This window comes from Mustelus asterias, chromosome 21, assembly GCF_964213995.1.
Source record: "Mustelus asterias chromosome 21, sMusAst1.hap1.1, whole genome shotgun sequence".
Taxonomy (NCBI): domain Eukaryota; kingdom Metazoa; phylum Chordata; class Chondrichthyes; order Carcharhiniformes; family Triakidae; genus Mustelus; species Mustelus asterias.
This window is the reverse complement of record NC_135821.1, coordinates 3,861,477-4,005,655: the sequence shown is the minus strand read 5'-3', so window position 1 is coordinate 4,005,655 and position 144,179 is coordinate 3,861,477. Positions and strand designations below refer to the sequence as shown.

The window sequence follows — 144,179 nt, the reverse complement described above, 5'->3', positions numbered from 1 at the left end:
CTCCGGTTTCCTCCCACAGTCCGAAAGATGTGCAAGTTAGGTGGATTGGCCGTGCTAAATTGACCCTAATATGAGGGGATTAGCTCGGGTAAATGAGGGTTATGGGAATAGGACCTGAGTGGTATTTTTGGTCAGTACAGACTTGATGGGCCAAATGGCCTCCTTCTGTACTGTAGAGATTCTATGATTCCATGATGACCCCAGTTTGCCCTTTAAACCTGCTCGCTCACTGAGGTCTGGGAGGCAGCAAGGCTGCTGCCCTTATTGGTGTGACCTAAGGGTGACCACAATTCTACACAAATATGGTTGACTTTTAAGCATCGTCAGATGCCGAAGGGGGCAGTCAGTCTTCTAAAAGGGGTAACTATAGAAACAGGCAATAAAAGACCAGCCTTGCCAATGACTCCCAAATCCAGAGAGTAGACAAAACAAGAATAATTTCTACTGGCCAACTTCAAATCTCCGTGGAATTTCCTGCGGGAATATGCCACACTGTAAAGGGGCAGGGAATTTGGAGTCAACACTTTCCAACCACGTGAAGCACTCATTGTGAATGTCAGGCAAATCAACATGGGTGGCATGGTGGCACAGTGGTTAGCACTGCTGCCTCACAGCGCCAGGGACCTGGGTTCGATTCCCGGCCTCGGGTCACTCTCTGTGTGGAGTCTGCACATTCTCCCCGTGTCTGCATGGGTTTCCTTCAGGTGCTCCGGTTTCCTCCCACACTCCAAAGATGTGCGGGTTAGGTTGATTGGCCATGCTAAATTGCCCCATAGTGTCAGAGGGATTAGGATGGTAAGGGGATAAGGGCTAGGTGGGATTGTGATCAGTGCAGACTCGATGGGCTGAATGGCCTCCTTCAGCACTGTAGGGATTCTATGATTCTTATAGAATTTACTGGTGACTTCAAGGTCTCCATTAATTAAGAAAAGCAGGAGGGCGCCCCCTGATATGGATTTAATCCTTCCAGCAATTGGTTGAGTCCACAATTATACGAAGGATCACCTGTAACCGCCCCCCCCCCCCCCCCCCCCCCCCGACCGATCTGCCTCCTCTTGACATTTTAGCTGCATCATCCCTTCTCTGCACCGTTCCAGTTTCACAAAAGGCTGCCCTACATGGAGATATCATTCACTCGGAAGCAGAGGCCTAGCAGCCCTGGGGCCTCGGACTTTCCGCAAGCATTCGGTATACACACAGGAAGTGGGGGGTGGGGGGGGGTGGCGAAGGGGAAATAGAGTGCTTACCAACAGCCTTGCTCCTTGAGAGCTGCTCTCCCCCCCCCCAACGAACAGTCCTCTTCTTTCTTGAACTGTGCCAATTAAACTTCACCCGATTGTAAAGCCATTACTGCCAGATGGAGCGTGGCTCCCATCATCCTTCGGCTGACAAGGAGGTGCCCAAAGGCTGCTGGACCCTGAAGCCGCAGATCGATACTCCAGTTATAATCAGGCCTGTCACAACAGCTTACTGTCAGACCAGGGTGTCTCAAATAATCCAATTATTGCAATTTGATCAATACACAAAAGCTTGTTTGCGCACATATTATCACAGATTCGTTCAGGTCCCGACACAACACATTCATCCAGATCATCCCATAAATATCTCAAAAACACAGAAGAATTCACAAGTAAGAATTCCTCCTTGAAGTTTATTTATTAGTATCACAAGTCGGCTTACATTAACACTGCAATGAAGTTACAAATGAAGATTTGATTTGATTTGATTTATTATTGTCACATGTATTAACATACAGTGAAAAGTATTGTTTCTTGCGTGCTATACAGACAAAATATACCGTTCATAGAGAAGGAAACAAGAATGTAGTGTTACAGTCATAGCTGGAGCGTAGAGAAAGATCAACTTAATGCAAGATAAGTCCATTCAAAAGTCTGACAGCAGCAGCAGGAAAGAAGCTGTTCTTGAATCGGTTGGTACGTGACCTCAGACTTTTGTATCTTTTTCCCAAAGGAAGAAGGTGGAAGAGAGAACATCTGGGGTGCGTAATTATACTGACTGCTTTGCCGAGGCAGCAGGAAGTGTAGACTGAGTCAATGGATGGGAGGCTGGTTTGCGTGATGGATTGGGCTACATTCACAACCTTTTGTAGTTCCTTGCGGTCTTGGGCAGAGCAGGAGCCATACCAAGCCGTGATACAACCAGAGAGAATGCTTTCTATGGTGCGTCTGTAAAGGTTGGTGAGAGTCGTAGCTGACATGACAAATTTCCTTAGTCTTCTGAGAAAGTAGAGGCGTTGGTGGGCTTTCTTAACTACAGTGTCCCTAAATCCCCTAGACGCCACACTCCGGCGCCTGTTCGGGTATACTGAGGGAGCATGACAATTTACCTAACCGCATAAGAGGTTATCGTGCAAGATTAAAGCGCATGGGATTGGGGGAAATGTATTACGATGAATAGAAAACTGGTTGGCAGAGAGGAAACAAAGAGTAGGAATTAATGGGCCCTTTTCAAATTGGCAGGCAGTAACTAGTGGGGTGCCACAGGGATCGGTGCTGGGACCCCAGCTATTAACAACATATATTAATGATTTGGATGAGGGAACAAAATGTAACATCTCAAAATTTGCAGATGATACCAAGTTGGGTGGGAGGGTGAACTGTGACGAGGATGCAGTGATTCTTCAGAATGATCTGGACAGGTTGGGTGAGTGGGCTAATCAATGGCAGATGCAGTATAATTTGGATAAATGTGAGGTTATTCACTTTGGAAGCAAAAACAAGAAGGCAGATTACTACCTGAATGGCTGTAAACTGGGAGAGGGGAGTGTGCAGCGGGACCTGGGTGTCCTTGTGCACCAGTCGCTGAAGGTAAGCATGCAGGTACAGCAGGCGGTAAAGAAGGCAAATGGTATGTTGGCCTTCATTGCGAGAGGTTTCGAGTACAGGAGCAGGGATGTGTTGTTGCAATTATACAGGGCCTTGGCAAGGCCACACCTAGAATATTGTGTGCAGTTCTGGCCTCCTTTTCTGAGGAAGGGTGTTCTTGCTCTCGAGGGAGTGCAGCGAAGGTTTACCAGGCTGATTCCAGGGATGGCGGAATTGATGTTTGAGGAGAGATTGACTAGGTTAGGATTGTTTTCGCTGGAATTCAGATGAAAGAGGGGGGGATCTCATAGAGACTTATAAAATTCTAACAGGTCTAGATAGGGTAGATGCAGGGAGGATTTTCCCGATGGTGGGGGAGTCCAGAACCAGAGGTCGCAGTCTGAGGATTCAGGGCCATTTAGGACGGAGATGAGGAGACATTTCTTCACCCAAAGCGTGGTGAGCCTGTGGAATTACCACAGAAAGTAGTTGATGCCAAAACATTGAATGTATTCAAGAGGCGGCTGGATATAGCACTTGGGGCAAATGGGATCAAAGGTTATGGGGAAAAAACAGGGTTAAGCTACTGAGTTGGATGATCAGCCATGATCGTAATGAATGGCGGAGCAGGCTTGAAGGGCCAAATGGCCTCCTCCTGCTCCTATCTTCTGTTTCTAACCAGCACGTCTTTTGTACTGTGGGAGTAAACTGGAGAACCCGGAGGAAACCCACGCAGACACGGGAAGAACGTGCAGACTCCACACAGACAGTCACCCAAGGCCGGAAATCGAACCTGGGTCCCTGGCGCTAACCATTGTGCCACCGTGTTGGCCCAAGGGAAGTTTAGATTTGTGCTGTGTATTGAATCCTTATGAAAAAGAGAAGGGCCTTGCTTAATGGGTTAAAACTCGTCCAAAATATCCTGTTTGGACTTTGATTAATGGTAGGATAGCTTTAAGGAGCCGAATAAGTTCCACCTCTTTTTGTGTGATGATTAATGGTCTGAATTTGAATCAAACACTCAAACATGTTGCTGAAGTGTTTGGGAATAGTCTTTTTCAGATATTTGTCTCAAGGGCAGCTTTGATGTGTTTGCTGAATGATTTGACGGGCGTACGTTTTCCAATTGCTTTCTTCAAAATGAAAGGCTCTGTAAAAGGGGTCTTACAGATGCCAAATACCTCTGGGAAGAGGAGTGAAAGAACAGACTTGCATTTTAATTGCACCTTTCATGTCCTGGGGTCATCCCAATGCACTTCACAAACCAGATGTGGAGATGCCGGTGTTGGACTGGGATGGGCACAGTAAGAAGTCTCACAACACCAGGTTAAAGTCCAACAGGTTTATTTGGTATCATGAGCTTTCGGAGCGCTGCTCCTTCCTCAGATGAGGGGAGAGTTGGGTTCACAAACACGGCATATATAGACAGAGACCCAATTGCAAGATCATGGTTGGAATGCGGGTCTTTCCAGGTAATCAAGTCTTTACAGGTACAGACAAAAGGTTTATTTTTTTATTTGTCATAAGTAAGGCTTACAGTAACACTGCAATTAAGCTACTGTGAGATTCCCCTAGTCGCCACAGACCAGTGTCTGTTCAGATCAATGCACCCTAACCAGTACATCTTTCAGAATGTGGGAGGAAACCGGAGCACCGGGAGGAAACCCACGCAGACACGGGGAGAATGTGCAAACTCCACGCAGACAGCGACCCCAAGCCAGGAGTGCGAACCCAGGTCCCTGCTGTGAGGCAACAGTGCTAACCACTGTGCCACCGTGCAAGTGGAGAGAGGGATAATCACAGGTTAAAGAGGTGTGAATTGTCTCAAGCCAGGACAGTTAACAAACTGACAAACAATAGGGCAGCACAGTGGCACAGCGGTTAGCACTGCTCTGTCTCACAGCGCCAGGGACCTGGGGTCGATTCCCGGCTTGGGTCACTGTCTGTGCAGAGTCTGCACATTCTCCCCGTGTCTGCGTGGGTTTCCTCTAGGTGCTCTGGTTTCCTCCCACAGTCCAAAAGATGTGCTGGTTAGGTGCATTGGGTTATGCTAAATTCTCCCTCAGTGTACCCGAACAGGAGTGTGGCGACTAGGAGATTTTCACAGTAACTTCATTGCAGTGTTAATGTAAGCCTACTTGTGACACTAATAAAAAACTTAAACTAAATTCTGCCTGTTCAGGTTGACATAAACACTTCCACGACACTATATGAGGAAGTGCAAGGGATTTCTCCAAGTGTTCGAGCTAATCACTGAACACTTCATTGCAGTGTTAATGTAAGCCTACTTGTGACACTAATAAAAAAAACTTTAATTGATGATTTTTAAAGTATGGTCATACAGCAAAGCAAGGCAGCCTGCGTGGCTAGGTATCAAAATTATAGCAATGTTAGGAACAGAAGGAGGCCATTCAGCCCCTTATATCTGTTCAATATCAATTTAGATCTGTGCATTAACTTCATTTTCTGATGAAATGTCATTTACCCTGAAATGTTAACTCTGTTTCTCTCTCCAAAGATGCTGCCCAGGCCTGGCGAGTTCTTTTCCTCATTCCCGATTTCCAGCATCCGCATTATTTTGCTTTTCAATTTTCCCAGCATTGCTGCAAATTCTCTCCAGTATAGATGGATTTTGGTTCATTCTTCAATGTTCAGAGTCCTTGGCATCTTTCGCCTTTTTGTGTGGGGTTGTGGGGGGTGTGTGTGTGGGGGGGGGGGGGGGGGCTGGGTGGGTGGGGAGGAATTGGGGAAGCAGGTGCGGGAAACACTAATTCCTGATTTTGTTCCCGCGTGGTCTGACTCCAAATCCAAGGTATCTTCTCTGCAGATCTGGAATTGCTACCCCACCAGTGGATACAGTTTCTCCATATCCACCCTATCTTCAGCCTCTCAACATTGTAAATATCTCGATCAGACCAAGATAAATGAGATAAACATTGGCCAGGACGGAAAACCTTCAAAATGAATGGTGGAGCAGGCCCAAAGGGCTGAATGGCCTACTCCTGCTTCTAGTTTCTACATTTCTATGAAGCCTCACTTGATGCAAATAACTTTCCCCAACTACTGCCCTCTAGACTGGATATCTGGCACTTTCTCCTGGTGTTTGGATTTGCATGCTTAGTTAATATTGTGGTCGCACAGGCTTTTCTCCGTCTGCGTAGCCTAACCTTTTCTTGCATTGGAAGTTAATTCATAGGTGGCTTGGATGCGCTTCATATATTAGGGGCGGCACGGTGGCACAGTGGTTAGCACTGCTGCCTCACAGCACCAGGGACCTGGGTTCGATTCCCGGCTTGGGTGACTATCTGTGTGGAGTTTGCACGTTCTCCCCATGTCTGCGTGGGTTTCCTCCAGTATCCTCCTACAGTCTGAAAGACGTGCTGGTTAGGGTGCATTGACCTGAACAGGTGCCGGAGTGTGGCGACTCAGGGAATATCACAGTAACTTCATTGCAGCGTTAATGTAAGCCTTACTTGTGACTAATAAATACATTTTTACTTTATTAATTTCAGTATTCGTAACTTCAGCCAGATAATGAGAATCCAGTAAAAATATTAGCCTCTTACAAACAGCATGAAGAGTTGCAGAGGTTGAAGCAGTCAATCAAAAATAAAAACACTTGGAGGGAACATAACAGTCGGCTGAAACCTAAAGTAAAGCTAAAACGATGGATGTTGATCTTAATAGAAGTAACCGCTTTATTAGCTGCTTTGGAAGCATATCCAGATGGCCCGAATGTGCGTGGCAGATTATCTCATTGCATTGTTTTATGCGGAATGTATTTCTATCGCTAAACTCCTGAAATTCAAAGGGTCTGTTAAGCCAGGTCCTCTCTTTCTTTACTGCTGAGCCCACCACAGCGCACATGGCAGGAAACTGGGGACTGCACAGGAAACCATTCCAGCCTGTGTGTGTGTGCGCGTGTGTCTGTGACGCGTGTAGCTACTGTTTTAAGCATTGCACAAAGAGAAAGGGAGAAGGAGGGAGTCAGCATGAGGGCAACTGTTGAATAGAGTCATAGAATCCCTACGGTGCAGAAGGAGGCCATTCGGCCCATCGAGTCTGCACCAACCACAATCCCACCCAGGCCCTATCCCCATAACCCCATGCATTTACCCTAGCTAGTCCCCCTGACACTAATTTAGCATGGCCAATCCACCTAATCTTTGAACTGTGGGAGGAAACTGGAGCACCCGGAGGAAACCCACACAGACACGGGGAGAACGTGCAGACTCCACACAGACAGTGATCCAAGCCAGGAATCCAACCCGGGTCCTTGGCACTGTAAGGCAGCAGTGCTCACCACTGTGCCACCAACGTAGCCACCCTGGTGCCAGGACAAAAGTTAGAAGTTAAAGTTTATTTATTAGTCACAAGTAGTCTTACATTAACACGGCAATGAAGTTACTGTGAAAATCTCCTAGTCGCCACACTCCAGCACCTGTTCAGGTACACTGAGGGCAAATTTAGCATGGCCAATCCACCTAACCGCACAACATTTGTCTGTAGCAGGAAACCGGAGCACCCGGAGGAAACCCAGGCAGACACGGGGAGATCGTGCAAACTCCACATAGACAGTGGCTCAAGCCAGGAATTGAACCCAGGTCCCTGGCGCTATGAGACAGCAGTGCTAACCACTGTGCCACCGTGCCACCCCAGTGCCAGAACAGAAAACATTTTAGATAAATATTTTAGAAAGAGATTTTTACTTATTTTTTCAGAAGATGTGGGTATTGATTGCGAGGCCAACTGCTTTTCTTTTATTCTTTGATGGGATGTGGGCATTGCGTTTCTTATCCATCCCTACTGGTCCTTGCAACTAAGTGTCTCATTCGTCCATTTCCAAGAACAGTTAAGAGTCAACCACATTGCTGTGGCTCTGGAGACACGTGGAGAACATGTCTCCGCACAGACAGTGACAGTGGTTAGCACTGCTGTCTCACAGCACCAGGGACCCGGGTTCGGTTACTGGCTTGGGTCACTGCCTGTGCAGAGTCTGCACTTTCTCCCCGTGTTTGCGTGGGTTTCCTCCGGGTGCTCCAGTTTCCTCCCACACTCCAAAGATGTGTGGGTTAGGTGGATTGGCCATGCTTAAATTGCCCCTCAATGTCAGGGGGATTAGCTAGAGTAAATGCATAGGGTTACGGGGATAGGGCATGTGTGGGACTGTGGCCGGTGCATTCTTGCTGGGCTGAATGGCCTCCCGCTGCACTGTAGGACTTCCATAATTCTAAGAATGAACAATAATTAGATCCAGACCTATTTTTAGCTGAGCTAATGAATACCATTAATTTTGTTAAAATATCTGAAGAAAGTTCAAGTACTTGCTTTTATAGCTTGCTTCAGGACTTGGAGACGTCCCAAAGTGCTTCATGGCCAAGTGTGGCACAGTTGCACAGTGATTAGCACAGCTGCCTCACAGCACCAGGGACCCAGGTTCGATTCCCGGCTTAGATCACTGTCTGTGTGGTGTCTGCATGTTCTCCCCGTGTCTGCATGGGTTTCCTCCCACAGTCCAAAAGACATGCTGTTTAGGTGCATTGGCCGTGCTAAATTCTCCCTCAGTGTACCCGAACAGGCGCCGGAGTGTGGTGACTAGGAGATTTTCACAGTAACTTCATTGCAGTGTTAATATAAACCAACTTGTGGCACTAATAAATAAACTTTAACTTAAAACTTTATTCAGCTATTGCAACAGAGTCACACATAAGGATAGCAGATTTCCTTCCCTAAAAAGTGAACAAAGTGGGTTTTGACAACAATCATCAATGGTTTCATAATCACCATTGGAGTTTCAACTCCAATCTCACCATCTGCCATGGTGGGATCCGAACTCGGGTCCCCAAAGCATTACACTGGGTCTCTGGATTACTAGACCAGCATTTATTGCGCATCCCTAATTCCCCTTTAACTGAGTGGCTCACTAGGCTATTTCAGAAGGCATTTAAGAGTCAACCACATTGCTGTGGCTCTGGAGTCACATCTAGGTCAGACCAGGTAGGGACAGCAGATTTCCTTTCCTAAAGGACATTAGTGAACTAGATGGGTTTTTAAAAGCGACAATCCAGTAGTTTCATGACCACCTTTACCAATACCAACTTTTTATTCTGGATTTATTTAGTGAACTATATTTAAAATCCCCAACTGCCACGATGGGACTTAAACTCAGTGTCAAGTTCTATTAGTCCATCATACTACCATAACTGACAACAGGCAGAAAGACAGTTGGAGGTAAGGGATTGACATTCACAGATGCATTTAGATGAATATAAATTGAAATCTAGATTATATATCTAATATACATTTATCACACACATGGGGGGGCGGGGGGTGGCGGGGGGTGGCACAGTGGTTAGCACTGCTGCTTCACAGCGCCAGGGACCCGGGTTTGATTCTCAGCTTGGGTCACTGTCTGTGTGGAGTGTGCATGTTCTCCCTGTGTCTGCGTGGGTTTCCTCCCACATTCTGAAAGCCTGTCTTGATGCTCTCTCCACTCACATTGTTTTGTTTCTTAAAGACTTGATTAGTTGTAAGTATTCGCATTCCAACCATTATTCATGTAAATTGAGTCTGTGTCTTTATATGCTCTGTTTGTGAACAGAATCCCCACTCACCTGAAGAAGGGGCTTAGAGCTCCGAAAGCTTGTGTGGCTTTTGCTACCAAATAAACCTGTTGGACTTTAACCTGGTGTTGTTAAACTTCTTACTCTGCAGTCATCAAGCCAGGCAGCAGCTTTCGCAGTGGCTAAGTGGAGCTCCCGGAGCCACCACTGGATTTCAAGAGGGGGCAGTCTACAGAGGTGTGAGTCGCTGATTAGGTGCGGGGGGGGGGGGGGGGGGGCTCCATAGTCGCAATCTAGCTTCCTGGCAAGGCCCCACTTTGTGCCGATTTGCGGTACAAAGGCTTTGGCCAGTCCGGAAACGGTTGAGGGATGCCCAGTGTTGGCACGGCAGATTGAGGCTAATCAAGTCTAATGGTGCACAGGACATTTACTTATGAGCTGAAACAGCTTCTTGCACAATATTTCAAATGACCCACTCCAGTTTTGGGCAATTGACTCAAAAAGGAACATTAACGAGTTGAGAAGTGGCTCCACAAAGAGCATTCAAAGGACAGTGTAAATACTGGCATTCTGAGAGACTGACATTCTGATATTTACATCTTAAGCCGTGTTGATGGAGTTTCCAACAGTGGACTAGATTGCTGACATTTGATCTAAGTTTCAACAAGACCGATAAAAGCGGGTAATGTGGTTAGAACATGGAACAGTACAGCATAGGAAGAGCGCCTTCGGCCCACAATGTTGTTCCGAACATGACGCCAAATTAAACTAATCCCTTCTGCCTGCCCTTGGTCCATATCCCTCTATTCCTGGCAAATTCATATGCTTGTCTAAAAGCCATTTAAACACCCCTATTATATCTACCTCCACCACCACCCCTGACAGGGCGTTCCAGACACCTCCCACTCTCAGTGTAAAAAAAACTTGCCCCTCACATCTCCTTTGAACTTTCTGTAATGATTTCAATCAGGCAATTGAGGTTGGCCTGTTTGAATATGAACTCCCTGATTAAGGGCCAAATTAATGGTTCAGTCAGAGAGCCCCATGCTCTGTACTTAAACAGGAGTGCCAGTTTCTCTGGCACTCCGGGTGGAGACTGCAGACTGAGAGCACTTTATATAGTGTTGTTGGATCTTGTAAGTAAAGGAATTTTGGTGAAGGGACTTTCGCCTCCGAGGACTTATTACACTTTCCCCTCCCACCTTAAGTGCTTGCCCCCTAGTATTAGACATTTCAACTCTGGGGAAAAGATTCTGACTGTCAACCCTATCAATGCCTCTCATAATTTTATAGACTTCTATCCAGTCTCCCCTCAGCGTCCGCTGCTCCAGAGAAAACAATCTGAGTTTGTCCAGCATCTCCTTAAAGCTCATACCCTTTGGTTACCAACAAATTGGCGGCACGGTGGCACAGTGGTTAGCACTGCCGCCTCACAGCGCCAGGGACCCGGCTTTGATTCCCGGCTTAGAAACATAGAAACATAGAAAAACTACAACACAAACAGGCCCTTTGGCCCCACAAGTTGTGCCGAACATATCCCTACCTTCTAGGCCTACCTATAACCCTCCATCCTATTAAGTCCCATGTACTCATCCAGGAGTCTCTTAAAAGTCCCTATTGAGTTTGCCTCCACCACCACTGACGGCAGCTGATTCCACTCACCCACCACCCTCTGTGTGAAAAACTTCCCCCGAACATTTCCCCTGTACCTACCCCCCAGCACCTTAAACCTGTGTCCTCTCGTAGCAGCCATTTCCACCCTGGGAAAAAGCCTCTGACAGTCCACCCGATCTATGCCTCTCAACATCTTATGTACTGATGCGCATTATCATACACGAGGCTTGATGCTCAGGAAATAAAGGCTTTTATTTGCTGTAACGAAGCAGCCAACAATTATATACACGATCCCAGACTGAGGGGTCCCAGCCAGAGCAGGGACCTTTATACCTCTCCCAGGAGGTGGAGCCCGACTGGGATGTACCACAACACTACAATACAAAGGTGTAACAACCCCACCCTAACCCCAACAGCAACAAGTAGCACAACCCATCCCTAACCCAACAGCAACATATGTACATACTTGTAGTACTGGCCAGACCCTGGCTCAGTACTATCCAGTGGGAACCAACGATGGTTCACCACATGTACCTCTATTAGGTCTCCTCTCATCCTACATCTCTCCAAGGAGAAAAGACCGAGCTCCTTCAGCCTATCCTCATAAGGCATGCCACTCAATCCAGGCAACATCCTTGTAAATCTCCTCTGCACCCTTTCAATCATTTCCACATCCTTCCTGTAATGAGGTGACCAGAACTGAGCACAGTACTCCAAGTGGGGTCTGACGAGGGTCTTATATAGCTGCATCATTGTCCCCGGACTCCTAAACTCAATCCCTCGATTGATAAAGGCCAGCACACCATACGCCTTCTTAACCACCTCCTCCACCTGCGGGGCCGATTTTAGAGTCCTATGGACCCGGACCCCAAGGTCCTTCTGATCCTCTACAGTACTAGGCGTCTTTCCCTTAATATTGTACTCCTTCATCCCATTTGACCTGCCAAAATGGACCACGACGCATTTATCTGGGTTGAAGTCCATCTGCCACTTCTCCGCCCAGTCTTGCATCCTATCTATGTCCCTCTGTAACTTCTGACATCCCTCCAGACTATCCACAACCCCACCAACCTTCGTGTCGTCGGCAAACTTACCAACACATCCCTCCGCTTCCTCTTCCAGGTCATTTATGAAAATGACAAACAGCAAGGGTCCCAGAACAGATCCCTGGGGCACACCACTGGTGACCGACCTCCATTTAGAAAAAGACGCATCTATACACACTCTCAGCCTCCTTTGGGCAAGCCAGTTCTGGATCCACAGGGCAGCAGCATCTTGGATCCCATGCCCTCTCACTTTTTCTAGAAACCTTGCATGGGGGACCTTATCGAACGCCTTGCTAAAATCCATATAAACCACATCTACCGCTTTCCCTTCGTCAATGTGTTTAGTCACATTTTCGAAGAACTCCACCAGGCTCGTAAGGCACGATCTGCCTTTGACAAAGCCGTGCTGAGTATTCTTGATCATACTAAACCTCTCTAAATGCTCATAAATCCTGTCCCTCAGGATCTTCTCCATCAGTTTACCAACCACTGAGGTTAGACTCACCGGTCGGTAATTATCTGGGCTATCCCTATTCCCCTTCTTGAAAATAGGAACCACATCCGCAATCCTCCAATCCTCCGGCACCTCTCCCGTCTCCATCGACGACGCAAAGATCATCGCCAGAGGCTCTGCAATCTCTTCCCTCGCCTCCCACAGTAACCTGGGGTACATCCCATCCGGACCCGGCGACTTATCTATCTTGATGCCATTCAAAGATTCCAGCACAACCTCTTTGTTAAAGTCCACATACTCAATCTTTTCAGTCCACCGCAAGCCCGCAGTACATCCACCCAGGTCCTTTTCCTCTGTGAAAACCGAGGCAAAATACTCATTAAGCACCTCTGCCATTTCTGCTTGGTTCACTGTCCGTGTGGAGTTTGCATGCTCTCCCCGTGTCTGCGTGGGTTTCCTCCAGGTGCTCCGGTTTCCTCCCACAGTCCAAAGATGTGTGGGTTAGGTAGATTAGTCATGGTAAATTGCCCCTTAGTGTCAGGGGGACTAGCAGGGTAAATACGTGAGGCCACGGGGACAGGGGCGGGGGGGGGGGACTGTGGTCGGTGCAGGCTCGATGGGTTGAATGACCTCCTTCTGCACTGTAGGGGTTCAATGAAATGATTCAATGACAAGACATTCAGAACTATAAACCTCAAGCAAGACTTGAGCTGAGAAGAAATTTCTCTCAATTTGCAGCCTAACGCAATTAAAGCAGTCAAAGAGGTTGGAAAGTAATTGATGTAACATTCTGTGGAGTCTGGTGCCATGTTTGTTTGCACTTTTCAACTCAAATTGGGAATTTACATTGATGTCCCAAGGCGCCCATTAATAATCACTGACTGTTCCTTCCAAACCCACCCACATTGTTGTTTGCCCACTCCAAGGGGCAAGAATGCTTCTGTGCATCAGCTGATGAAAGGCATGTTATTATGGAATGGATTGATCTTTTACCCTTCCCTGTTGATGGGATATTTAACCCTAACCATGGGGCGGCACGGTGGCACAGTGGTTAGCACTGCTGCCTCACAGCACCAAGGACTGGGGTTCGATTCCCGGCTTGGGTCACTGTCTGTTTGGACGTTCTCCCCGTGTCTGCGTGGGTTTCCTTCGGGTGCTCTGGTTTCCTCCCATAGTCTGAAAGACGTGCTGGTTAGGGTGCATTGACCCAAACAGGCACCGGTCTGTGGCGACTAGGGGAATTTTACAGTAACTTCATTGCAGTGTTAATGTAAGCCTTACTTGTGACTAATAAATAATTTTTTAAAACTTTGAACCAGCAGACTAATGCCATTGAAGAGTTAGAATCATAAAATCATACAATGCAGAATCATAGAATCCCGACAGTGCAGAAGGAGGCCATTCAGCCCATCGAGTCTGCACCGATCACAATCCCGCCCAGGTCCTATCCCCATAACCCCACATATTTACCCTGTTATTCCCCTTGACACTAAGGGTCAATTTAGCAAGGCCAATGCACCTAATCTACGCATCTTTGGAATGTGGGAGGAAACTGGAGCACCCTGAGGAAACTCACACAGACGCAGGGAGAACGTGCAAACTCCGCACAGACAGTGACCCAAGCCGAGAATTGAACCCGGGTCCCTGGCGCTGTGAGGCAGCAGTGCTAACCACTGTGCCACCATGCCACCCTTCAGCCCCACCGACATGTGTGAAACATCTGACCTCCGATCTAATCCCATTTACCAACACCTGGCCCATAGCCTTGAATGCTATAGAGTCATAGAATCATAGAGGTTTACAGTATGGAAACAGGACCTTTGGCCCAACTTGTCCATGCTGCCCCTTTTTTTTAAACCCTAAGCCAGTCCTAAGTGCCAGCGTTTGGCCCATATCCCTCTATACCCATCTTACCCTTGTAACTGTCGAAACGCTTTTTAAAAGATAAAATTGAACCCGCCTCTACTACTGCCTCTGGAGCTTGTTCCAGACACTCACCACCCTCTGTGAAAAAATTGCCCCTCTGAGCCATTTTGTATCTCTCCCCTCTCACCTTAAACCTATGCCCTCTAGTTTTAGACTCCCCTACCTTTGGGAAAAGATATTGACTACCTAGCTGATCTATGCCCCTCATTATTATATAGACCTCTATAAGATCATCGCTCAGCCTCCTACACTCCAGAGAAAAAAGTCCCAATCTATCCAGTCTCTCCTTATAGCTCAAACCATCAAGTCCCGGTAGCATCCTAGTAAATCTCTTCTGCACTCTTTCTAGTTTAATAATATCCTTTCTATAATAGGGTGACCAGAACTGTACACAGTATTCCAAGTGTGGCCTTACCAATGTCTTGTACAACTTCAACAAGACATCCCAACTTCTGACCAATGAAACCAAGCATGCTGAATGCCTTCTTTCACCACTCTGTTCACCAATGACGCCACTTTCAAGGAGCTATGAACCTGTACCCCTAGATCTTTTTGTTCTCTAACTCTCCCCAATGCCCTACCATTAACTAAGTAAGTCCTGCCCTGGTTCGATCTACAAAAGTGCATCACTTCGCATTTATTTAAATTAAACTCCATCTGCCATTCGTCAGCCCACTGGCCCAATTGATCAAGATCCCGTTGCAATCCTAGATAACATTCTTCGCTGTCCACTATGCCACCAATCTTGGTGTCATCTGCAAACTTATTAACCATGCCTCCTAAATTCTCATCCAAATCATTAAAATAAATGACAAATAACAATGGACCCAGCACCGATCCCTGAGGCACACCGCTAGTCACAGGCCTCCAGTTTGAAAAACAACCCTATACAACCATCCTCTGGCTCCTGTCATCAAGCCAATTTTGTATCCATTTAGCTACCTCACCCTGGATCCCGTGAGATTTAACCTTATGCAACAACTTACCATGTGGAAACTTGTCAAAGGCCTTGCTAAAGTCCATGTAGACAATATCAACTGCACTGCCCTCATCTACCTTCTTGGTTACCTCTTTAAAAAAAGTCAATCAAATTTGTGAGACATGATTTTCCAATCACAAAGCCATGCTGACTGTTCCTAATCAGTCCTTGTGTCTCTAAATGCCTGTAGATCCCATCTCTCAAAATACCTTCTGATAACTTACTCACGACAGATGTGAGGCTCACCGGCCTGTAGTTCCCAGGCTTTTCCCTGCAGCCCTCCTTAAACAAAGGCACAACATATGCCACGCTCCAATCTTCAGGCACCTCACCTGTGACTATCGATGGCTCAAATATCTCTGCTAGGGGACCTGCAATTTCCTCCCTAGCCTCCCACAGTGTCCTGGGATACACTTCATCAGGTCCCGGGGATTTATCTACCTTAATGCTCTTTAAGACTTCCAGCACCTCCTTCTCTGTTATAGTAAGTAGTCTCACAACACCAGGTTAAAGTCCAGCAGGTTTATTTGGTAGCACAAGCTTTCGGAGCGCTGTCCCTTCATATAACCTGGTGTTGTGAGACTACTTACTGTGCCTACCCCAGTCCAACACTGGCAACTCCACATCATGGCTTCTCTGTTATATGTACTGTCCTCAAGACATCACTATTTATTTCCCCAAGTTCCCTAACATCCATATTTTTCTCAGCCGTGAATACTGCTGGGAAATATTCATTTAGGATCCCACCCATCTCTTGTGGATCTGCATATAGATGACCTTGTCGATCCTTAAGAGGTCGTACTCTCTCCCTTGTTACTCTTTTGCCCTTTCTGTATTTGTAGAAGTTCTTTGGATTCTCCTTTGCCTTATCTGCCAAAACAATCTCGTGTCCCCTTTTTGCCCTCCTGATTTCTCTCTTAACTCTACTCCTACACCCCCTATACTCTTCAAGGGATCCCAGCTGCCTATGCATGTGACGTGTCAAGTGCCCATCCAGGTACATTTTAAAGGATGTGAGGCATCCCGCCTCCACCACCCTCCCAGGCAGCGCATTCCAGACCCTCACCACCCTCTGGGCAAAAAATCTTTTCCTCACATTCCCCCCTAAACCTCCTGCCCCCTCACCTTGAACCTATGTCCCCTCGTGACTGACCCTTCAACTAAGGGGAACAGCTTGCTCCTTATCCATTCTGTCCATGCCCCTCATAATCGTGTACACCTCGATCAGGTCGCTCCTCAGTCTTCTCTGCTCCAATGAAAGCAACCCAAGCCTATCCAACCTCTCTTCATAACTTAAATTTCCCATCCCAGGCAGCATCCTGGTGAATCTCCTCTGCACCCCCTCCAGTGCGTTCACATCCTTCCTATAATGTGGTGACCAGAACTGCACACAATACTCCGGCTGTGCCTCACCAAAGTTCTATACAACCCCAACCTGACTTCCCTGCTTTTGCAATCTATGCCCCGATTGATAAAGGCGAGTGTCCCATATGCCTTTTTCACCTCCCTACTGACATGCCCTTCCGCCTTCAGAGATCTATGGACAAACACACCAAGGTCCCTTAGTTCCACAGAACTTCCTAGTTCGTTGGTTAACATTACTGCCTCACAGCTCCAGGGTTCGATTCCCGACTTGGGTCACTGTCTGTGTGGAGTTTGCACATTCTCCCTGCATCTGCGTGGGTTTCCTCCAGGTGCTCTGGTTTCCCCCCACAGTCCAAAGATGTGCGGGTTGGGTTGATTGGATATGCAAAATTAATCCTTAGTGTCCAGGATATGATAGGTTAGAGGCATTCGCAGGGTAACTAAGCAGGGATAGAGCCTGGGTGGGATTGTTGTCGGTGCAGACTTGATGGGCCGAATGGCCTCCTTCTGCACTGTAGGGATTCCATGGTTGTGGGGTCTCTGGACTCGTAAATGATCCAAATACTGAACGGTCTGAGGTCAGGGTTGTGGTTGGAGATGTTGAACCAGAGGAACAGTAAGAAGTTTCACACCAGGTTAAAGTCCAACAGCTTTATTTGGAATCACGAGCTTTCGGAGCGCTGCTCCTTCGTTAAGGTGAGTTTTTTTTTATTCATTCGTAGGCGTCGCTGGCTGGCCAGCATTTATTGCCCATCCCTAGTTGCCCGAGGGCAGTTGAGAGTCAACCACATTGCTATGGCTCTGTAGGCCAGACTGGGTAAGGAAGGCAGATTTCCTTCCCTAAAGGAACATTAGTGAACCAGATGGGTTTTTCTAACTATCAACAATGGTCATCAGTAGATATTTAATTCCACATTTTTTTTATAGTGAATTCAAATTCCACCATCTACCATGGCGGGATTTGAACTCGGGTCCCCAGAACATTAGCTGAGGATCAATAGTCTAGCAATAATACCACTTGTCCATCGCCTCCCCAAAATAAAAATCCCCTGAGTGGAGATTTTTACTTCAATTCATAGAATCCCTACAGTGCAGAAGGAGGCCATTCGGCCCATCGAGTCAGCACCGCCCACAATCTCACTCAGGCCCTATCCCCGTAACCTCACTGCTAGTCCAACGCCGGCATCTCCACGTCATCAAACCAGAGGAAAACATCAAGAATAAAACCCAATAGAGGAGACCCTTCTGAAGCATTACCCTTTCATTCCCCTCTTGCTGCCGATTGTCCCACTGAGCAATCCAATGTACCTAACCAGCACATCTTTCCGACTGTTCCCTCTTGCTCCAATTTGGTGCCAACACACAAGGAGTTATCCAAACTGCAATAGGTGCAATGGCACAGGAATGGCTTACGAGGAATTAATGTACTTAAATGGAACAGATTCAACTTACAAGACAGGACCTGTCACACTTTCACAGTGTATGTGACGGCTTCACATCGATTGGAAAAAAATAAATAAAATTGCAGGTAAGACAATGATTAGCGATATTGATTGTTGTGTCAAATCAACACTCAATTTATTGCAGGCAAACCCTTCAGCACAGATGGTGTATTGTGAGCCTTCCGTGTATTTTAATCAATTGCGTTCATGGGCGGCACAGTGGTTAGCACTGCTGCCTCATGATGCCGGGGACCCGGGTTCGATTCCCGGCTTGGGTCACTTTCTGCACGTAGCCTGCGTGGGTTTCCTTCGGGTGCTCTAATTTCCTCCCACAGTCGGAAAGACATGCTGGTTAGGGTGCATTGGCCGTGCTAAATTCTCCCTCAGTGTACCCAAACAGGCACCAGGAGTGTGGCGACTGGGGGATTTTCACAGTAACTTCATTGCAGTGTTAATATAAGCCTACTTGTGACACTAATAAATAAACTTAAGGACGCAGTTATATTGCCACTAGAGACCAGAGTCACAATAGGTGCAATGGCACAGGAATGGCTTTGAAAAAGTTTATTCATTGGTGTCACAAGTAAGCTTACATTAACACGGCAATAAAGTTAGGGGCAGCACGGTGGCACAGCGTTTAACACTGCTGCATCACAGCACCAGGAACCTGAGTTTGATTCCCGGCTTGGGTCACTGTCTGTGTGGAGTTTGCACATTCTCCCCGTGTCTGCGTGGGTTTCCTCCGAGTGCTCCGGTTTCCTCCCACAGTCCAAAATACGTGCTGGTTAGGTGCTAAGTTCTCCCTCAGTGTACCAAACAGGCACCAGAGTGCAGCGACTAGGGGATTTTCACAGTAACTTCATTGCAGTGTTAATATAAGCCTTACTTGTGACACTATTTCAAAGGATTTTTACTCTAATCCAAAAAATCATCAAACAAGTCGAAAGTCAGGTCACAACAAGAAGACCGGAGTTCATCTAGGCTTGATGCCCAGTTTAAAAAGATGACAAGATACAGTTTGATCTCCGAATGCTGGCAATTTTAAAATAATTTAAAATGTCATTACTACATACACCACATAGAAATATACAAACTGGGGCGCGGAGCTGCCTCCAGACATCACATGAGACTGAGACATTGGGGAAATTCCACATAGAATCCCTACAGTGCAAAGGAGGCCATTCAGCCCATTGAGTCTGCACCAACCACAATCCCATCCAGGCCCTACCCCCATAACCCTAGCTAGTCTCCCTGACACAAAGGGGCAATTTAGCATGGCCAATTCACCGAACCAGCACATCTTTGGACTTTGGGAGGAAACCGGAGTACCTGGAGGAAACCCATGCAGACATGGGGAGAATGTGCTGTATTGTTCTTTGTTGTTCTGCTGAATACATGAACGTGCAAACTCCACACAAAGTAAAAAAAAAGTTCATTTATTAGTCACAAGTAAGGCTTACATTAACACTGCAATGAAGTTACTGTGAAGTTCCACTAGTCGCCGCGCTCCGGTGCCTGTTTAGGTCAATGCACCCTAACCAGCACGTCTTTCAGACTGTGGGAAGAAACTGGAGCACCCGGAGGAAACCCACGCGGACATGGGGAGAACGTGAAAACTCCACACAGACAGTGACCCAAGCCAGGAATCGAACCTGGGTCCCTGGCGCTGTGAGGCAGCAGTGCTAACCACTGTGCCACTGTGCCATCCTCCCAAGGACCCTCCCAAGCTGTTAACCTTCTCTAGCCTGCCGAGATCCCGGAGTCCTCTAAATTCCGGACTCGCCCATCTCTGATTTTGATCCACACACCATTGGTTCTCATGCCTGTAACTGCCTTGGGTGCCAGTTTTCAAATTCCCTCCCCGAGTCTTGCCAAGCGCTGTAGACAGAGAAAGAATGACCACAACAATGATTTTAACAACAATGAAAGCAGTAGTGCCTTTAGAATGGCTATTCTGACTGAGAGTGAAGCATGCTCGGATTTTTGGTCAATTTGTAATTAAAACCAGATGCAGGTCGTAAAGTTACTGTGAGTCAGGGATCTGGTCTGGGAGCTGTGACCTGAAGCTTCCTGTGTTGACCATATATGGGAAGTTGTTTACATTCCAGTAGACTTGGTGGCATTGAATTTTATTGCCTTTATGTGAGGGACATGCCACTTGAACCAAGCGTAATGGCATCGTTTACAAGTAATATCATTGGCTGTTCGAGCCGTGTGATTGGTTTCTGGTTATATAATTGGCTGGATGACAGAGAATCATCCGGAAGCAAGTGAAGGAATTTGTAGATAAAAGACATGCGCAGTCCTTTGTTTGTCAACGACAACTCTATAGAGATTAAACATTGTAAGAAGTGTGCCCCGAAGGATTCTTCAGAGAGACGATTGCAACGATAGATTCCAACTCAGAATATTTCCGGCCAGGTTTTTCCTAAAAGTATCTATTTCCAGTTAAATAGTTAAAGTTGATATTCAGTTAAGAGTCAAAGGTCAGTAAAAGGGTTAAAGAGTCCAACTGTTTAAGTTTGAGTTAAATAAAGAAAGAAATTGTTGAATGAATGAAAAGGTCGGCTTCTGTCCTTGTTTGCCTTATTGAACAGGAATGCTTGGGTTTTGATTTGATTTATTATTGTCACATGTATTGGGATACAGTGAAAAGTATTGTTTCTTGCGTGCTATACAAAGCATGCTGTTCATAGAGAAGGAAAGGAGAGAGTGCAGAATGTAGTGTTACAGTCATAGCTAGGATGTAGAGAAAGATCAATTTAATGCAAGGTAAGTCCATTCAAAAGTCTGATGGCAGCAGGGAAGAAACTGTTTTTGAGTTGGTTGGTAGGTGACTTCAGACTTTTGTATCTTTTTCCCAACAGAAGAAGGTGGAAGAGAGAATGTCCGGGGTGCGTGGGGTCCTTGAATATGCTGGCTGCTTTGCTGAGGCAGCAGGAAGTGTAGACAGAGTCAATGGATGGGAGGCTGGTTTGCGTGATGGATTGGGCTATATTCGTGACTCTTTGTAGTTTCTTGCGGTCTTGGGCAGAGCAGGAGCCATACCAAGCTGTGATACAGCCAGAAAGGATGTTTTCTATGGTGCACCTGTAAAAGGTGGTGAGAGTCGGAGCGGACCTGCCAAATTTCATCGTCTTCTGAGAAATTAGAGGCATTGGTGGGCTTTCTTGACTATAGTGTCAGTATGGGGGGACCAGGACAGGTTGTTGGTGATCTATTTAAATTAATAGCTGAGTAATACCCCTAACCCCCAAATCCCGAGGGCGTTCTTTTCTCTGACTGCTCTTCTGGTGGCCTGTACTGGTAGCCCCTCAAGCGGTTTGGTGTAAAGGTTTGTTGATAATCCATCCATGATATGCCTTGGAAACAGATTACAAACAGTCAAATAAACGTAAGATGCTCTTGAAGCCCACGGACATTAACTCTTGGACCAAAGAATAAAAGTTCTTTTACTCAACACATTATGATGACCCAGTCATTATCAATCTCAGTGAGGGAGGATATAACAGTGCAGAGGTAGATATGTTAACATTTAGTGCTACATGTGACCTTACAACCAAGATGGATCATTCCATGAGAGAGTGGAATCAGTGCCGTGGCACTCAGCTCATCAAAGCCTGTGGCTACGTAAGCGTTTGTCATCCAGCGGACACTTTTCTCAGCCGTCTGCATTACCAGACAGATATAATTTGATTTTACAAAGGAAGGAGGAGGCAGCAAAAGGTTAAACTCTGGAATCACTGTCCATAGAACAAAGCCACGGTAGATTTATCTTGCAAATACAGTTTCTGGGCTCAGTAACTTGGCCACAGAGATGGAGTGGAACACGTTGTGTTACTGAATCTACTTTACTTCTCATAGTAACGGTGGCACAGTGGTTAGCACTGCTGCCTTACAACGCCAGGGACCCGGGTTCAATTCTGGCCTTGGGTCACTGTCTGTGTGGAGTTTGTACGTTCTCCCTGTGTGGGTTTCGTCCGGGTGCTCCGGTTTCCTCCCACAGTCCAAAGATGTGCAAATTAGATGGATTGGCCATGCGAAATTGTCCCTTAATGTCCAAAGATGTACAGGGTAGATGGATTGGCCATGCTAAATCACCTGTTAATTTTTTAAAAAGTTTATTTATTAGTGTCACAAGTAGGCTTACATTAACACTGCAATAAAGTTACTGTGAAAATCCCCGAGTCGCCACACTCTGGCGTCCGTTCGGGTACACTGAGGGAGAATTTGGCATGGCCAATCCACCTAACCAGTACGTCTTTGGAGTGTGAGAAGAAACCGGAGCACCCGGAGGAAACCCACGCAGACACGGGGAGAAGGTGCAGACTCAACACAGACATTGACCTGAACAGGGAATCAAACCCAGTCCCTGGCAGTGTGAGGCAACAGTGCTAACCACTGTGCCACCGCGTTGTCCAAAGATGTGCCGGTTAGGTGGATTAGTCAGGCTAAATTGTCCCTTAGTGTCCCAAGATGTGTAGGTTAGCCATGGGAAATGTGTGGGGTTACGGGGATAGGGTGGGGGAGAGGGCCTGGGTAAGATGCTCTGTCAGAGAGTTTGTGCAGACTCGATGGGCCAAATGGCCTCTTCTGCACTGTAGGGATTCTATGAACAATATCGAACTACAGCATGGACTCAGAACTGAAGACAGCTAGTTTCACTGATCTGTTGTGGTAAAACTAAACCTGTGAAAGCCCCCAGTACTGACGACACTCATGCATGCTAATACCCGCTAAAGACATCAGTATTCAGATAGGAAGATGCTTACTATAACACACTATAATACTGGGCCACCCCATACCTGCAAGAGGAGGCCCTTCTTCCTGGATTGTCACATCTGTTTATGGTCTACACCCTCTCCAGAACCTTCGCTTCCACCATCTTGCTGCATAGGTTTCCGATCGAGAGGATTGGCTGCACCAACAGCTCATCTGAAACACTTAGACAAGAGGACTGGGAATCATTTAATTTCCCATCAGCGAATGGGACTGTTGTGGTAATCTTTCTCCTGAACCCAGTCTGGAGGCAGGCAAAGTCACGGAAACACAGTGAAGACCAACCTAACTTTCGACTGGCTGACGTATTGCTTAGATTTAGGCTCCAAAGTTTGCCACCTCCTAGCAAAATGAATGTCTTATTTTTGTTAAGAGATTGCAATCATTGCCATAGTAAGAAGTCTCAAAACACGAGGTTGAAGTCCACCAGGTTTATTTGGTATCATGAGTTTTCAGAGCGCTGCTCCTTCAGTGAGTGGAGAGTTGGGTCCACAAACACGACATATATAGACAGAGAAGCAATTGCAAGATAATGGTTGGAATGCGAGTCTTTACAGGTAATCAAGTCTTTACAGGTACAGACAGTGCAAGTGGAGAGAGGGATGATCACAGGTTAAAGAGGGGTGAATTGTCTCAAGCCAGGACAAGAACAAAGAACAAAGAACAATACAGCACAGGAACAGGCCCTTCGGCCCTCCAAGCCCGCGCCGCTCCCCGGTCCAGGATTGAATCCTGAATCCAGGATCCCCGCCCAATTTTCCAGCCTATCTACATCCTAATATCCTATCCACCGAGCTGTCCCTCACAGCTACGATGCTTTGTTCATCACAACCTATTAACTCACCCCCACCCCCCCCATTCCAGACCATGTGATCTCCAGGGAGAGGCGAAAACCCAGAGTGAAAACCCCAGGGCCAATATGGGGAAAGAAAATCTGGGAAATTCCTCTCCGACCCCCTGAGGCGATCAAAACGAGTCCAGGAGATCACACTGGCCCTGATCGGAAAATGCTTCCCAACCCTATTCATTTCCACTTCTGCTCTACGAACACCATCTGAATTCCCTGCCCCCGAGACAGGTTCCCAACTATCCGCAGTCTCGCTCTGTACTGGCACCAGCAAGATGATCATAGAATGAAGCCTTGAAACGAGAAACAAAGAACAATTAGCCCGCGCCGCTCCCTGGTCCAAACTAGACCACTCTTTTGTATCCCTCCATTCCCACTCCGTTCATATAGCTGTCTAGATAAGTCTTAAACGTTCCCAGTGTGTCCGCCTCCACCACCTTGCCCGGCAACACATTCCAGGCCCCCACGACCCTCTGTGTAAAATATGTCCTTCTGATATCTGTGTTAAACCTCCCCCCCTTCACCTTGAACCTATGACCCCTCGTGAACGTCACCACCGACCCGGGGAAAAGCTTCCCACCGTTCACCCTATCTATGCCTTTCATAATTTTATACACCTCTATTAAGTCTCCCCTCATCCTCCATCTTTCCAAGGAGAACAACCCCAGTTTCCCCAATCTCTCCTCATAACCAAGCCCCTCCATACCAGGCAACATCCTGGTAAACCTCCTCTGTACTCTCTCCAAAGCCTCCACGTCCTTCTGGTAGTGTGGCGACCAGAACTGGACGCAGTATTCCAAATGCGGCCGAACCAACGTTCTATACATCTGCAACATCAGACCCCAACTTTTATACTCTATGCCCCGTCCTATAAAGGCAAGCATGCCATATGCCTTCTTCACCACCTTCTCCACCTGTGACGTCACCTTCAAAGATCTGTGGACTTGCACACCCAGGTCCCTCTGCGTCTCTACACCCTTTATGGTTCTTCCATTTATCGTGTAGCTCCTCCCTACATTATTCCCACCAAAATGCATCACTTCGCATTTATTAGGATTGAACTCCATCTGCCATTTCCTTGCCCAAATTTCCAGCCTATCTATATCCTTCTGTAGCCTCTGACAATGTTCCTCACTATCTGCAAGTCCTGCCAGTTTTGTGTCGTCCGCAAACTTACTGATCACCCCAGTTACTCCTTCTTCCAGATCATTTATATAAATCACAAACAGCAGAGGTCCCAATACAGAGCCCTGCGGTACACCACTAGTCACAGGCCTCCAGCCGGAAAAAGACCCTTCCACTACCACCCTCTGTCTTCTATGACCAAGCCAGTTCTCCACCCATCTAGCCACCTCCCCCTTTATCCCATGAGATCTAACCTTTTTCACTAGCCTACCATGAGGGACTTTGTCAAACGCTTTACTAAAGTCCATATAGACAACATCCACGGCCCTTCCTTCGTCAACCATTTTGGTCACTTCTTCAAAAAACACCACCAGGTTAGTGAGGCATGACCTCCCTCTCACAAAACCATGCTGACTATCGTTAATGAGTTTATTCCTTTCTAAATGCGCATACATCCTATCTCTAAGAATCTTCTCCAACAACTTCCCCACCACGGACGTCAAGCTCACCGGCCTATAATTACCCGGGTTATCCTTCCTACCCTTCTTAAATAACGGGACCACATTGGCTATCCTCCAATCCTCTGGGACCTCACCTGCGTCCAGTGACGAGACAAAGATTTGCGTCAGAGGCCCAACGATTTCACCTCTCGTCTCCCTGAGCAGCCTTGGATAGATTCCATCAGGCCCTGGGGATTTGTCAGTCTTTATATTCTCTAACAAACCTAACACTTCCTCCTTTGTAATGGAGATTTTCTCCAACGGTTCAACACTCCCCTCAGAGACACTCCCAGTCAACACATCCCTCTCCTTTGTGAATACCGACGCAAAGTATTCATTTAGGATCTCCCCTACTTCTTTGGGCTCCAAGCATAAGTCCCCACTTTTGTCCCTGAGAGGTCCGATTTTTTCCCTAACAACCCTTTTGTTCCTAACGTATGAATAAAATGCCTTGGGATTCTCCTTAATCCTGTCTGCCAAGAACATTTCGTGACCCCTTTTTGCTCTTCTAATTCCCCGTTTGAGTACTTTCCTACTTTCTTTGTACTCCTCCAGAGCTCCCTCCGTTTTTAGCTGCTTGGACCTAACATACGCCTCTCTTTTCTTTTTGACCAGTCCCTCAATTTCCCTGGTTATCCACGGTTCTCTAATCCTACCCTTCCTATCCTTCTTTTTTACAGGCACATGCTTGTCCTGTAGCCCTAACAACGTTAGTTAGTGAGATTTTGCAAGCCCAAATGGTGGGGGTTACACGAAGTGTGACATGAACCCAAGATCCTGGTTGAGGCCGTCCTCATGCAGGCGGAACTTGGCTATCAGTTTCTGCTCGGCGATTCTGCGTTGTTGTGTGTCTTGAAGGGCGCCTTGGAGAACGCTTACCTGAAGATCGGAGGCTGAATGCCCTTAACTGCTAAGGTGTTCCCTGACAGGAAGGGAACACTCCTGCCTGGTGATTGTCACGCGGTGTCCATTCATCCATTGTCGTAGCGTCTGCATGGTCTCGCTGATGTACCATGCCTCGGGACATCCTTTCCTGCAGCAATCATTGCTGTGACAACTCATTAGATCCCATGTTAAAAAGGCAGAATGAAACTTGATTAAATACTGCATGTGATAACGCTCAGTCACTACGATTCAGGTGGAATTGGTGCACAAAGCCAATTAACATAGAAATGGCAGTGGCCATTAGATCCAGAAGTGGCATTCTTTAGGAACTTTTGGTTGACTGATATATCTCATAGGTTTGGTTTTATTTGATTTATTATTGTCACATGTATTGGGATGCAGTGAAAAGTATTGTTTCTTGCGTGCTATAGAGACAATAGAGTTCATAGACTGCATGGGGGAGAAGGAAAGGAGAGGGTGCAGAATATTGTGCTGCAGTTACAGGTAGGGTGAGGTGAAAGATCAGCTTAATATATGGTAGGTCCAGTCAAAATTTTTTGATTTGATTTATTGTCACATGTATTAGCATACAGTGAAAAGTATTGTTTCTTGCATGCTATACAGACAAAGCATACCATTCACAGAGAAGGAAAGGAGAGTGTGCAGAATGTAGTGTTACATTCATAGTTAGGGTGTGGATCAACTTAATATAAGGTAGGTCCATTCAAAAGTCTGATGGCAGCAGATAAGAAGCTGTTCTTGAGTTGGTTGGTACATGTTTTCAAACTCTTGTATCTTATCACGCAAACCAGCCTCCTATCCATTGACTCCATCTACACTTCCCGCTGCCTCGGCAAAGCAGCCAGCATAATTAAGGATCCCATGAACCCCGGACATTCTCTCTTCCACCTTCTTCCGTCGGGAAAAAGATACAGAAGGCTGAGGTCGCGTACCAACCGACTCAAGAACAGCTTCTTCCCTGCTGCCGTCAGACTTTTGAGTGGACCTGCCTCACACCATGTTGATCTTTCTCTACACCCTAACTATTACTGTAACACTACATTCTGCACTCTCTCCTTTCCTTCTCTATGAACGGTATGCTTTGTTTCTATAGCGCGCAAGGAACAATCATTTTTACTGTATGCTAATACATGTGACAATAATAAATCAAATCAAATCAAAAATATTCCCAACGGAAGAAGGTGGAAGAGAGAATGTCTGGGGTATGTGGGGTCCTTGATTATGCTGGCTGCTTTGTCAAGGCAGCAGGAAGTGTAGGCAGCAGGAAGCGTAGGCAGCGTCAATGGATGGGAGGTTGGTTTCTGTGATGGACTGGCACGGTAGCACAGTGGTTAGCACTGCTGCTTCACAGCTCCAGGGACCTGGGTTCGAATCCTGGCTCAGGTCGCTGTCTGTGTGGAGTTTGCACATTCTCCCCGTGTCTGTGTGGGTTTCCTCCGGGTGCTCCGGTTTCCTCCCACAGTCCAAAGATGTGCGGGCTCGGTTGATTGGCCATTCTGAACTGTCCCTTAGTGTCCCGGATGCATAGGTTAGAGGGGTTTGTGGGTAAATATGTAGGGATATGTGGATAGGGCCTGGGTGGGATTGTGGTTGGTGCAGACTCGATGGGCCGAATGGCCTCTTTCTGCACTGTAGGATTCTATGACTGGGCTACGTTCAAGGAACATTCTGAGATATTTGAAAATGTACATCTTTAAGCTGAAGATGTTGCACTCGCTCCAGTTAGAACCCTCCAAGATTTGTTTTTGAAGTGTCAGCTTTCGGAAGCAGAGTAGGATTTTTTCAGCTTTTTACGAGTTACAACTGGGCTCACGGGAGAGCTAAGTACTAGCAGGTGTGCAACTATTAAGTCTCAAGTAGCTGCGATCACAGGAAGGAATATAAAGAAAAAAATCTGGCATCCAAATGAGCCCTTATCCTGGTAGATTTTCTCTTTTGAATCTGCTACCCCAATATACCATGTTGCAGGTAAACAGCCCAATGGAAGTACGCATTTTTGGAATCTATGTCATCGAGCCAGTTAACAAAGCAAATGCTTGAATTAACATATTGTATGTCACAGCCAGGATCTGGGAAATGTCTAAGATACCAAAATAACATCCTCCTATTCCTGAGACCAGGCAAATGATTCTCCTTCCGCAGGTTGTATTTAGGCGTGAAAAGATTTCATGTATGATAACCATCCGTTGACTCTGTTTACACTTCCCGCTGCCTCGGCAAAGCAGCCAGCATAATTAAGGACCCTACGCACCCCGGACATTCACTCTTCCACCTTCTCCCGTCAGGCAGAAGATATAAAATTCTGAGGTCACGTACCAACCAACTTAAGAACAGCTTCTTCCCTGCTGCCATCGGACTTTGAATGGACCTACCTCGCATTAAGTTGATCTGTCTCTACACCCTAGCTATGACTGTAACACTACATTCTGCACTCTCTCCTTTCCTTCTCTATGAATGGTATGCTTTGTCTGTATAGCGCGCAAGAAACAATACTTTTCACTGTATGCTAATACATGTGACAATAATAAATCAAATCAAATCAAACAGAGATGTCGGACCCATCAGGAAAGACTGAACAGTCTGGGCTCTTTTCTCTAGAAAAAAAGATTGATGAGGAGAGGTGATGGCTTAGTGGTATTATTGCTAGACTATTAATCCAGAAACTCAGCTAACATTTTGGGGATCCGGGTTCGAATCCCGGCACGGCAGATGGTGAAATTTGAATTCAATAAAAAAAATCTGGAATTAAAAATCTACTGATGACAAACCATTGTCGATTGTTGGAAAAACCCATCTGGTTCACTAATGTCCTTTAGGGAAGGAAATCTGCCGTCCTTACCCGGTCTGGCCTACATGTGACTCCAGAGCCACAGCAATGTGGTTGACTCTCCATTGCCCTCTGAATAAGGGCATCTAGGGATGGACAATAAATGCTGGCCAGCCAGCGACACCCATGTCCCACAAGTGAATAAAAAAAACCTAATGGAGACCCTTAAAGTTTGATAGAGTAGGCAGAGAAGATGTTTCTACTTGTGGGGGAATCCAAAACCAGGGATCATAAATATAAATCCAGAATTCTGATGGCCAGCACAGACATGGTGGGCTGAAGGGCCTCTTTCTGCACTGTAAAACTCTGACTCTCATTCTGAAGAAGCTTCTTTACCAAGTATTTAGAGTGTGGAACTTTCTAAGGGAATAATAATAGAGAATAAGGAAATTTAATAATTACGTGAGGGAGAAATGAAGAAAACAAGCAATGCTGAAAAGGTGATGTGAAGTATGGCTAATAGAGTGGACGTGGGAAAGATGTTTCCATTAGTAGGAGAGACTGGGATCCGAGGGCACAGCCTCAGAGTAAAGGGACGACCCTTTAGAACCGAGATGAGGAGGAATTTCTGTAGCCAGAGGGTTTGAGTCTATAGAATTCATTGCCACAGAAGGCTGTGGAGGCAAGGTCATTGAGCGCATTTAAGACAGAGATAGATAGGTTCTTGATTGGTAAGGGGATCAAAGGTTACGGGGAAAAGGCAGGAGAATGGGGTTGAGAAACTTATGATGTGGAGATGCCGGCGTTGGACTGGAGTAAACACAGAGTTTTAACAACACCAGGTTAAAGTCCAACAGGTTTATTTGGTAGTAAATGGCATTTGCTACCAAATAAACCTGTTGGACTTCAACCTGGTGTTGTTAAAACTCTTGTTGAGAAACTTAGTCATGTTTGAATGGTGGAGCAGGTTGCATGAGCCAAATGACCTAATTCTGCTGCTATATCTTATGGTCTTCATTCCTGGGATGAGAGAGTTATCCTATCAAGTGAGACTAAATATTCTGGGTCTGTATTCCTTGGAGTGAGGGGTGACCTTATTCAGACATACAAGATCCTGAGAGAGCTTGACAGAGTAGATAGTGAGATGTTTTCATGAGTGGGAGAGTCTCAAACAAGGGGACACAGTTACAAGATAAAGGACCGGTCATTTAAAACTAAGGTGGGTAGAAATTTCTTCTCGCAGAGGGTGGTGAATCTCTGGAATTTTCTGCCATAAAGTTGGGAGGCGATGGCCTAGTGGTATTATCACTAGACTATTAATCCAGAAACACAGCTAATACTCTGGGGACCTGGGTTCGAATCCCGCCACCGTAGATGGTGGAATTTGAATTCAATAAAAAAAAAATCTGGGATTAAGAATCTACTGATGACCATGAAACCATTGTCGATTGTCATAAAAACCCATCTGGTTCACTAATGTCCCTTTAGTGAAGGAAATTTGTCATCCTTACCTGGTCTGGCCGACATCTGACTCCAGAACCACAGCAATGTGGCTTCCCAGTTGGACAATGGATCTGATTCATTTACCGGTGGATAACCAGGGACACAGAATTACAGAAACCCAACTGGTTTATGCTCCTGTCACACAAGAAGTAGGAGCTGGAGGAGGCCACCAGGCCCTTCCAGCCTGCCCTGCCACTCAACACAATCATGGCTGATCTATGCCGGCCTCAGCTCCTTTTCTGTACCATTTCCCCGTCGCCCTCTATTCCTTGATCTATCAAGTATTTATCCACCTCCACTTTGAATACTTCTAATGATCCAGTCTCCACCACCCTTTCTTTTTATTCATTGATGGGACACGGGCGTCACTGGCTGGGCCAGCATTTATTGCCCATTCCTAGTCGCCCAACATTCTCTCCTCCTGCTCTGTAATAAGTCCTCGGAGGCAGAAGCCCCTTCACCAAAATCCCTTCATTTACAACTGGATAAAAGCAAATTACTGCGGATGCTGGAATCTGAAACCAAAAGAGAAAATGCTGGAAAATCTCAGCAGGTCTGGGCAGCATCTGTAAGGAGAGAAAAGAGCTGACGTTTCGAGTCCAGATGATCCTTTGTCAAAGCTTTGACAAGTTTATACAGCAAGATTAGCCGGCATGTTCCCTTTTTTAAAAATCAAAATCTAAGAATTAACAGAGGTATTTAAAATGAAGAATTCTTGTGATGGAATAGATAAGGGGGCTGCTTCCACTGGGACATGGGCTGATAACCAGAGGCCTCTAATTTTGGGCAAATGAATCAGATAATAGACAGGTACTTTTTCAATGCAGTGAATTGTCCTGATCTGGAATGTGCTGCCTGAAAGAGTGGCGGACGCGGATTCAGCAACATCCAAAAAGGAATTTGATAAATACTTGGAAAAAGAGGAACTTTGCAGGGTCAAGGAGAAAGCAGCGGTGACCAATTGGATTGTTCTTTCATAGAGCCTGCCGAGGCATAATGGGCCGAATGGCCTCCTCTGCTGTTTGGTTCTATGTAGTTAGCTGCACTGTGCCACAGCATGCTAATGTATGGGTATTTTGTGTACACAGTAAGAAGTCTAACAACACCAGGTTAAAGTCCAACAGGTTTATTTGTAGCAAAAGCCACTAGCTTTTGGAACAAGCTGTTCCTTTGTCAGGTGGGTGGGAGTTCTGATCACAAACAAGGCACAAAGACACAAACTCAATAATGATTGGAATGTGAGTCTTTACAGCGAATGAAGTCTTAAAGGTGCAGACAATGTGAGTGGAGGGAGCATTAAGCACAGGTTAAAGAGATGTGTATTGTCCCCAGACAGGACAGTCAGTGAGATTTTGCACATCCAAGCAGGTTGTGGGGGGTTACAGATAGTGTGACATGAACCCAATATCCCGGTTGAGGCCGTCCTCATGTGTGCAGAACCTGGCTATCAGTCTCTGCTCAGCGACTCTGCGCTGTCGTGTGTCGTGAAGGCCACCTTGGAGAACACTTACCCGGAGATCAGAGGCTGAATGCCCATGACCGCTGAAGTGCTCTCCAACAGGAAGAGAACAGTCTTGCCTGGTGATTGTTGAGCGGTGTTCATTCATCCGTTGTTGTAGCGTCTGCATGGTTTCCCCAATATACCATGCCTCGGGACATCCTTTCCTGCAGCATAATAGGTAGACGTTGGCTGAGTTGTAAGAGTATGTACCGTGTATCTGGTGGATGGTGTTCTCGCGTGAGATGATGGCATCCATGTCAATGATCCGGCACGTCTTGCAGAGGTTGCTGTGGCAATTTTTGTGTACAAGCAGCAAGAACGGGTCTCCATTTCCTTCGCAAGCTCATAGCCATAGGGTGGCCTTATTTGGCATTTCTTTCAAATGTACAAGATAGGACAGAGAGGCATAATAACATAGAAAACAGAAGCAGGAGTAGACCATTCGGCCCTTCGAGCCTGCTCCGCCATTCATTTTGATCATGGCTGATCACCAAATTCAATTTTCTGTTCTCACCTTCACCCCCATGTCCTTTTAGCCCCAAGGGGTGATTCTGCCAGAGTAGCCCAGCGGGCCGGGAGACTGTCGTAGTGGAGGCCATTTCGCGGGCTCCCCGCTGGGCGCCCTGGCCCCCGCACGTCTCCAGTCGCTGGATTTCTGGCATTGTCAACTCTGCTGGATGGGGGAGACGGGGGGACGGGGAGGGGGTGGGGGCGGTGGTGGGGGTCGGAATTGCTGTGCTGGCCAGCGAGCGGGAGGCCGGCAGAGTGCGGGGCGACTGCACGTGTCAATCTCCGCTATGACAGATCAGCGCATGTGCAGTGACCCCGCTCAGCGCGGGAATAGGCCCCAACCACAGATTTTAATCATGATTCATGTTAGGGCACTCTGTGCATCAGAGTGCGGGAGATTCATTTTGTAAATCTCGCTAAAGAAAAAGCGGGATTTACTCCAGTTTTTACGCAGATTCGGCACTTAGAACTTCTTTGGGAGAATCCCGGCCTATATCTAATTTCTTCTTGCAGTCGCACAATGTTTTGGCCTCAACTACTTTCTGTGGGAGTGAATTCCACACATTCACCACCCTTTGGGTGAAGAAATTTCTCCTCACCTCAGTCCTAACAGATTTACCCCTTATCCTCAAACTATGACCCCTAGTTCTGGACTCCCTCACCATCGGGAACATTCTTTCTGAATCTACCCTGTCTAATTTTAAAAGTTTCTATCAGATCCCCTCTCACGCTTCTGAACTCCAATGAATATAAGCCTAACCAGCGCAAACCATATCACTACTTAATGCCTGTCAGTATTTTAAGCGTATTGCTCAGAGAAAGACTTACTTAACTGAGAATTAATGCAAGCTGCTTCACGTGAATTAGTTTCTGAAGAATGTAAAGATGGGTATGGTAACATCAAGGGGAGGTGGTGGTATAGTGATATTGTCACTCGGCTGGAATCCAGGGGACCTGGGTTCAAATCCCACCATGACAGATAGTAAAATTTGAATTCAATAAAAATCTGGAATTAAAAATCCAATGATGACCATGAAATTATTATCGATTGTCAGAAAAACCCATCTGGTTCACTAACGTCCTTTAGGGAAGGAAATCTGCCGTCCTTATCTGGTCTGGCCTACATGTGACCCCAGAGCCATAGCAACGTGGTTAACTCGCAAATGCCCTCTGAAATGGAGGGCAATAAATGCTGACCCAGCCAGTGACACCTACATCCCTTACAAATGAATTTTAAAAATTGTGGTTATTGTACTGGTGAGCAATCCAAAGGCCTTGACACACGAGTTTAAATCCTTTCATGGGGAATTTAAATACAGTGAATTAAGTTGGGGCGGCACGTTGGCACAGTGGTTAGCACTGCTGCCTCACCAGCACCAGGAACCTGGGTTCAATTCCGGCCTCGGGTCACTGTCTGTGTGGAGTTTGCACATTTGCCTCGTGTCTGCGTAGGTTTCCTCCCACAGTCCGAGAGTTGTGTGGGTTAGGTTGATTGGCCATGTTAAATTTCCCCTTAGTATCAGGGGACTAGCAGGATAAGAACATAAGAACTAGGAGCAGGAGTAGGCCATCTAGCCCCTCGAGCCTGTTCCGCCATTCAATAAGATCATGGCTGATCTTTTTGTGGACTCAGCTCCACTTACCCGCCCGCCCACCATAACCCTTAATTCCTTTACTGTTCAAAAATGTATCTAACCTTGCCTTAAAAACATTCAATGAGGTAGCCTTAACTGCTTCACTGGGCAGGGAATTCCACAGATTCACAACCCTTTGGGTGAAGAAGTTCCTCCTCAATCTGCTCCCCCTTATTTTGAGACCATGCTCCCTAGTTCTAGTTTCACCTGCCAGTGGAAACAACTTCTCTGCTTCCATCTTATCTATTCCCTTCATAATCTTAGATGTTTCTATAAGATCTCCCCTCATTCTACTGAATTCCAATGCGTATATCCCCAGTCTACTCAGTCTCTCCTCATAAGCCAATCCTCTCAACTCCAGGATCAACCTAGTGAATCTCCTCTGTACTCCCTCCATTGCCAGTCTATCCTTTCTCAAGTAAGGAGACCAAAACTGTACACAGTATAAATAAGTGGGGTTATGGGAACGGGGCCTGGGTGGGATTGTAGTTGGTGCAGTCTCGATGGGCTAAATGGCCTCCTTCTGGACTGTAGGGATTCTATGATTCGAAGTAAAAATGTCCACTCACCTGATGAAGGAACAACGCTCTGAAAACTCGTGATTCCAAATAAACCTGTTGGACTTTAACCTGGTGTTGTGAGACTTCTTACTGTGCCCACCCCAGTCCAATGCCAGCATCTCCACATCAAGTAAAAATCTGGTATCGGTCACGGTGACCATGCAATTACCAGACTGTTGCAACAAACTTGCCCAATTCACTCATGTAATTCAGAGGGAAAATAAAATCTGTTCTTACCCAGGTCTGACTTGCATGTTCCTGAAGGAGCAGCGCTCCGAAAGCTTGTGATACCAAATAAACCTGTTGGACTTTAACCTGGTGTTGTGAGACTTCTTACTGTGTTCAGAAGCAAAGAAATGGCCCAGCAAGCCACTCAGTGACCACAAGACATTCACAACTCCTCAGCTAATAAAGCAATCCGCATCTACATGCAGCCAGACCTGGGCACCATTCTGACTAGGACAAGTAATGTGCATGCCAGCAATGATCAACTCCAGTATGGGGTAGTCCAATCACCCTCCCCTTTAGACCTTCAGCGATATCACCATTATTGAATTCCTTCGCCATCAATGTCCTAAGGGTGACCAGAAATGTCACCGGACCAGTCGCATAAATACTGAAACTACACGAGCAGTTGAAAGCCTGAGTGTGCTGTGGCAAGTAACTCAACCCTTGGCTTCCCATAGCATCCAAACACAACATTCAAATCAGCCAAGAGAAACCAATTTCCCCTGTCAGCAGCACAACAGAAAACTGAGCAAGCAATTTATTCAATCACTAGGAAGTAGTCAGCTCCCCCGGGACAGAGTATTCCAAAATGCGGTCCACAAAATCATAGAAGAATCATAGAAACCCTACAGTGCAGAAGGAGGCCATTCGGCCCATCGAGTCTGCACCGACCACAATCCCACCCAGGCCCTACCCCCACATATTTTACCCGCTAATCCCTCTAACCTACACATCCCAGGACTCTAAGGGGCAATTTTTTTTTTTAACCTGGCCAATCAACCTAACCCGCACATCTTTGGACTGTGGGAGGAAACCGGAGCACCCGGAGGAAACCCACGCAGACACGAGGAGAATGTGCAAACTCCACACAGACAGTGACCCGAGCCGGGAATCGAACCCGGGACCCTGGAGCTGTGAAGCAGCAGTGCTAACCACTGTGCTACCGTGCCGCAAAAACAGCAGTCGAAAATAGTTGGTGTCAAGGCCCCCGATCTGGCTGCCAGGGTTGTAAAAGAGATGGAATTTTTTAAAAAACCTGCAGTAAACAAATATTATCATCCTTGGGCCAATGGAAATAATCATGCACACCCAATTTGTAGGTCGGGGCACTCCTTGTATCCTCGGAGGAGGTTCTGCTGTAACACAATATTTCTGATAACTCTTTTTTATATTAATTGGTTCTTTGTTTTGATTACGTTTGAAAAGTGTTTGGATGAGGTTAATTTATTAGTCACAAGTAAGGCTTACTCCAGTATGGAGTACTGCAATGAAGTTACTGTGAAATTCCCCCAGTCACCACACTCCGGCGCCCGTTTCGGGTCAACGTACCTAACCAGCACGTCTTTCGGACTGTGGGAGGAAGCCGGAGCAACCGGAGGAAACCCACGCAGACACGGGGGAGAATGTGCAAACCCCACACAGACAGTGACTCAAGCTGGGAATTGAACCCGGGTCCCTGGCGCTGTGAGACAGCAGTGCTAACCACTGTGTCGCCCCATTTGTAATAACACAATCAGTGCTGACAAAGATGTCAAGATAACAGGTTTGAAATCCCACAGAGTTCCAGGTTTAATGGGTTTTAAGTATGGTTAGCATAACACTGGTGGCAGATGTTTGCAAACAAAGAAACCTTCTTCTGCCTTTTGACTTCTTACCCATTGGTCCCAGAGGGTAGATGTGGATCATTTTATTGACTATCGCCAGACAAAGTAAGCTTCAGGAAATGGCACAGTCAGATACAGATGAATCTTGCAGAGAAAAGAATTATAAATAAAATATTAATCAAGCAATTACCAGAAATTCACCTAGCTTTAGAGAATGCATTTAGGTCATTGTAGAAGTCTCAATTATGCAATCCATTGCATTCAGTGATTCCCAAAACAAATCGGGATTAATTGATTCTGTTTCTGATGTCTCCCTTTCCCGTCCAAAGGCATTGGGCCATACTAGCAGCCGTAAATAACACAAAGCAGCCATCTAAGGAGAAAAAGGCTAAACTTAAAAAGGCGCTCAGTATTCATGGAGGACATAATCAGACTCCACTGTGATGTCGCCTCAGACAACTAAGGCAAGGGGTGCTGCTGTGGACTCCTGTATCACAGCAGGAGTCTACACTTCCACAAGAGAAAAGGTAAGATGAATAAAAAGAACTACATTTAAAAAGGTGCTACTGAGCAACTCAAAAGTGTTTTACAGCCACTGAATGTGCGACAGGGTGGCACGGTGATTAGCACTGCTGCATCACAGTGTCAAGGAGTCGGGTTCGATTCCCGGCTTGGGTCACTGCCTGTGTGGAGTCTGCACATTCTTCTCGTGTGGGTTTCCTCCGGGTGCTCCAATTTCCCCCCACTGTCTGAAAGACGTGCTGGTTATGTGCTTCGGCTATGCTAAATTCTCCCTCAGTTGTACCCAAACAGGCACCAGAGTGTGGCAACTAGGGGATTTTCACAGTAACTTCATTGCAGTGTTAATGTAAGCCTCCTTATGACACTAATAAACAAACTTTTACTTTGAAATGCTTTTTGGAGTATTATCACTGTTCAAACACAGCAACCAATTTGGACATAACAAGCTTCCACATATGAGGAGTGTTTGAGGACTCTGGGTCTGTACTCGATGGAGCTTAGAAGGATGAGGGGAGAATCTCATTGAAACTCACAAAATAATGGAAGGCCTGGATAGAGTGGAAGTGGGGAAGATATTGATCTTCTTGCATAGGAGAGACTAGAATCCGAGGGCGCAGCCTCAGAAAACCGAGATGAGGAGGAATTTCTTCTGCCAAAGAGCTGTGAATTGATGGAACTCATTGCCACAGAGGGCTGTGGAGACCAGGTCATTGAGTGTATTTAAGACAGAGATAGATAGGTTCTTGATTAGGAAGGAGATTAAAGGTTATGGGGAAAGGGCAGAAGAATGGGGTTTTTAAAGTTTATTAGTCACAAGTAGGCTTACATTGACACTGCAATGAAGTTACTGTGAAAATCCCCTAGTTGCCACACTCCGGCGCCTGTTCGGGTACACTGAGGGAGAATTTAACATGGCCAACGCACCTAACGTCTTTTGGACTGTGAGGAAACCCAGACACAGGGAGAATGTGCAAACTCCACACAGACAATGACCCAAGCCAGGAATCAAACCGGGGTCCCTGGCGTTGTGGGGCAGCAGTGCTAACCACTGCGCCACCATGCCGCCCTAAAGCAAGATTCTGCTCAGATTTGAACTCGGATCGCTGGATTCAGAGTCCAGAGTGCTCACCATCACACTACAGAACCCAGGGTTGAGATACCCACCAGCTGTGATTGAATGTTGGAGCAGACCTGATGGGCTGAATGGCCTAAATCTGCTCCTATATCTGATGGTCTTACACAAACACCAATGTCATAATGACCAGAGACTTTTGTGATAATGACCAAAGGATGAATACTGACCAGGACACCAGGAGAAATTACCCTGCACTTCTTTAAACTGGTGTCATGGAATCTTTTACATCGCCTGAGTGCAGGTATGGGGTGCATTTAACATTTCCTCCAAATGTACTCGGTAGCGGCACGGTAGCGCAGTGGGCGGCACGGTAGCGCAGTGGTTAGCACTGCTGCTTCACAGCTCCAGGGTCCCGGGTTCGATTCCCGGCTCGGGTCACTGTCTGTGTGGAGTTTGCACATTCTCCTCGTGTCTGCGTGGGTTTCCTCCGGGTGCTCCGGTTTCCTCCCACAGTCCAAAGATGTGCGGGTTAGGTTGATTGGTCAGGTTAAAAACAAATTGCCCCTTAGAATCCTAAGATGCGTAGGTTAGAGGGATTAGCGGGTAACTATGTGGGGGTAGGGCCTGGGTGGGATTGTGGTCGGTGCAGACTCGATGGGCCGAATGGCCTCCTTCTGCACTGTAGGGTTTCTATGATCTTATGATAAATGTTGGCAGCTCCTATGGTGCAGCAGTGGCAGCCTAGATTTTTTTGCTCATGTGTTGCGTTTGGTTCTTGGGTGTACCGACAACCTCCTGACTCAGAGGAAAGTGTGCTAACCACTGAGTCACTGCTGAAACCCAAAATCAAAAAAAAGTGCAACAAGTTGTAAAAGGAATTACAATGGTTATACATCTATCAGTTAAACAGTTACTTCACTCTTATCAACACTTGCCGCAGCAATACCAAACGTGGGGTGGCACGGTGGTTAGCACTGCTGCCTCACAGCGCTAGGGACCCGGGTTTGATTCCCAGCTTGGGTGACTGTGTGGAGTTTGCACGTTCTCCCCATGTCTGCATGGGTTTCCTCCGGCTGCTCCGGTATCCTCCCACAGTCCAAAGATGTGTGGGTTAGGTGTATTGGCCATGCTAAATTGCTCCTTAGTGTCAGTGGGCTAGGGTGGGATTGTGGTCGGTGCAGGCTCGATGGGCTGAATGGTCTCCTTCTGCACTGTCGGGATCCTATGAAATACCATATGAAAATCCCAGCGCCTCCACCAAGCCTTTGTCACGTTCAATTCCTGGAACATCATGAACAGACAGATCCCCACAGTCATGGAATTTTCCAGGACACAGGAGAAGCCAAGGTTAACAAAGGAAGAAATACGCTACATAAAATTACTCACCTTTTTCTTCGAGCAATCAAAACCAGCCCTGGGAATCACTTGGCCCATGTGTTATCTGTAAAGCAGATACGTTGATTTGATTTATATAGGAACATAGGAGTGGGAGTGGGTAATTCAGCCCCTCGAGCCCGCTCCGCCATTCTGTATTATCTCCACCTCATCCTAACTCCACTTCCCTGCCTTTTCCCCATAGCCCTTTATCCTGCTTTCGATCAAATATTTATCTATCTCAATACCAATACATGTGACAATTTATTGTCATGTATTGGGATACAATGAAAAGTATTGTTTCTTGTGCACTATACAAAGCATACCATTCCTAGAGTATATAGGGGATAAGGAAAGGAGGATGCAGGATATCGGGAGTCATAGTGTAGGTGTAGGGTGTAGGCGGTACAGTGGTTAGCACTGCTGCCTCACAGCACCAGAGACCCAGGTTCGATTCCCAGTTTGAGTCGCACAGAGTCTGCGCGTTCTCCCAGTGTCTGCGTGGTTTTCCTCCGGGTGCTCCGGTTACTCCCACAGTCCGAAACACGTGCTGGTTAAGTGCATTGGCTATGCTAAATTCTCCCTCAGTGTAGCCGAACAGGCACAGGTATGTAGCAACTGGGGGATTTTCACAGTAACTTCATTGCAGTGTTAATGTACGCCTCCTTGTGACACTAATAAATAAATTTAAACTTAGAAAGATTAACTTAATATACCATCCAAATGATGGGATCGCTGCTTTAGTCATGAACCAAAGTTTATTTATTAGTCACAAGTAAGGCTTACATTAACACTGCAATGAGGTTACTGTGAAATTCCCCTAGTTGCCACATTCCGGCGCCTGTTCGGGTCAATATACCTATCCAGCACGTCTTTCAGACTGTGGGAGGAAACCGGAGCACCCGGAGGAAACCCACGCAGACATGGGGGGAACGTGCAAACTTCTCACAGACAGTGACCCAAGCCGGGAGTCAAACCCGGGTCTCTGGCGCAGTGAGGCAGCGGTGCTAACCGCTGTGCCGCCCCAACAGTCCATTTCCTTCTAAATGTCTGAAAACATGATGTGGAGATGCTGGCGTTGGACTGGGGTGGGCACAGTAAGTAGTCTCGCAACACCAGGTTAAAGTCCAACAGGTTTATTTGATGAAGGGGCAGCGCTCCGAAAGCTCATGCTACCAAATAAACCCGTTGGACTTTAACCTGGTGTTGTGAGACTTCTTGCTGTGTCTGAAAATATGGGGACAGCTACAATCAATAATGTCAAGCGTTAATATTCCAGGTTTAAATTCACATTGTGAGATTTGCCAAGCTTGGCCAGGCTGCAAAACACGAGTCTTACATCAGTTGCTTGCAGCCCTACCATAGGATCTGGCTTTGCATGAGTAGTATAAGCAGTTCAATTTCAATCAACATTTCAATAAAACAGGATGCTCTATTATTCATACTTCTGCATTTAGTGGTATATAAACATACATTAGGATGAGATTTATATGCCAAATTTTACAGTAAATGTACATGACACAAAATGACTCGAGACCAAACTACCCAACATTCTAGTTAGAGAAAGAATGAGGAAATTAATAATATCCACAAAAAACCATACACAGAATAATCACTAATAATCTTTATTAAAAAATTAGACATAAAAAAATGTGACAATACAAGGGGAGCAGTCACTAAACACAACTTTGCAATGTTCAGAATTATGACTTTGTCACCAGTTTTAAACTGCTCATGCCCCACAAAGACATTACAATTTATTTAAATTGCATTCAGTTCCGAGAAATTGCAGGAGTAACACCAAATTAGTCCAATTTAATGTGAAAAAGATAATAATGGGTGCTGCGTCGGCAAAGAGCTGCAATGTGCTGCCACAACAGCACTGAAAGATGCCCAAGATCTCTGTATGATGTAGTTTTGTTTTACTAAGGTCAGTATTGTGGAATTTATTATGTCAGGTTCTGGTCTGATAAAAGAAACTACCCGGGTGCATTACTGCAGCCACGAGACAGAGTTTTCTGTTGTGTAAAATTCGCATGATTTCAGATTAGAAGCTCTGGTGCAGAACAACGAAAGGGGAGCTTACTGACAATTTTAATGTGTCTTCACGAATCACAAACACTCACTTGACAGAGTGGAAAGCTAATAAAAGTACTAGTAAATCAGCAAGAATTTGAAAAGATCCTTGAAGAAAATCTGGGAGGGCAAGCTGTTGGCAGCGAAACAACTGCCGGTTTGATCCCAGTCAAACCAATTTGTCCAGTGCATCTAAGTACACAAGTGACAAGACATAATTTGTGCTAGCCAAGTTATAATGGTAACGCATAACCTCTGGCTTCCTCTGAAACTTGAAGGACATTGTGCTTCCCCAGACTTTTTTAACTACGTGTCAGGCAGCAAGTAGGCGATGCTCAACGTTTCAGAGGAATCTGGAATGCCCCCCCATAAATGGTCAGAATGATCTCGCCTCTCAGGTTTACATCTGTTGACCAATTCTGGGCTGACACTCCGCTCAATGTGCCAACTCCTGGTGCTGCATTTGGACTGGACACCATAGTCTTGGACTGCTTCTAGTGAGGAGTGTGCAATTTGAAAAAGATTCAGACTGGATGACAGTTTATCATTTGCACATTGACATTTGCATCAGAATCTAAGGTGACTGGACGAGAATAGAGAACACAGCAGGGAGATAGATGTCGGCAGTGAAAGTAGACCAGGGTGTTGATTACTACGAGAAATATTGTTCATGCACTTTACTGCTACCTGGTGTTGACTATTCAACTGTAACAAATACTTTACATTTGCTGATTTATTGCAATAGACACTCTTCATGTTTGCATTTTATGGTTGCTCTCCAAACACTAATAAAATCAGTACTTTTATATTTCAACCACACTCGGGGGCAAAGGAAAAGATTAACACCCAATATGCACACACGCAGACTAGTTAAAAAAACATACAGCACAGAAATTAATAAAAGCTTTTAACAAAACTATATATCACTTCCTTAAAGCTATATACATATATCCAACTTTGTGAATGGCTTGTTTGCAGTAAATCTGAAAGGCCAGCCTTGACCCACACTTCCATTCAGCAATGAAACCATATTGAAATCGCTCTGTCACATCACTGTGTGATTTGTCACCTATTTACAATAAATTCTATTCATTTCGGACAGGGCTCGCTCTATGGAGTGCTGGTGGTAACTCTGCAGTCTGTGTTACTCGAGCATTTACTATCTGTAGCTGACAAAAGTCAACCCCACCACTGACAGGAGTGTGCGAGATGTCATAAGCTGGGCGATTGATTGCAAAGCGACTGAGATTCAGACATTTCCACTGATGAGGTCAAAACTTGGAGTCAGGTACAATTTTAAAAATAAATTATTTCTCCCTTTAACAGTAAATTGTGCTGAAATGTGAGTATTGTATAAAATGTTCAAACAGCAATAATCACTATCAGACACCTTTTAAAAAAATGTTAGCTACATATGATCATTTAAAAAAAAACATTTTTTCCCCCCCAGTTAAGCGTCCTTAAAAACGGGTTTACAGGAGAGAAGAAAAAAGGAGAGACGTAAGAATAAATATGCATGAAAAAGGAAACCCACATTGCTCTCATTGTTGTGCAGGTCACTTACATTGAACAACCATAATCTATTTGAATTCCTGCAATGGGGAAACCTTTATCACAAGTTACTGAAAATTGACCCGAACCTCTTCATCTTCAATGACATCATTAGGGAGGAAAGAAAGATAAAATAAATTGAAAAATATAACTTTCCCATTGGGGTCTATCAGTCAATGGTGTTCTGCAAGACAAAACTCCGGGTGAAAGCTGACACATTTAGCTTTTCATTCGGGCGTGAAACAGGCACTGCTAAGCAGCAATACAGCTTCCAAAACCCAGGGCGTTTCAACTGCGATGCCAGAAAGTCAACCACTGAGGCATGGTGGAATCAGCAGGCCAACCATTGCTGCCACCGTGACATTGCATTTTCGCAGCTCCAACTAACAAAGAGGCAGCAATGCTTTAGGAATTGCATCAAGGATTGCCTTTCGAGGCCACCGATGAGACATGACTCAGTTCAGGGTGACCACTACCACACCACCATTCTGCTACTTCCTGCCCCAAGCTCATCCTGATTTTACTGAGAATTTTAAAAATTTCAAGCAACTGCCTTGAAAGACTCTGGTTACTTATAGGGATACATAAAGGCAGATTAAAATAGTAAGTAGTCTCACAGCACCAGGTTAAAGTCCAACAGGTTTATTTGGTAGCACGAGCTTTCGGAGTGCCGCTCCTTCATCAGGTGAGTGCAGGATTTGGTGAAACCTGATGAAGGAGCAGCACTCCAAAAGCTCGTGCTAGCAAATAAACCTGCTGGACTTTAACCTGGTGTTGTGAAACTGCTTACTGTGCCTACCCCAGTCCAACGCTGGCAACTCCACATCAAGATTAAAATATAGCTGAGCTTGTATATCACAACACTTTCAAAAGGGCTTTTTATAACTATTTATCTATTTTTTTACACGACAGAAATGAACCGTGCCATTTTTTTTAAAGAGAGCCATAGCTTCAAGGCAATGCAGCAACAAAGCATTGTTTCCAGTCTTTCTCACCTAGATATTAAATCTTTCTGTTGGTCAAATTTGGTACCCAAGAGACAGCTTTAATTAAGTTCTATTTTGCCTTAGAAATCATTTTAAAAACTCTTCTTTCAATATATGCTTTAATAACAACTCCATTCCCTTTGGCCCTGGTATTCAATCTCACCTGATTTCCACCCCATCACAGACCTTCTTGTCCTGTCTCACTTACCCCTTGTTCGAAACATATGAAGGATGGATCTTGGCTAGTAGATTTACACACCCTGCAGTGCACTGCGTGTTGTTGAGAGGTCAGATACTGACTTATTCTCACATCTAAAGTAACCTTCCTTTGCATGTTGTGGGTGGGGCAGAATTAATGCAGTTCCCTTCCACTTGCGTCTCCAGAACCGTGAATACATGCAGGAATATAAATACAGTTTGATCAATCGAGGCTCACACATCAGAATTTGATTACATTGTTGAGGGAAGTGTATACGGGGTCTACTCCCTTGTGTAAAAGTAAAGGAAAAGCAGTGTGTTGCAGGTGCTGGAAATATAAAATCAAAACAGAAAATGTTGGACAGACTCTGCAGGTTATTGCAGCATCTGTGGAGAGAAACAGAGTTAACATTTAAGTCTGCGACCTTCCATCAGGATTTGGAAAATTTAGAGGATGTAATAGGTTTTCATAGAATCCTTACTGTGCAGAAGAGGCCATTTGGCCACTTGAGTCTGCACCAACTCTCGGAGAGTATTTTATCCAGGCTCCCTTCCCCGCCCTTTCCCTGTAACCCCACACATTTTATAATCCATATAACCCACATCTTTGGACACTAAGGGGAAATTTAGCAATCCACCTTACCTACATGACTTTGGACACTAAGGGCAATTTATCATGGCTAATCCACCTAACCTGCACATCTTTGGATTGTGGGAGGAAACCAGAGCACCCGGAGGAAACCCAAGGCCAGACACGGGGAGAACGTGCAAACTCCGCAGTCACCCAAGGCCAAATTGGATCCCTGGCGGTGTGAGGCAGCAGTGCTAACCACTATGCCACCGTGCTACCCGTTCTGAAGAAAGGGTGGTTAGGACGAAGACAAAAGAAAATTCTGCGATGGAGTGAAAGTCGAGCGAGATTGAATGACAGGAGAGTTAGTCTTCCAGGGCCAAAGAGAACGACAACAGGCAAGAGGAGAAACAAAAGGTGCACCCAGAGCAAGTGTGCTTCTGACTGAAGGACAAAAAAAAAAACTGGAAGCAGCAAATAAAATGTAACAGAGACTATGGTCCGAAATTGTTGAACTCAACGTTGAGTCCAGAAGGCTGTAAAGTGCCTAATTGAAAGATGCGACGCTATTTCTGAAGCAGCATACTGCATTGTTCCAGTGGAACGCAATGCAAGCTTGAGGAATAATGCCTCACCTTTCAATTAGGCACTGTACCACCGGACTCAATATGGAGTTCAACAATTTCAGACCATGATCTCTGCTCCATTCCATTTTCTCTGTCTCTTTTATTTTGTTTTAGTCAGCAGCTGCTCTGGGTTCATCATTTATTTCTTTTCATGTCCCATCGCCATTCCCTTTGGTCCTGGCATTCAATCTCACCTGATTTCCGCCCTCATCACAGGCCTTCCTGTTGTCCTTGTCCCACCCACCCCTCGTTCAAAGCCTATTACATCTCTCACTTTTCTCCCAGTTCCGATGAAAGGTCACAGGCCTGAAATGTTAACGCTGCTATTCTGCACAGGCGCTGCTACCATAACCTGTTGAGTATTTCCAGCGTTTTGTTTTTTTTGTCAAAAGGAGTGGCTTCAGTCAAATAGAAAGAATGCTGCCCTTCCTCACGCTACATATTGCTGCATTCCTCACGCAGCAAGCTGCCACTCCAGAGGGTAACCATCACTGGATAAGATCAGTACATCTCAACAAAGACAGAGGTGCAGAATCCTAGGCTACAGGTCAAAAAGCAGAAACCTTGCCTTCACAAACTTATCCCTGCTCCTGTGAAGCATGTATTGCACTGTAAAAACACCATCCCCTGTGCAACATGTACTGCCAGGAAATGCATAATAGAGAGACAGAAGAAAAGCCACACAGACCAGAAGTCTGTTTCACAGAACGCTAATGACTGCAACACACTCTGGGGAACAGAGTCACAGGATAGTGCAGAGATAGCTGTAACTGGGAGTCCGGCTGGACCTTCTAGTATAGTCTGGGGAACGCAACACTTCTTTGCATCTAGTGATCTGGGTCTGACAGCCACTCTTGGAAGTCTTGCTGGATGTTATCGGATAAGAATTAAGGAGTTTGTCGTCCAATTAATTTTCATCTAAATAATCCCTTTGTCATGTTTTAATAGGATTTATTTCTCACCCCTTTTGCCATTTGCCAAACATGCCTGCCGTTTAAACGGCTTTGGCACATCCAATATCAAGTTGATAAATTCAGCCCCCCCTCCAATAAAAATAGCATTCTATTTTGTAAAGTAATAAGAGAACAGATTTACAGCAAAGCTGAGAGTGGTATAATGAGCCAGAAAGATTAAAAAGCAACTGTACAATCTGTGAAAAGTCACGCACAGCCTTTCGGCAAAGCTGCGGTGTTCACTGGGGAAATTTCACCAGAATACAGCAAAAGGACATTGAGATGAAACAAGCACAGCACACAAGTACATCAGGAAACATGATAAAACACAGTTCACAAACAAATTTCTCCTTGACTACCTACAGAGCGAGGCAGAGAATGACAACAGACACACCTATGATCCAAAGCTCCATGCCCTCCTGGGGGTGAGGGAGCAACATTGCAAGACTTTACAAGGCTGAAAAAAAAGTTAAAAGAATTAACACTATTCAAAATGCTGCAGGATGAAGTGACACTTGTGTAACATTTATACAAGAACAAACTAATGCAATTAATTACGGTATCACACCTTCACAAGAAATACTGGTCAGAATGCAAATGCTTTATTTGAATTCTTCGAATTGGATTGCGGCAGGAATTCAAAGCCCTGGTTGACTGGGAATGTTGGCAACACACAGCGGATTGTGCTCTTCTTGCCCGCTGGACGGAACCTCGGGCTGCTGTACCGTGCTGTGCAAGGAAAAGACACTTGGGTCACACATGATAACTGTACTTAAAGTGAAATCAACACCACCTATACTTGGTGCTTAAATTAACAGTTACGAATAGAATCTCAGACCCTTGGATCCAGGGGGTCAGGTGCACAGATCAATTAGGGGTTATTAATCTATGGATTATTATTGGCAGTCTTCTTATCCAGCGAATTGATATTTTCAGATAGCACAGACTTAAATGAAGAATACTTTCAGAAACCTGGAACATTCATTCGAATTCTACATGTTGGAAAAGAACGGGAAGTGATTGGTGTAACCCTATTTACTTTGTTCGGCCAATTTGGTGCTTCGTATGATTTTTTTCTTTGCATCTTGGATGAGCTGCAACTAGAATTGGGTTCGTCTCAAAATTCTTCTGTTACATAGCCCAGTAATGTTCTCCAACTGAGAGTAGCATGGAACATTCCCCTTTCTTTAAATGTTCGCTTGATTGCAACTGTTAAACTTCTAAGCTCAGATCAGCAGCAAGATTGATTAGTGGACGTGTTGCCTTTTAACTTGAGGTGGGGGAGGTATGGAGGAGTCAAATCCTATCGTTCTGAGAGCTCTAAATGTTTTAAGCTCCTGCTGAACGCACATTTTCTCTACCTCTCCAGTGCAGTGGAGTGAAGTTGACAGAGGGGGCTGAAATCTTCAACTTACTGCTATTTAATTGAACTGGGATTTCCTCTCCTGATCCAGTCCGGATCTGTAGGCTTTCCAGCTGATGCACTAGACTTACTGGCCGGAATTCTCCCATCTCGCCTGCCGCTGGAATTTTGGTGGGCGGGTTGCGGAGAATGTGAAACGCCATTGACGGTTGGGCGAGCATTTCCGGCTTTTAGACCAGCGCGGCCGGAAGATTCCCCCCAACTGTGTTTGCACTTTGTTCAAGATTCATGGTCTTCATCTGATAGAAGTGGGGTGCTAACCAGTGGCTGTCAGGTAATCTCCTCCATGGCTACTGATCACTGAGACCAGACTTGGAGCAGTTACTTCCATAAGTCCCCAACCTGTTACTTTACTCATAAAAGAGCAACATTGAGATCCAGCGGGCGGCAGAGTGAGGGTGAGATTTTGTATTACTACATGTGCATTTAAAACCGGACAGCAGCTGAACCAAAATTAGGCAGCGAGACCTCCCCAGGCCACTGGAGCGTCCTTCGGAGAATGGGATGTTGATGCACGCAAATTGGGGAGGTAATGATGAAATTAAGATGTCATGTTCCAACGCTGCTGGCCTGAAGGCCATCATTTGCTGCTCCTAGCCACCGCCCTGACTGGGACGTGACCACTGCAGTGGGGGAAAGTTGGAGGGAGGTTTGGAAAATATTTCTGTGGCATTCACTTGTGGATTTTGAGCCTTACAGAATGCCAAATTGTAATGTCTTTGCAGCTCTAAAGTGCTGTATCCATTCCTGATCCTTCCTCCCCCGTCTTGCCCGAATTGTGCTCCATCACCCCCAGTGGTTGCTACGCTGGTGGGTCCTCCAAATTCAAAGCTATACCCAAATGGCTAAAATGCAAGAACACTTAACTGTTGTTAATGTCTGTGTTACTGACCGTGGAGGGCAGCAGTCATTTACTCCGACAGAATTAGGTAGGTTTTAACAGTGCAAGTACATGTGCATTACAAGGAGATGCACTCAGCATCAAAGGCATTTAGGTCGCCTATTGTAATTGTACACGGATGTATCAACCGAATTATTGCTTCTGTTATTATTGAAAATTCATAATTTTCATGGTTAAAAATAAACTTTATTTATTGAGGTCCACTGCATGAGGTCAGTCCTCAATTCTTCACTACAGTGGATGAAATTAATCAAACAAATCTGAACCTTCAAACACTAAGCACAGATGCTAACATTTATTCCATGCTTGGGTTGATCCCAGCCCTTATCCCAAGGAAAGAATAAATGTTTGCATCTGTGCTTAAAAACTATTTACAGTTCAAATTTCAGTATCAGTTAGCAAGGCAGCCATTTCTTGCAGGCTGCAAATGTCACAATTGGCCAGAAATCCAAAACAAGAGGATGTGGAAAAGATTGAAAGGGTACAGAGGAGATTTACAAGGATGTTGCCTGGATTGAGTGGCATGCCTTATGAGGATAGGCTGAGGGAGCTCGGTCTTTTCTCCTTGGAGAGACGTAGGATGAGAGGAGACCTAATAGAGGTATATAAGATGTTGAGAGGCATAGATCGGGTGGACTCTCAGAGGCTTTTTCCCAGGGTGGAAACGGCTGCTACGAGAGGACACAGGTTTAAGGTGCTGGGGGGTAGGTACAGGAGAAATGTTAGGGAGAAGTTTTTCACACAGAGGGTGGTGGACGAGTGGAATTGGCTGCCGTCAGTGGTGGTGGAGGCAAACTCAATAGGGTCTTTTAAGAGAATCCTGGATGAGTACATGGGACTTAATAGGATAGAGGGTTATAGGTAGCCCTAAAAGGTAGGGATATCTTCGGCACAACTTGTGGGGCCGAAGGGCCTGTTTTGTGCTGTAGTTTTTCTATGTTTCTAAAACTAACATTTTACTTAACATATGCAGGAACAGCTAGAGTTGGCCAACATGAGGGGTGGCACGATGGCACAGTGGTTAGCACTGCTGCTTCACAGCGCCAGGGACCTGGGTTCGATTCCCGGCTTGAGTCACTGTCTGTGTGGAGTCTGCACGTTCTCCCCGTGTCCGCGTGGGTTTCCTCCAGGTGCTCCAATTTCCTCCCACATTCTGAAAGACGTGCTGGTTAGGTGCATTGACCTGAACAGGTGCCGAACTGTGACGACTCGGGGAATTTCACAGTAACTCCATTGCAGTGTTAATGTAAGCCTTACTTGTGACTAATAAAAATAAACTTTACTTTATTTGATTTGATGGCTAATTCCTACTAGCTAATCGAAGTCTTTAAAGTTTATTTATTAGTCACAAGTAAGGTTTACATTAACACTGCAATAAAGTTACTGTGAAATTCCCCTCGTTGCCACACTCCGGCACCTGTTCGGGTCAATGCACCTAACCAGCACATCTTTCAGAATGTGGGAGGAAACCGGAGCACCCGGAGGAAACCCACGCAGATATGGGGAGAATGTGCAAACTCCACACAGACAGTGACCCGAGCCGGGAATCGAACCCGGGTCCCTGGCGCTGTGAAGCAGCAGTGCTAACCACTGTGCTACCCTGCCACCCCAGTCATTCTGTGAAAAGCAGATCGTTGCCCTCAGCCAAGACCAATTGTAGTAAAATCATCAAAAGGAGGGAATAAGTTAAAAAATGGAGCTACTTTCCAAAAAAAAACACGGGAAACAAAGAGCTGTTCACAAAGGAGGAATGTTGGGAAGGCGAGTTCCCTGTTGGCAGACCAGATCCAGAGTCTACAATTCTTTAAACAGTCTCTTTCCAACAAGTCGATATTTGGATTTGAAATAGTGATGGCTCAGAATAATTTTCTTCACTGGGTTACAATACAACAGAGATCAGTATCACAGCATGCAGGCATTGACTTGGTCTATCAACACTTTGTGGGACAACAATGATGATAGTACGGGGCGAGTGAGAGAAAGAGGAAATATTTATAAAAGCGAGCGAGGATGCACAAGTCAAAAATCATGCACAAACGAGGCTCAGGAGCGAGAGAAGATGCCCTCGAGAAAGCCATAGGACGTGTGTAACGAATTGCGCCAACGAGAGGGTCATCTATGGATGTGGCTAGGAAAGCATTTTTGGCAAAAGGCAGCAGTGCAGTAGAATGCTCGCAAGATGTTTACTCACAAACTTGACATTTTTATATGAAAAGGAATCTTGTACTCTATTTGATCACTCTGGGTCTGTAATCGGAGTTTAGAAGGATGGGGCGTGCGGGAGGGGGGTATCTCATTGAAACTTACAAGATACTGCGAGGCCTGGATAGAGTGAACGTGGAGAGGATGCTTCCACTAGTAGGAAAAACTAGAACCAGAGGGCACGACCTCAGACTAAAGGGATGATCCTTTAAAACAGAGATGAAGAGGAATTTCTTTAGCCAGAGAGTGGTGAATCTGTGGAACTCTTTGCTGCAGGAGGATGTGGGGGCCAGGTCATTGAGTGTCTTTAGGACAGAGATAGATAGGTTCTTGATTAATAAGGAGATCGGGGTTATGGGGAAAAGACAGGAGAATAGGGATGAGCAAAATATCAGCCATGATTGAATGGCGGAGCAGACTCAATGGGCCGAGTGGCCCAATTCTGCTCCTATGTCTCATAAATTATCGAGCGATCAATACATTTTCACAGACAAATTAATTATTTCTGAAGGGGATAAAAAAAATGTTATGGTGCAACATACAAAACAAGCTAACTAAAAAGACATGTCTATATTTGTGACAGAGATTATATATTGAGACATGGGGTATGGTGTTTAGAACAAGGGGGCTGTGGGTCACTGTTAGTGGATAGGGCAGAAACAAAAGGCAGGAATGTGAAGGGAGACTGTTGGGAAAAGCTGGTACATAATTAAATCGTGATTACATTCTCAACATTTTCCTTTAAAGATGTCATAGAATTATAGAATCCTTAATGTGCAGGAGGCCATTCGGCCCTTCGAGTCTGCACTGACCACAATCCCACCCAGGCCCTATACCTGTTTAGTTACCCCTCTAATCTACCACAACCTGGGACACTAAGGGTTAATTTAACATGGCCAATCCATCTAACCCGTACATCTTTGGACACTGAGGGGCAATTTAACATGGACAATCCACCTAACCTGCACATGTTTGCTCTGTGGGAGGAAACCAAAGCTCCCAGTGGAAACCCAAAGACACGGGGAAGAATGTGCAGACTCCGCACAGACAGTGAACCAAGCCAGGAATCGAACCCGGGTCCCTGGCGCTGTGAGGCAGCAGTGCTAACCACTGTGCCGCCCAATGTCAGTAAGCATTGGGCAGAAAAAGAACTACGGGGCAAGAAAACAATTCAGTCACTGCCTCGTTGAATAGCCATCAGAGGCACAAGACTTAAAGCTCCTGCACCTGCTCTAACCTTTTTCCCCTCAATGTCCTGAAACAAAACTCCACTCAGCACTATTCAAAACAGTATTTATCATACTTCTCATCCACTGTAATTTAGTATTGAGATGCGTAAGCACCAGTATCCGATATTAGACTCTGTTAAAAATCTTCTACAAATACCTGACAATGATTGATTTCTGCTGATGTGTGACCTCCTAGATTTATTCGGGCCATTGACATGGGATGAAATGCCGCTAGGAAATAAAAGAAGTGCAAGGATGATTATCTCATGGAAATCAACAAAGAGCTCACAGAATTAAGTATTTTCCTTTAAATCTTCATAAATAAAAAGAAAGCAAGTCCTCTTGCAATGACTTATGAGGGAGGATTGGACTAGATCCCCCAAGTGATATTAGGATGCCAGACTAGACCCCAGTAGCTGCTCCTTTTTGGCAAAAAATGTGAGGAGAAGATACTTTGCTCAAGGAGTGATTCCACTGACAAAATAGGGATTTTCATATCAAAACAAGCTTCATTCATAACACAATTTAAATATACTTCAAACAAAGGAAACAGCTTAACTATTAACGGATGAACAATAAAAGGAAACAAGTTTAATTCCTAACTTATCACTGTTCCAGTTCCAAATAAGCAACATTCCTTTTACAGACTTAGATGCCACTTTAAATATCGTTTTTACAGATGCACCATAGAATGTATTCTTTCTGGTTGTATCACAGCTTGGTGTGGCTCCTGCTCTGCCCAAGATCGCAAGAAACTACAAAGGGTCACGAATGAAGCCCAGTCCATCACTCAAACCAGTCTCCCACCCACTGACACTGTCTTCGCTTCCTGTTGCTTTGGAAAAGCAGCCAGCATAATTAAGGGCTCCACGCACCTCGAACATACTCTCTTCCATCTTCTTCCGTCGGGAAAAAGATACAAAGGTCTGAGGTCACGTACCAACCGACTCAAGAACAGCTTCTTCCCTGCTGCCATCAGACTTTTGAATGGATCTACCTCGCATTAAGTTGATCTTTCGCTATATCCTAGCTATGACTGTAACACTACATTCCGCACTCTCTCCTTTCCTTCTCTTTGTACGGTATGCTTTGTCTGTATAGTAGAATCGTAGAACAATAGAAACCCTACAGTGCAGGAAGAAGCCATTTGGCTCATCGAATCTGCAGTGACAACAATCCCACCCAAGTGACCCAAGCCGAGAATTGAACCCAGGTTCCTGGTGCTGTGAGGGAGCAGTGCTAACCACTGTTCCACCCTGTCATTCAAACGTGCCGCCCAAGAAACAATATTTCTCACTGTATATTAATACATGTGACAATAATAGATCAAATAAATATACTTGCTATAATAAGTGTAGACAGCTTTGGAGTTTTCTGAGAGAGAGGAGTTTCAGAGTAGCTTGCCAAAACCTCTGTCTTCAAACAATTTGCAGCTTAAACCCCAACTCTAAACTGCAAAAATGTCTTTCCCTCTGCTACAGAACCAGCTCTGCATATTAACCACATCATCACATGACCCTGTCAATCAACTTGATCAAAACCCCAGAAGAAATCTCCATCTATAAACTAAATTCCATTAGCTTTATCCCAAATAAACACTACATGGCTGAAATGAGTAATTATCCCTGCTCTGCCAGCATCGGAGCTGCTTTCCTTCCATACATACCAAATGCCTGTAGAACAAAGCTGAATGTTTAAACATTCCCCTTAAACATAAAAATATATCTATATCAATTGCACTACCATCACACTTTTAGGTTCATTATATTTAAGCTGTGTTGTGAATGAAGCTTGTTTTGATATTACAGTAACTTATAAAGTTTATTTATTTTAAGCACCTACACCAAGTATCGAGGAATATTATGTTTCAATAGATAAAGGTAAAAGTTAAGGTCACCACTGTCCCAGATGATGCTCTTCCCTTTGAGGGGAAGTGTTGACTGGCGGTGATTTAAACTGAGGATCACCACACTTCAGGTGAGGGGCGGGGCAAGGTCGAGGAGATGGGGCTTTCATGAATAACCTCAACCAGTTGGCATTGCTCTGCATCACAAACCAGCCAACCGTCCCTCCAACTGAGCTAACTGACTCCCACGTTTCAATATTGTACTGATCAAATGCAACTCTGCGTTTGTTGGAAAAATCTCCAATCAGCTGCTCTTTGAATGTAAACTGGACCCCATGTAATGGGTAGAATGAGAGCTGCGCTGATTTGCCCTTCACTATTGCTCATTCCTGATCAGGAGAACAAGCAGATGCAAGGCTCCACAGTTAAGTAAAGTAAAGTTTATTTATTAGTCACAAGTAAGGCTTACATTCACACTGCAATGAAGTTACTGTGAAATTCCCCCAATCGTCACGCCCCGGCACCTGTTCGGGTACACTGAGGGAGAATTTAGTATGGCCAATGCTCCTATCCAGCATGTCTTTCAGACTGCGGGAGGAAGCGGGAGCACCCAGAGGAAACCCACGCAGACAACGTGCAGACTCCACACAGACAGTGACCCAAGCCGGGAATCGAACCCGGGTCCCTGGCGCTGAGAGGCAGCAGTGCTAACCACTGTGCCACCGTGCCGCCCATAACACTTTATCGTGTATACCAATCTCTTTACCCCGTGAGCATTTTCAGCTTGAGGTTTCCAAAAGCTCTTCCAGAAAGTAGCACAGAGTGCAGACTGGGCAAAATTACTTTCTACTCGGCCTGCGTGAGAAAACATCCATCATCAAGAGGAAAATACCAACACTGTTGAGCAAAGAAAATTCATTTCAGCATAAAGAGCAACTTCACAAAGGTGCTTTTTTTTCTGTTGAAAGCTTCTGAATAGAAGTGGTAGCAGTCTCCGACATTAAGTGAGACCCAATATCTGTCATCAATTCTACAGCAAGTTCAATCTTGTGGCACCTACATGGGGGATGGTTCTGCTTTTACCGGAGTCAGATTTGGGTACAAATCGTAAGTGATAAAGGGCTCAAACACATGCAATAAATATACCCAGCTGTACAAATACTGTTCATAGCATACAAACTGTGTGCAAATAGAGTTTAGCTTACTAAAACAAAAGGTAAAATAAAAAATAAAATAAAATAAAGAATCAAGAACTAAAGTGATTGGCAAAAGAACCAAAGGTAACAAGGGGACAATCTTTTTTATGCAATGAATGCATTGCCTCAAGGGCGGTGGAGGCAGATTCAGCAACAAAGGGAAATATCTGTAGGGCAATAGGAAAAGGGCTGGGTTTGGGATGAGCTAAATTACTCTTGCATAGAACCGTCACAAGTTGGACAAATCTCCTTTCCTGCTACAACCATTTTGTGATACAATACGTGCGAGCTTTTGATGTACGGTAGGGAGGGTACAATTTTCCAATTCTTTTTTGTTACTTAAAGCTTATTTATTAGTGTCACAAGTAGGCTTACATTAACACTGTAATGAAGTTACTACGAAAATCCCCTAGTCGCCACACTCCAGCGCCTGTTCGGGCACACTGAGGGAAAATTTAGCACGGCCAATGCACCCTAACCAGCACGCCTTTCGGACTGCGGGAGGAAACCGGAGCACCCGGAGGAAACCCACACAGATGCGGGGAGAACGTGCAAACTCGGCACAGACTTGCGATTACATTTAGTTTTTTTTTAAAAAAAGAGATGTTTTTTTAAAATACAAAATGAAATTAGTATCAACTATAATTCCATTACTTTTTTTATTGTATATGTGTCTGACTTTTGGCAACAATTTTAGTTAAACAGTAATTATTGCAAACATGAAGAACATCGTGTCCCTTGCTCATAACATTGGTATCTGTAACGATTCTCCTGACACAATAAATAGTTCAATGATTATTGCCTTAAAGCACAATTTCTGCAGTCACTAATTATGAATTGATATGGTGCCAGGGAAGCTCATAGTTTTAAATTCACTCCAATCTTACCCAAATTAAAATGGCTACTGTGCAAAGCACAGCAGTGCTCTATAAACCGGATTCTCTCCATATTCCAAATAGAGCTCTTGGTGATAATCGGCCAGGATATAATTGAATTGCAGTGCAGGCTCGAGGGACTAAATCTACTCTTGTTCCTAATTGGTGGATAGACACTTATCATTAATAGTGCTTTATCTCTAAAAACAGCATGTTTAAGCTGATCTCAACTTTAAAAACCGCTTGTAAGAACCTTGAACATAATCTCAAAACTAAAGCTTGCTATCAATTCCATTTGCAGTTGACAGACCTTAAAGATCTTCTCTTCCGCTGCGTTGACGGCCTAATGGCAGAAGCTGATGAATGGCCGGTGAACAGTGCTCCGGGCTGGCTCTGAGGTGTAAAATGTGGCAGCACCAACCTTCAAGTGGGAAACAAAACAGCAGTGAGCAAACCAGGAAAAATGAAGGGCTGGGAACAAATTGATGACCCAACTGTTTTCTTAGCCAGGAAAAGAAAAAAAGACCAAGGTAACATGAGGCTGAATGAAGAAAATGACCACAATAAAAAATTAACACATCTTTTTCTTATATTCTGAAAGTAGCCTTTAGTCACTAATTAATTCCAATTGCTCAAAGAAATGCATTTCTCTGTCACCATGTTGTTACAAAGGCTGTCTCTGGTAAATTTGAGGTGATGAGTGATTGCCTCTGGCATTGAAGCTGCATTTGACCGAGTGTGACATCAAGGAGACCTAACAAAACCAAAGCCGAAGGCAATCAAGGCAAAAATTCTTCATTGGTTGGAGTCAAACCTAGCACACAGGAAGGTGGTTGTGATTGTTGGTGATCAATGAACGTTCAAGTTTGGGCTGTTCAGTGGCAAGTAACATTCACACCACACAAGTGCTGGGCAATGACCATCTCCAACCTGGAGAATCTAACCATTTCTCTGTGACATTCAATGGCATTACCATCACTGAATCCACCAGTTTCGACATCCTGGGGAAAACCATTGACCAGAAACTGAACTGGGACCCAGCCATATAAATACTGTGGCTACAAAAGCAGGTCAGAGGCTGGGAATTCTACAGAGAATAACTCACCTTCTGACTCCCCAAAAGGCTATCTTCCATCTACAAGATAAAAGTCAGCGTGATGGAATAATCTTCACTTGTCTGGATGAGTGCGGCTCCAACAACACTCAAGAAGTTCAACACTATTCCAGGACAAAGAAGCCCGCTTGATTGGCACCCATCCATGAATATTCACTCTCTCCACCACTGACATTCAGTGGCAGCAATGTGCACCATCTACCATCTGCACTTTAGCAATACAGCAACATGTATCCTTCAACAGTACTGTCCAAACCTGTGACCTCTACCACCTAGAGACAAGGACAGCAGATGCATGGGAACACCATCTATCTGCAAGTTCCCCTCCAGCCACATACTATCGTGACTTGAAATTATATCACTGTTCCTTCACTGTTGGTGGGTCAAAATCCTAGAATCCCCTTCTTAACAGCACTGTTTGTTAGTTTTCCTACAGGATATGAACTGCAGAAGTTCAACCACATCTTCTCAAGGGTAAATAGGGGATGGGCAATAAATGATGACCTCGTCAATGATGTCTGCATTCCCTAAACAAATAAATTTTTTAAAAATTGAGGAGGAAAATCTTTCCAACAAGATTTTGTCTCAGAGTACTAAGCGAACCGATTGTTTAAGTTTATTTATTAGTATCACAAGTAGGCTTACATTAACACTGCAATGAAGTTACCTAGAAAATCCCCTTGTTGCCACACTCCGGCACCTGTTTGGGCACATGGAAGGAGAATTTACTATGGCCAATGCACCTAACCAGCATGTCTTTCGGACTGAGGGAGGAAACCCATGCAGACACGGGGGGAACGTGCAGACTCTGCACAGACAGTGGCCCAAGCTGGGAATCGAACCCGGGTCCCTGGCACTGAGAGGCAACAGATCTAACCATTGTGCCACCAGTCACTGCAATCACTGAGAGATGCCAACCAATCAACTGTCATAATGCCTACAGCACGTCTGGTGCTCTTGTATACTGGCAATTAATCATCATATCCCCCTTTTGTTACACCCACAAGTTCAGTTTCAAGGCATTTCCATTCTTGCACAGCAGCAAGCACGCCAATACACTGCATCGGAAGCTTCAACAAATTTTAAAATTTAACCAGATAAAGGCCAGAGTACATGCAATATATGAATGGATTTCAAAAATTCAGGAATACAACAATTTTTTTTTCTGGTTAGAAGGCATTGTGGCTAATGACACGAGATGGAAAATGCAAGGAAGCCAAGGAAAAATCTTCAACTGAGAACTGAAACAGCCCATCCTGCGATGGCAAGTAAAAGTTCAAAATCTCATTGCATCACAACTCAAAAAGAAAAAATTCTGGAAAAACTCAGTGGGTTTGGCAGCATCTAAAGTTTATTTATTAGTCACAAGTAAGGTTTACATTAACACTGCAATGGAAGTTACTGTGAATTTCCCCTAGTCGCCACACTCTGATGCCTGTTTGGGTCATTGCACCTAACCAGTGCGTCTTTCAGGCTGTGGGAGGAAACCAGAGCACCCGGAGGAAACCCACACAGACACAGGGAGAATGTGCAAACTCCACACAGACAGTGACCCAAGCCGGGAATCGAACCCGGGTCCTTGGCGCTGTGAAGCAGCAGTGTTAACCACTGTGCTACCGTGCCGCATCTGTGGAGAGAGGAACAGAGTTGTCAGTTTGACTCTCTTTTTGAGTTATATGGAGTCAAAACATTAACTCCTGTTGGTTTTCTCTCTCTACAGATGCTGCCAGACCCCAGTTGAGTTTTTCCAGCATTTTCTTTTTTTAATTACAGATTTTTAAAAAAATTAATTTTTAGGACATGAGCGTCGCTCACAGGCCGGCATTTATTGCTGATCCCTAGTTGCCCTCGTAGAGCAGTTAAGAGTCAACTACATTGTTGTGGCTTCCAGCATCCGCAGATTTTTGCATCATGGTTTTCCTGTTTCAGTGATGCCTAAATATTTAGTGGGACAAACATGAAAGACAAATTCAGCTGTATAAAGAGTGGTTAATAAAAATAGACAAACCTCTGTAAAAATGAATTATTGGTCTGCGGGAAGTTTTCATGGCTCACAGTAACTTCTGGTCTCTGAACAGCTGAAGGACCAATGGTTATGGTTGCGTCCAAGCAAGTGTGATCACCTGCATCTATGGTTTCGAAGGTTTCATTCAAATTTGGATTTGGATTCTTTGCCAACATGGAAGCAGAGGTGGCCTCTTGGAAATTACAGCCAATGGGAGCGAGGACAGCTGGAGCAATCCTCTCCTTGGTCACAGTTTGTGGATAGCTTCTTTTCATGGGCTGCTGAGCTGAGGTCACAAAGTTAGTAGCTTTGTTGCCAATGGTATTGCTCCGATTTGAAAATGGTTGGGTCTCCTTCCTCGCAATGGTCAACGGGTCAGTTATGGTCCTTTTGCGTTTTCTACGTAACTCAGGGATTGAGGGATTACATGGGGAAATCTCATCCTTTGTTCGTCTTCTCTTTAATGGCGGTCGTGCCTTATGAGGTTGTTTGGCTGGTGACCTGAGCTCTGTTAGGCACCGCTTTGTAGGTGGTCGTTTGCGAGTACCAGCGCTTAACAGGATTTGTTCAGTTGATTGCGCAGTTCCATCTTCTTTTTCAAGTGGAGCTGAGAGACAGAACAACAAAATTAAGCCTTAGCATTCAAAAAGAAAACATCCAAATGTGAGAGAGTTTTATATAATAATGCTACCAAACCATTTTTGGGGGTTTAAACGGGGAGATTGCTCAGACCGTGAGGTTTGAGGTCTACGGCCTGTGCCACACTCTTTCAAATCCAACAGAAGGGACATGTTGGCAGCAGGATTCAAATTCAGGCTTTTATTTGATTGCTCATTACTCCAGTCATGTAGTTACGAACACTGATTTGGAAATTTTTGATGTTCTGGTTGGGACTCTACTTTCTGTTCGTTCGTAAAGCAAAAGTAAAATAAAGTTTATTTATTAGTCACAAGTAAGGCTTACATTAACGCTGCAATGAAGTTACTGTGAAATTCCCCTAGGTGCCACAGTCCGGCACATCCTTCAAACTGTAGGAGGAAACCGGAGCACCCGGAGGAAACCCACCCAGCAGTGCTAACCACTGTGCCACCGTGCCGCCCAAGAAGGACAAAAAGTGTGCCATTCATTCAAGAATAACTTATATAATGTCTTTAAATTGGAGCCAGACTGTGGTAGTTAATTATTATAGTAATGTAACAATCAGGACGATTTATCATTCTTTCTGTGCAATTCCCAAAGTTGAGCAATGTATCCATAAGAGAGTGAATATCAAACTTAGCTAGAGACTGAAAAAAACTTTTTATTCATGGGATGTGGGTATTGTTGGCAAGGCCAGCATTGCTTTGTCTACTTCCAATTGCCCTCAGGAAGGTGCTGACAAACCATTTTCTTGAATGCAATGGTGTGTGTTTCTGGGCGTTATACAGAATCATTTTGACTGAAAGGTCCCAAAATCAAAGTAGTAATGTTCATTTCTGCCAATAGAAACGTACGCAGGTGTATATTAGGTAAGAGAGTTTGTGCTTGGCTGCGACACCCACAACCTTCCCAAATCATTTCCAAGGTTGAATATTATCTAGGCTTATAAATGAGGGATGGGTGAGGAACTGGAGAGCGTTGCCAGCACCTATGGGTCTTTAAAAGTTAAAGTTTATTTCAAAAGTTTATTTATTAATCACAAGTAAGGCTTACATTAACACTGCAATGAAGTTACGGTGAAATTCCCCTAGTCGCCACATGCCGACGCCTGTTCGGGTCAATACACCTAACTAGCACGTCTTTCAGACTGTGGGAGGAAACCCACGCAGACGCGGGGAGAACGTGCAAACTCCACACAGACAGTGACCCAAGCCAGGATCGAACCCGGGTCCCTGGCGCTGAGAGGCAGCAGTGCTAACCACTGCGCCACCGTGCCGCCCATATTTATTTATTAGTCACAAGTAGATTTACATTTACTGTGAAAATCCCATAGTCGCCACACTCCGGTGCCTGTTCGGTTACACCGAGGGAGAATTTGGCATGGCTAATGCACCTAACCAGCGCATCTTTCAGACTGTGGGAGGAAACCCACGCAGACACAGGGAGAATGTGCAAACTCCACACAGATAATGACCCAAGCTGGGAATTGAACCCGGGTCCCTGGCGCTGTGAGGCAGCAGTGCTAACAACTTTGTCACCGTGCAGGTCTGCAACCTTGTGGGATTTGGCTCCTTCTGAGGAAGGAATTGGAAAAAAAGCCAAATTTATATTTAGCTGATGGTTATTCCATGAAACTATGGTTGATTTTGTGGTATTACTTGAAATCCTGGAAGACTGTAAGACCATATGAGGTCATTCTGTAACTACTAATGCTTGAGGATAATACTTGTGGTTGTACAGGCTAGTTTGCTAGCAAAATGCAAAAATACTTTCAGCCTATTGTCTGCTCGGCTGAATTCTACATTCTGCACATTACATCTGGTTAAAGCCGCATAAAGACTTTTAGTAATGATGCTTGTGGTTGACTTGGAAGTGTTGATAATAGAATTCTTCAGTCACAAAATACCAAATCTAATTTTGAATATCTGATAATGCATGGAAAACTCAAAAACCAACCACGAAGGCTGGGACAGAATCTGTGTGACTGCTGATGAAGCCAATTTAGCAGCAGACGACATGGCCAATGATTTTCTGGTTTCTGCAGTTATAATTCAGGAAATGAGAGAGAGGAACGCAAGAAAATTACAATCACCAGAGAAGTACTACTGAGCAAAAAGAAAGTAAAAGGGAAATAATATTTAACCAATTGTTTGGAGTTCTATGAAGAAGTAATGTACTGTGGATAAAGGGGAATATCAGCAGATGTACTGTACTTGTACTGTATAACTGCAGAGAGAAAGAATGTTACTAAGGAAAAGTGAGGGGCTAAATTGCTGTACTTGGTCATTTATGCCACAGAGGAAGGCCATTTGCTTCATTGAGTCTATGTTGATTCTTTGTAGAGGAATCCAGTCAGTTGCACTGGACCGCTCTATCCTTGCAGCTGTGCAGATATATTTCCTTCAAGTGTCATCTAATTTCCTTAAGAAGTCTGTGATCATCTCCACTTTCATCACCTTCACGGGCAGTGATTTCCAAGTTATTACCACTTGTGTAAAAAAAGTTTCTCCTCACATTCCCATTATATTTCTTGCCCAAAACCTCATCCAGTGTTCCCTTGTCCTCATGTTATGGGCTCAGTTTTTCCTCATCTACTTTATCCAAACCCATCATAACCTTGAACACATCTCGCAAATCATTGGTCAATCTCCTTTTGTTCCAAGGAGCACAAACCCAGTTTTTCTACCCGAACCCCTGTAAACTAAACCCCCCCCCCCCAAATCCCTGGAATCACTCTGGTAAAGATATCTCAAAGTGCTTCACTCATATCCTTCCTAAAGTGCAGTGAGCAGAACTGGATGTAGAGACCTAATGTGGAGATGCCGGCGTTGGACTGGGGTGAACACAGTAAGAGTTTTAACAACACCAGGTTAAAGTCCAACAGGTTTATTTGGTAGCAAATAAATGGCAAATAAATAAATAGTAAATAAATAAATAAATGGCAAATAAATATAATGGTATTTGCTACCAAATAAACCTGTTGGACTTTAACCTGGTGTTGTTAGAACTCTTACTGTGTAGAGACCTAACCAGAGCTTTATAAATGTTCAGTATAACTTCCCTGCTTTTGTACTTGAAACCTTGTGGGAATGGTCAAGAACTGTCGTAATGAGGGCGGCATGGTAGCATAGTGGTTAGCACTGCTGCCTCACAGTGACAGGGAGCCAGGTTCGATTCCTGGCTTGGGTCACTCTGTGCGGCGTCTGCACATGCTCCCCATGTCTGCGTGGGTTTCCTCCGGGTGCTCCGGTTTCCTCCCACAGTCCGAAAAACATGCTGGTTAAGTGCATTGGCCGTGCTAAATTCGCCCTCAGTGTACCCGAACAGGTACCGGAGTGTGGTGACTCGGGGATTTTCACAGTAACTTCGTTGCAGTGTTGACATAAGCCAACTTATGACTAATAAATTAACTTTTAACTTTAATGGTAAAATATCATACCGCCCAAATAATGACCTTGATGAAAAAATATGCCACGAGTCACATCCATGCCCAAGTATTTGCATAATCTTTGAGAGAGACTCGATTACTGAGTGCCCCATCTTTTGTGTAGGGCAGGTTTTTAACCAGCTACCCAGGTTTAAAACTGATGTTGCAGATATTCCAACACAAGCAGGAGATCAAGTTAATGGTGGCTGTTGATCAGGCACATACGGACAACATGGTGAACCTGCAACACCAGTTTTATCATGGGTAGCAAGTTGAAAATCTATCAATAATACACTGGAATACTAGCAGCAAAATACAGTCCCACTAAAAATGGAAATTAGTATCTGCTTCTGAGTTCCCCCAGGGCTTTCTGCTTTGCAAGTTTGAAATTGTTGCATAATCTGTTCATCCCGCTCCCTTCTTTCTGAGCTGCTTAGTTACTTCGCGCACACCTGGTATTTCGAGAGCTCCTGTACAGATTGCTAAACCCATTGGTAGAACCACAAGTGCTGCAGGTAACAGGAATGACACAGGCTTACAGACAGAAAGGGTCAACTTGATGAATATAATGTTGAAAGAAAAGTTTTCTGCTAACCAAGCTTTCACTCTCTTACTTCTGAACCGTTATGGTCTTAACATGTCGCGTGCTTCTCTTAAACATTTGACACCTTTTATTTTCTTTACAGATTGCACGCTCTTTTCAACTAAAGTCACAATTCTTTTTACAAAGGCACCTTCTGGATAAACTGAGCAACAGCCATGACTCAGTAGTCACATCCTCACCTGAGTCAGAAGATTGAGAGCTTATGCTCCACTCCAGAGATTTGATCACAGAGCCCAGAGTGTTACACTGTCAGAGGTGCCACCTTTCAAATCAGATCTTAATCCCAGCCAGTACCATCCTTAGTGGATATAAAAGATTCCATGACCACTATTTTGAAGAAGAGTTCTCTCCAGCACCCTTGATAATATTTAACCCTTAAGCAACATCACAGGAAAATCTCTGTTCTCTGGCATGCTCCAGGAATGGGAGGTGCTGGTTAATCAAATATGCCGGTTAACTGCAATGTAGAAACATAGAAACCCTACAGTGCAGAAGGAGGCCATTCGGCCCATCGAGTCTGCACCGACCACAATCCCACCCAGGCCCTCCCCCCACATATTTTACCCGCTAATCCCTCTAACCTACGCATCCCAGGACTCTAAGGGACAATTTTTAACCTGGCCAATCAACCTAACCCGCACATCTTTGGACTGTGGGAGGAAACCGGAGCACCCGGAGGAAACCCACGCAGACACGAGGAGAATGTGCAAACTCCACACAGACAGTGACCCGAGCCGGGAATCGAACCCGGGATCCTGGAGCTGTGAAGCAGCAGTGCTAACCACTGTGCTACCGTGCCGAAAGTTCTGTGCTTTCATCCAAGGAGAGAGCTCCAGGATGATCACGCAGGTGTCAAGGTCTCCCGAGAGGTGAGAGTGCGCATAAATCAGGTCAGCAGGGTCAACGGGAAATGGTGCTGCAGAGACGTGTGAGGCTGAGACCAAAGCCAGCACCGGCTGCCAATAACTATTACTCTTGGGTTTGAGATCACTCATCAAAAGTGGACCCGACCCCAGAACTCCAGTTAATGGAGAATTCTGCTTCGTAGTGTGCCAGGTATCCAAAGTTTTATTGTACACTGTTGTTTGTGGAATTTTGCTGTGTGCAAATTAACTGCCATGTTTTCTATTTCTATGACGACACTTTAAAAAACACTTCATTGGTTGTAAAGCAATTTGAAGTGTCCTGAAGTCCATTATAAATGAAGGTTTCAATTTCTTTCTATACGGAGAGAGCAACGAAACAGGCATTCACAATTATTTGCAAGCTTCATAATGGCTAAAGTTTTACTACTGTGGAACATTAGTGATCCATTTTAGCACTTCTTTAACTGCACCGTCTTTATCTATTTATAAGATAAACAACGTCATGTTGCATTTCAGAATAAATCAAAATGAGAACTGTAACTCTGCATTAGGGGTGGTATAGTTTTACTGTTTGATTACATGCTCCGAGAAAAATAAATTATAACTTTTGCAATTCACTTTTATTTAAACAAAAACCACAAATTGGGTTACTTCTGTATTTATAAATAAAAGAAATTTACGAGGCTCTTTATCCCTGTCATTTGCTCCTGAACTGTAGTTAGCTTTTAACACTTGCATACGAAATACATTCCTGCTCTAACAAAAGCGAACGATATTTTTTTAAAATTTTAAACTTGGGGACAAGGCAATACCAAGATTTGTTTGGTGGACTTTTATATTTCATGACCTCAGGATGTGCTGAAGCACTTTGCAACCAGCGAAGAGCTCCCTGACTATTACAGCTAGAAACACAACCGTGAATTTGCACAATGTCAGCTCCCTTAAACAGCATATAAGACCAGATAATCAGTTTTAGTGATGCTGGTAAGGGATAAAGATTAGCCAGGATATCAGGGGGAGCTCACCTGCCCTCCTTCAAAATAGTGCCGGAAGATCTTTTGCATCTCTCACAGAGACAGAAGTCACAACACTAAATGCCCCCTAACTTAGCACTAATAGTAAATCTCACTGAGAAACAGCATTTAGCTCCTCAGGGAAAATGCCACACAGGCACTGAAAACAACAGTCTTCTGGCGATACGGGTGACGCGGATTGTTAAAGCATGCAAGTTGATTTTGCAACTGATTATGCCATATCTGATCCGGACGTTCTTGTTGTAAACAACGCATGCCAACCCTGATAAATCCTTACGGAAATCTAACAATCTTTTGATGAAATGTGAGATGAAGGTGCTGAGAAGTGGCATGCATTCCCCACTGCCTGATTTCATAGATTTATTGTAGTTTTGTGCAAGGAGTTTGCACCCGTGGGAACTAGGCTGACATTGGCCCAAAGTGGCTTTTAAAGGATGATTTACAGCTAAGGGAGGGGAACGTTATCCACAAATGTCTGTGTTGGATTCAAATACAGGGCTGAAAGTATCCTCTATGCTGGACTGCCACTATATAACGTTGGCACAGTGGTTAGCACTGCTGCCTCACAGCGCCAGGGACCCAGATTCGATTTCCAGCTTAGGTCACTGTCAGTGTGGAGTTCACACGTTCTCCCAGTGTCTGCGTGGGTTTCCTCCGGGTGCTCCGGTTTCCTCCCACAGTCCAAAGACGTGCTGGTTAGGTGAAATGGCCATGCTAAATTCTCCCTCAAGTGTACTCGAACAGGCGCCGGAGTGTGGCAACTAGGGGATTTTCACAGTAACATAATTGCAGTGTTAATGCAAGCCTACTTGTGACTAATAAATAAACTTTACTTTAACTTTATTAAACCATTTCAATTTATAAAATAGAAAGTTGTGTGAAAAGTTGTATTTTTTTTTAAAAACATGGTTCCTACCCTAACATCTCGATATGCTTTCTAATCTTAATTCTGAATGGCAGTGGAAACAACTTTTCCTATGAGTAATAAGGCGGTAACCCAATCTTGTTTATCTGTTGGAACCCTAAATTTCTGCATCATTACTCACTCTAACCACCGAGCACAGCTCAGAGTGAACATCTCTTGAACACACCAACATTGAGTCATTTTTAAAAGCCATTTGTGACAAATTTGTAAACAAAAAAAAGAGTCAGTGCTTTCAACAAGTAAAAGTTGAACAACTTTGCTAAAAAATATTATATAAAGTTTGTAAGGAGAAAATACTAAAACATTACGTTGAGTAACACATGCCGGATTTAAACATTAATATGGTGCAGTAACATTTGGACATAACTGACACATTACTCAAAACCACACTGGCATATGAATCAATGCTGCAATATCCTGCAATGTCTCGTGAGTGCCAATTCTTAGTGCACGAGGGTAGATGTCAACCTGTACGATTGTGGAGGGTTTCAAACCACATTCTCACCTAACGTTTTCAAGTTCAGTTCCCTGCTACTGAGATTAACTAACACATCGTAGACCAAGGATCAAACCAGGAGCCTTAGACATCCCATGTTGCAGATAATGTGGACAGAATTTGCTTAATAAGGGTAGTTCGTACAATACCAAATCAGGTACTCATCTGTTATCCTTGCTCTTTTTCAATAATCATGGAATACCTACCTGTATGAACACAAGGCAGATGATGCGTGTGCAAAATTATGCCTGAAAACCGACAGCTAACACCAAACTGCCCTTTTAGCAACCAGAAGCTAATAGCTTATGTGTAGAGTATCAACATGCAGATTGCTACAAACATATCATCCCATGTTGACAGGGGTTACCTGAGCCTCTAGCCTCACTTAGCTGGCTGCAAAGCTGCTCAAGTCTCTGTGGCCTGATGGGCTTTCCAAAATGGCCTTCCGCCTGGGGTATATTGGTTATTAAAAGATGTAATAATGTTTTGTTGTGGTAGAAGTGGCTAAATAAAGGGTTATGGCCTCAATAGGGTCACAGATTAATTGTGCAGATTTTGGCATTACAAGCACACAGTGGTCAAGTATTGTTTTTTAAATTTCTTCAGCTCCCAGAATGTGCATTACAGATATGTTCACCTTCAATTTGTACATTTCACATTAGTTGTGCCCTAAATTTTCCACTTTTTTCCCCCATGTACAGTGAATAAAAACTAATTCTGTTTCAGTTGAAGCCCTATTTTGTAGGAACATCGACTTGACAATACTATTTGTGGACTACTTTAGCTTCAGTTTAAAGCTTTCAATATTACATTATGGCAGCAGAGAAAAGGGCATTGTATTTACATTATATTCGGCAATAAAATTTAACTAGTCTGCAAGCTCATCTCTTGGTAAGGGAAGAAATGACTTTTACAACACGATTGAATATAAAAGCCTCAGTCAACTGTATTATCTAACCTCATACCAAAGCCCTTGGCTGGCAAAGGATGTTCAACAACACAGTAACACAGAAGAAAATAAGGAAAAGGATCATCTACATGCCAAGAAGTCACTGTTAAATAAGAAAGGGAAAACCGAGTCTTGGATTATTACTACTTATACAAGCAAGTAGGGATTTGGCTGTTCTCAAGATTAAATGCTCAAACTCATTCAGCCTCTCAAGAAATCAAAGTAACTGCTGACAGCAGATTGGGATTTTTTTTTAGACGGGAGAAATCGAAATTATGAACCAGCAAAGTAAGCCCCGAAGCCTTGGCACTGATTATTTGTTGAAAGTTCCCATATGTTGCTAAAAGATCCAATTTAGACTGTATATATGGAATTCGGTTGTTGCAATTAAATTAGAGAAATGTCCACACGTGCTCGGTGCTGCCTCTGATCCTCTAGTAAGGAATACTGATCGAAAATCAGTAGGTGGTCTTTGGCAAAGACTCCATTTTATCTTTCCGTTAGGATTGCAAATGCATTATTCGATTGGCATAGCTATTTAAAATCTTACGCTTTCGCTTATAAGTAGGAATAATGGGGTTAGGCAAGATGTTAACGTTTTAGACGTGTAGAACTGATTTTGGAGAAAAGCAGAATGGCACAAAAATAATTGATTGGATTTTAACCTGGTTGGAATAAATGACTGACTGCTAAGGCAGAAAACTAACTAGCCATTTTTTTTTATAAACGTAGTGATTGGGGTAATGAAAGTTCAGAAGGAATCCCTCACTCTCATGACAAGGTTACCAGGAGGTAATGAAAAAGTAGGAACTTCATGGTCATCAGTAGATACTTAATTCCAGATATCTTTATTGAATTCAAATTCCACCATCTGCTGTGGCGGAATCTGAACCCGGGTCCCCAGAACATTAGCTGAGTTTCTGGATTAATAATCTAGTTATAATACCAGTTGTCCTTCACCTCCCCATAGTGAGTGACATAGCTGCAAAAAGTCTGTTTTGTTTTAAATATTACAACGCAATTTAGTTTAAAGGCAGCAGCCACATAGTTAAATTTTTACCAGGCAATTTTCCTGCGATTGTAGGGACAAAGTACAGGGTTGCGATTAAAATTTTTACAACACGTTTTAAAAAGATTGAGCAATCATTAGCTGCAGTTATGCTACAAGTCTGCACACTACGAGCCATCTCGAATTGCTGTAATAAAAACTCTCTCCTGCTGTCAAGTTATGGATTTGAAAGATCTGGATTCTTAGCTAAATAATTACCTCAGCCTTGTTAATCCCTTAAAAACCGTACAAGACTATTCTGAAAGCAGTTTGTCTGTTTAACAGAAAACAGAAACTCCACTTTTAAATGAGTTGCAATTTACACTTCAGGGCACTGTTAGCCCTCACAAATTTGTCATGCAAAAGGGAACCATATGAAGGTGGCAATTTAAAAGAAAGCCCAGACTGTGGTTAGTGGAAAATGTCACACACAATCCCAGCCATTTACAGTCATGGCACACCACAATTCTCGGTCATCTATAATTAACATAAATGAGGAGATATGGATTTACCAAACAACATGGAAAATCTATGTCTTGGAATCTCTTGGTTTCTTTCATAAACCCAATTAAGCTGATTTTCGGAGCAGGGTTTTAAAGCCCGGATCCAGGAATGTAAACGGTTGTTGGGCTTCTCGTCATGAGTGGCTACTAACTTAGTTTTGGTCATCAATTGAACCGAGGTTTATTCAACTTAATGTGGGATTATGGCGATTGAGAAATGCATTTATTATTCTTTAAGCATGTGGAGGCATAGATCGGGTGGACTCTCAGAGGCTTTTTCCCAGGGTGGAAATGGCTGCTACGAGAGGACACAGGTTTAAGGTGCTGGGGGGTAGGTACAGTGGAAATGTTAGGGGGAAGCTTTTCACACAGAGGGTGGTGGGTGAGTGGAATCGGCTGCCGTCAGTGGTGGTGGAGGCAAACTCAATAGGGTCTTTTAAGAGACTCCTGGATGAGTACATGGGACTTAATAGGATGGAGGGTTATAGTTAGGCCTAAAAGGTAGGGATATGTTCGGCACAACTTGTGGGGCCGAAGGGCCTGTTTTGTGCTGTAGTTTTTCTATGTTTCTACGTCATTTCTGCCATTCCCAACCTTGCCCTTTAAGTGCAGCTTTAATACGAGGGGGTGAGAAGGTAAGGTAGAGTGGGCACCTTCCTAAAGAAAATTAACACTACAAAAGTAACAGCGCTGAAAGTGATAAAAATCAGCAAACAGTTTTAAGGCTGGTTAAAAATGAGATGAACAAATGTACCTGTAAGAATCGAATTGCAGGTCAACTGGGGTTAATTTCAAATGGTGAATGAAAGAATGTAAACAAGTATTTCTTTCAAAAACAATGACATTAAGTTTGGAGATTTATTGTGCAGTTAGATAATGGCGGTAGTGTACATTTCTTGTGTCAGCAGATGAGGCCGCGGGACACAAAGTAAGGAGGAAAGAGGCTTACCAGTAAATTCAAATAGGCTTTCGGGCACAAATTGTAGTTTAGAAAGTGAGGCAAGAGCTATTATTTTCGACTGTTGGTTTTCTTTAAATTCGTCTGCATTTATTTGATCAGCCCATAGGACGGCTTTCTCTCCCCGTACGAGACGTTCCAGTTCATTGAATTGTGTTACTGCCTCGGCGGTTGCAAGGTCAGCTTCTTTCAGTGTGGAGAACTGCTTGCGTACAATCTGCAGCAGGGTGGTCACCAGCCTGGAATTGAAACAGACAAAGGGGCAATCTTTCAGTTCCATTACTCAGATCCAGCGACAACCAACCTTTCACAACTCCCTCCCCTCTCTTCCAAGGAGGCTAACATTTAGTCCTTGGCACAGGGGTGGCAGGGTGGTTAGCATTGCTGCCTCACAGCACCAGGGACCCGGATTTGATTCCCGGTCTGTGCGGAGTCTGCACGTTCTCCCCGTGTCTGCGTAGGTTTCCTCCGGGTGCTCCGGTTTCCCCCCCCCCCACACTCCAAAGATGTGCTGGTTAGGTGAATTGGTCATGATAAATTCTCCTTCAGTGTACCCGAACTGGCGCCGAACAGACTGTGCTGACTAGGAGAAGTCTCACAGTAACTTCATTGCAGTGTGAATGTAAGCCTACTTGTAACTAATAAATAAACTTTAACTTTAGTTTGTCCTTGATCAAATTCTGCCACTAATCTGCAAACTGTATTGTTGCAGCCGCCACTCATCATGATGCGGAAATTCACTGCTGCTTACTCTCCACTTTAAGTAGTCACCAGCCAATGGAGGTTATGGAGTTGATTGTTCAGAGATGTGTTGCTGGCACATGATTTTCCCTTCTCGTAATGGTCCCCTTTGGTTTTGTTTTTAAATCACTTCTTCTACTTAACCATCTCATGTTTTCCACAAACACTTGAGGATATCCGATTTACTTTCTCTCCCTGTTCCAACTCATCAGTAATATTTGCCCCTATCGAAGGGGTCATACTCAGGAAGTGAACGAGTCCATTCTCTCCAGAGATGCTCTGCCTTACCGCTCGAGTGTTTCCAGCATTATGTCTTCCTTTCAGAATTCCAGCACCTATAGTATTTTTCACTTTGCATTTTGATTATATTCAGGGTGCTGTGCAATGGAGTTTATTTTAATTTAACCATCAAGGATAGGCTTCCTGGAAAGGAGTCAGCCTGGCCTGGGCATTACCCAATCCATATCCTGGCTAATATCAAACTGTAACTGACAATGAAAATACGTAGCACGACAGTTAGCAGCCGAAAAGCGACAGGATGATGACATTTTGGTGCATATTCTTCAGCGACAACTGGAATAAGTCAGTGTCAGATTTCAAAAGATAATAGGAATCCTATTTGGAAGCAGCATTCTCTGCATCTTTTCTGAGAATTGCGAGGGTTTGCAGTTTAGACGGGGACCATGTAGTTGTGAACAGTTTGGGTTAGTGCTAGTTTGCACAATTGCATTGTTTAATTTTGCTGCAAAAATCAATGGCCAATTACCTTTTTGTCAAGTGGTATTAGGGAATGTGCTGTCCCCTAATAGGGCGACAGCCAAGTTCGAACCTTTACTAGTGACTCAACTAAGGAATAAAGTTTATTTATTGTCACAAGTGCGCTTGCATTAACACTGCAAATGAAGTTACTGTGAAAATTCCCTGGTCGCCACACTCCAGTGCCTGTTCAGATATACTGAGGAAGAATTTAGCACGGCCAATGACTTTCGGACTGTGTGAGGAAACCGGAGCACCTGGAGGAAACCCACGCAGACACGGGAAGAACGCACAGACAGTGACCCAAGCCGGGAATCGAACCTGGATCCCTGGCACTGTGAGGCAGCAGTGCTAACCACTGTGCCGCCTCGAATATTGTGGATGTCTGTGTGGGTTACCTCCGGGTGCTCTGCTTTTCCCCCACACACCATCCATGTGCAGGTTAGGTGGAATGGCTTTGCTAAATGGCCCCTTAGTGTCCCAAGTTGTGTAGGTAAGGCAGATTAGGGGTTACAGGGATCAGCAAGGCGAGCAGGGGGGTAGCTTTTGGGGCTAAAGGGATCAAGGAATATAGTGGGAAGGTAATATCAGGATATAGGAGGAATTTGATTTGATCATCAAATTCAGGATATTGAATTTGATGATCAGCCATGATCATAATGAATGGCGGAGCAAGCTCGAAGGGCCAAATTTTCTATTTTCTATGTATGTTTCCACGTACATCAGCCAGACGAATATTACCAACCATGAGTCATAGAGGTTTACAGCATGGAAACAGGCCCTTCGGCCCAACTTGTCCATACCGCCCCCTTTTTTTTAAACCCCTAAGCTAGTCCCAATTGCCCGCGTTTGACCTATATCCCTCTACACCCATCTTACCCACGTAACTGTCTAAATGCTTTTTAAAAGACAAAATTGTACCCGCCTCTGCTACTACCTCTGGCAGCTCGTTCCAGACACTCACCACCCTGTGTGAAAAAATTGTCCCTCTGGACACTTTTGTATCTCTCCCCTCTCACCTTAAACCTATGCCCTCTAGTTTTAGACTCTCCTACCTTTGGGAAAAGATATTGACTATCTAGCTGATCTATGACCCTCATTATTTTATAGACTTCTATAAGATCACCCCTCAGCCTCCTACGCTCCAGAGAAAAAGTCCCAGTCTATCCAGCCTCAGCTTATAACTCAAACCATCAAGTCTTTGTAACCTAAAATGGAGTATATTCAACAGTAAATGAACTATCCATGGTTTTCTTGCCTTAGCAGCATACTCAAAGCATACTGCAGCATTTTTATTACTCATTTCCTACGCAACACCCTGTTATGGTTAAGGTCAGGGGCAACCATCAAGTGATCAAGAGCTCCTGCAATGATGAATTAAAATGCAGCATGCTGTGAAACAGAAGGCTATTAAGAAGGTGAAATGACATTCATAGGTTGCATTATTCTGCAAGAGTATGCAATTAAATAAGACCAGCCCCAAGTTATCATTCCCTATAAAAATGCCTGCCAGAAATCATGGACAGATAGGTGTTTCTGGCAGATAGGTGTTTCTGGACTGAAGTCTTAAATCAAGCCCATTTGTACGTATATCTGAGGTCTGAAAAGAGCATGGTTTGAAGTTAGTGGTGAGGATTGACAAAGGGCACTGGCAGTTGTTACCAGAGATCTGACACCGAAGGATTGCCACAACAGAGAGAATCAATGGGAATCAAATTGAAGCACCACTCATTGCCTTCTCGGACTGCCCCGGATTATGGCAGGAGTTATTACGTGAAATTGGTGATATTAAATCTGAGGAAGCAGCATTGCACCACTTCTTGAAGCTGTGGTTTCTTTATCTAGAATGCCCCACAGTAAGGTCCAGGTGAAAATCTTTATTCTCTTCCACTAATACTGCGACAAGCAGGTCACCCGACAGAATCCCGACAGTGCAGAAAGAGGCCATAAGACATAGGAGCAAAATTAGGCCACTTGGCCCATCGAGTCTGCTCCGCCATGCAATCAAGGCTGATATTTTTCTCATCCCCATTCTCCTGCCTTTTCCCCATAACCCCTCATCCCCTTATTAATCAAGAACCCATTTGGCTCATCAAGCCTGCACCGACAACAATCCCACCCAGGCCCTATCCCCGTAACCCCATGTGTTTACCCTGCTAATCCCCTTGATACTAAGGGACAACTTAATAAAGTCAATCCACCTAACCTGCACATCTGGACTGCAGGAGGAAACCGGAGCACCCGGCCGAAACCCACACAGACACGGAGAGAATGTGCAAACTCTACACAGACAGTCACCCAAGGTTGGAATCGAACCCAGGTCCCTGGCAGAGAGGCAGCAGTGCTAACCACTGTGCCAACGTGCCGTCCTTTTGTAGAAAGATACATTTGTCTGATAGAAATATCCCAGAAGAAACCCCTAATCTAAATAAAAGTCAAAATTAATTTGAGTAAATATCTCGAGTGAAGGTGATTTCTAACTCAATCACAAAACACGTGGTCAATTATTGAGCAAGTAATCCCTTCTCTCCTTATCCAGATGAAGGTGATGCATTACATTGCTGTCTAGCACAGAACATTCCAGTTTCAATTATGGGGGGATAATTTTTGAACTTGGAAGTTATGCTGGGTATATATTTCAGGTCTATCTCTCCATTTATCAAGTCATTTACTTTTCCAATTGTCTCCCCTCCTCTTCTAAGTACAATTATAGCTCTGCAGGTGACTGGCATACCACTCATATTAAGCTGTCCTTCCCAAGAGTCTGGACAGTGGGAGTCAGCAGATTCTTCAACCTTGGAGACTATCGTAGCCGGGCCCAACCTTGTCTTCACTCAATATACCTCAAAAGGAGGCGACAGAAGCCAGAACCCTGGCTAATTTCATGCACATCCGCCCCCAAGGCCAAGCTCTTGAGCCAAGTACAATTATAGCAGGCTAACGTCCCATCTTGTTTCAAGATAAACCAACTTATCATTGAACAGCATTAAGCCTGGGACACTCCCATTAGCCCACCACACACTTAATGCCCATCCGCTGATTCATCCTTACTTTTCTGACTGTCGACGGTCTCTTTCCTGGAGCATCATCAGGTTGGTCATGTAATCGTTCTGTTGCTTGTAGCTGTACAATTCAGTCTCCAATAGCAGTTTTTGCAAATTCAATTTCAGGACCTGTTCAGCAGTACATTTTGAAAGAAATTAATAAAATAGTCATGGGACCCTTCACTTTCTGTAGGCACAATTGCTTGCCACAGCTTCCATCCTCTCATTTAAGTTTATTCATTAGTGTCACAAGTAGGCTTACATTAACACTGCAACGAAGTCACTGAAAATCCGCGAGCCACCACACTCAGTGCCTGTTCGGGTACACTGAGGGAGAATTTAGCACAGCCAATACACCTAACCAGCAGGTCTTTCGGACTGTGGGAGGAAATCGAAAACCCACGCAGGGATGGGCAGAATGTGCAGACTCTGCATGATGTGGAGATACCGGTATTGGACTGAGGTGGGGGCACAGTAAGAAGTCTCACACCAGGTTGAAGTCCAACAGGTTTATTTGGTATCACGAGCTTTTGGAGTGCTGTTCCTTTGTGAAGAGTACACATCTGATGAAGGAGCAGCGCTCCGAAAGCTCGTGATACCAAATAAACCTGTTGGGCTTTAACCTGGTATTGAGAGACTCTGCATGGGCAGTGACCCAAGCCGGGAATCTAATCGGGGTTCCTGGCGCTGTGAGGCAGCAGTGTTAACCACCATGCCGGTCTCATGCAGTCTACACGCACAATTAAGCCTGGAGGATAGAATATCTGGACCATCAATTGTCATTATTACTATCAGGAGAAATTGCAACGATGAGTGCTCCAAAATCAACAGTCATGGAGTGCTTTTGTTTTAACTGGGTTATCCATTCAGCAGTACGGGAGAAACCTGAACTCATGCAGCACCAGCATGAGGCAAGTCCAAATGACCAACAGTCCTAAGATTGGAAAGCATGGCCTTCTGACTTGAAAGGCCACGCTGCATTTTTGAGCTTTAGTCTGCCCCTACGGCCTAAACTTCCTTCAAAATTTAATGTCAATGTCACTTTTGTTCATTTTAAGGTAAAGCAATGGGAAAGGAATAAGAAACAGTTGTTAAAAATTTGTTTAACTCAGTGCCCAGAAGGGACAAGCATGACTGACATTCCAGCAGAAGTTAACCTCTCCCTTACCTGAGACACTGGCCGGTTTTTGCCATCTGGTTTTATTTTAGTCCCCAGTTCGGATAGGAGGTTGCCGTTCTCTTTCAGCCTTTTTTCGACTTGTTGCATCTGTTCCAGCAGGTGGTCGTGGCGCCTATTGGAGGAAGCCTGGCTACGTTCAAACTTACAGGAAGCCTGTCCCAATGGAAGATCCAGAATTACAGTAATATGTAATTGATTCATTCACAAAACTCTGAAGCGGCAATTGTAGTCTTAAAAAAAGGTCAAAATTAATGACACAAACTATTTAAAATTGCATTGTACTTTGAAAGGAGTAACAGCTGTTTTATTTGAAAGCTTAGAATCATAAAAAATTCATAGAATCCTACATTGCAAAATGTGGCCATTTGGCCCATCAAGCCAGCACTGACAACAATCCCACCCAGGCCCTATCCCAGTGTTCCCCTGACACTCGGGGGCAATTTAGCATGGCCAAATGACTGGCAAATATTTGTAGTGCAGGAAATTGGAGCATAAGGAGGAAGCCCATACTGAAACGGGGAGACACACCACACAGACAGTCACCCAAGGCCAGAATTGAACCCGGGTCCCTGGCACTGTGAGACAGCAACGCTAACCGTGCCGCCCTAAAGTTGGAGAGATATTCTTCACATCTACCATAATGCACAAAAAGGAAACAAACCTCACATTTATGTTGAATCTTTCACGAGAATTTGTATTTATTTACTTCCTTTAATTTAACAAAAGGCACTTCACACAAGCATTATCAAACAAAACTTAACAACCAGCCACAAAGGGAAATTAGGGCAGGTGACCAAAAGCTTGGTCAAAGAGGTAGGTTTTAAGGAGTGTCTTGGAAAGAGGTAAATGAGGTACAGAAGCAGAGAGCTTTAGGAAGGGAATTGCAGATCTTAGGGCCTTCACAGCTGAAAGCACAGTCATCAGTGGAGGAGCAATTCAAATCATGAATGGCCAAGAGACCAAAATTAGGGGCGCAGACAGTTTGGAGGATTGTAGGGTTGGAGGAGATTACTGAGATTGGAAGGGGCAAGGCCATGGAGATTTGAAAGCAAGAATGAGAAGTTTTAAAATGGAGGCGTGACTTAGCCGGGAGCCAATGGAGATCAGCAAACACCGAATTAATGGTAGTAATGCACCACAGCCAGCGAATGCTTAAAATGAACTCAAATTATGGGAGGGTAGAATTTGGGAGGCTGGCGAGGATTGCACAAGAATATTCACATCTAGTAGTGACGAAGGCAGATGGGCGGAGACGAGGCAGAGTCAGGCAGCGCTATGGAGGTTGAAATAGGTGAGCCTTACTGATGGGGTGGACATGTGGTCGGAAGCCCATCTTTAATGCCCAGAGCCCAAAGTTCCAAATGATCTGGTTCAGCCTCAGGTAGCTGCCATAGAGTGAGATGGAGTCAGCAGCTAGGGAACAGAGATTGTGGCAGAGGCCAAAGACAATGACATACTAGGGACATCAGAAACCCTGTCACAGTTAATGGAAAAGTGCAGCTATTGTGTTTATGTTGGCAAATTGTGCGCCAACATGTGCACAGCAAATAATCTGATTTTTTACAATGCTGGTTTGAAGGATAAATATTCTCCAGGAGAATTGGACTGCTATTTTTTGAATAGTGCCATTGAACATTTCATGGCCAGCTGAGAAAACAGTAGACAGAATCTCAGTTGAGTGTATCCTATGAAAGCTGGTGCCTCCAGCTGGTCAATGAATTTTATCAATACCAATTTGGCTTGTCATAGCAATTTTAGTAGTGACTCAAGGGAAGTACACAAGTCAGTTTTACCCCTTGCAACATTCTGTCGTGTTCCTGCGGGCAATTAGATCTGCACATGCATCAGTCTTTTACTTTGGATAGGATAACGTCTTGGATAAGGCATTCTATTGAGCAGCGGGTAACGTGAAAGAGATAAATGCCTTTTTGATGGTTATTCATTTATTATTGGCACTATACTTATCTATTATTCATTATTTGATTTGATTATTATTGCCACATATATTGGGATACAGTGAAAAATATTGTCTCTTGCACGCTATACAGACAAAGCATATCGTTCATAGAGAAGGAAAGGAGAGAGTGCAGAATGTAGTGTTCCAGTCATAGCTAGGGTGTAGAGAAAGATCAACTTAATATGAGGTAGGTCCATTCAAAGGTCTGATGGCAGCAGGGAAGAAGCTGTTCTTGAGTCGGCTGATTACCATAACCATCCTGAATTTTGTTCAGGTTGTAGCTGAGGAGATGGCTTTTAAGGTTACTGGATATGTATATCCGCTAATTATAACCATACTTTAGGCTAGTGTGCACCAGCTGTATATTATTACAAATACTGATAGGCACTTATTACAGATATTTTAAATGAAAACAAAAAAAAAACAAGTTTTGTTTAATCTATTTTCTCAGATGTTAACATGCAGAAGGAAGAACACTTTTAAAAATAAGTTTATTTATTACTGTCACAAGTAGGCTTGCATTAACACTGCAATGAAGTTATTGTGAAATTTTGCGATTTCTGTCATCCCCTTTGGGGAATTATTTTGCCTGTCATTTAGAATAACCTCCTGACAGAATGAGAGGCCTCATAGTTTCATAAGACAGTGAGATTTTGATTTTAATACTGATTTCACTAAAATGGCAACAATTTTAAGACAAAGACCTCTACTTCCTAAGCTCCTAACTTATTTTACTGTCATTTTCTGGATTCCTGAATGCATGGCAGGTGAGAATGATTCGAAAAGAACCTACCAACAGGAGCTTTGATTATTACAAACAGGTGCAGAGAGTTTCTCAACTGTTATCTACAAATCAGCAAATCTTGCTGGACAGCCAAATCCAGTAAAGCAGTTAAAGTAGGTTTAAGAGTGACTAGTCAGGATTCACTGTGAAAATGCAGACAAATCAGTTTTGGTCACTGCTTTAAAATGTCATTATTCTGTGCTTCCGCCTAAAGATGAAGATAATTTCAGACAGTAAAGCAATCAGAGTAGAAAATGTCTCAATGATCTGGCTCCACTTCTTGCCTTGCCATGACAGTATATGAGCACCAGAGTTTATAAATGGGAAACATGGGCAAGATGTGACAAAAATATACAGAAGTATAGATTTGTAGTCAAAGACCACCAACAGGCAACACTTTTTTTTACATTATAGATCGAGTACAGAATCAATCATTTAAGCAATGACTAAAATGAATGCTGAACATCAAAAGGCTGTTATACTTCAATCTTACATCTTTGCAAAGGCATCCCAGTCGAATCTTGTCCCAAACTGCTCAATTAACTAGCACCCTGGCATCCAATAAGAGTGGGGTATTCAATTTAAATTCCAATTTAAAGTGGAAGGTCTTACCTGTTCCAATCGCTGTTCTGAACACAGTATTTTAATCCGCTCTTGGTCCCGTAACCGAAATGATGTTTTCAGCTCCATTTCTTTAGCATTCGTTTCCAAGTCAAAATAGTTCTTCTGATTCTTTTGGCAATGAGCAAAAACCTCCTGCAAAGACCTCATTAAGCTGGGCATTGAGAAAAGAAAAAAAAAGATGGTTTGAAAACGGTTCTCAGAATGGCAAATCTGCCAGCAGCTTATGCAAAGAATTGTGACTGATGAACTTATGGTTTTGTAAACTCAAAGAAGCAAATGCTGTGGTCATTGGCTGAGGACTAAACTAAAGTTAAACAAGAGTGCTTTAGTTTTGTCTTTGTAGGTCTCAAACTCCACTAATAAAGTTTAAATGCATATTGCAATTAAATTTTTGTCACAGACAGCACTCAAATCCAGGCAATTTACCTACCAAGACCAAGGAAGTTGATTTGCAATTAACTGCATTGCATCTCAAATAAAATACCCTCTACTTTTTTTTAAAGAGCATGTGGACAATTTGAATTGCATAAGTCCTTAAAGGGATCTGCAAGAAACTTCCGGGTCGTTATATGGCCAAGCACCTCAGAGGAAACATTGATCCGAAAGTCACGGTGGCACAGTGGGTTAGCACTGCTGCCTCGTAGCACCAGGGACTCGGGTACGATTCCCGGCTTGGGTCACTGTTTGTGTGGCGTTTGCACGTTCTCCCCGTGTCTGTGTGGGTTTCCTCCGGGTGCTCCAGTTTCCTCCCACAGTCCTAAAGACGTGCTGTTCAGGTGCATTGACCATGCTAAATTCTCCCTCAGTGTACCCCAACAGGCACCGGAGTATGGCAACTAGGGGATTTTCACAGTAAATGTAAATCTACTTGTGACTAATAAATAAATAAACTTTAACTTTTAAAGACCCATAGGTGCTGGCAACTCTCTCCAGTGACTGTCTGTGTGGAGTTTGCACGTTCTCCCCATGTCTGCGTGGGTTTCCTCCGGTTTGCTCCCACAGTCTGAAAGACGTGCAGGTTAGGCACATTGACCGGAGTGTGGCGACTAGGGGAGTTTCACAGTAACTTCATTGCAGTAAGCCTTATTTGTGACTAATAAACAAACTTTTTTAAAAAACCTTTGTTTTATTTGTACAGACAGGTCTTGGTTTTGATTTAAGATGTTACTCTGTACTTGCGCAATAGCGTCAAGCAAAATTCAAAATGACATGCCAGTAAATAGGTCTGGGTTTCCTTGGTCTGAATGACTAGATTGCCAGGGTTTGGGTGCTGTCTATGACCATTAACAACCTGCTTGTGCACCTCGGAAGTAGAGGCAATGCCCCCACCAAACCTGGGATCAGAATTCAAATCCAGTCTGGAGTGATGGAATAAAGATTCTGCTCTTTGACATCAATACAGTGCTAAATAATCACAGTGAACTCCATCACAAACCAGTGTCTTTTAGGCATTGATCCATTACACAAGACTAACCATAATCCAATATTATTTGCCAGTGATACTTAGAAATCAGTGATTTGTTAATGGAATGCGAGGGCTCTTCTGAAATTTGGGTTAAAGTGGCAAAGCTGCTTTCAACAGAAAGGATAGAGTGGGCATAAATGGGGCTTTTTCCATGTTGGCATACAGTTGATCGTGGAGTATTGCAAGGATGAGTGCTCGGGCCGTGGCTGTTTACAATCGATATCAATGATTTAGATGAAGAAACTGATTAATGTATCAAAGTTTGCTGATGATACCAAGCTGGGTGGGAAGGCAAGCTGTGGGGAGGTCAGAGAGTGGTTAAGTGAGTAGGCAACAAGATGACAGGTGGAGCATAATGTAGGGAAATGTGAAGTTATTAAGAGTATGAAAGCAGAATTTTTTTTAAGAGGTGTGAAACTTCAAAATGTTGATGTCCAAAGAACCTTTGCTGTGATGTTCCAAGGAACACAAAGTTAATATGCAGGTGCAGCAAGCAATTAGAAAGGCAAATGGCATGTTGGCCTTTATTGCAAGGGGATTAGAATACACAACTAAATAGCTCTTACTACAGTTGTACACAGTTTTGGTGAGATCACATCTGAAATACAGGGTGCAGTTTTGGTCTCTGCATTTAGGAGGGATATACTTGCATTGGTGGCAGTACAGCAAAAATTCACTAAATTAGTCCTTGGGATGAGGAAGTTGCCTTATGATGAGTAAATTTGACTTGTATTCTCTGGAATTTAGAAGAATGAGAGGTGGTCTTATTGAACTCTACAAAATTCTGAAAGGGCTGGATAGAGTAGAGGCCAAGAGATTGCTTCCATTGGTCAGAGAGTCAAAAACATTGGGACATAGGCTCAGGATAAGGGGACAATCATTCAGGACTGAGATAAGAAGAGATTACTTCACTCAAAGAACTGTGAATCTCTAGAAGGATGTAGATGCTCCATCATTGAAGACATTTAAGGCTGGGATCAACAGATTTTGGAGGAAGGAAACCAAAGTTGAAGATTAAGATCGGCCATGATCATATTGAATGGCAGAGCAGGCTCAAAGGGCCATATTGTCTACTCCTGCTCCCATTTCTCGTATTTATTTCTGCAATAGATAGCTGAACAAATAATAAAAAGTTACCCAGCACTTTGTCATATTGAAAAACACCATGTTAAAATGTCAAATTGATTGAAATAATCGTTGAATTTTTCTCACTGAAGCAGAAAACTCTTTAAAGGGCTTGACAGGGTGGATGATGGGAGGATTTCATTTGCCTGGGGAGTCTAGAACTGGGGGATCACAGTTGCTGAATAAGGACTGAAAGGCCTTTGACCTGAAATGTAAACCTTGTTTCTCTCTCCACAGATGTTTCCAGATCTACTGAGCATTTCCAGCTTGTTCCATTTTTAATTTGCCAAATGCTGGATGGGTCAAATCTTAAGTGATGACTTTTATTCCTGTAATTACAGTTCAGATGATTGCAATCACGGTTCATTTACAATTATAACTGGGGAGGGGGGGGAGCAATTCATTTAATGTAGATAACCCTCATCACCCCAGAGCACAAGCTGCATGTATTGTCTTAGCTGGACCATTGGAGAATACTCTGGATAAATGCAAATGCTTCTCCACAAGGAAAGAACTCATTTCACATCACTTTTGTACGCATCCTAAAAAAACCTTTGTCTACTTATCCTAAAGTGGTGCATTACCAAACAGCTACTGAGGTACTAAAAAGAGTGGCAAGGATTACATTAGAATCATAGAATCCTACAGTGCAGGAGGAGGCCATTCGGCCCATCGAGTCTGCACCGACCACAATCCCACCCTGGCCCTATCTCCATAACCCCATGCATTTACCCTAACTAGTCTCCCTGACATTAAGGGGCAGTCTATCATGGCCAATCCAGCTAACCCGCACATTTTTGGACTGTGGTAGGAAACCAGAGCACCCGGAGGAAACCCACGCAGACATGGGGAGAATGTGCAAACTCCACTCAAACAGTGACCCAAGCTAGGAATTGAACCCAGGTCCCTGGCGCTGTGAGGAAGCAGTACTAACCACTGTGCCACCCCAATTACACATGATAAGGAAACATTACATATGATGAGGAAAGAGCTTGAACCTATATCCAGATCCTCAGAATCTCCCAAAGTACTTTATAAATAATAAATTACTTTTGAAATACAGTCAGTTTGCATTCTGCAGGGTACCAGAAAATAAGATAAATAACCAGTTAATCTGGCTGTTTTGGATGAGGGACACACATTGGTCAGGACAAGACGAGTAATTCCTGAGCATCTTTAAATAAAAGACATGGGATCATTAACGTCCAACTGAACTGATACATTGGTTTAACCAAGGCCCAAAATCTACAAACATGCAGCACTCTTTCCGTGCAGGACACAGTCCATATGTCATCAGTGCACGGAAATAAATAGTCTCGTCTTACTGGGAAAGTTTATGCAAAAGGAATTGGGTATTACGGCAAATAAATGTTTTCTCTGATCATCCTTATGTGGCTATTATAAGCAAGTCAAATGGGTCTTGTGCAATTGGCCTCAGCAATGTCAAGCCGAAATAGGGTGGGGAAGGTGGGAGACCATAAGACATAGGAGCAGAATTAGGCCACTCGGCCCATCGAGTCTGCTCTGCCATTCAATCATGGCTAATATTTTTCTTATCCCCATTCTCCTGCCTTTTCGGTTCATCCCCAGATGACATGCCAATTGTAGTTGTGTTAAAAAGCAGAGCACCAAGGAGAGAATTATCCCAGCTGCACAAATTCTTCAACACCTCCTCAGGCCATTTACAGAAGTGGTATTGGATGAGGCCAGGGAGATGTCTGTAGTCACTTTCCCATGCTCTCAGTCAGCATCGTGGGCACATGGAACAAAAGCTGACAAAGGTTGACAATGTTTAAAAATACCTGGGAGTTGCAAAGTTGCAAAGCACCTCAGGGTGCTCTGGTTTCCTCCCACAGTCTAAAGATGTGCGAGTTAGGCTGATTGGCCGTACTAAATTGACCATAGTGTCAAGAGGACTAGTTGGGTAAATGTGTGGGGTTATGGTGATAGGGCCTGGATGGGATTGTGGTTGGTGCAGATTCGATGGGCTGAATGGCCTCCTTCTGCACTGTACGGATTCTATGATTCTATAAGTTCCCTCAAGAGTACACTGCAGCAGCAAAGCAACTAAAAGCTGTAAAAAGAGTAGATGTGCCTGAAGTCAGGGCCTAACTTGATGCTGAAGAGAAATGCCTGGGCAAATCCAAAACAACTTTGCAGCAACGGACTTGCAACGGTATCCTGAACAGCCAAGGCGGCAGGCATTTGGAATGTCCAATGCAGACTCTAGCTAAATATTCCCAGTAACCACCCAGGAGCAGGGCAGGGGAAAAAAAAGAACAAAGATAAGTGACGTTTTTTCAATCGCTCAAATAAATTATAATAATTCCATCTGTCTCTGCGCAGCCCCTTCAGGGTTCCCGAGGCCACTTCCAAATCCAAAATCAATCATCTTAACATTCTGCGGGGAAATAACCTGTTCACCTGGGCAATCTACTGAAACATTCTTGACATACCTCAGGCAAAAAGAGAATAAAGTCACCTTTAGCACACACCTGTTCCCTCAGCATTCAGAGGGTTAATGCCTGGGAAGTCAACACATGTCAGGTTGTTCAATGCACAAGACAAATGGGAAGTTTCACTAGAATGGGCCAAACTCTTGGAACTAACAAATGGACAATCGAGCAAAATTTATCCCTCTCTGTTTCCATAACAGCATCAACATGTCTCCTCTCCCACAATCTTTAATGCAGTTTGATGTGTTGTCTTCCAAACATTCAACTGAAAGGCCCGTAAGAATTTATATAGCGATCACAGTAGCTTTAGGAATTATGGCCCTGGAGATTAAGACTGGAGAGGCTGTTTGAGATTCTGACAGTTTCCCTGCACATATTACCCTGTTCAATACATTATGTAGAAATATAGGGTGGTGGGCAGAGGAGACACATCCACAATTCCTCTTTCTTATAGGGCATTGAAAGATTTGCCCAAAAAAATGAAATAGTGGTGGTCTTTGCTTTTGATTCTCACAAATGGATTTAATGCACATTTTCATTTCCTTCAGCCATCATGCCCCCCTGCCACGTGTGTCAAAAATGAAGGCAAAACTAAGTGCTGTCCAACTCTAGTGTACAAAAAACACTAAATAATGCATTCCTCAGCTCAAACAGCAGGCCACGTTAAAGGGGTATACAAACTGCACTGTCATGGAGGATATTTTCCATAGCTCACAACAAAAGCACCTCAGTTCAATGCCATATTCTCTACCTGAACAAATTCAATATGCACTAGCATAGTTAAAAAAAGAGACAATCCCTTACTTGGTTTGAATATTGTGTTTAAAAGCATGCTAGTGTGGGGTTTGGAGGGTAACTTCCAGGGGGTAGTGTTCCCATTCATCTGCTCCTCTTGTCCTTCTGGGTGGTACAGGTCGCGAGGCCGGTTTTATGCAAAGCCCGGAAGAATTTATTCTATGTGGTCATTGCTATGTCAGTGTAAGTGTCAAACACCAGTTACTCACCCTGCTCTCTCCGTCTATGGTTCACTGATGGTGTATTACAGAGCTATTCAGACCTAGAACGTGCCAATATTGAACTCATGTCTCCACCTACTTTTATACTGGCTGCTGGTGGAGAGTTTGCACTGAGTTTCAAGAGCAATTCCAATGCAAATCTACTAGATTCCTGAGAACCAGCATGCAGAAGGAACTATTTTTACTGAAGATGATCCAGGATGATCGCATCCATGATTGGTACTGGCTGGTAAGCAGCAAAGGGGCAGCAGCTTTGGCTTCAATGGTGCCAGGCTTACGATGCACACAATCCAAATGGACAATTACAATCCAACTACATTACAGAATGGCCATCTGGATTAAACACACCATCAAAAATGGAATTGCACCTCAGTAGCAGTCATCACCAGAAGGCAGCAAGAGTAGTGCGGGCAGAAACAACATGGATTAAAAATAGCCATAATGTTTGACTTCCGTTAAAGAATAAAGCGCAAATGAATAGAAGCAGACATAGAACCATAGAAGATAGGAGGAGGCCATTTGGCCCTTTGAGCCTGCTCCGCCGTTCATTATGATCATGGCTGATCGTCCAACTCAACAGCCCAATCCTGCTTTTTCCCCATAACCTTTGATCCCATTCGCCCCAAGTGCTATATCCAGCCGCCTCTTGAATACATTCAATGTTTTGGCATCAACTACTTCCTGTGGTAATGAATTCCACAGGCTCACCACTCTTTGGCTGAAGAAATGTCTCCTCACCTCCATCCTAAATGGTTTACCCTGAATCCTCAAACTGTGACCCCTAGTTCTGGACTCCCCCACCATTGGGAATATCCTCTCTGCATCTACCTTGTCTAGTCCTGTTAGAATTTTATAAGTCTCTATGAGATCCCCCCCCTCATTTGTCTGAATTCCAGCGAAAACAATCCTAACCTAGTCAATCTCTCCTCATACATCAGTCCCACCATCCCGGAATCAGTCTGGTAAACCTTCGCTGCACTCCCGCGAGAGCCCTGTATAGTTGCAACGACACATCCCTCGCTCCTGTACTCGAAACCTCTCGCAATGACCTATTTGAATGCAAGACAATCCTGCTGAGCTCTGGTTTCAATTATCCATGATGTGGAGATGCTGGCGTTCGACTGGGGTAAACACAGTAAGAAGTCTCACAACACCAGGTTAAAGTCCAACAGGTTTATTTGGTAGCAAAAGCCACTAGCTTTCGGAGCGCTGCTCTTTCATCAGGTAAATTACCCGATAAAGGAGCAGCGCTCTGAAAGCTCGTGGCTTGTGCTACCAAATAAACCTGTTGGACTTTAACCTGGTGTTGTGAGACTTCTTACTGTATTCAATTATCCATGCCATTCACTGCAGAAGTAAAAAGTAAATTTTATTTATTAGTATCACTAGACAAGGTAGATGCAGGAAGGATATTCCCAATGGTGGGAGAGTCCAGAACCAGGGGTCACAGTTTGAGGATTCACGGTAGACCATTTAGGATGGAGGTGAGGAGACATTAACACTGCAATGAAATTATTGTGAAAATCCCCTAGTCGCCACACTCTGGCGCCTGTTCGGATACACGGAAGGAGAATTTAGCATGGTCAACGTACTTAACCAGCGCGTCCTTCGGAATGTGGGAGGAAACCGGAGCACCCGGAGGAAACCCGCGCAGACACAGGGAGAATGTGCAAACTCCACACAGACAGTGACCCAAGACGGAAATCGAACTCGGTTCCTGGCGCTGTGAGGCAGCCACCGTGCCGCCCCGTGCAACATTCCTTTGTAGTATTATGAGCTTTAAAAGATTAATCTTAACATAGTATAAGAGACTATCCTGGCTGCTCATACTCAAGGTAGAAGATTATTAAGGGTGTCATCAACAAATTCAGGTGTTCCTTTAGAACATAAATAGCATTTTTTAAAAACCTTTAATACACGAAGGCCAGTTTTTATTTTCTTCCCTGAATTTAATCCAGATTATGATGTGAAGATGCTGGTGTTGGACTGGGGTAGGCACTGTAAGAAGTCTCACAACACCAGGTTAAAGTCCAACAGGTTTATTTGGTAGCACGAGCTTTCAGAGCGCTGCTCCTTCATTAGGTGAGTCACATGATGAAGGAGCAGCGCTCTGAAAGCTCGTGCTACCAAATAAACCTGTTGGACTTTAATCTGGTGTTGTGAGACTTCTTACTAATCCAGATTAGGCACTGATTCACGGTCACATCCAAACATGTTTAGACCACCATCTCTTTTAAGATGACTGAAGAACAGGCGCCGGAGTGTGGCGACCAGGGGAATTTCACAGTAACTTCATTGCAGTGTTACCGTAAGCCTGACTTGTGACTAATAAATAAATAAACTTTTAAATCTCCATTTTCTCCCCCTTTTGCTTAAATGCATTCAAAATCCTGATCTGCGGCCAGGCCATGCGGTTTGCTTTTTGTTTCGTAAAATAAGATGTAAACACTGAAAATCTGAAATAGAAGCAAAACCTGATGAAAATGTCTGATGGGTCCAATAATGAAAGCTTTAGGAGCAGCAAAAATTGTAACTTTAATCCCCCCCCCTCCCTTCCTTTTTACAGATGGAACTGTTCTGTATTTCCAGAATTATTTCCCCATATTTCTGGTGAGCATGCTACTTTCAATTTCTTTCGTAGCACTAAAGAGACTGGAAGTGATTAATTAAATGTCTAATTACTAATAGCTTTTTAAAAGTTGTTGCAGTGTGATTAATGGGCTTTTCCGCTGCAAGAGTTTTGGAACAACCTCTTCCGATGCACGAGTTCAGAAATCCAAAAATCAGCTAATAGCATTAGGAAGACAAGTTCCCACTGGGGATAATTTCTTATGTAATCATGTGTTTTCTTGCCAAATAGAGAATGCACTCAACTGGAATCAACCATGCATCTTAATTTTGATTGACAATAGAACTTCTGTTGCTTCATCTCCTGTTAGCTGAAATATCATCAAATGTCAAGGTTGACAGCAAATAATGCATTCCAACTAATGGCAACTAACTTAATAAGACACAGTAAGAAGTCTCAACACCAAGTTAAAGTCCAACAGGTTTATTTGGTGGCACGAGCTGCTCCTTCATCAGGTGAGTCACATGTCACACCCAAACATGTTTAGACCATTATCACTTTTAAGATTTCGGAGCGCTGCTCCGAAAGCTTATGCTACCAAATAAACCTGTTGGACTTTAACCTGGTGTTGTGAGACTTCTTATTGTGCCCACCCCAGTCCAACGCCGGCATCTCCACATCTTAAATAAGACATGCTACGCTGCATCTAAATGCAAGTATGCAGGGAGAGGAGGAGATTAAATTCAAACATTCATAGAACTGAATAACGATTGTTGCATTTTGGTAAGACAAACCATGGCAGGATTTGCACAGTTAATAGTGTTGTCAAACAGAGAGACCTGGGAGTGCAGGTACCCCATAGTTCCTTGAACGTGGCGTCACAGGAAGATAGGGTGGTGAAGGCGGTGTTTGGCACACTTGCCTTCATCGGTCAGAGCACTGTGTACTGGAGTTGGGACATTATGTTACAACTATACAAGACATTGGTAAGGCCACATTTGGAGTACTGCGTACAATTCTGGTCGCCTTGCTATAGGAAGGGTGTTATTAAACTGGAAAGGGTGCAAAAAGGATTTACAAGGATGTTACTGGGGTTGGAAGGTTTGAATTATAAGGGGAGGCTGGATAGGCTGTGACATTTTTTCCATGGAGCATAGGAGGATGAGGGGTGACCTTACAGAGGTTTGTAAAATCATGAGGAGCATAAATAAGGTGAATAGTTTCCCCAGGATAAGGGAGTCCAAAACTAGAGGGCATAGGTTTAAGATGCGAAGGAAAAGATTTAAAAGGGACCTGAAGGGCAACTTTTTCACATAGAGGGTGGTGTGTATATGGAATGAGCTGCCAGAGGAGGTGGTAGAAGCAGTTACAATTACAACATTTAAAATACATTTGGATAGGTATATGGATGGGAAAGGTTGAGGGATATGGGCCAAATGCAGGCAAAAGGGACTCTTCAGTTTAGGGAACCTGGTCGGCACGGATGTGTTGGGCCGAAGGGCCTGTTACGGTGCTGCATATCTCGATGGTAGTTGAAAAATTTAGTTGGTCCTTTGTGGGTGTAGCTGTAATATCAATAAATGGCTGGTTCGCTATTAAGTGTAGCTTGTATTAAACTGCAGTTATCCCAGCGATCTTTGTTCCAGGATGGAACGGGTGAATGGTTTGGATAACTGCAGATTAATACAGACAATATTATATATCAAAATGTAATTCTATTTTGCAGGACAGGAAAGGTAGATTGGCATCCAGCATAATATCAGTTCATAAGTGTGAAATCTGATAGAATAATATAATATGAATTGTAATTCCCAAAAGTGAAGTTTTGCAAATCGTCACCTTTCTGCTAAATAAATAAAACCAATTGGTGTTTGGAATTACTGATACAGTAGCTTGCTTGCCCATGCGTTTACTGTGATGTCAGAAACAAATAGCTTTCTCTTCATAAGAAATAATCTATTCTATCGTTGTCTGACACTGAGGCAACGGACAAGTGAAATCGGATACCCTACCATTGTTGCTGACTGGGTGGCTTCACCGGGGTTGGACTCTGATCAATTTTGGAGGTGGCACACTTTTCTTCCTCGTAGGCCTTCAGCTTGTCTTTCAGTTGTGTGACCTGAGGATAAATAAGATTCCAAAGGAATCAGTCATTGTCCACTTAACTGAGTTAGGCTGTGGATAATCATGCAGGAATTTGTTACTACCCAAGAGCTTTAGGTTAGGCTCCAAGCAGAATTCCACAGAGGGCAGCGACACACAACCCCCTTCCCTCCCCTCAAGCACACCCGAGACGGAGGTTTCTCAACTCAGTAGAATATAATAAATTAGAGCCACAATGGCGAGTGGAATTTGTCATTTGAATTTGATGATTGGGCTTAATTTTACAGTTGAACATTACAAAAGATAGCAAATCTCTTTGGCCTTACAATACTTTGGAAGCACACAGCAGTGGAGCTAATTGCCATTTATCTGGTAAAGACAGTCCCACTGAGGACCGTTACATGAAGTCTTGCAGACTGAAAAGCATTCTCCTTTGGTTGACTGCGTATTACTCTAAACAGCAAATCAGCACCATTCCAGCTGTTAGTTTCAGAAATTAAATGTGCTCAAGTGTGGCATCAAATCGGTTCATAGTTAATGCAGATTCCATAAAAAGAAATTAATAATTAGGACTGAACACGTATAATAAGGAAGGAGTAAGATCTTACCGTTTACAAGCCCTTTAGGACAACTATTTCTAATCTGTAGTATTTAAATGAACTGTAGTTAACCAGCACATTCATGAATTCACCTTTAACAGAAGACAGCAAACAGAAAATACACTTCTCCCAGAGAAGTGCCCTAAAGCCTGAAACTTAATTACGTCAATTACCTGGACCAAAGGTTAAATGGAAAAGATTTTTACATAGCTTTTCCCAGATGGGGAGATAGAAGCCAGATAGAAAACCTACAAAAATAACTTCAAATCTGATCCTGTTTTAAGCTACAAATCAAGACATTCAAAAACATGAACAAACTTAAACTACACGCTGCTTGCTCTTTGGAAGCCACGATATCGCACTATAAACTCAACAGATCATACACAGGGTCTGTACGAATAACACCTTACAGCTTGTACTGAGATAGTAAGAACCAGAGTGTAAACAGATTAGTCTGTGCAGCAGTGCAACTAGAAGAGAGTACGGTAAAACCATTATAATCTATTGGACAAAGTCAGGATGCAGCATCATAAATCCTTCATATGCCGCGCTAGGACGGTCAGAATTGATCAACATAAACATATCACAAGATACACAAAAACAAAATCACAGATCTCCAAAGTGTACAAATATACAAATCTGAACCAACACATTTCTGTGTTGGGAAACAGCAGTAGAAGTGCCCAGCTACCAATGAAGAGAAGAACAGATGTGTCAGCAATGGGAGGAACATCTTCACGGTACATGGGGAAAAAAAAAATCACATGGGGGAAAACACAGATGAAAAGAAAGTTAAAACAAACGTGTGCTGGGGCATCTTCCACTCATTAGAGCAGGTTTCCTGAAACAGTAGGCATTTCAAAGATAAAGACCAATTTTACATTATTGCTAAATTAGCGAGGACTCACAAAACATTTGTAGTGAAATTATTATTATTGAACAGTACTTTAAACTCCATCCCTGCTACACCATGTTATCCCCCATTCCACACTCTCCCACTCATGTGGTCTGTCGCTCTGCCCTTCCCAAGCCATTTCCCCCCCCCCCCACCAAACACCATCCTGTTTGTTCCTCTCCTCACTGTCAACATCCTCTCTCTCCCAAGCTTTTCTTCTTTCACTTGTCCATACAGTCCTCTCCCTTCTCCCCAGAGCCCAGTAACTCGGGCCAGGGGTCAGTAAGCGATGTCTGTGCACCTGGTCCTGCCCAATAAATTGACCCATCAACTTGAAATTGTAATAATCAGATACTAAGCACGATTTCCGTTACAAGAATCAAAAAGCAATCCACAACAATAGAGTAACTGAATCATAGAATCCCTACAGTGCAGAAGGAGGCCATTCGGCCCATATTGAGTCCGCACCGACCACAATCCCACCCAGGTCCTATTCCCATAACCCCTCATATTTATCCTGCTAGTCCCCTAACACTAAGGGGCAATTTAGCATGGCCAATCAACCTAACCCGCACATCTTTGGACTGTGGGAGGAAACCGGAGCACCTGGAGGAAACCCACGCAGACACGGGGAGAATGCGCAAACTCCATATAGATAGTGACCCGAGGCTGGAATTGAACCCGGGTCCCTGGCGCTGTGAGGTAGCAGTGCTGACTACTGTGCCACCATGCTGCCCACGTAATGTTAAATTTAATTGTAATGTTAAATTTAATTGTAATGTTAAATTTTCGCAAATATTTTCTCTTCTCTTTTTCAGACCCCATGCTCCCACAAGATAACTTTTCAGCTCAGGATAGGATATAAAAGGAGGTTGGGGATGCCAAAGAGGGGCGAGGAAACAAATGAGAGCCTGCCCACTGACTAATGGAAAATTATGCACAATTAAATCTTACAGTATCAGATTCCACAGATAAAATAGTAGACTTTGTTTTGTAGTGAGTAGCCCTGAGTAGATGTCAGCAAGATAATGAATAGCAAAGGTCCTAACACCAATCTCTGTGGAAGACTATAGGTAATTCTGTCTCCAAGCAGATATTGTACATCACAGCAATTGTTAATATAATGCAGCAAATTGCAATTCTACTTTGCACAATTCTGGCTTGTGGAGTAACCGCTTAGAGACATACAATTTTGTTCTTGTAAAAGATCTTGCTTAGGTTTCAAGTTAGAAGACTGTCTCCAGTTTGGTCCCATCATAGGATGGGCAATATTAAGACTTTGGAAAGGGTACAGAAATGGGCCACATGCTTAATTCACCTTTTAAAATACCTTAGTTACCCAGAGGAGTTCAAAGAACCAGGCCTGCAGACATTAGAAAAGCACAGATATGGAGCAACTTGGTCGAAAGGATTTGTGTTTATATAGCACTTTTCATGGCATCAAGAACATCCTAAAGTGCTTTGAAGTCAACAGAGTATTTATTTATAAAGTATACAATGTTGTAACATAGGAAAATGTTCCCAAAATAACAAAGGGAATAAATTGCTTACATGGATAAATTCATTCAGATGGATTAAGGAGGGCCAGAGCCAAATTTCCAAGTCACAGCAGAACTAGGCCAGAAGTTAGACTGTTCTTCTTTGCAAGGGCCTGTGGAAAAGCTTCCTGACGTTTGCAGTGAATACTGATTCACCTTCAAGAGACAACTGGAACCTCTCCAGTGTGGAGACTTTGCACCAAGAGATAGATGCTCTAATATAAATCAGGATCAATGCAACGTCTTGGGCGAGTATTGATCACCTGAAGGAAGCAGAGAGGAATTTTCTAATTTGTCCCGTTAACTTATCGATGATTTAAACTTTTTTTTTGCTTCGCCCTGGAAATGACAAGTTGTAGATGGTTAACGAGTATCTGCATCATAACGTATTAGCATCAAAATGAGCTGGTGGCAGCCTAGTTGGACCTCTGGTTTTTCTACAGCACAGAGGCAGGCCATTTTGTCCAACTAGTTTATCTTAGAATTTATGCTTCAAATGAGCTTTCTTGCCGCCTTTTCATCCAGTCCCATCAACATGCCCTTCTATTCCTTTCTCCCTCATGCTTCCCCTTAAATGCATCTATGGTTGCACACTCCACATTCTTGCCACTCTTTGGGTCACAAGGATTCTTCTGAATTCCTTATTGGATTTATTAATGACTATCATATATTTATAACTTTTAGATTTGGTCTCCCATCAAGTGCAGACATTTTCTCCATGTTTTCCCTCTCAACCCTTTCATTATCCCCTCTCAGACTTCCCTTTTCAGGAGTAAAGTATCTCAGTCTGTTCAGTCCATTCTAGTAGTCACAGCTGCTCAGTTTTAGTATTTGGTTTCATTCTCCTGCTGTCATTTTTCATTGGAGCGTAAAACTCAGGTGGGGGAAAAACTCATCTGCGAATTTACTACCTTCTTAAAAAACACACAGATTAGAAAGACACACACGATCTTTCTATGGGGCATCACTTATCATTGAGCACTTTACACATTAGTGGTCAAATGAATGAGGCTATAGTTCCCTCGTGCTACCTTTTAAAAAAACTGGAACCATATTTGCATCTATCCAATAGGCCTGAACAGTCCCGACTCGAGGGAGTTTTAAAGACGTGGCAATTGACTGGCAGAGGAGATAGTTAAAATACTCAGATCCAGAGCCTGTCAGGTTCTGGACTGCTTTGGTCACAATAACATTTAGACCACACAAATAATGTAAAAAAAACACTTGCCTCTTTCCGGAGCTCTTCGCATATGGCTGCGTATTTACTTATATGACAGTCCAGGCTCACAACATTACTCTTCAGCTGTAACAGAAACAAAAGCTCAGTATCAACATGCCATTGTTTGGCCGACCCAGAACTGTGAATTATATTGAGAACTGCAGGAAAATCTGTTACTTTAGCAGAACGCAGTCTTAAGTCAGCACAGGGGCCCTTTATCTATATTTGAAAATAACTTGCTGCCCTCCCTTGTGGCAGAAAGCCATCGGAAACGCTGCAAGTGCACTGCGTAATTAACATCTGAACCTTTTTGGACTGGACTTACTGAATCATTATTGCATCCTATCTCTTTCAGAGACTAGTAAATCGTGTGCTGTGTTTGATTTTCAGCAGCCTTTTGGGGAGCAGGTTAGGTATAAATTCAAAGCTGCTGGTTTGCAAGTTCTCTTGTTAAAAAAACGGGCAGCATGAAAGATTATGACCCCCAAACCGCCTTTAAAAATTCCAGGCTTCCAGGAAATAAAAACAGATTTGACTTCTTATTCGGTTCATCATAAACCAGCGCCCTGAAAATAAGGAGTGGCTTATTCTGCTTTGAATTTAAGTGAATGGATCATAAAGCTAACCATGCAGCTCATTTTGTTTTCCTCTTCAGCACCTAGAAAGCATCATGTACGCCTCAGGTTAGTAGTTAAACTGATGGACATTTACAGTGAAGTTCAAGCCTGATTTTTAAAAAAAACATGCACTGACTGCACCAGCACCAGTTCCCATTCATGATACTTCACACAAAAAAAACTCAGAGGAATTTGTTGCCTCAATTTTTGTTTCACATTTGCTGTCATCCCACCCCCTCAAAACGCAACCAAACAGGTGAACTGCGCGAGCCTCAGCCAAAAAACTGCTCCAGTTGCCCTCCAGGAGGCAAATGGGAGCAGCTTCCACTTGCGCTGAGCTACTCTGCCGAGCAGAATCCTAAACCTGAACTGCGGGAACCAGACACGAGCCCCTGCTCATACATATCTGTTGCAAAAAGCATTGGGAGTAGTGTCCCGTTTTAGCTTCATAAAATCCCTACAGTGCAGAAAGAGGCCATTCAGCCCATCAAGCCTGCACCAACAACAATCCTACCCAGGCCCTATCCCTTTAACCCCATGTATTTACCCTGCTAATTCCCCTGACACTAAGGGACAATTTAACTTAGCATGGTCAATCCACCTAACCTGCACATCTTTGGACACTAAGGGGCAATTCATTATGACCAACCCACCTAACCTGCACATCTGTGGACTGTGGGAGGAAACTGGCGCACCCGGAGGAAACTCACAGATACAGGGAGCATGTGCAAACTCCACATAGTCACGGAAGGCCGGAACTGAACTGGCACTGTGAGGCAGCAGTGCTGACCACTGTGCTTGCAGCTTCTTTAAGCTGCCTCCACTTCCTCTCTCTATTCTGGGCTTGAACCCAGGTTCCAGAATGAAAGCAGCATTTGAAAAAGGCACAAATTACTTTTGCAGCTCTTTATCATAGCGTGACAACTGTCGTTCCTTTTTCATAAATACAAGAATTTGAGGACCATAGAAGGTAGCAAAAATAGATAACCACTGTGCAATTGGACATTTACAACATTATATGAGGTTACCAACAAGGCAAGTGTAAATAAACTTACAGAGGACTTGATATCCTTAGCACGGTTCGCATACTTTAGAGTATTATATGTATCTTCATAACTGATGGAAGAAGGGCTAACGGTAGCAATCATCACTGTGCGGCAGTTACCCCCTAACGAGTCCTTAAGAAGTCGGGTTAGCTTGCTATTACGGTAAGGGATATGGGGCCTTTTAGCCTGAATAGAGAGAAATAGACAAAAACAGCAAGCATTGAAATTTCAAGCTGAACCCCTGTGCAAAGCAATCCATGTAATATTTAGTTCTGTCTTACTAATAGTGAAGCATTTGTTCAGCATCCTTCCCAAAAGTACAATGCAGCTGGTCAGGATGCCTTCCCTCCAAAGTTTGTTTTTTCAAATTCAATCATGGGACATGGGCGTCGCTGGCTGGCCAGCGATTATTGCCCATCCCTAGTTGCCCTCAAGAAGGTGGTGGTGAGTCGCCTTCTTGAATCGCTGCAGTCCATGTGCTGTGGGTTGAACCACAATGCGTTAGGGAGGGAATTCCAGGATTTTGACCCAGCGATTGCGAAGGAATGGCCGATATATTTCTAAGTCAGGATGGTGAGTGGCTTGGAGTGGAACCTGCAGGTGTTGGTGATTCCATGGATCTGTTGCCCTTGTCCTTCTAGATCGAAATGGTTGAGAGTTTTGGAAGGTGCTGTCTTAGGATCTTTGGTGAATTGCTGCAGTGCATCTTGTGGATAGTACACACTGCTGCTACTGAGCATCAGTGGTGGAGGGAGAGGGTGTTTTTGTGGATGTGTTGCACATAAGAAACATGTTATTATACCAAAACAACATTTCTGACAGTTCCAAATTGCATCAAAATTCAACTTCATTGATCGCTATTAAGTTTAAGTTCAATATCAGCTTGTTGTATAGAAAATATTTAATAGCTTGCATTTATATAACTCTTTTCATGCTGTATGATGCCCCAGAGCATGCTACAGCTAATGAGGTATTTTTTGACGTGGTCACTGTTGTAAGTAGGAAACCTGGCAGTCAATGTGTGTACAGCAAATTCCCGCAAAGAGAATTAAATAATGGCCAGAGAATCATTTTAGTGCTGACTGGTTGAAGGATAAACATCGGCCAGAACACCAAGAACTTTCAGCAATTCCTTAATCTTAATATTTTCGTTCCTGTTTTAAAGTCCCTCCTGGTGTCACCCCTCCCAATCTCCGTAATCCCCACCAGCTCCATAATCCTCTCTGGATAGCTGAGCTCCTCCAATTCTAGCCTCTTGAGCATCCACAATTTTATTTTTTTTTAAATTTTAGTTATTAGTTATATCCAATCAAAGTCTCTACCAGCGAGACATTACAAAATCAAGCTGACAAGACAGGCTGCTCTGTCTTAGGCTCGATCTACATGATCTACGCTGATAGGAGCAGGCATTGCATCCTCTCCAGTGCTTGATCTCATTTGCATCTTAACCAAAAGGCCTAGATGCCTTTTTAAAAAATTGTTTCAAATGAAGCCTGTGTGACCTCATTGACTTCTATCAAGTGTGGAACAGCAAAACTACACTTGATCTTAGCCAAAGGGCTGTGACACAAATTTATTTGCTCCACTATTGGTGCCTTCAGCTGCCTCGCCCCTAGGAAATGGAATTCCCTTCGTAAGCTTTCCACCTCTCTTTCCTACTATAAAGTGCTGCTTAAAACCTACCACTTTGACCAAGCCATTCTGCCCTAATATTTGCTTTGGTGGCTTGGTGTCAAAATTTTCTTTATAACATTTCTATGAAGTGTCCTTGAACATTCTATTACATTAAAGGCGCTATACAAATACAAATTATTGGGGCTGATTCTCCCAGCCTGCTGTGCAGCTTTAGCAATGCAGCGGGCCGGGAGACACAAGTGGAGGCCATTTCGCAGGCTTCCCTCTGGGCGCCACGGCCTCTGCGAATCTCTGTCCACCGGATTTACAACAATGTCAGCTCTGTGCCAGAAACCAGCACGGAGCTGTATAATATATTTAAATGATGATTTATAGCGGGCCTGGGGCTGCGGTGTCCGGGCCCTCTGGAATCTTCTCCCCACGCCAGGACTCTTTCATTCCAGCAGGAGTCAGCGACCCTGCTGGAGTGAAGGGCGGGCCATCGAGGCCCCCTAGGAGGTCGGGGTAAGGGGGGTTGCCCCCCTGGCATTGCCAGCTTGGCAGTGCCAGCCTGGCCCCCTGGTACTAAACAGGGGGAAAAGTGGCAATGCCCTGGAGGCATCTTGGTATTGCCCACTGGCAATCAGGGTTTATAGTTGCTCCCTCCCTAAACCGTTCTCCCTGGGCCTTTGTTGCATTGGCACGTTCTGATCCAGCCAAATCAATTAAGCACATCTTAGCAATCAGGACTTCCTGGGGTGGAGAGGATGTGGCACAGTGGTTAGCACTGCTGCCTCACAGCGCCAGGGACCCGGGTTCAATTCCAGCCTCAGGTCACCGTCTGTGTGGTGTTTGCACGTTCTCCCCGTGTCTGCGTGGGTTTCCTCCGGGTGCCTCCCACAGTCCAAAGATGTGCGGGTTAGGTTGATTGGCTATGCTAAATTGATCCTAGTGTCAGGGAGATTAGCAGGGTAAATATGCGGGGTATGGGATTAAGGCCTGGGTGGGATTGCGGTCAGTGCAGACTCGATGGGCTGAACTTTTGCACTGTAGAGATATGATGATTATGAGTAATAAGGCCGTGATTCTTAACTCCAAATAGAGTAACTCTTAAAAGAGCGGTCTTTGTTACCGCTATTTTGAGTAAAGTGTTCTTAATCCTTTCTCCTATGTAGCTGTTTTCCTGGCATCTGTTGAGGTTCTGAGCATGTGCAGGTTTTGGAGGACTTCTCAGTCTGCAGTGTTCGACAAGCAAGAGCTTGTTTTCTCATGCTCCTGTCTTCATGGTCATTACTGTTCTGCTGAGTTACGGTTAAACTTTGTTATTTATTTAAATAAAGATCATCATTCTTTAAACATTTGACTACCATATTTGTGATCTCAAGTTACCGTTCTTCAAGAAAAGGTATTTGGCCAACCTGTCACTTTTAAGTGACAAGTGGCACACCCAACTTTTGCCATTACATACAGGTGTCAAAACCATGTGTTTCAATACATTGATCATTTATGGTGTGTCTTTGTTCCAAAAGGTTTACCAAAATCAGATTTCATGAAAACTATGCCCCTTCTTTTAAAAGAAGCCTGCTGTACCTTGTTGTCTGCCAGTGAGTTAATTACATTTCCTAATGCAAGCAGTGAGCGGTTTATATTTGCTCCCTCCCTAAACCGTTCTCCCTGGGCCTTTGTTGCATTGGCACGTTCTGATCCAGCCAAATCAATTAAGCACATCTTAGCAATCCGCAAATTCTTGCTGATGCTGGCGATACGATCTTGTTGTTTCACATAGACCTGTGTTGTTTAATAAAAATAAGGAAGCGTCACAAAATATAAATCATCACCCAGACACATTCAGTCTCACTTTTAATCACAACAAACACTATCAGTTCTTAGACCTTCTCCTCTATAAAACAATGCACTAAAAGTTAACTGCTTCTTATTTTGACCAAGCATTTGATTTTACGGATCCCATTACCAAAGGTGACCAAAGAGGTGGATAAGGGTAAAGCAGTTGATGTGGTGTATATGGATTTCAGTAAAGCGTTTGATAAGGTTCCCCACGGTAAGCTATTGCAGAAGATCCGGAGGCATGGGATTGAGGGTAATTTAGCGGTTTGGATCAGAAATTGGCTAGCTGTAAGAAGACAGAGGGTGGTGGTTGATGGGAAATGTTCATCCTGGAGTTCAGTTACTAGTGGTGTACTGCAAGGATCTGTTTTGGGGCCACTGCTGTTTGTCATTTTTATAAATGACCTGGATGAGGGCTTAGAAGGATGGGTTAGTAAATTTGCGGATGACACTAAAGTCGGAGGAGTTGTAGACAGTGCGGAAGGATGTTGCAGGTTACAGAGGGACATAGATAAGCTGCAGAGCTGGGCTGAGAGAAGGCAAATGGAGTTTAATGCGGAAAAGTGTGAGGTGATTCACTTTGGAAGGAGTAACAGGAATACAGAGTACAGGGCTAATGGTAAGATACTTGGTAGTGTGGATGAGCAGAGAGATCTCGGTGTCCATGTGCATAGATCCCTGAAAGTTGGCACCCAGGTTGATAGGATTGTTAAGAAGGCGTACGGTGTGTTAGCTTTTATTGGGAGAGGGATTGAGTTTTGGAGCCATGACGTCATGTTGCAGCTGTACAAAACTCTGGTGCGGCCGCACTTGGAGTATTGCGTACAGTTCTGGTCGCCGCATTACAGGAAGGATGTGGAAGCATTGGAAAGGGTGCAGAGGAGATTTACCAGGATGTTGCCTGGTATGGTGGGAAGGTCTTATGAGGAAAGGCTGAGGGACTTGAGGCTGTTTTCGTTAGAGAGAAGGTTAAGACGTGACTGAATAGAGGCATACAAGATGATCAGAGGATTAGATAGGGTGGACAGTGAGAGCCTTTTTCCTCAGATGGTGATGGCTAGCACGAGGGGACATAGCTTTAAATTGAGGGGTGATAGATATAGGACAGATGTCAGAGGTAGGTTCTTTACTCAGAGAGTAGCAAGGACATGCCTGCAACAGTAGTGGACTCGCCAACATTAAGGGCATTTAAATGGTCATTGGATAAACATATGGAAGATATTGGAATAGTGTAGGTTAGATGGGCTTTAGATTGGTTTCACAGGTCGGCGCAACATCGAGGACCGAAGGGCCTGTACTGCGCTGTAATGTCCTATGTTCTATGTTCATTACATCTCATTTATAATGTAATCTTCCTGGTTCTTAAGACCCTGTTCTGTCTCACATGTCAGTCACTGGCTTCTGGCATTACCCTCTGAACTTTCAGAAGGGCAAGGATTCTCAGTGAGTTTGTAAGGCACCAATGCGGAACTCTGCAGCACATCCTTGTAGCATGCCGCTGTTCAATGAAACAGCTTCGAACAACCACACATTGCAGCACACACCCGAGACTAATAGGGTCACATGCTAGGAGAGCAACTAGTGAGGTGTGAATGCTAATAGTAAAATAATTAACAACTGGTCTGAGATTTACATTTGCACTCACAATCCTAAAAATTCTTAAAAGGTCCTGTGGGTGACATGAAGAGTGGAAATATTTTAACAGAACAACAATTTTATTTCACCTGAAAGACAGCATGGGATCGTGAGGACGAGGCGTTTGCATCAGTTGGATGTTGTGTCCTGTTCAGGTTTCCATTTGCCAACATCTCTAAAAGCTCTTTGGCAGATTTGGGCTGCAGGAATAGACAAAAAGTCCTTAAGAAGATAGCTTTTTAATTCAGTGAGCCAAGTTTATTTTTCTGAAAGGGTTTACACAAACATTTATCAGTGATTTCCAGTGTGTTATTGCTTGTATATTGAGCAAGTGCATAAATATTTAGGTCCAAAAGCTTAACATTATTAGGTCATGCAGAATACATAAACTAATAGTCATGCGTAACAGATACTGGTACTCCCTTTTAAATGAACGAGGAAGCAATTTTAATGCCAAATTGGTACCCTTTCATGCCTCAGGTATAGATTTATTAATAAAGTGTCAATGTCTCAGCACTAGGCTATTAAAAGTTATTGATAACTTATAGCATCTTAGAAAAGTGTTGATTTTGCCCACCCCTCCCCTTTCCATTTAATCCCCAGTATAAGAAGGACTTGCATTTATATAGTGTCTTTCATGACCACTGGACTTCTGAAAGCACTTCACAGGCAACGATATGTGCTTTATTAATTACATTGCTGTAATAGATGCAGCAGCCAATATGTGCACAGTGAACCCGTGATAATGGCCAGATGATCAGTTTTGGAGATATTGATTAAGAGAAAAATAATGGCTGAGACACCAGTGTGAATGAAGCCCAGTCCATCACGCAAACCAGCCTCCCATCCATCGACTTCAATATATATATCAATCTGATCTTCCTATATACCCTATCTGTAATTGCAACACTATATTCTGCACCCTCTCCCTTCCTTCGCCCTTGTGTACTGTATGCTTTCTCTGTACAGCATGTAAGAAACAATACTTTTCACTGTATGCCAATACATGTGACAATGATGAATCAAATCAAATCCTTTGCTGCAACTCCATGTTTGAATTTCTCCAATCATGTTTTCGTCCATCATAACTCTGAAACAGGTCCCATTGAAGGAACAATCAATATTCTGTGACAGGGTGAACATTTATCCTCATCAACCTCTGCATCCTTTGGCAGTCGATCAAACTATCCTTGTCCAACATTCTCCTTAACTGTCCAACTCAGTTGGACCTGCCTTGGTTCAATTTGAATGTAGCCATAGCAACCCTAACAATTGCTTGTCATTGTGGCATCATCTAAAGCCATGGGGTCAGCCTCCATAATTATAGTGACAACAGCCAGCTCAAACTCTTTACATCTTTCGACCACTCCATTGCTTCTGAGTTTTCCATTTGTTTGACATCCTATCCTGGATAATTCAAACTTTCCTCTATTTAAATGCTGGGTAGATGAAAACCGTTCTCTTTAGCCCGGATCTAAAACACCATTCCATCTTCCTCCCCAGATATTGCCTTCTGTAAAGTAGCTTACCTGCCATCTTGGTATACCGCCTACATCTACCATCTACAACTTTTAAGTAGAGATTATATAGGACATTTGTCATATACCCTTAACCTCAAATACAGATTTGAGCAAATACTGAAATGTCTAGTTTAACACTAGTCTTAAATCAGGTTAATGACATAAAACACAATCTCTTAGAAAGTGTTCAGTTTAAGCCCCTAAAGAGGGGTCTGTTCAACATCACTTTGGTTAAATCAAAAGGCCTGCACATACGGGACACGGTGGACAGGGTACCCTTCGTCATCCAGTACTTCCCCGGAGTGGAGAAGCTACGGCATCTCCTCCGGAGCCTTCAACATGTCATTGATGAAGACGAACATCTCGCCAAGGCCATCCCCACACCCCCACTTCTTGCCTTCAAACAACCACGCAACCTCAAACAGACCATTGTCCGCAGCAAACTACCCAGCCTTCAGGAGAACAGTGACCACGACACCACACAACCCTGCCACAGCAACCTCTGCAAGACGTGCCGGATCATCGACACGGATGCCATCATCTCACGTGAGAACACCATCTACCAGGTACACGGTACCTACTCTTGCAACTCGGCCAACGTTGTCTACCTGATACGCTGCAAGAAAGGATGTCCCGAGGCATGGTACATTGGGGAAACCATGCAGACGCTACGACAACAGATGAATGAACACCGCTCGACAATCACCAGGCAAGACTGTTCTCTTCCTGTGGGGGAGCACTTCAGCAGTCACGGGCATTCAGCCTTGGATCTTCAGGTAAGCGTTCTCCAAGGCGGCCTTCACGACACAAGACAGCGCAGAGTCGCTGAGCAGAAACTGATAGCCAAGTTCCGCACACATGAGGACGGCCTAAACCGGGATGTTGGATTTATGTCACATTATCAGTAACCCCCACAGCTTGCCTCCTGGACTTGCAGAATTTCACTAGCTGTTCTGTCTGGAGACAATACACATCTCTTTAACCTGTGTTGAATGCTCCCTCCACCCACATTGTCTGTACATTTAAGACCTGGCTGGCTGTAGAGATTTGCATTCTAATCAGTATTCTGTAATTTGATTTCTGTGTCTGTTTGCACTGTTTGAGAACAGATATCCACTCCATCTGACGAAGGAGCTGTGCTCCGAAAGCTTATGGTATTTGCTACCTGGTGTTGTGAGACTTCTTAATGTCGTGAACAGGCAGCAAACGGGAATCTCTCAGACTTATTCCAAAACAAAAAATAATTTAGCAGTTGATTACAGTCTTACGTGCTTGGGACAGCTGGCTGGGTTTGGACGCTGTCTCTTGTTCTCCCAAACTGACGAATATCAAGAGATTTTTTCCCCTTTTGAATATTAACTTAATTTCCCATATATGGTCACATTTGTGACTCTCACAATTCACTTAAGTCATCATGTTTAGCTTGCAACCCTTTGGTTATTGAGTGTAATGACACTGGGCAATGTATGGCCCTTAGCCTATCAGATTGCTGAACACATGTATCCATAGTAGCCTGATCAGTATCCTAATTCATCATCCAATCTTTACTGCAAAAGGAAGTAGTTGCAGTTTACACAGGAGTCCATTCAGCAATTAACATTCTTTTACCATATTCCTCCCAGCTGTGCTAACAGTCTATTTAGTTTATACGTGCATCTTTCTGAAGTGTTTCGAATGTAACTATAGTCCAATTCAATATTTTGTCATGTCAACCAGCTTATTCTGTTTAATAATTATGCCTATCCTGAACTGCCCACTCCATGCATATCCCCACTAAAAAGGTGGCTTTCTTCCACTTCTGGAACATTGACTGTCTCTGCCAAAAATGCTACTGAAATCCACACCTGTGTCTTTGCCCCGTCCTGATTTGACGATTCCAATGATCGCCCGCCCAGCCTCCACAAACCTAAGCTCATCCAAAATTTAACCTACCCTACACCAAGATACACTTCTCTTTTACTGCATATTAATATACATTCATTCCCAGCCCCTCAATGCCTTTAATTTGGAATTCACATACATGTGCTTAGATCCCAGTGTAGCCCCATCCCTATCTATTTTGGCAACTTTCGGAAATTATACAACATTTACTCCTCTCCCCTATCCCCAGAACTATGTTCCTCGCTGGCTTCTTGAGCATGCATCCCTTCCTCTTTATCCAACTTTGACTGTTATGTCATCGACCATGTGGATTCTATGCTTCAAATTCCCTCCCTAACTCTCTACGACCCTAACTCAGGTTCAATGTGTGGTATCTAAATATCTGGATGGCCTCTATCGTTATATTACACATCGCACCCAACCCCAACCAGGCTCTTAATGTCAGGTGGTGAGAATAGCAATTAATTCATACCAAAAATTTTTAAAATTATAACATATACTTATATAGCTTTGACAAAGGGTTATCTGGACTCAAAATGTCAGCTTTTTTCTCTCCTTCCAGATGCTGCCAGACCTGCTGAGATTTTCCAGCATTTTCTCATATACTTAAATGAAAGGCCAATTATGGGCTGCACGGTGACACAGTAGCTAGCACGACTGCCTCACAGTGCCAGGGACTCGGGTTCAGTTCCAGCCTTGGGTGCCTGTCTTGTGGAGTTTGCACATTCTCCCCGTGTCAGTGTGGGTTCCCTCTGAGGGCACCGATTTCTTCCCATAATTCAAAGATGTGCAGGTTAGGAGGTTTGGCCATGGTAAATTGCCCCTTAGTGTCCCAAGCTGTGTAGGTTAGATGCAATAGCCATGGTTAAGTGTGTGGGGTTATGGGGATAGGGTGGGGAAGAGAGCCTGGGTAAGATACCAGTCTTGGATGCAGACTCAGATGGGCCAAACAGAATCAAATCAAAAGGCTACTCCTACTTGTATTCAAATCTTTACAAAGTATTACCTGACAGTACAGAAACAGACATTTTGGCCCAACAGGCACATGTCGGTGTATATTTAGTACCTTCAAAGAATGTAAAAATACACACTAATTCACGATATAATGCAGAATCTTGGAAAATATTTCTTCAACATGGTTAAACCAAATTTTCCAGATGCTCCAAAAACCATTCTTACCACTTAAAGATTGAGCCCATGATAAATTGAAATTATGGGGAAATATAATTTATGCTGAACATGACTTATTGATGCATATATTGATAACATGCAACAGCACGGTACAACAACATGCAACAGGGCGGCACGGTAGCACAGTGGTTAGCACTGCTGCTTCACAGCTCCAGGGACCTGGGTTCGATTCCCGGCTTGGGTCACTGTCTGTGTGAAGTTTGCACATTCTCCCCATGTCTGCGTGGGTTTCCTCCGGGTGCTCCAGTTTCCTCCCACAGTCCAAAGATGTGCGGGTTAGGTTGATTGGCCATGCTAAAAATTGCCCCTTAGAGTCCTGAGATGTGTATGTTAGAGGGATTAGCGGGTAAATATGTAGGGATATGAGGGTAGGGCCTGGGTGGGATTGCGGTCGGTGCAGACTCGATGGGCCAAATGGCCTCTTTCTGCACTGTAGGGTTTCTATGATTCTATGAGCAGTGCAATGATAAAAAGCAGCTGGGTGCTTGCAAACATCACAATGACCGTGACTCCTACCTGATGAAAGCTTAGTCTTTGGACAACTGTTCCTTTCTGAGGGTCCTCTCTTACAGCCAGTGAGCCTTTAGGTTCAAGCAAGTCTTGAATCTGTTCATTGTACACCTGACAAAGAGGGGAAAAATAACAAATACACTTAATACCAAATGGTTCAGGAACAAAAAGGCATTAATTGTCACATTGAGCAACACAAATCAGACAGACTCTTTCTTAATCTGATCCTTGCTCAACACCAAATTAATTGACCTCAACCAGAAAAACCACAGACAAATACAATGAGATCAAACTTTTAATGCAATGGTTGGTGTAAAACATGTACAGCTTTCACAATAGATAATGAATAACATTGAATATATTGAGAACAAAAAAAAAAGAGTGAAGGAAAATAAATATGCACTTTTCGCCTCAGGAAAAGCCCTTCAGGAAGGAAATCTGCCATCCTTTCCTGGTCTGGCCAGATCTACAGCAATGTGGGTGACTCTTAACTGCCCTCTGAAACGACCCAGCAAGACGCTCAGTTCAAGGATGGTTTTGGATGGGGAACATTTCCTGACCTTGCCAACATCATCAACATCCCATGAAAGGATAAATAAATAAGGCATAAGTAATGTATACTATAACAAGGTAGTATTCCATAATATCTATTATTAGTAGGTAATAATTAGTATTTATGGGAATTAAAACTGGATAACTGTATTTTGCATTACAATCTGCTGATCCTTTTAACCCGAAAACTTTTCCTGCAGAATCCAAGATTGTCTCTCATTTGGAAAAGAACTTTATTTAAAAACTCAAACACTTACTGAAAAATATTATGCTCTTCGGATAATGCAAGAAGAAAATCAAAAAATAACCTCTGAAGAACAGTAACGTCCCTACAAATCAACAATATTTACCTGGCAGGGTGATTTGTTTTTGTTTCGATTTATTGTCACATATATTGGTATACAGTGAAAAGTATTGTTTCTTGCGCGCTATACAGACAAAGCATGCTGTTCATAGAGGAAAGGAGAGAGTGCAGAATGTAGTGTTACAGCCATAGCTAGGGTGTAGAGAAAGATCAACTTAATGCAAGGTAGGTCCATTCAAAAGTCTGACAGCAGCAGGGAAGAAGCTGTTCTTGTGTTGTTTGGTACGTGACCTCAGACTCCTGTATCTTTTTCCTGACGGAAGAAGGTGGAAGAGAGAATGTCCAGGGTGCATGGGGTCCTCAATTATGCTGGCTGCTTTGCCGAGGCAGCGGGAAGTGTAGACAGAGTCAATGGATGGGAGGTTGGTTTGCGTGATGGATTGGGGTACATTCACGACCTTTTATAGTTTGAATCGCTTTGTGGCTTTTTGGCCAAGATCAAGCATCAGATCAAGCCCACGATGGGGTGCAATGCCTTTTCTTGTCAGCTTGGATCTTGTATGTCTCTTTTGTGGGGACCATGAATTGGATTCAATTTGAATTGGGCTTTTGGAGCAAGCAAGGAGATGGATTTGGGTCAGCCTGGCCTACTCTGCACATTGCCTTTATAACTTTAAGAATGGAGTAAAAGCTTTTTAAAAATACAAGCCGGGGTGCAATAACTGTACACCCAGAGGAGACTCACTCACTTATGCAAGGACAATAGGTGCACTGCAGGCAACGCCTTGATTTATCACTCAGTCATGGCCCATTTGCTGACATAAAGATCAGCAGATTGTAATGCAAAATACAGTTATCCAGTTTTAATTCCCGTAAATATTAGTTATTACCTACTAATAATAGATATCATGGAATACTACCTTGTTATAGTACATTACTTATGCCTTATTTATTTATTCTTTCATGGGATGTTGATGTTGTTGGCAAGGCCAGGAATTTTTCCCCATCCAAAACCATCCTTGAACTGAGCGTCTTGCTAGGTCGTTTCAGAGGGCAGTTAAGAGTCACCCACGTTGCTGTGGATCTGGCCAGACCAGGAAAGGATGGCAGATTTCCTTCCTGAAGGGCATTGGTGAATCAGATGGATTTTTACGAATATAGATAGATGTTTAATAGAATGGTATCGTTTGTGAGGGGAACATAATACAAAAGGAGGGTGGTTATACTTCAGTTACACAGATATTGGTGAAACCAGATCTGCAGTACTGCGCACAGCATTCATCTCCTTATTTAAGGGAGGATGCAAAAGTGTTGGAAGCAATCCAAAGAAGGATTACTAGACTAATGCCTGGAATGGGAGGCTATCTTATGAGTAAAGGCTGGACAGGCTAAGATTTTACCCACTCAAGATCAGAAGCGTAAAAGGCAAATTGATTGAAACATAAGGTCCCGAGGGTCTTGACAGGGTGAAATTGGAGATGTTTCTTCTTGTGGGAGAATCTAGAGTAAGAATCCATTTAAAACAGAGCAGAGAAGATTTTTTCTCTCTCAGAGGGTTCTGAGTGTTTGGAACCTTTGGAAAGCAGTAGAAACAGAGTCTTTGAATTTTTTAAAAAGTGGGAGATAGATTCTTGATAGGCAAGGGGGTGAAAGGCAGGAATGTGATGTTGAGGTTACAATCAGATCATCCATGACCTTATTGGATGGTGGAGCAGGCTTGAGGGGCCTACTCCTAAACCATGTAATAATAGTTCCATAGTCACTGAGAGACTAGCTCTCAATTCCAGATTTTAGGTCGTGAATGTAGCCCAACCCAGCACGCAACCCAGCCTCACATCCATTGACACTGTTTACACTTCCCACTGCCTCGGCAAAGCATAATTAAGGACCCCACGCACCCCGGACATTCTCTCTTTCACCTTGTTCCTTCGGGAAAAAGATACAAAAGTCTGAGGTCACGTTCCAACTGACTCAAGAACAGCTTCTTCCCTGCTGCCGTCAGACTTTTGAATGGACTTACCTTACATTAAGTTGATCTTTCTCTACACCCTAACTATGGCTGTGACACTACATTCTGCACTCTCTCGTTTCCTTCTCTAGGAATGGTATGTTTGCCTGTATAGCGCGCAAGAAACAATACTTTTCAGTGTATGTTAATACATGTGACAATAATAAATCAAATTTTATTAATTGAATTTAAATTCTATCAGTTGCTGTGGTGGTATCTGAACCTGTGCGTATGCCCAGAGGATTAACCTGGGTCTGTGAATTACTAGCCCAGTGACATTATCTCTATGCCACCATCTCCCTCCAATATGGGCTAGCTTAAACCTGCAGAAAAAAGGTTCAAACCATAGAAAATTAAATTCTAGTAAAACAAAACATTCCGGTATATATATTGCAATATTAATGATTATATTCTATTAAACATGGTTGGATCGATATGCGAGAACATCCTTTCATTAGACGATTTCATCTAATGAAGTCTAACAACAATGTCACAAAGTGTACATATATGTTCTTGACTGAGGCTGGACCAACAGATAAATGTGTGCCCATTATATAAATACTTGATACATTATAAATGTGAATTTACTACTTCCACTTTCAATCATTTTCTCAGAGAAAGTTACAATTACTGAAGACAACCCCCCAGGCAATGAAACAAGAACAAAGGATGCTTGAAAAACTCAGCAGGTTTGCCAGCTTCTATCAAGAGAAAAACAAGTTAATGTTTCGAGTCCATAGACTCTGTCAGAACTGAAAGGATAGAGAATGTAGAAACTGCAACAATCAGGAACAACAAATCTCTCAAAAAAAGCCTCGATAATTACAAGAAATAATGCTTACATAGTTTACAACCTAAGAACGACCTAGAAAACAACCGCAATGTCACGTACAAAGTGCACGGCAATCACATTGAGCATTGATTAAAAACCTTATACAAATCTGTCCTTGCAATATACATCATTGTGATTGACCTCAAGATCGTGATTTCTGCTTGATAAGACTCAAAATTGTAGCTCGATTTTGGAATACGCACGTGTACGTGCAACTGAGTATTCGTTCCTCAAAACCTGAGACACCAAGAAAACTTAAAAAGCCATGAACTTGTTATGGAAAGCAAAAATCTAGCTACAATAATTAAATATTTTGCATCCATAATATTTAGCGAGCCTTCTGTTGAAATGGACCAATATTCCTACCCTCTCCTTTTCTATAACCTGGAATAATCAACAATCAGAAATTACAAGGCAACCATGTCGGATTTCTACCTACTTTTAGTATTTATCTTAAAAGAACAAACCTAGGTTAGAGAGCTTCCTTGAGTAGAACAATTAAAATTGGACAGAATGCAACTTCAGCAAACTGTCAACTTCGCGCATGGTTCAGGACAAACGGAAAGCACAGAATGATTACATTAGGTTGCACGTTTTATGGCACGATAAGTCATAATAGACTAGACTGAAATGAGCAATCAACAACGCAACCTTCAGAACAGAAGGGACTGGGAATGAGTGAAGATGGAGAAGGAAGTTCTGCAGACTGTGTTAATACTGGTCCTGTGAAGCACTTTGGAACATTTTACTGCTTTAGAATTGCTGTATAAATGCAAGTTGTGTGTCAGCTGGGAGAACATGCACTCAACTCCTAACCACAACACCTCAGAGGACAAGAGCCCAATTCATATAAATCTGTGAACAAAGTTATCGAGCAAGAATTGTAAGATAAAAAACACATTAGACCTGTTCAGCAGTTAAACATTGGTTTATCTCCTTTACTAGCCCCGTCTGGGTCACCAGTTACTCTGTTCCTGTTATGGTGTAACAGACTCCCGAGTCCTTTTTTTCCTCTGTACTTTGAAAGATGCTTATGTGTTTTTTTTGTCTGTACTTTGAAAGATGCTTACATGTTTTTGTACAGAGTTGGCATAAACATTGTCAACGTCAAATGTCCAAGAGCAAAAGTTCCAAAATGAACTTGCCAGTTGTGCCACAACATGGTCTGCAATCTATCTCTGACTGATCCCAGAATTTGAAACAGACTGTTATTTCACAGATGTGGTTAAACACTACACATCTTGTTTCACTGTCCCTTCATTCCCCATCTAACACCAGAACACGGTAATTTAAAATGGGCACCAACATTTCTGATTATTCTGATACACGAAGGAGCATAGCTGAGGGTTTTTATTGAACAAAGCGGCAAGACTGCTTAAGGCACTACACACAAAAACCGTTGGCCAGCTCCACAGAAATGGAACCAAAGTGCAGTTTCTGCTTAATGAAACACACAATCAACATAGAGAATTCCTAGTTCTGTGAAGTCATGCTCCGAGACGTAGCTTTTCGGTATTTGCTGAGCTTGAAAACTTCCTATTTCTCACTGATAGCTAATCTCCCAGAATCCATAGTAATACTATTAAATCTTATCAGAGTAACAGTTTGCAGCATTTCAAACCTGGCGGCATTCAGCCAACACATTTGTAACAGTAAGACGACAAATAAATTGGGATGAGTGTGAATTAATAATGTATGTCAATGGTCTATATGAATTTAACAGCTAAAATAAAATCATTACTACATCAGACATGATACCTATACAGCAATCCAGATTAGCTACCTACAGCTCTATTCATGTGAAGCAACTAAAAGGACAACTTTGTGAAACCACTTTGGTCGATAGCAACCATGAAACTTGAAGGAGTTTACAAGATGGCAATCTCAGGGAGTCCAGAATTCCACTTGAACCAAAACGCGATGGTTTATAACCGTCACCTGAATGAACCCAGAGATGAGGCTACTGCTTGTTAATTTTATTTACCCATTTAAAAAAAGATCATGTGAAAGTTTAATTTATTCCAATTTGGCTCAGATATTCTGGCAGCAGTTGACGTCACAGCCAACGGCAGCAGCCTATGTGCTCAGAATTGTTAGTGCTTCAGTTTGAACGCCACCATGCAACCACTGTGATGTAACGCCTAGTTTAGGCTATTTAGTTTGACTACGGAGTGAAAAATAGTTGAATAGTTAACCCATCGCCCTTCAGTATCACGCAGAGGATCAACATTTATTGATATAAGTTGCCTGAACTATGTGGAATTTTTATTTATAGAACTGGGATTTGATGGGGATCCGTTTTCAAAACTGGCCAGAAGATCGAAAAACAAAATATTTGTGGACCCAGGCAAAGTCCCAATACTGCTGGATACAAATGAAAATCTTCAGTCTCAAGTAACCATGCCCTGCTGCTACAAACATCCACAAGCTCTGCTGAGAATTTATCTCACACACACAGGCTTCACGAACAATTATTCTTCATCATGGGGTGTGGAATGGACTGCCTGCAGTGATAGTGGAGTCAGACACTTTAGGAACATTTAAGCGGTTATTGGATAGGCACATGGAGCACACCAGGATGATAGGGAGTGGGATAGCTTGATCTTGGTTTCAGGTAAAGCTCGGTACAACATCGTGGGCCGAAGGGCCTGTTCTGTGCTGTACTGTTCTATGTTCTATCTATCATCAGTCTTGACTATTGTTCATTTGATCTGATCATTTATGTAAGCCAGTAATGGAACTTACTTGCAACCAGCTTCTCCCAGTAGCCATTATTGTTTGTAGTCTGCTCACAAACATCTACCCCTTTCAACACGGTGGCTTAATTTGAGTTGCGAGTTGATCAATAGTTGATTACACTCCATTGTGATGTCACCAACACAGAATAGTCACTCAAGGGAAATTGACTATAGTATTAGTTAATGAATTCTTTGCTGGCAAATTGAATTGAAGTAACATTATAATTGCTCCAACATTAGTGGCCAGCCTTCAGTTCCTTAGGGCTCAAGCTCTGGAATTCCTTCCATACCTCCTCCAAGGTCCTCCTTAAAGCACATCTCTGCCCCAGCTTTTGAGCATCTGATGATCATGAATGACCATAAAACCTTACCGTACAGAAGAAGGCCATTCTGCCCATCAAGTCTGCACCGACAACAATCCCACTCAGGTCCTATCTCCGTAACCTCACATATTTACCCCATTAATCTCTCTAATCTACACCTCCCGGGACACTAAGGGGTAATTTAGCATGGCCCAATGCACCTAACCCGCACATCTTTGGACTGTGGGAGGAAACTGGAGCACCCGGAGGATACCCACGCAGACATGGGGAGAATGTGCAAACTCCGCACAGGTAGTGACCCAAGTCGGGAATCGAACCCAGGTCTCTCAAGCTGTAAAGCAGCAGTGATAACCACTGCGCCACCACGCCGCCCACTGCGGCACAGTGGCTAGCACTGCTGCCTGTGTGGAATTTGCACATTCTCCCCATGTCTGCATGGGTTTCCTCTGGGTGCTATGGTTTCCTCCTACAATCCCAAAGACGTGCTGGTTAGGTGTATTGGCCATGCTAAATTCTTCCTCAGTGTAGCCAAACAGGCGCCATAGTGTGGCGGCTAGGGGATTTTCACAGTAACTTCATTGCAGTGTTAATGTAAGTCTACTTGTGGCACTAATAAATATACTTTAAACCTTTAATATCTCTCCTGGCGTGGCTTTGCATAGTAATATCCCCTGTGCTGCCTGCATGGATATTTTATTATATTAAAGGCACTATGTAGATATAAATTGTTGCAAAATGATGGTTTTATTCATTTGTGGGATTTGGGCGTCGCTGGCTGGCCAGCATTTATTGCTCATCCCTCGTTGCTCTTGTTCAGAGGGCAGTTGAAAGTCAACCACATTGCTGTGGCTCTGGAGTCACATGTAGGCCAGACTGGGTAAGGACGGCAGATTTCCTTCCCTGGAGGACATTAGTGAATCAGATGGGTTTTTCTGACAATCGACAATGGTTTCATGGTCATCAGTAGATTCTTAATTCCAGATGTTTTTTTTATTGAATTCAAATATGACCATCTGCCATGGCGAGATTCGAACCCAGTTTCCCAGAACATTAGCTGAGTTTCCGGATTAATAGTCTAGCGATAATACCACTAGGCCATCGCCTCCCCATGATAACAGGAAAATGATGTTAAACAGGATACAATAAGGTTCTGTCAATATACTTATACTTCAGTGTATTTTCTTTTTAAAAGTCTACTTGCCTCCAAGTATGAAACAGCAACTTCACATATTTTCTCATCTTTCATTTCTTCGATTCTTTCATACAGCTCCACCATAGTGTGATACATCACACCAGGCTGATCAGCACTGCCCAACATTGTATGGGTTTTCCCAGATCCTGTTGCGCCATAAGCAAAGACTGAAAAATGAAATGCACAGCACATTAGAAATGCTCTGTGCTCCTACACGAACACAAGAAGACAGGATAACTGTGATGTAAAGTAGTATTGCCTTATCAAGCGAGAATTCTTTCACTCACTATATATCTTTAGACAAGGATAATGTAAAATTTAGTTAGGTACAGTTATATCTGTAAAAGATTGTCTCTCTGTCGGTGGCAGGGCAGGGGCACGGAGATTGGGAATGAAAGAGGGCAGAGAGATAGGGAGGGGCTGCAGGGTGGCACAGTGGTTAGCACTGCTGCCTCACAGTGCCAGGGACCCGGGTTCAATTCTGGCCTTGGGTCACTGTCTGTGTGGAGTTTGCACATTCTCCCCGTGTCTATGCGAGTTTCCTCCGGGTGCTCAGGTTTCCTATCACAGTCCAAAGATGTGCAGGTTCGGTGAATTGGCCATGCTAAGTTGCCCCTTAGTGTCAGAGGGTTACAGAATCATCAAATTATACAATGCAGAAGGTGGTCATTTGGCCCATCGAGTCTGCACCGACCACAATCCTACCCAGACCCTATCCCCATAACTCCATGTATTTACCCTAGCTAGTCTCCCTGACACTAATGGCAATTAGTGGCACTAATGGCCTGACACTAATGGCAATTTAACTTATTGCGCACATCTTTGGGCTGTGGGAGGAAACCAGCAGGATACATATGTGGGGTTACGGGAATAAAGCCTGGGTGGGATTGTGGCCAGTGCAGACACGAATGGCCTCCTTCTGCACTGTGGGGATTCTACGATTCTATGATTAAAGGAACAAGAAATCTTACACTTTTTGCCTCACGGCTTCAGCATACTTCAAAGTGCTCTACAGCCAATTTACAACTATTTTTTAAATTGCAATATAGAAAATATAGTAGACAACTTGCAAACAGCAAGATCATACAAAAGCAATGTGATAAATAAATAAGTGAGGCTATGAGGAAGAAGGGACGAGAGAGTAATGCTGTTTGTTGAATATGGGCGGCACGGTAGCACAGTGGTTAGCACTGCTGCTTCACAGCTCCAGGGACCTGGGTTCGATTCGCTTGGGTCACTGTCTGTGTGGAGTTTGCACATTCTCCTCGTGTCTGCGTGGGTTTCCTCCGGGTGCTCCGGTTTCCTCCCACAGTCCAAAGATGTGCAGGTTAGGTTGATTGGCCATGCTAAAATTGCCCATTAGTGTCCAGAGATGTGTAGGTTAGAGGGATTAGTGGGTAAAATATGTAGGTATATGGGGATAGGGCCTGAGTGGGATTGTGGTTGGTGCAGACTCGATGGGCCAAAGGGCATCTTTCTGCACTGTAGGGTATCTATGATCTATCTATGATAAGGAGATTCAAGTTGAGCATAAATACCATCGTGCACTTTTTGGGTCAAATGTCTGGATAATCTGTGTAAATTAATCAGAGAACCAGCATCACAGAGAGATTTTGAGATAAATATTGGCCAACACACAAGAGAAAACATCCCTGCTTTTCAAATACTGCTATGGGATCATTTATATCCATTTCAGAAGGAAGATAGGGCCTCAGTTTAACATCACACCTGAATGAAGGCAGAGATTTACCACCTCAATACTCCATTGAAGTGTTAACCTAGATATGTGAGAGGAGGTAACTGGTGTATTGAGGTGTTTACAATCGAAATGGTGGTGTTAGAAAGGCTATCTTTACTTAAATTTGATAAGGCACCAGTACCAGATGAGATGCATCCAAGGATACTGAGGGAGGTCAAAGTGGAAATTTCAGAGGCACTGGTGATAATTAATCTTCCAGTCTTTCTCAGAGACAGGGGCGGTGCCAGAGGACTGGAGAATTGCGAATGTTACACCCTTGCTCAAAAAAGGGGTAAAAGGATAATACTGGCAACTATAGACCAGTTTGTTTGACTTCAGTAGGGAAACTTCTGGAAATTACAGTTTGCGACAAAATCGTCACTTAGACAGGTGCAGGATAATTAAGGAAAGCTGGCATGGGCTCATTAAGGGAAAAAACATGTCTGACTAATTTGCTGGAGTTTTTTTGAGGTGGTAACAGAGAAGGTTTATGAAGGCAATGCTTTTGATCTGGTGTATGTGGATTTTCAAAAGGAGTTTGATACAGTGCTACATAACAGACTGGTGAGCAAAATTCCAGCTCATATAGTAAAAGGGAAAGTAGGCAATTGGATTAAAAAGTTGCCTGAGTGACAGGAAGCAGAGTAGTGATCAATCGTTGTTTTTCAGATTGAAGGAAAGTTTGTAGAGGAGTTCTCCAGGGGTCAGTGTTGGGATCCTTGGTCTTCCTGATGTATATCAATAACCTATAGACTGTGGTGTTCAGGGCAGGATTTCAAAATTTGGAGAGGATATGAAAATTGAAAAAGTTGTCAACTGTGATCAGCATAGTTTGAACTTCAAAAGGACACAGGCATATTGGTGGATTGGGCAGACAAGTGGCAGATGAAGTTTTCAATGCAGAGAAATGTGAAGTGATTCATTTTGACAGGAAGAATATGGAGAGTCAGTACAAAGTAAAGACAGAAACTCTTGAGGAAGTGCAGGAATACACCTTAGTGTATGTATACATAAGCCATTGAAGGGCATGTTGAAAGAGCAGTTAATAAAGCATATGTATCCTAGGTTTTATTAAGAGGGGCACTGGGACAAGAGTAAGGAAGTCATATTAAACTTGTATAAGACAATAGCTAGGCCTCATCTGGAGTACTGCGTCCAGTTCTGGGCATCATACTTTAGGAACGATGTGAAGGCAATGGAGAGTATACACAACAGATTCACAAGAATGATTCCCGGGATAAAGAACAGTAGCTATGAGGATAGATTGGAGAGGTTGGGGCTGTTTTCCTTGAACGAAAGAAGGCTAAAAGGAGACTTGATAGAAATATTCAAGATCCTGAGGGGTATGACAGGGTAAATAGTGAGAAACTATTTCCTCTCAAGACTACATCAAGAACTAAAGGGCACAGAATCAAAATAATGGGCAAAAAGATAGCAGCGATCTGAGGAAAATTCATTTCACTCAGAGAGTGGTTAGAGACTGGAACAAACTTCCTGAAAGGGTGGTGGAGGCAGGTTCGATCAAGGTATTCAAAAGAGAATTGGATTGCTATTTGAAAAGAAAGAACGCGCAATGTTATAGGGATAAGGCAAAGGAGTGGAATTAGTTAGAATGCTCTTTCAGCAAGCCAGCGCAGACTCAATGGGCCAGACAGCCTCCATCTGCACTGTAAAGATTTTGTGAAGCTCAATTCCACAACCTTCTAATTCCGAGATGAGAACACGGCCCACCGATCCTCATTGATACATTTAATTACAACTGATAAAATCACTCCATAATATCCATAAATATTCAGCCAAGACAGACAGGACATGTCCCTGAATATATTCCTCAACTGGGCAACTTCCCATCAGTCAATAACTTGCAGTATGGAGGTTAACAGGTACACTACGCAAAGATAAGCCATTATCAGCATGATCACCAAACTATACCTGCTATCCTGGAAATGGGAGAGGCTTAATGGGCCAAATGGTATAATTCCAATTAATTCTCCCGTACAACATTGCACTTCTGCTCAAAAGGACTACATACGAAGCCTTCACTGTGGACCAGTCATAGAGGTTTGCAGCATGGAAACAGGCCCTTCGGCCCAACTTGTCCATGCCGCCCTTTTTAAAAAAAAAACAAACCCTAAACTAATCCCAATTGCTCGCATTTGGCCCATATCCCTCTATACCCATCTCATCCATGTAACTATCTAAATGCTTTTTAAAAGACAAAATTGTACCTTTGGCAGCATGTTCCAGACACTCACCACCCTGTGTGAGAAAAAATTGCCCCTCTGGACACTTTTGTATCTCTCCCCTCTCACCTTAAACCTATGCCCTCTAGTTTTAGACTCCCCTGCCTTTGGGAAAAGATATTGACTATCTAACTTATCTATGCCCCTCATTATTTTATAAACCTCTATAAGGTTACGCCTCAGCCTTCTACGCTCCAGAGAAAAAAGTCCCAGTCTATCCAGCCTCTCCTTATAACTCAAACCATCAAGTCCCGGTAGCATCCTAGGAAATCTTTTCTGCACTCTTTCTAGTTTAATAATATCCTTTCTATAATAGGGTGTCCAGAACTGCACACAGTATCCCAAGTTTGGCCTTACCAATGTCTTGTACAACTTCAACAAGACGTCCCGACTCCTGTATTCAATGTTCTGACCGATGAAACCAAGCATGCCGAATGCCTCCTTCACCACTCTGTCCACCTGTGACTCCACTTTCAAGGAGCTATGAACATGTACCCCTAGATTTCTTTGTTCTGTAACTCTCCCCAATGCCCTACTATTAACTGAGCAAGTCCTGCCCTGATTCAATCTACCAAAATGCATCACCTCGCATTTGTCTAAATTAAACTCCATCTGCCATTCGTCAGCCCACTGGCCCAATTGATCAAGATCCCGTTGCAATCGGAGATAACTTTCTTCACTGTCCAATCTTGGTGTCATCTGCAAACTTACTAACCATGCCTCCTATATTTTCATCCAAATTATTAATATAAATGACAAATTACAGTGGATCCAGTACTGATCCCTGAGGCACACCACTGGTCACACTTAAAGGAATGGTCACTCTTAAAGAAATGGAAAAATAATGCACTAATGATTATGTGTTACTTGTCTCAAAAATGAGAGAGTCAGAAGTAACCACTGTTGACTTTATTTTGCCTTCACGCTGATTGAACCAAACTACGAATAATGGATAAGCTGCTCTATAAATCTTCAAAAAATTAATCTCATCAGGCCATTGCTGACAGGATTTGTATTAATAGTAAACAAGAATGATTTTAAGGCTAGTTTGAAGTGAGCTACCAAAATAACAGAAGTTCAAAAATATTCAAGTGACTGGCTGCAAATTCTCTGCTTACAACACTTACAACCAGTAATGGATTGATTGCAATGTTGCCTTGGGGGGGGGGTTATAATAAAACAGCAATCATGGAAAGGGTTAACACTGATTACAGTTCAACATTCCAGCATTAATTGCAAACATATTTATGCTGTTGATCATTGACAGACTGTATTTCAGAGGTTATTATTAAATTCAAGCGACATTGACCAGATTTAGTTTAAACTCAAAATTTTAAAGCCATATCTAATATTTTCTGAAGGTCTTTATATTGTTAATTTCTTTGATGCACAAAGCTAGTTTTTCTGGCTACTGAAATGATTTAAAGCTAGCACTTAATTGAGTGGAATAAATGATCAAATCTATGTTTTAATACAAATAAAATAGAAAATTCTGGGACACGGCTGTTGCGGAGAAACAGAACTGGCTCTGATGAAAGGTTATTGACTGAAATGTTAACACTTTCGCTCTCTACGATTGCTGCCAAACCTGCTGAGCATTTTCAGCATCTTCTGTATTTTATTTTTGAACAAGATAAGCTACTGTCTTGTAGAAATGAAAGAGAAAAAAAGAGGGAGGAGGGGGGGGGGGGGGGGGGGGGGCGGTGGGGAGAGGAAACAGGAGGAAGCTAATTGAGAACTGGGAAGTAGGAACTTGCATGATGACATAGGATTTTCCCACCCCCTGGGCAAATGGTACAATTCATGAACAGGTTCCATTGTAGACTTTTGTAAACAACTGGTAGTAGTATCATAGAATCCCTAAAGTGAAGGAGGAAGCCATTCAGCCCATTGAATCTGCACTGACCTTCCGACAGGCCCTATGCGCTGTGACCCTACACATTTACCCTGCTAATCCCCCTAACCCACACACCCTGGGACAGTAAGGGGGTAATTTAGCATGGCCAAAACACCCAACCTACAACCCAGGGACACTAAGGAGCAGTTTAGAATCATAGAATCATGCAGTGCAGAAAGAGGCCATTCAGCCCATCGAGTCTGCAACAACCACAATTCCATCCAGGCCCTATCCACATATCCCTACATATTTTACCCACTAACCCATGCATCCCGGGACACTAAGGGGCAATTTAGAATGGCCAATCAACCTAGCCTGCACATCTTTGGACTGTAGGAGGAAACCGGAGCTCCCGGAGAAAACCCATGGCCAATCCACCTAACCTGCACATCTTTGGACTGTGGGACGAAACCGGAGCACCCGGAGGAAACCCACGCAGACACGGGGAGAATGTGCAAACTCCACACAGGCAGTCACCCAAGGCTGGAATTGAATCCGGGTCCCTGGAGCTCTAAGGCAGCAGTACTAACCACTGTGTCACCATGCCACCCATGAATGAATGAATTAACCCAAACTACACTGCATCACAATTTGCTTAGTATGTCGGCTCAAGCGACAAAAAAAAACTTAAAGTGGTGTCTGAAAGCGACAGTTGTTGTTGGGATTAAAATTACATACTGGGATAACATATAATCAATGGCTGCAAAGTCTACCTGCCTCAGAATTTAAAATATGCTGGCCTGAACAATTTATTAATTGGTTCCCCTTTTCACATCTAGGTTATGGTTAAAGCAATACATGAAGATATACAGATAAGATACACAGATAAGCAAATACATCAACTTAACACAACTACCTATGCAAATTGCCTACATCAAAGATTGTTACCAGTAATGTATCTACACGCTTCAACACAATGACTGAAATGAATTCCAAAAGGTTAACTCAAGGGACGAGGTGGTCTTGTGGCATAGTGGGTAGCTTCCCCACCTCTGAGCCAGAAGCTCCGGCTTCAAGTCTCGCTCAGGGCTTGATGGTCAAGAAAGGTGTGTTCATAATGTGGACATACAAGTAGGATATCAACTTGCAAATCCTTCCAAAACGTGCCAATGGCAAGCGGTGAGAGTGGGAAATTCCTGGTCAGCCATGTGAAGGAAATTGGAGCCTCTACAATCATAATCCATAGCTCCCATTCTAGCTTGGGTGGATTTGGGACCTACTTCCTTGTCTTACACATGGTAGAGGTTGTGCGCTATGGTCGGACATGCTTTTGATCACAGAACTGAATTAGCAACTCAAGGCAACTGTGTAGATTCACAAATGTACATTTACTCTGTACTGGAGCGAGTGACTTTGTATTTTCAAACTGTAACGAAGCTTTAACCCTTACCTGAGCAATTGTATCCGTTCAAAACGCCTTCCAAAATAGGTTTTGTTGTGAACTCAAATACCTCTTGCTGTGTAGAGGTTTCATTAAAAACTCTGTCAAACACAAACTTCAGATCCTTGTTTTTCCGATGAGGCATCTCTCGGTCTCTGAACCTTGTTCCAGAAAACACATCATCGTTTGTATCTGCTTTTGGGTCAAAGACCAGAACATTTTCATCTACTGCTTCTACAACTGCATGTCTATTGCTTTCCTGCTCTCGTCGATTTTGTGGCCGTATTCGGACAACTACAGAAACATTTCCCTCTTCCTCCAGCACCATGATAACGATAATAACTCTCACCGATCCTGCTTCCTCTTGTACCTGTAACCCAAGACAACAAAGCCAAATAAAGAATTGATAAAGACTATTCAGAAGGCAAGCAGATTGGACAGCATCTGAGTTTACCTCCTAGCAAATCTGACATTGTGCCTCTGACTGCCCAGATCCAAATCTCACCAAGTCATCAGATGAGGATGTATTTCTGTGTATATTTCAAATCTCAGTTTAAGTATGCCGCATGTGGTAAGAAGAGATGCCATTCAAGTGTCCTAAGTTGATGTTTTGTTAAATCAAAGGTAAATAATCTCCATTTAATTATATTATTATTTAACTGAAGTATATATTGGTCCAGTTTGTTCAGTTGGCTGGAAGGTTAGGTATCAGATTACTGCCAACAGCATGTATTTCATATTCTGGCTGAGGTAGACTTGGAACCTGCCTCCTCACCCTGCCCCTGAGAGTGCAAGACAATGACAAACCATCACTGACAAAAATATTACCAAGAAAATGGTTCAGGAGAAAGTACCAACAAAAATGAGCCAATCACCTGCTTTCAGGCAGAGCACACATGAATGAATGATGTATCCCAAAAAAAAACGTGCACGTTGCATATGGCCTTCAAAAGTAATTTATTTCATGTTATCCTTTTCACTCAGAAGAGGAACATAAACCAGCTTTTACCACCGACTATCCTGGCAATAGTAGAAGTTTCCTTGCTAGTTTTCCCCTCCGATTAAGATGGGAAAACCTTCCTCTAAAAATGTCACTCATTTACTTAACCTAGGAAGATGGTAGCGCAATTTATATTTAGGCAGCAAAAGCAAATCTTTCCATGAGGATATTATTCTCATTATAAGTAGGCACTCCACAATAACCAACAATTCTCATTATATGGCTCCATATTCTGGACACTCAAACAAGCCAGATTATACATACACCCACAGGCTATCCTCATTATGCCATACACCACAATGGCTGGCCTTTCTCATTGAACAGTTGCAGACCTACAGCTTGTCTTCATTACACATACACACATTCTCCAGACAAGTTTCCCTTGATAACAGATACATACTTCAGACAGATTGTCCTGATTACTTCCTATTGTACATCACTCAAGCCACAAGAACACTTTCACACGAGAGGTCTATGAGGGAATGTAAGGTTTACCACAAAATTATTGTGCCACACATTAATCTTATACATTGCAGTTTTAATTATTTTAACCTGCCAATCCCGACACCTGGGAAAGGTAGGCTTTTTTGGTACTTCTTTATGGTTTCTCAGTTAGAGGGTCCAACCTTAAATCCTAATTTGATTGTGAAGCATAATCATGCCAAAATGCTGCAATTTGGGTTGACACTTTGAAGTACCAAAACCAATCTATCTCTGTAGGATCATACTTTCAATATAATTAGGTACTAACACTAACATCCAGTCAGCTGTTGTAGTCTACTGATTGGAAGAAACATGAAGGAAGAAATCTAACCTAACAAAGGAATATACAATAAATGGCAGAGTCATCAGGAGTATAGAAACACAGAGGGACCTAGGTGTGCAAGTCCACAAATCCTTGAAGGTGGCAACACAGGTGGAGAAGAAGGCATATGGTATGCTTGCCATTATAGGACAGGGTATAGAGTATAAAAGCTGGAGTCTGATGATGCAGCTGTATAGAACGTTGGTTAGGCCACATTTGGAGTACTGTGTCCAGTTCTGGTCGCCGCACTACCAGAAGGACGTGGAGGCGTTAGAGAGAGTGCAGAGAAGGTTTACCAGGATGTTGCCTGGTATGGAGGGTCTTAGCTATGAGGAGAGATTGGGTAGACTGGGGTTGTTCTCCTTGGAAAGACGGAGAATGAGGGGAGATCTAATAGAGGTGTACAAGATTATGAAGGGTATAGATAGGGTGAACAGTGGGAAGCTTTTTCCCAGGTCGGAGGTGACGATCACGAGGGGTCACGGGCTCAAGGTGAGAGAGGCGAAGTATAACTCAGATATCAGAGGGACGTTTTTTACACAGAGGGTGGTGGGGGCCTGGAATGCGCTGCCAAGTAGGGTGGTGGAGGCAGGCACGCTGACATCGTTTAAGACTTACCTGGATAGTCACATGAGCAGCCTGGGAATGGAGGGATACAAACGATTGGTCTAGTTGGACCAAGGAGCGGCACAGGCTTGGAGGGCCGAAGGGCCTGTTTCCTGTGCTGTACTGTTCTTTGTTCTAAAGTGAGGCAAGATAGTTTAGCCTCTGGCTTCCAAAAAATGTATTTTTTTAATTATTTAAATCATTGAAAAAATGTACACTGAGTGTTAACTCCGTAACACATTAACTTAGGACTACAGTATTTCTATGCCTCACTTAAACAAACTACAAGGCTGACAACAGTAGGAACAAGAAGTTTGAAGCTGTATACAGTTGAGGGAGCTTTATCCTTCATCCAATCTATGTTTACACCAGATCTGGAAAAGCTTAATGGCAATGAAAGAGAATATAAAAATGTGGCACACACAAACATCATTCCCTGCCCTTGCCACATGCTGTATTTTCCATTTAATCAGATCAGTTCATCACGGATTTGGCAACAACAATCTGTTTGGGTCCACTTTCCAAATATACAAAGCAGCAGAATAGAATCACAGAATGATTACAGCACAGATGATGGCCAATCAGCCCATCATGTCTGTGCTGGCTCTTTGAAGGAGTAATTCACCTCGAACCACTCGCCCACCATCTCCCTGTAGCCCTGCACATCCTTCCTTTTCAGATAATAATCCAATCCCTCTCAAACGCTTTAGTTAAATCTGTCTCCATCACACTCTCAGGCAGTGCATTCCAGAGCCTGACCACTTGCAGCGTGGCCTATAAATGATTTTCTTCATGTTTTCAATCTTTCTTTTGCCATTATATTAAATCTATCCCCTCTGGTTCTTGATTCTTCCACCAATGAAAAAAGTTTCTATCTACTTTACCCAAACCCCTTATTTTGAATATCTCTATCATATCTCCTTTCCACGGGTACAGTGGCACAGTGGTTAGCACTGCTGCCTCACAGCGCCAGGGACCAGGGTTCAATTCCCAGCTTGGGTAAAGTTATTTATTAGTCACAAGTAGGTTTACATTCACACTGCAATGAAGTTACTGTGAAAATCCTCTGGTCGCCACTCCGGCATCTGTTCGGGTACACTGAGGGAGAATTTATCATGTCCAATTCACCTAACCTGCATATCTTTGGATTGTGGGAGGAAACCGGAGCACCCGGAAGAAACCATGCAGACATGGGGAGAATGTGCAAACTCCACACAGACAGTGACCCAAGCTGGGAATCGAACCTGGGTCCCTGGCGCTGTGAGGCAGCAGTGCTAACCACTGTGCTATCCCACGGGTCACTGTGGGTTTCCTCCCACAGTCTGAAAGACGTGTTGCTTAGGTGCATTGGCCATTCTAAATTCTCCCTCACTGTACGCGAAAAGGCACCGGAGCGTGGTGACTAGGGAATTTTCACAGTCACTACATTGCAGTGTTAATGAAAGCCGACTTGTGACTAATAAATAAATAAAACCTTCTCCTCTCCAGGAGAAACAGTTCCAACTTCTCCCATCTTTGTCACAAAATTCCTCAACCGATAGTTAATTTACCAAATAAAATCACAGAAGCAATCTGATTCAAAGCCACACAATGAGGCAGCAAGTCAAGTAGCAAAAGGTTGATCAAAGAGAGTGGTTTTAAGGAGATCCTTAAAGAGAGAGAGTTGCAGAGGTTTTAGGAAGGAATTCTAGAGCACAATTCCAGGCAGCTGAAGGGAGAGTTGCCACTGGTGCTGCTATGAAAATCGATACATGAGAGTGCAGAAGGGGAGGAGCATAAAGTTCATGGAAATATGCAAAAGGTCAGAGTTAAGGAGGAGCAAGGCCATGGAGGGATTTGAAAACAAAGATGAGAATTTAAACTGGAAAATTTGGTGGAAGGGAGGTCAGTGAGCACAAGGGTGATGGGTCTTGCTAAGCGTTAGGATATGGCTGCAGATCAGTGAATAAGCTCATGTTTGCGCAAGGCAAGTGTGAGGCTAGCTTGGAAAGCATTGGAATAGTCAGGTCTAGATGCCATAAAGGCATGGGTGTGGAGTCCAGTTACAGATAATCTAAGCCTGGGATGGACAAGTTACAGAAATCGAAATAGGCAGTCTTGAGGATGGGAGGGTTATGAAGATCAGCTCAGCTAAGGGTCAGATTGTACTCCTTGGTTGCAAACCTCAAACACAAGACAGTTTGCCCGGGAGAGGCATTGAATCAGTGGCTAGAGAAGGGGCCAGCACGGTGGAACAGTGGTTAGCACTGCTGCCTCACAGCATCAGGGACCCATGTTTGATTCCAGGCTTCTGTCACTGTCCGTGTGGAGTTTGCACATTCTCCCCGTGTCTGCCTGGGTTTCCTCCGGGTGCTCCGGTTTCCTCCCACAGTCCGAAAGATGTGCTGGTTAGGTGCATTCGCCATGCTAAATCGCCCCTCAGTGTACCCGAACAAGCACCGGAGTGCGGCGACTAGGGGATTTTCACAGTATATTCATTGCAGTGTTAATGTAAGCCTACTTGTGACACTAATAAATAAACTTTAAAAACAGAGGTTTTGATATATCAGATTTGGTAAGAACCATAGAATCTACAGTGCAGAAGGAGGCCATTTGGCCCATCAAGCCCAACAACAATCCCACCCACATCCTGTCCTATCCCTGTAACCCCACATATTTACGCTCCTAATCCCCCTGATATTAAGAGGATATTTAGCATGATCAATCAACCTAACCCGTAAATCTTTGGAGTGTGGGAGGAAACCGGTGCACCCGGAGGAAACACACGCAGACACGGAGAGAATGTGCAAACTCCACACAGATAGTTACCCGAGGCCAGAATTGAATCCGGATCCCTGGCGCTGTAAGGCAGCAGTGCTAACCACTGTGCCATTGTGCGGGAAGGAATAGAATGTTTATGATTAAAAAGGAAGGAAAAACAATCTTTGTTCCCAAATGCATTGAACTGGATGTTAGTTATCTCAAATAGAATGTTCTTTTTATATATTCGGCCAGGGATCACTATATTCAGTAGTTGACTCATAATTTGGTTTGAAATACAAGTCCTTACCCACTTCTTCTCAACTGAGATGCATGTTCTTCATTCAGATTACAGTAATTTGTTTTCATTAATGAAAGAGTCTTGAACAAGGGGGCATAGCTATAAGATAAAGGGTTGGTCTTTTAAAATTGAGGTGTGTAGAAATTTCTTCTCTCAGTGGGTGGTGAATTGCTGAAATTCTCTGCCCGAAAGGGTAGTGGAGGTTGGATCATAAGAAGTATTTGTGAAGGTGGATAAACATTTGATAGATTGAGGAATAGAGGGCTATGGGGAAATGGCACAGAAAAGGAGCTGGGGCCGGTATAGATCAGCCATGATGGTATTGAATGGCAGCGCAGGCTTGAAGGGCCTGGTGGCCTACTCCTACTTCTTGCGTTTTTCTTTTTATTAAGGTCACACAATAATTTCAGTCCCAAGGGAGATTTGTTGACAACTGTCAACTTCCTCCCTGCTGCCATCAGACTTTAGAATGGACCTACCTCACATTAAGTTGGTATTTCTCTACACCCTAGCTATGACTGTAACACTACATTCTGCACTCTCTCCTTTCCTTCTCTAGGACCGGTATGCTTTGACTGTAAAGTGACCAAGAAACAATACTTTTCACTGGATACCAACACGTGACAATAATAAATCAAAAAACCTGGTTCCTATCGGATTTGCTGGTGCCTGCCCAAATTACTGATAGTTATAACCAGGATGGGATGAAGTCTTATACATTCGAACAAAATCCATACCCAATCCATCAGATCTTTGCAAAACAGATTGATGAAACCTATAATCAGAGCTAGTCTTGCATCTTTTTCTTTCGGCTACACACAAGCCTTTCAGTATTTTAAAATTTGGGTTTTTGGTATTTGAAGCTTTGATTTTTATTATCTATATTCTTTCAAATGATGTATAGTGTGTAAATACTAAATGGTTGTAGATGAAATGAAACTGTCCCATTTTATATTCATGTGAATTTATCATTACAGACGCAATCGCGTCTCACTTAAAATAAAACAACACCCAGTCTGGTTGTGGACTAAGCAAGCAGTCTCCTCGCAACAACCAATTCAATAGCAATACTGTCTGACTCTGATTTGATTTGCACAGACTACATTCATTGCTCAAAGAACCACAATCCAAGATCAGGAGTTCTGAAAAACAGCGACGTTCAGCCTCGCAGGCAAAGCAGTTCCAGTAACTGCGTATTTTAAAAAAAGAGACTTGTAGTTATATAGCACATTCCATGACTTGGGCATCCCAAAGCACTTCACTGTCAATGAAATACTTCTGAAGTGTTGTAATGCAGAAGGCACAGCAGCTAATTTGCACAAACTGCAATGTGACAATGACCAGATAATCTGTTTTTGAGATGCCGATTGTGGGATAGTCCAAAGATATGTAGGTATGATGGATTGCCCTGCTACGTTGCCTCTTAGTGTCCCAAGATGTGTAGGTTAAATACATTGGGTTAAGGGATAGGGCCTGGGCAAGAATCTTTGTTGGAGAGTGACAAATGGCCTCTTTCTAGTGTAGGGATTCTATGATTTGATTTTTTGTCACACGTACTGGGAAAGTGAAAAGTATTGTTTCTTGCACACTATACAGGCAAAACATACCATTCATAAAATACATAGGTGGAAAGGCTAGGGTCCAGAATATAGAGTTGCAGTTAAAGGTGAAGAGAAAGACCAGTTAATATATGGTATGGTCATTCAAAAGTTTGATGATAGCAGGGAAAAAGCTGTTCAGGACACCAGAGAGAACTTTCTTGTTAAAACAGTGCAATGAGATCTTTTAAATCCACCCCAGTGAGCAGGCAGAGTCTCAGTTTAACGTCTGATCTGAGAGAACACCTCTAACAGTGTGGAACTGCCCCTCAGTGCGCACTGGGGGCGAGGCACCTTTGACAGTGCAGCATTGTCCCCAGTACTGCACTGGGGGAGGAGGTACCTCTGACAGTGCGGCACTGCCCCCAGTGCTGCACTGGGGGAGGAGGCACCTCTGACAGTGCGGCACTGCCCCCAGTACTGCACTGGGGGAGGAGGCACCTCTGACAGTGCGGCACTGCCCCCAGTACTGCACTGGGGGAGGAGGTACCTCTGACAGTGCAGCATTGTCCCCAGTACTGCACTGGGGGAGGAGGTACCTCTGACAGTGCAGCACTGCCCCCAGTACTGCACTGGGGGAGGAGGCACCTCTGACAGTGCGGCACTGCCCCCAGTGCTGCACTGGGGGAGGAGGCACCTCTGACAGTGCGGCACTGCCCCCAGTGCTGCACTGGGGGAGGAGGTACCTCTGACAATGCAGCACTGCCCCCAGTACTGCACTGGGGGAGGAGGTACCTCTGACAATGCAGCACTGGGGGAGGAGGCACCTCTGACAGTGCGGCACTGCCCCCAGTGCTGCACTGGGGGAGGAGGCACCTCTGACAGTGCGGCACTGCCCCCAGTGCTGGATTGGGGGAGTCAAACTGGGTTCTTACGCTGGAGGTGGGTTTTGAGAACCTGATCCGAAAGGCTAATTGGGGAGGATTAGGGGCGGGCTGGGAAATGATTGATCACAACGGCCGGTCGCCACCAACAACAACCCAGGCCTCAGCCAAGGCCCGAGGTCCTGACTGGGGAGAACAAAACCGCCTCAAAACTAAACATCCGCAACGGGAATCAGGTGGCTGGCAGGCAAGCCCGGTCTGAAGTACCTACCGAGTGCCGCTCACCGCACGCCCACAGCTGACGAGACGGGGGAAGCCGCCGCCTCGATTTCCGATCCCGGGCGCCGTTTGTAATTTTATTGTATTTGTTTTTGCCCCTCCCGCTCGGACGGTTTAAAATTCCGCGCGCTCGCAACGCGCATGCGCCATCCGGCAAGCAAATGGCGGACGCGCCGCCTGGCGAGCGAATGGCGCGTGCGCCGCTTGGAGAAGAAATGGCGCATGCGCCAGCTCTCTGCGCCGGGGTTTTGTCTCTGTGCTGCGCGTGCATGTAACGGCCCGTTGTCCCCGCTCCACAACTGCGCACGCGCGTTTCCTCGACTGGCGTCGAGCTGCAATTGTTTGAAGGCGAGAGGTGAGAAGTTGCCTTCAGGTAAAGAGTGTTGTTGGATACGTGGCTGATTTGCAAATATGCCCCATTCTTAAAGAAAAAGAAAAGTGTGGTTGGATTAAGTTTATTAATCAGTGCCACAAGTAAGGCTTACATTAACACTGTGATGAAGTTACTGTGAAAATCCCCTAGTCGCCACACTCGGGCGCCTGTTCGGGTACACACACTGAGGGAGAATTTAGCACGGCCCAATGCACCCTAACCACCCGGACTGTGGGGAGGAAACCCGGAGCACCCGGAGGAAACCCACGCAGACCACGTGCAAACTCCGCACAGACGGTGACCCCAAGCCGGGAATCGAACCCGGGTCCCTGGCGCTGTGAGGCCGCAATGCTAACCACCGAGCTTCTTCCATTGTCAGAGGTGCTGTCTTTCAAATTAAAAAAAAAACTAGTATTCAGGTAATAAGGAAAGCCAATGGAATTATGGCATTTGTAGCTGAAGGTTTCCTCCCACTGTGACTTAGGTTGATTGGCCATGCTAAAATTGCCCCTTAGTGTCAGGGGATTAGCCGGGTAAATACATGGGGTTATGGGGATAGGGCCTGGGTGGGATTTTTGTTGGTGCAGGCTCGATGGGCCAAATGGCCTCTTTCTGCACTGTAGGGATTCTACGATTCAGACTCTATGATACTGTGAACAGTTTTGGTCTCCTTACTTGAGGAAGGATGTAATGGCATTACAGACAATTCAGAGGAGGTTCACTAGATTTATAACAGAGAGGAGGGGTTTGTCTTATGAAGTGAGATTGAGCAGTTTAGGCCTATACTCTAAATAAAAAAAATAAAGTTACCATTATCCTGGATGATGATAGGCTGCTCTCCCATTTGAGGGGGAGAACTGATTGGTGGTGATTTAACCTGAGGATCATCATACCTTAGGTGAGGGACAAGGTTGAAAAGGCAGGGCCTTCAAGAATAACCTCAGCCAGTACAGGAATTGAACCTGCGCTGTTGGCATCATTCAAGCCATCCAGTTAAGAGTTTAGAAGAATGGGAAGAGATCTAATTGAGGTATATAAGATGATAAAAGTTATTGACAAAGTACACATAGAGTGGATGCTTCATCTTGTGGGGCAATCTATAACAAGAGGTCATAGCTTTAGGATAAGGGGTGGCAGATTTAAAACAAAGATAAGGAGAAACTACTTCCTCAGAGGGTTGTGAGTCTGTGGAATCCACTACCCCAGAGTATGGTGGATGCGGGGCATTGAGTAAGATTTTTAATTACTAATGGGTTGAAGCGTTATGGAGATGGGCAGGAAAGTGGAGTTGAAGCCGAGATTACATCAGCCATGATCGTATTGAATAGGAGAGTAGGTTCTAAGGATTAATTTGCTTACTCCTCTTCCTAGTTCTTATGAGAAGTTATACCAAAACCAGTTGGATGTAAAAGAACTCAAGGCATTATTTCAAAGGACAACTTATTTGGCCATTATCGCATTGCCGTGTGCAAATCAGCTACTGCATTTCCGACACTACCACAGTGTACACTACAAAAAAAAGTACTTCACCAGCTGTAAAACATTTTGGGAGTCTGGTGGTTGTAAATGGTGCTATGTAAAAGCAAGTCTTTCATTCCTTTACTCAGTTAAAAGGTCAACTCCATAATCTACACTTGCAAGTGGCGACAATTTTGAGCCTGCGCTGTCTGCGTGCGGGAATGGAGACAGGGGCAAAAGATCCGGCAAAACCTGCAAGTTGCAAATCTCACCGGTGAGACTGATATCCGATTTACATCACCCCTCGCTGGCGACATAATCAGGTTCGTGCCCACAACGGATGTGAACCTAATTTTAATACATATTATTAAACACCTCCCTCATCATATATTAACCCCCTTGCCATATTTTCAGACTTCGCTGATGTGACGTCATGTCGGCACAGTTTACAACAGGTTCACCCAATGTGAATCTGTTGTGAGGATCCACCCAGGTGGGTAAAGGTGAGTATAGACCCCGGGGGAGAGAGACATGACCAGGCAGTGCCCTGACAATGCCCCTGGCACTGCCCCTTGACACAGGTTGGCCAACCAGTGCCAGGGGGCGATGGCTGGAGTAGACCTTAGTGGGAGCCTCAAGAGGGGGAGGAGGGAATCAATCATTTGCGGTAAGGGGGGAGAAGCGGATGCAGGAGCGGGGGATGCTAGCAACTGTTCAGATGGGGGTTTGGGGGAAAAGAGTCCTATGCCAACAATGTTCAGGGAGAAAAAGTTTGCTGGTATTGACTGTTTGGGTTTGGGGGTAGAGGGGTAAAAGGTCTGATGCCGGCTCTGATTGGGGACAGGGACGATGGAGACCTCTGTGGTGCATTGGCCGTAGGATACTTTTTCCTCTGATTGTGGCGTCCTTTAAAAAAGGTGCCAGTGCAACTGGAATTTGCCGGTGTGTTTAGACCCTGCCCCTCAACGTGATGGTATGGAAACATAGAAAATAGAAGCAGGAGTACTCCATTCGGCCCTTTGAGCCAGCTCAACCACTCATTTTGAACACGGCTGATCAAGTTCAATACCCTGATCCTGCCTTCACCCCATATCCCTTGATTCCTTTAGCCCCAGAACTTTTATCTCATTTGTTCACACAAAGTTTTTGCCTCAACTACTTTCTGTGGTAGTGAATTCCACTGATTTTGTTTTTTCTGACAAAGTGTCATAAGCCCCTGACACTTTGCCATTGTTTTGGTTAGATTCCGCCCACTGACTCACCTGTACAGTGACTACACTTAGAAAATATTTTATTGGCTATGAACCACAATTGTGAAAGTGCATGTTCATTCTTTCACCTGACTCATCAGTAAGATCCTATGAGGCTTGCCGTACTTGAAGTCAATGAGCTTGGAACAGGTAGAACCCGCTTTCTGCTCTAAAACTCTTCTTCCTCCTCGAATGATAGCTACTTTCGCTCTCTCTGACTTGAAGTGCGACTTCCACATTTTCACTTCTCCAGCTGCACAACAAATCCTGATTTCCACTTTCCCCAAGACTGCTTTCAACTCTCCATGAAGTCACAGCCTATCCAATATTTGAGTACTACCCCATGTATTGGGACAGGATCTTACAACACCCTCTTGTGTCACAAGAAAGACCTTGCTGTATCAAATTTTCTTTCAACCTCAACTTTGTACTTCTTTCTCCCTTGCATCCTTTTTGACTCTTTATTTCATAAAAATAATATGTATATAAAATGAACTGGACTTTTCTGGCTTGTCGTGTTCAAAATATACTGACATACACATCCTTCCTCACTCCTACACTCTTTTGTGTTGATGTCAAGACTCATTGCATGTTCATACAATCCTGTAGTGCAGGAGTAGGCCATTCGGCCCATCGAGTCTGCACTGAACACAATCCCAACCAGGCCCTATCCCCATAACCCTATGCATTTACCCTAGCTAGTCCCTCTGACACTAAGGGGTAATGTAACATGGCCAATCCACCTAACCCACACATCTTTAGACTGTGGGAGGAAACCGGAGCACCCGGAGGAAATCCACACAGACACAGGGAGAATGTGCAGACTTCACACAGATAGTGGCCCGAGCCAGGAATCGAACCCAGGTCCCTGGCGTTGTGGGTCAGCAGTGCTAACCACTGTGCCACCATTTTATTGTGCACCAATGCAGTCTTTCTTTGAACCTCAGTTGTATGCAAATTTTTATGTTTCACTTCTCTCTGTAATATGCAGACTTTTAATATTAAGCATGGACAAGCTTTAGGTATAAAATTCTTGCTTATTAGGATAGATGCTGTAAGGCTGTTTCCTCTGGCTGGGGTGTCTAGAATGAGGGACAGTCATCTCATGATAAGGGGCTTGGCCATTTAGGGCTGAGATGAGAGATTCCTTCTCTGAGACGGCTCTGAATGTTCAGTTGATGAGTTTATTCAAGACAGAGATCAAGGGATTTTTGGACACTGAGGGAATCAAAGGATGTGAGGATAATGCAAGAGAGTGGAGCTGAGGTAGAGGATCATCCATCAGCTTAATGAATGGTGGATCAGGCTTGAGGGCCTGAATGGTCTTCTGCTCTAAGTTATTATGTTTGTTACGACACTACAACACTAATTCTTGTTTCATCTTGCCTTCTCTGAATAAGATTACAATGAAAGCAGAAGGCTTATTTCACAGAAGACAGTTCAGAGAAGGTTCACTAGCATGATCCCTGGAGGGATTTTCTTATGAGGGAATGTTAAACAGGTTGGGGCTCTACTTATTGGAATTTAGAAGAATGAGAGGTGTTCTCACTGAAACATATCGGATTCTTAAGGGGCTTGACAGGGTAAATGGAAATGCTCCCTCTCATAGGAGAATCTAGGAACAGAGGGCAAAGTCTCAGAATAAAGGGACACCAATTTAAGACTGAGATGAGGAGGAATTTCTTCCCTCAGAGGATTGTGAGTCTTTGGAACTCCTTGCCACAGAGTGCTGTAGGGGCAGAGTCCTTGTGTACACTTTTAATCAATATGGAAATCAAGGGTTACAGGGAAAGTGGGCTTGAGGAATGTTGGATCAGCCATGTTTGAATGGCGGAGCAGGCTTGAGGGACCAAATGGCCTACTCCTGTTCCTATTTCTTATGGTCTTAATACCATGATCTGTTACGATCTTGGAAGGCCTCGATTCAGCATGGATCATGAGGATGGAAGCGAGTTTTCACACTGCTCTATGACTTACACAGTGCACTGTGATCATCTCTCCTTGCTTGATAGTAGTTGTTGCATGTTGTTGCCCACTGGATTCAAGCTCATTCTGTCATAGTGATAGGCAACTTTCATCATCATCTTCACTCTTATTGAATGGGTGGAGCAGGCTCAAGGGACCAAACGGCCTAATCCTGCTGCTATTTCGACAGTGAGAATTGAATCAGCTTGGAATCAGCCTGGCTTGAGGAGCCTTGTAAAGTGTACTCACTTCTACAATTGACATTTCATTTGTATTTTGTGGACATCAGCTGAACATCTGTGCCAAGCTGGTGTTTGCAACTGTTTTCAGGCTCCTACTTAACGTTATATTCCTCCCCTTTTGGCCTCATACACAACTTCCATTTTCATCTCTCCATGATTAGGGGCCATGCCTTCAACTGCTTCGGCCAAAAGATCTTGAATTTCCTCCTTAAACTATCTCTCCTCCTTTAAGTCTCCCTTTAAAGCCAAATGGAAAATGGAAGTGCGGGTCTCGCTCTATGAAGGATTTTTTCTCAGTCTGTAGTTGAAGTGCGTCATCCACGGGGTTAGACACCAGGAGGGTCACGCTGCATCACAACTGGTTGACGTCACTGGGTCTGAAACGGAAAATGAGAAACAGAAAAGATCTGTTCACTTCAGTGTTGCGGACCAAATAAAAGAAAAAATATTTGCAAATCCAACCTATTCATGGTTAGAAAATGGATATCTTCTTTTAAAACATTGTCCCAACACCATCCAGGTGTTCACAAGCATCACTGTGATCAATTCATTTCAAATATTTCAACTTCAAAGGCTTATGGAGACAATGGAACTGTGGCAAAATTGGAACTTGAAGATCTCCTGTTACATTATTGTGTGGTACACTGAACACTGCCGGCAAAGATATATCACTTACCTGAACTGTGCATTGGGAGTCAATTAATATTCATTTTCTCTCTTAAACAAGGAAACAGGAAACCTAAGATGGCTGAAGGAATGTGAGACGGACCCTGTAATATTATTACTACCTGGAGGTCCAAAACTGACCTCCTGAATCAGTTTAGCTTGCTGCACTGGGCACAAGGCTTCCTCCATGTTTGTTTTCTTCTCAAGTTTAATAATCATAGATCAGCTTTTCATAAATTAATATTTTGCTTTAGACACAGCGAATGCGGGGTCAGTTAGCTCAGTTTAAAGTTTATTTATTAGTGTCACAAGTAGGCTTACATTAACACTGCAATGAAGTTACTGTGAAAGTCCCCTAGCCACACTCCGGTGCCTGTTCGGGTACACTGAGGGAGAATTTAGCATAGCCAAAGCAGCTAACCAACACGTCTTTCAGACTGTGAGAGGAAACCAGAGTACCCGGAGGAAACCCACACAGACATGGGGAGAACATGCAGACTCCGCACAGACAGTGATCCAAGCTGGGAATCAAACCTGGGTCCTTGGTGCTGTGAGGCAGCAGTGCTAACCTGTAGCACAGTGGTTAGCACTGCTGCTTCACAGCTCCAGGGACCTGGGTTCGATTCCTGGCTTGGGTCACTGTCTGTGTGGAGTTTGCACATTCTCCTCGTGTCTGCGTGGGTTTCCTCCGGGTGCTCCGGTTTCCTCCCACAGTCCAAAGATGTGCGGGTTAGGTTGATTGGCCAGGTTAAAATTGCCCCTTAGTATCCTGAGATGCGTAGGTTAGTGGGATTAGTGGCTAAAATATGTAGGGATATGGGGGTAGGGCCTGGGTGGGATTGTGGTCGGTGCAGACTCGATGGGCCGAATGGCCTCTTTCTGTACTGTAGGGTTTCTATGTTCTATGATTCTATGATCTAACCGCTGTGCCACCGTGCTGTCCTGATTGGTTTGTAATGCAGCGTGATACCAATTACACGGGTTCAATTCCTGTACTGGCCCATCTCCTCAACTTTGCCCCTCGCCTGAGGTGTGGTGATTCTCTGGTTAAATCACCCCCAGTCAGCTCCCCCCTCAAAGGGGAGAGCCGCCTATGGTCATCCAGGACTATGGTGACTTTATCTTTAATGAATGTTATTCTACATTTCTCCAGTGTACAAGTGGGAACAAATAAAATTCTAATTTCAAAATGATTGCTGTGAATGGCCTATTTCTGATTTTGAATTTTCTATTTGCGTATTATCTTCAGAAGCCTATCATAGGAAATCTATTCCTGTGCATCTCAGTATAAATGTGTAGCTCCTCCTTCCCCAGTGAGAAAGACTGTGCTTTGCTTGATGCCATTTCCAGGTGGCAGAGCTGGGACCGAGATGGATTTGTGCAATGATTTGCAGAGACCTGCCTATATAGTGCGAGACAATGGCAATCATTTTGCCATGCCAGATTATATGAGGTTGACTGTTGGTTTCTTGTATTACCAGGCTGATAATGCCATGGCAAATATGTTTGACTTAGGAAATGTCATGTTGCTATACAAATGCTATGTGTCCTTGTGTGGGGTGGGATGTTGGGTAGCAGGAGGGTAGGTGATTATGTAAGTTTTTGAGCCTCATCGGTGTTGTTAACAGTAACAAATGTGTTCACCATCCATGTCGCTAACATCAGCTAAATCTTACGGGACAACATCTGTAATTGTTCCTGAGGTCACTGGGGCTTTGCTCAAACAAACCCTGGCTTTACAGATTGTCAGTTAATTTCCTCCACAGTAAGTAGGACCAAAGAGAGCTTTTGTACCCCCTTTGCCTTTTCCAGTATCACGATAATTTATTTACCTTAAAACATTGCATTGGAGCAGGAGAAGACCATTTAGCTTGTTGAATCTATTCCACCATTCAATGAGACCATGGCTGATCTGTGACTTTATATGTCTGCCTTTGCTCCATATCTCTTATGGTTAACAAAAATCTATCAATCACAGATTTAAAATTGACAAGTAATCTAGCATTCAGCACTATTTGCGGAAGAGAGTTCAAACTTCTGCCAACCTTCGTGGGTAGAAGTGTTGCCCAATTTCATCCTTGAAAGGCCTAATTCTAATTTTAGACCATGCCCCCTAGTGCTAGACCCTTGAACCAACAGAAAGAGCTAAATATTTTTTTCGGTCTTCCTTAGTATCCTGAAAATTTCAATCAAGTCACATCTTAACTGTCCAGCTTCAAGGGTTTATAATTGAGTTTCTGTAATGAGATTCTGGGATCGTCAGAAAATAAATGTTGATTTGCTGCAGATCCTATTCCAGGTGTACTTTTGAAGGTTTTTATTAATATTTTACCAATTTACTGATTCTAAAGAGAATGGAACATCCAATTTGCTATTTTGTTTACTTGCTTTGATTACCTATCCTTTATAAAATCTTCCTTCTCAGTGCTATCAACCCACATGCAGTGGCAACCCTTTAGTACCTCAGGCAATTGGCGATTCTGTTCCATTAGCTTGGACAAGTGTTACAGTCTGATTGTTGGGAGTTCCAGTCCTCAGCAGCCACCTTCAGGAACACTCCAAAATGCTGCATCAGAATAGTGGGACACCTATTTTGTCCTGCTGTTGCCCATAAGAGAAACCCCTGGTTTTGCTCATATCTCAACAACAACCCCATGCACTTAGATAGCTCCTTTATCGTAGTGAAATCATCCCAAGGCTGGGCCGTTGATAAGTGGAGATCAGGATTATTGCTGAAGGAATCATACAACTCTCAAAATAATTTAGTTGCTGTTTAATTGAGTCCTTTCAGTTCTTTCCTAGCAGAGTAAGAAGTCTCACAACGCCATGCTTTCCCAGCAGAGCCGTGCCTTTTGTCGTCCTTTAATTGTGAGCCCGGATGGAGAAAAGAAGGATAATGTTATTGAACGCCCCCCCCGCCGTGAGAAGGTGAAAGGAAGGAAATACTATTGATTCCAAAATGTGTCAATTTTCCACTGCCGAGCAGTCCACATAAGGACTGTGGCAGCACATCTACTGTGAAGGCCACCGTTGAGTGGGAGGTGCATTCCAATGAGGTACCCCCCCCCCCATTCCTTACTTTATAGAAAATAGTTTATTTAGAAAATAAATCTTTAAAAAAATGCCTCCTTCCCACCTGGGTTTGCCATCGGAGCTCCATCAGCCGGCACTTAAACTGGTACCCACTGACTGTGGGAACTTGGAGATCAAATGGAAAATCCCAGTCGGCCTCCTTTAATTGGTCTTGAAAGATTCTTAATGAGCAGTGACAAGGGTGAGATGGAGGCCGCGAACTGGCAGGTCAGTTGGATGAGCGATAAAGCCTGCCTGCCTCCAATCCTGGACCCGGGAGGAACTAAAATTCAAGCTCCCAGTGTCTATGTGTGAATGATGTGGAGATGCCGGCGTTGGACTGGGGTAAACACAGTAAGAGGTTTAACAACACCAGGTTAAAGTCCAACAGGTTTATTTGGTAGCAAAAGCCACACAAGCTTTCGGAGCTCTAAGCCCCTTCTTCAGGTGAGTGGGAATTCTGTTCACAAACAGAGCTTATAAAGACACAGACTCAATTTACATGAATAATGGTTGGAATGCGAATACTTACAACTAATCAAGTCTTTAAGAAACAAAACAATGTGGATGGAGAGAGCATCAAGACAGGCTAAAAAGATGTGTATTGTCTCCAGACAAGACAGCCAGTGAAACTCTGCAGGTCCACGCAACTGTGGGAGTTACAAATAGTGTGACATGAACCCAATATCCCGGTTGAGGCCGTCCTCGTGTGTGCGGAACTTGGCTATCAGTTTCTGCTCAGCGACTCTGCGCTGTCGTGTGTCGCGAAGGCCGCCTTGGAGAACGCTTACCCGAATATCAGAGGCCGAATGCCCGTGACCGCTGAAGTGCTCCCCAACAGGAAGAGAACAGTCTTGCCTGGTGATTGTCGAGCGGTGTTCATTCATCCGTTGTCGCAGCGTCTGCATAGTTTCCCCAATGTACCATGCCTCGGGACATCCTTTCTTGCAGCGTATCAGGTAGACAACATTGGCCGAATTGCAAGAGTATGTACCGTGTACCTGGTGGATGGTGTTCTCACGTGAGATGAAGGCATCTGTGTCAATGATCCGGCACGTCTTGCAGAGGTTGCTGTGGCAGGGTTGTGTGGTGTCATGGTCACTGTTCTCCTGAAGGCTGGGTAGTTTGCTGCGGACAATGGTCTGTTTGAGGTTGTGCGGTTGTTTGAAGGCAAGATGTGGGGGTGTGGGGATGGCCTTGGCGAGATGTTCGTCTTCATCAATGACATGTTGAAGGCTCCGGAGGAGATGCCGTAGCTTCTCCGCTCCGGGGAAGTACTGGACAACGAAGGGTACTCTGTCCACTGTGTCCCGTGTTTGTCTTCTGAGGAGGTCGGTGCGGTTTTTTGCTGTGGCGCGTTGGAACTGTTGATCAATGAGTCGAGCGCCATATCCTGTTCTTATGGGGGCATCTTTCAGCGTCTGGAGGTGTCTGTTGCGATCCTCCTCATCCGAGCAGATCCTGTGTATACGGAGTGCTTGTCCGTAGGGGATGGCTTCTTTAACGTGTTTAGGGTGGAAGCTGGAGAAGTGGAGCATCGTGAGGTTATCCGTGGGCTTGCGGTACAGTGAGGTGCTGAGGTGACCGTCCTTAATGGAGATGCGTGTGTCCAAGAATGCAACCGATTCCGGAGAGTAGTCTATGGTGAGCCTGATGGTGGGATGGAACTTGTTGATGTCATCATAGAGTTGTTTCAGTGATTGTTCACCATGAGTCCAAAGGAAGAAAATGTCATCGATGTATCTAGTGTATAGCATCGGTTGAAGGTCCCGTGCGGTGAAGAACTCTTGTTCGAACCTGTGCATGAAGATGTTGGCATATTGAGGTGCGAATTTGGTCCCCATGGCTGTTCCGTGTGTCTGGATGAAGAACTGGTTGTTGAAGGTGAAGATATTGTGGTCCAGGATGAAGCGGATGAGATGTAAAATTGCATCTGGGAACTGGCAGTTGTTGGCGCTGAGCACTGAGGCCGTTGCAGCAATGCCATCGTCATGGGGGATGCTGGTGTAGAGTGCCGAGACATCCATTGTGACGAGGAGCGCTCCTGGTTCAACTGCTCCATGTGTGCCGAGTTTCTGTAGGAAGTCCGTCGTGTCGCGACAAAAGCTGGGGGTTCTTTGTACAATGGGTTTCAGGATGCCCTCGACATAGCCGGAGAGATTCTCGCACAGGGTCCCATTGCCCGATACGATGGGACGGCCGGGTGTGTTTGCCTTGTGTATCTTCGGGAGGCAGTAGAGATCTCCAACGCGGGGAGTACGTGGGATGAGAGCACGGAGGGTGCTCTGAAGGTCCGGATCAAAGGTCTTGATCAGAGTGTTGAGTTGACGGGTGTGTTCTTTGGTTGGATCTGTGGGAAACTGTCTGTAGTGTTCCTCGTTGTTGAGTTGTCGGCACACTTCTTTGCAGTAATCCGTTCTGTTCAGTATGACGATGGCCCCTCCTTTGTCTGCTGGTTTGATGACAATGTTGCGGTTGGTCTTGAGAGCGTGGATGGCGTTACGTTGTGCTTGGGTGATGTTCGGGGCTGTCTTGTGAGTGCGGCTGATGAATTTGGTGTTGACGCACCTCCTGACGGCTTGGGCATACATGTCAAGTCGAGGGCAGCGGCCTTCCGGAGGAGTCCAATTCGACTCTTTCCTCTTCGGATGCACTGCGGATCTCTCTGTCGGCTGTTCCGGTTCATTGGCTGTCTCATTGTGTTCGTTGTTGGCCTCTTGGGGTTTGTGGAAGAACTCCCTCAGCCTCATTCGCCTGATGAATTCCTCTGTGTCTGCTGCGAGACTGATGGGGTCTATTTTGGTGGTGGGGCAAAAATTAAGCCCTCGGCTGAGAACTTCGATTTCATCTGGTTGAAGTGTGTAGTCGGACAAGTTGACAATGGACTTCCCTGCAGTGGTACTGTTTTCTACTGTGGTACCGGGGGAAGCCTGGTTGCTGCTGGTGGTGATGCCGAGTTTCTCAAGTTTCCTGTTCTTGGTGTGCATGTAGATGGTGTAGTTCCTTTGTCTCGTCTGCTTGGCAGAGTTTCGCAGCTGGTCTGCGTCCTGAGCGCAAGTTGAGAATATGGATTCGATCTTGGTTTCCAGGCTGCGGCGTTTGCTGTAGAGCTGGTGTATGAGGTGGTTGAGGAGGGTGAGAGAGGTGCGACGGCAAAGTCTCTCAGCGTAGTCTGTGTTATAGGTTGACCTGAGTGGGTTCGTGATCTGTAGTCCTTTCGGTATCTTGTCTGCTTTCTTGCATCTTTGTAGAAAGTTGATGTCTGTGTCGATATGCGCGATCTTCTTGGCGATCCTCTCCACTTGGAGCCGGCAGTTTGCGGTGTCGATGGTAGTCATGATGTGGAGATGCCGACGTTGGACTGGGGTAAACACAGTAAGAAGTTTAACAACACCAGGTTAAAGTCCAACAGGTTTATTTGGTAGCAAAAGCCACACAAGCTTTCGGAGCTCTAAGCCCCTTCTCCAGGAGCGCTCCTCGTCACAATGGATGTCTCAGCACTCTACACCAGCATCCCCCATGACGATGGCATTGCTGCAACGGCCTCAGTGCTCAGCGCCAACAACTGCCAGTTTCCAGATGCAATTTTACATCTCATCCGCTTCATCCTGGACCACAATATCTTCACCTTCAACAACCAGTTCTTCATCCAGACACACGGAACAGCCATGGGGACCAAATTCGCACCTCAATATGCCAACATCTTCATGCACAGGTTCGAACAAGAGTTCTTCACCGCACGGGACCTTCAACCGATGCTATACACTAGATACATCGATGACATTTTCTTCCTTTGGACTCATGGTGAACAATCACTGAAACAACTCTATGATGACATCAACAAGTTCCATCCCACCATCAGACTCACCATAGACTACTCTCCGGAATCGGTTGCATTCTTGGACACACGCATCTCCGTTAAGGACGGTCACCTCAGCACCTCACTGTACCGCAAGCCCACGGATAACCTCACGATGCTCCACTTCTCCAGCTTCCACCCTAAACACGTTAAAGAAGCCATCCCCTATGGACAAGCCCTCCGTATACACAGGATCTGCTCGGATGAGGAGGATCGCAACAGACACCTCCAGACGCTGAAAGATGCCCTCATAAGAACAGGATATGGCACTTGACTCATTGATCAACAGTTCCAACGCGCCACAGCGAAAAACCGCACCGACCTCCTCAGAAGACAAACACGGGACACAGTGGACAGAGTACCCTTTGTTGTCCAATACTTCCCCGGAGCGGAGAAGCTACGGCATCTCCTCCGGAGCCTTCAACATGTCATTGATGAAGACGAACATCTCGCCAAGGCCATCCCCACACCCCCACTTCTTGCCTTCAAACAACCGCACAACCTCAAACAGACCATTGTCCGCAGCAAACTACCCAGCCTTCAGGAGAACAGTGACCATGACACCACACAACCCTGCCACAGCAACCTCTGCAAGACGTGCCGGATCATTGACACAGATGCCTTCATCTCACGTGAGAACACCATCCACCAGGTACACGGTACATACTCTTGCAATTCGGCCAATGTTGTCTACCTGATACGCTGCAAGAAAGGATGTCCCGAGGCATGGTACATTGGGGAAACTATGCAGACGCTGCGACAACGGATGAATGAACACCGCTCGACAATCACCAGGCAAGACTGTTCTCTTCCTGTGGGGGAGCACTTCAGCGGTCACGGGCATTCGGCCTCTGATATTCGGGTAAGCGTTCTCCAAGGCGGCCTTCGCGACACACGACAGCGCAGAGTCGCTGAGCAGAAACTGATAGCCAAGTTCCGCACACACGAGGACGGCCTCAACCGGGATATTGGGTTCATGTCACACTATTTGTAACTCCCACAGTTGCGTGGACCTGCAGAGTTTTACTGGCTGTCTTGTCTGGAGACAATACACATCTTTTTAGCCTGTCTTGATGCTCTCTCCATTCACATTGTTTTGTTTCTTAAAGACTTGATTAGTTGTAAGTATTCGCATTCCAACCATTATTCATGTA

At 44.1% G+C, this 144,179-nt stretch overlaps 1 protein-coding gene across 1 annotated transcript; it reads right to left on the bottom strand.

Moving 5' to 3' along the window:
- Positions 1-47,178: 47,178 nt before the first annotated feature.
- Positions 47,179-130,245, bottom strand: LOC144508868 (kinesin-like protein KIF18A). The gene is made up of 17 exons (XM_078237082.1): positions 130,133-130,245; positions 121,998-122,358; positions 114,739-114,896; positions 106,787-106,891; positions 101,768-101,878; positions 99,789-99,986; positions 96,594-96,770; positions 94,931-95,005; positions 90,580-90,686; positions 79,925-80,087; positions 76,560-76,724; positions 75,399-75,520; positions 70,842-71,089; positions 59,405-60,008; positions 56,593-56,703; positions 52,523-52,596; positions 47,179-47,339 (listed from the first exon to the last, which is right to left on the bottom strand). The coding sequence occupies exons 2-17, from the start codon at positions 122,314-122,316 to the stop codon at positions 47,197-47,199; spliced, it is 2,880 nt and encodes a 959-aa protein (XP_078093208.1). The 5' UTR covers positions 122,317-122,358; positions 130,133-130,245; the 3' UTR covers positions 47,179-47,196.
- Positions 130,246-144,179: the final 13,934 nt, after the last annotated feature.

What these genes read in the sequence shown, in the direction of transcription:
- LOC144508868 (XM_078237082.1), bottom strand. Translation starts at nt 122,316, where the DNA reads ATGGTGCTGGAGGAAGAGGGAAATGTTTCTGTAGTTGTCCGAATACGG. An exon ending in CCACCCAGTCAGCAACAATG is followed by an intron (nt 80,088 to 90,579) that starts GTAGGGTATCCG and finishes CTCAATGCCCAG; the next exon opens with CTTAATGAGGTCTTTGCAGG. An exon ending in CAGAAATCAATCATTGTCAG is followed by an intron (nt 47,340 to 52,522) that starts GTATTTGTAGAA and finishes TTCCTTGCACAG; the next exon opens with CACGGTACAGCAGCCCGAGG.